General features: G+C 44.8%; 12 protein-coding genes across 22 annotated transcripts; 6 read left to right on the top strand and 6 right to left on the bottom strand.

Annotated features, from left to right (window-relative positions):
• Positions 1–3,072: 3,072 nt before the first annotated feature.
• On the top strand, positions 3,073–16,514 carry LOC119219829 (heparan sulfate glucosamine 3-O-sulfotransferase 6-like). The gene is made up of 2 exons (XM_037475251.2): positions 3,073–3,863; positions 13,108–16,514. Exons 1-2 carry the CDS (start codon positions 3,367–3,369, stop codon positions 13,724–13,726), a joined length of 1,116 nt encoding a protein of 371 aa, XP_037331148.2. The 5' UTR covers positions 3,073–3,366; the 3' UTR covers positions 13,727–16,514.
• A 2,599-nt stretch (positions 16,515–19,113) lies between these two features.
• On the bottom strand, positions 19,114–20,663 carry fahd1 (fumarylacetoacetate hydrolase domain containing 1). The gene has a single exon (XM_037476568.2). The coding sequence runs from the start codon at positions 20,596–20,598 to the stop codon at positions 19,936–19,938; it is 663 nt and encodes a 220-aa protein (XP_037332465.1). The 5' UTR covers positions 20,599–20,663; the 3' UTR covers positions 19,114–19,935.
• Positions 20,661–24,523, top strand: hagh (hydroxyacylglutathione hydrolase). The gene is made up of 9 exons (XM_037476567.2): positions 20,661–21,079; positions 21,591–21,775; positions 22,299–22,363; positions 22,521–22,638; positions 22,719–22,827; positions 22,976–23,079; positions 23,339–23,440; positions 23,551–23,630; positions 23,737–24,523. The coding sequence occupies exons 1-9, from the start codon at positions 21,013–21,015 to the stop codon at positions 23,834–23,836; spliced, it is 930 nt and encodes a 309-aa protein (XP_037332464.2). The 5' UTR covers positions 20,661–21,012; the 3' UTR covers positions 23,837–24,523.
• A 447-nt stretch (positions 24,524–24,970) lies between these two features.
• narfl (nuclear prelamin A recognition factor-like) lies at positions 24,971–30,334 on the bottom strand. The gene is made up of 11 exons (XM_037476566.2): positions 30,098–30,334; positions 29,462–29,557; positions 29,231–29,374; positions 28,986–29,118; positions 28,778–28,912; positions 28,342–28,460; positions 26,899–27,028; positions 26,739–26,811; positions 26,527–26,664; positions 26,152–26,309; positions 24,971–25,724 (listed from the first exon to the last, which is right to left on the bottom strand). Exons 1-11 carry the CDS (start codon positions 30,161–30,163, stop codon positions 25,483–25,485), a joined length of 1,434 nt encoding a protein of 477 aa, XP_037332463.2. The 5' UTR covers positions 30,164–30,334; the 3' UTR covers positions 24,971–25,482.
• e4f1 (E4F transcription factor 1) lies at positions 29,787–37,078 on the top strand. 2 transcript variants are annotated; one of them, XM_037476564.2, is made up of 15 exons: positions 29,787–29,860; positions 30,913–31,043; positions 31,323–31,441; positions 31,532–31,607; positions 31,907–32,079; positions 32,221–32,341; positions 32,442–32,594; positions 32,975–33,162; positions 33,338–33,631; positions 33,926–34,037; positions 34,179–34,396; positions 34,513–34,711; positions 34,811–34,971; positions 35,248–35,310; positions 35,694–37,078. In XM_037476564.2, the coding sequence occupies exons 2-15, from the start codon at positions 30,947–30,949 to the stop codon at positions 36,060–36,062; spliced, it is 2,343 nt and encodes a 780-aa protein (XP_037332461.2). In that variant the 5' UTR covers positions 29,787–29,860; positions 30,913–30,946; the 3' UTR covers positions 36,063–37,078. The 2 variants fall into 2 exon arrangements, with proteins under 2 accessions (XP_037332461.2, XP_037332460.2); XM_037476563.2 differs by having other exon boundaries at positions 29,789–29,860; positions 34,808–34,971.
• A 443-nt stretch (positions 37,079–37,521) lies between these two features.
• Positions 37,522–58,038, top strand: grid2ipa (glutamate receptor, ionotropic, delta 2 (Grid2) interacting protein, a). Of its 6 annotated transcripts, none has more exons than XM_062566064.1 (23): positions 37,522–38,317; positions 39,627–39,880; positions 39,986–40,318; positions 40,410–40,564; positions 46,700–46,975; positions 47,623–47,708; positions 47,840–47,909; positions 48,078–48,374; positions 49,091–49,242; positions 49,386–49,556; positions 49,810–49,916; positions 50,005–50,152; positions 50,973–51,304; positions 51,856–54,270; positions 54,377–54,464; positions 54,852–54,938; positions 55,044–55,240; positions 55,365–55,520; positions 55,650–55,739; positions 55,845–55,974; positions 56,059–56,177; positions 56,287–56,451; positions 56,614–58,038. In XM_062566064.1, the coding sequence occupies exons 1-23, from the start codon at positions 38,236–38,238 to the stop codon at positions 56,692–56,694; spliced, it is 5,991 nt and encodes a 1,996-aa protein (XP_062422048.1). In that variant the 5' UTR covers positions 37,522–38,235; the 3' UTR covers positions 56,695–58,038. The 6 variants fall into 6 exon arrangements, with proteins under 6 accessions (XP_062422048.1, XP_037332452.2, XP_037332450.2 ...); XM_037476553.2 differs by having other exon boundaries at positions 37,524–38,317; positions 51,844–54,270; XM_037476554.2 differs by having other exon boundaries at positions 37,525–38,317; positions 51,126–51,304; positions 51,844–54,270.
• Positions 58,039–58,100: 62 nt separating this feature from the next.
• On the top strand, positions 58,101–64,182 carry slc5a11 (solute carrier family 5 member 11). The gene is made up of 16 exons (XM_037476565.2): positions 58,101–58,491; positions 59,091–59,223; positions 59,412–59,483; positions 59,635–59,739; positions 59,846–59,905; positions 59,996–60,100; positions 60,226–60,331; positions 60,422–60,502; positions 60,612–60,817; positions 61,324–61,459; positions 61,637–61,744; positions 61,827–61,977; positions 62,579–62,747; positions 62,992–63,207; positions 63,703–63,868; positions 63,962–64,182. The coding sequence occupies exons 2-16, from the start codon at positions 59,098–59,100 to the stop codon at positions 64,180–64,182; spliced, it is 2,028 nt and encodes a 675-aa protein (XP_037332462.2). The 5' UTR covers positions 58,101–58,491; positions 59,091–59,097.
• Positions 64,183–64,476: 294 nt separating this feature from the next.
• Positions 64,477–82,636, bottom strand: arhgap17b (Rho GTPase activating protein 17b). 4 transcript variants are annotated; one of them, XM_037476559.2, is made up of 21 exons: positions 82,210–82,636; positions 78,969–79,008; positions 75,178–75,282; positions 74,627–74,703; positions 74,143–74,254; positions 73,792–73,868; positions 73,553–73,655; positions 73,112–73,180; positions 72,863–72,944; positions 72,150–72,277; positions 71,484–71,595; positions 71,320–71,401; positions 71,066–71,146; positions 69,756–69,869; positions 69,564–69,655; positions 68,967–69,090; positions 67,893–68,183; positions 67,274–67,389; positions 66,778–67,185; positions 66,012–66,063; positions 65,420–65,554 (listed from the first exon to the last, which is right to left on the bottom strand). In XM_037476559.2, exons 1-20 carry the CDS (start codon positions 82,260–82,262, stop codon positions 66,056–66,058), a joined length of 2,274 nt encoding a protein of 757 aa, XP_037332456.1. In that variant the 5' UTR covers positions 82,263–82,636; the 3' UTR covers positions 65,420–65,554; positions 66,012–66,055. The 4 variants fall into 4 exon arrangements, with proteins under 4 accessions (XP_037332455.1, XP_037332458.1, XP_037332457.1 ...); XM_037476558.2 differs by lacking the exon at positions 66,012–66,063 and having other exon boundaries at positions 64,477–65,554; XM_037476560.2 differs by having other exon boundaries at positions 65,413–66,063.
• Positions 82,637–84,423: 1,787 nt separating this feature from the next.
• On the top strand, positions 84,424–85,998 carry aqp8b (aquaporin 8b). The gene is made up of 5 exons (XM_037476709.2): positions 84,424–84,677; positions 85,058–85,184; positions 85,280–85,494; positions 85,707–85,841; positions 85,956–85,998. Exons 1-5 carry the CDS (start codon positions 84,433–84,435, stop codon positions 85,996–85,998), a joined length of 765 nt encoding a protein of 254 aa, XP_037332606.2. The 5' UTR covers positions 84,424–84,432.
• Positions 85,999–88,984: 2,986 nt separating this feature from the next.
• Positions 88,985–91,692, bottom strand: LOC119220506 (meteorin-like protein). Of its 2 annotated transcripts, XM_037476601.2 has the most exons (4): positions 91,536–91,692; positions 90,764–91,170; positions 89,721–89,780; positions 88,985–89,358 (listed from the first exon to the last, which is right to left on the bottom strand). In XM_037476601.2, exons 1-4 carry the CDS (start codon positions 91,619–91,621, stop codon positions 89,021–89,023), a joined length of 891 nt encoding a protein of 296 aa, XP_037332498.2. In that variant the 5' UTR covers positions 91,622–91,692; the 3' UTR covers positions 88,985–89,020. The 2 variants fall into 2 exon arrangements, with proteins under 2 accessions (XP_037332498.2, XP_062422051.1); XM_062566067.1 differs by having other exon boundaries at positions 90,764–91,674.
• A 2,192-nt stretch (positions 91,693–93,884) lies between these two features.
• On the bottom strand, positions 93,885–96,550 carry cbx8a (chromobox homolog 8a (Pc class homolog, Drosophila)). Its single transcript, XM_037477414.2, has 5 exons — positions 96,236–96,550; positions 96,074–96,117; positions 95,626–95,691; positions 95,204–95,270; positions 93,885–94,883 (listed from the first exon to the last, which is right to left on the bottom strand). The coding sequence occupies exons 1-5, from the start codon at positions 96,302–96,304 to the stop codon at positions 94,053–94,055; spliced, it is 1,077 nt and encodes a 358-aa protein (XP_037333311.2). The 5' UTR covers positions 96,305–96,550; the 3' UTR covers positions 93,885–94,052.
• A 4,667-nt stretch (positions 96,551–101,217) lies between these two features.
• cbx4 (chromobox homolog 4 (Pc class homolog, Drosophila)) lies at positions 101,218–110,183 on the bottom strand. Its single transcript, XM_037476953.2, has 5 exons — positions 108,363–110,183; positions 108,232–108,275; positions 107,506–107,571; positions 105,452–105,518; positions 101,218–104,171 (listed from the first exon to the last, which is right to left on the bottom strand). Exons 1-5 carry the CDS (start codon positions 108,429–108,431, stop codon positions 102,777–102,779), a joined length of 1,641 nt encoding a protein of 546 aa, XP_037332850.1. The 5' UTR covers positions 108,432–110,183; the 3' UTR covers positions 101,218–102,776.
• Positions 110,184–119,602: the final 9,419 nt, after the last annotated feature.

The following is a 119,602-nucleotide window of genomic DNA, read 5'->3' as shown; positions in this document are numbered from 1 at the left end:
GGCTGCGGACTACAGACGGAGGCATTTTCCCAAACGGTCTGCGGCTTGTGCGATGACATGATTGTTGTTTAGTTGAAATTCTCTCTCTTTAGATCCTCACTCTCCCGGTTCTACTGCTACAATTAAGCAAAGAGAATGTAAATATCAGTTTTAAAAAAACACGAGGCTCCTGCGCAGACCTGCTCTCCGGGAAAGTATTTTAGTTTTTATTGCCAAGATGAAAGACACATTGAAAAGTGTTCAGTGCAGCTGGTGTTTGCCGGTTGAGGAGAGCTCGCGTTCATTTTTGTTTATTTCAAAAGTTTATCTCTATAGGTGTATATCAATTACATGATTGAACCTCCTGGCTTTGGATGCTGTCTAAATCAAACCCTCATGAAGATGGAATGAATCGCAGAAAGCTACAAATGGCTCCCATGTTGATCTGGAACATGGTCCAATGCTTTCAAGTCCGTTGAACGTTGTTGCATAAGATCCAAACATCCCTCCTCGCAGATCTTTGGTATCTTCCTTTCACTGATGTCTCCATGAAGCTGCAGGGCATGGCTGGGAATCTAAAAAGTCCTCCCGGAGGCCAAAAAAAGATCAACGCGGGATTCGAGGGATGAAGGGTGGGAGGAGAAGAGGAAGATGTTGGGGGGAGAACACAGTGGGATCAGAGTGTTGTCGCTTTTTTTTGTTGTCGTTGTCCATTCATCAGTAACTGACTTTGCCCGGCTGTGCAGATGAAAGTTTGGGAAGGCTCCGGGAGAAGGTGTGGCATCACAGACACTTTGTACTTGGCTTTGAATTGAGTGAAGGCTCCCCACCTGAGGGCTCTTTGAGCACATAGAACATTGAGTGAGTGTGGCGTCCTTTACTTCAAAGCTGAACTTCTTACGCCCGATGTGAGCATCGCACCAGATTGTTTTGAGGAAAATAACCACATCCGATCCAACAGTAGGAATGTCCTCTGTCCTCCGAAGTAGCCTACATCAACCCCAATCTGGACTTCATTAAATCTCATTCCAGACAGAATAAAAGGTTCCATTTGTGGGAAACTACAGCCATACCTTCGTACCGCTAAATGAGTATCTCCTGGGCGGGGTTTTCAAAGATCTGTCATGAGGGCTTTAAGGCAATTCTGCCGAGTCGTTTGTGGCTAATAGAAATGGCCGACAGCTTCCTCGTCATACTGGAAATGAGAGTGGAACACTCTGCTGAGGAAGATTTCTAATTTGCTGTAATGGGTGACACATGTACATGTACATCAGGGGGCCTCTGGCTATGGACATCTGTACCAATGGTACACACAGGGATGCAGCAGCACACCACTAAATGCACCACAATTTGAGGTGTAGCCTGGACGGCACGCACACGCACGCGCTTAAACACCCACGCGTGAATGTGAGCGCATATCAAAGATGGAGCGGGACACACACACACACACACAACCACATCAACAGCAAGACTTATTGTACAGCCTCAACTCTATGTGCACACGGGCACAGTCCACAACTTGTGTGTCGTATTTATTTCCCAAGCACTGCTGCCGCCTGTTTGTTTCTTTAATCTCGCTGTTTATATTTCTGGGTCCAAATCTGTCAGTATAACTCCAAAGTGGGAAAAGCAAATAAAATGTCTGATGAAAGCAGTTTGGATCCTGACCCCATTCTGACTGGATCTGCCTTCTCGCCAGCAGGCAGTCACTTCCAGAGCTGTGAATTCCTCAGGGCCACGGCTGGCCTCGCTTCGGATGGATTTACAATGGCTGTTTGCGCTTCAAAACATATCATTATTCTATATATGCCTGCGTGTCAGAGTCCGCAGAGAACCTTTGTTTGAGCACTTTTCTTTTCCAAACTGGTTTTTCAGCTTTGAAGGCCAGCATTTCAATCACCGGCTTTAAAATGCTTAACTTTGAAGAGTTCATTTTCCTAAATGAAACAGTGTGTAGGGTTTAGGGGGACTTATTGGCACAAATTGAAATGATATTGTCATTATGAAGAGAATAAAAAAAAATAAGAATTGTTGTGTTTTCTAGAATGAACCCTTCATATAAAAACATATGGAGCGCGTCCTGTGTTTCATATTTTGGAAAACATACTTCTTGGAATCTTTGCCGTCTTCCAAGTAATTTTACAGCACATGAAATGTCAATCTTTCAAGTTTACACTTGGACAAAAAGTGTTTTAAGTGACGTTTAAAGGAGCTATACGGATGTTTTTGTTGTACCTTTTGACAGAGCCCGGCTAGCTGTTTCTCCATGTCTCTATTCTCTTTGCGGTGTAAGCTTAGTTAGCAGCTTTATCAATTTTCTTCATTTTTTTAAACAAGCTTTTTTAAATCCCCAAGGATATAAATTAAGACACCTAAAATATAATAATAGAGAACTTCAAAATCTTCAATCAGAAAACACTGCACGTTTGCCAAACCGACGTACTCTTGTTTGAAACCTGTGCCCCAGGGCTGAGTGTGTCAGTGTGTGTGTGTGTGCATGCGGCTTTTTCTCAGACAGATTATCCACCTGAGATCGCCTCATCCATTCAAACAGACGCTCGGTGTTGGACAGGTTCAAAGTGTGAACTCCATCTCAGGTTCAGGCTCCATCTGCCTGCCAGAAGAAACCCTATACCTGCTTCACAGGAGTGATCCCGGTGCTGATCTTTCCGGTGAAGCCCCCAAGTTGCCACACTCGGCCTCAGATACCGTATGGGACATCCCTCAGGCTTCTCTTATTCACCATGTATCATAAGGGTTCAAAGGGGCAACGAGGATTTCACTCGGCAGGGTGCAGCTAAAACTCAACCTGTTGCTTATAATAAACTACTCAAGGTATAATTTTCGTCTAAAAAATGTCCCTACGTTTTGGAAATAGTTTTTTATAGTGCAACAAGTTGTTCCTTAGACATGATTTATGTGGACAACGCATGTTAAAAACATTTCAATTTGAATATGTCAGCCATATGAACCTCTATAAGTTTATGCCCCCACGAGGCATGTTTATCTATAGCTGTGGAAGGGAGGGGTGGAGACGTGTAAAAAGGGCGTAGGAAAGGCAGAGCAGAAACCTTGAATGAGAAGTCTGGAGACCTCAGCGCGCACAGACGCAGCAGCCTGGAAGCCTCATCTGGCTGCAAAGGAACGAGTCACGTTGGAACTTGACGTTAGATCCCTTTCTATCTTTTCCCACAAAAGTGACAAAGATTATGAAGACTTTTTTGACACAACCATCATCCCACTGAAGCTCCACAGTCTCCATGTCAAGCCTCACTTTTGCGCAACAGGTCCTGCGAGATCAATGTAACCGTAAACTCCGATCGATGTAGTAGGACGAAGCATGCTGTCCCCGTTTTGTCCCTTTGGCACCGAGCAGGAGATCAACTCATGGGATGTGGCGGATGCAGAGTCAGGTTCAACTTTGGGAAGGTGCTCTCCAAGGTCTCGGTGTTTTTGACCATGGTCTTGATCTTCACCTACTTCTTCTACTGCCTAACCGGATTCTGCGATTCGGCTCCGAGAACCGTGTACAGCCACCAGGCTTCCTACTATGACACCCTGGACGACCCGCGTCCCTCGCCGCGTCTCCTGCCGGACGCGCCGCATCACCGGAACCCCACAGACTCCGTGGACGCAGCGCAGGTGGACACGCCGGCACAGCGGCTTCCCCCGCGCACGCCGGACAGCGCAACGAAGAGCGACGGCATCCCCGTGTCCAACTCTTTCGGGACCAAGAGGTTCCCGCAAGCGCTCATAGTCGGCGTGAAGAAGGGAGGAACCCGCGCCCTGCTGGAGTTTCTCCGCATCCACCCAGACGTGAGGGCGGTCGGTGCCGAGCCTCACTTCTTTGACCGGTTCTACGATAAAGGACTGGAGTGGTACAGGTAGGCGACTCACAAAAACAAACACATGCACGTCCTCCGGCTCAACTTTGGCAGTGAAGTAAAAACTGAAAGTCAGTTGCATTACTTATTTTTTTCTTTTTTTACACTTGATTTTGATATTGTAAATCAAAAGAAAGACACACGCGGTCATTGGCACTAATCCGTTATTGAACATGAACGATTGGCCTTCAAATTGAGGTGCATTGGTTTCACGAAGGTGAACTGAAGGACAGAGATGATGTATGTGTGAGGGGGGAAAGGGTCAGGTGAGCAGGAGTGCTGATGTCTCCTGTCAATAACCTTTGGTAGACTCATGGCCGGCCGATGTGTTCCGATCACCGTGCAAGCCGTGAGGCCAATATTCGTCCCCGCTGGCTGCCTAAATCAAAAGGCTGGTGGCTTCTCTGGGGAACAGTTCATCATCTTGACATTCATCCAAACACCGTTTGTAGCCTTCACAGTGACATCCAGTATTAACACTTCCACCCTGCTGAGTCATGCAAACAGCTCAGTGATTGCTCTAATAAGGTTTCCTCTCATAAAGGATATAGGCCTTGCTTGAGATACTTCACGTGTATATGTCTTGGTTGCATGCCACATGATCTTGTACATGTGATGTTCATTGGCTAATGCCGCAGTTACAGCAGCTGATTTAGGGGAGACCAGAGCGGAATGAAGCTGATTCTGATCATCTCCAGATGTTTTACAAGCTCCCGGAGAACGTCCCATTTTATTTCAAACACAGTGTCTGAATATTGTTATTGACCTGCTCTTTTGGTACTGTATGGCATTAAAGGTGCTACAAGGAGAGTACTCAAGTTTGACAGGATGAAGATGAACAGGCACTTTGACAGCATGATGGTGCATGAAACTCTGTAATTTAATCTTGTCTTGGCCTTTTATCCCCCGTAGCTACGTTTTAAATGAGAACATGAAGACACATGGAAACACTTTAACCACAGATAATTTCAGCATGCTTCTTAGCTTCCTCTCTCTTCTCGGGGCACATAAACACCCACAATCGCATCACACAAGCACGCAGGTTGGCACTTTATTCTATTTATCGCTCTGCTTATACATGTCTCTCCTCTGCTCTAATCCGGCGCTTTCTCTCCACCCTCTACGCGTTTTCTTTGCCTCCATTATGCCCTCTCGCCTATAGCAGCACTCCTCTTAACTCTCCTGTAAGTGGAGAGGATGTCTTTATGTGCAAATACCTGTGGCAGACCTGGTGTTTCCAGAGCAGGTTTTATGTGTGTTTCTGTGTGTTTTAATTAGCTCGACTGGTGCAGTAAAGCTCTTATGCTTTGACACAGCTGTTTGGTTTGGTGCTGCAACGCGGCAGGGTCACCAGCATGGTCCTTGAAATTACAATCAGTCATAATAAAGGCTGTAACTTAAAATGGGTTTTGGAATATCTGGTTTTGTTTAATTGAGACCATAAAACCCAAATATATTCAGTTTACAATCATTTAGGACGAAGCAAAGCAGAAGGTTTTCCATCTTTTCTGGACTAAGCTAATTATTAATCACTAACCGATTCAGTTCAAATGAAATATACATTTCCCATGAGCAAAATAGAAGATGAAATTGCAATATATCAAATTCAGTAGTGATAGCAAATTTACAAATGACAAACAACAATTCAACCTTCTATTTTTCTAGAGCATGTTTTCTCTTTCGGATAGAAGTAAGCTGGAGGGGTTGAAACAACAATGGCGACAGCGACAGCGTGATCCTGAGTCACTGAAAGATGATTCTCTCGTTGTCACAGAATCTCAGGAATCGGGAAGAAACTGTTTTGTTTCTTCGGCAATGATCCACGGTGAAGCCGCTTGAAGTTGTGGAGCTCGGCTCTGTGTGTGTGAGTGTGTGTGTGTGTGTGTGTGTGTGTGTGTGTCAGTGACAGCAAGAGCCCATCCGTGTGGAACAAGTCCTCGTCAACTGACTGTCAGTGAACAGTGGGTCAACTCACTGTCACATCTGGAAAGTAGCACTTTCACACACACACACACACACACACACACACACTTTCTCATCTGAGGCTGCTCTGACAGGTTCGGAAAAGAGGACATTTTATCTTGTCTAAGTTCCCTGCTTCATCTGCGGCCTCAAGCTCTACAGGGTCATAACCAACGATGCCAATGCCCACAAACACACCACTGGATCACTACTTTAATCTAAGCTTAGGACCGATTAACTTACATTTTCCTATTACTTTATCAACAGTCTACTTTGGACTTCTGCGTGTGCTTCAGCCATCAGTTAAAACAACGTGTTCAAATGCATTGCAATCAGAAAACAGTTTAAAATGTTGTTGATGTGTCATAGAAGTATCAAAGAGCCATAACCTTTCGCAAAGACCCATTATTTCACATTACCATGTCTGACAACAACTTGTGCGTTGTGTGGCCTGAGCCTGCATGTCTTGGACCAAGAAATAAGCAGAAAATGTAGACGACTTTAGCAGATGGATGAGAGACGTGCATGGTCATCAGTTGCTGTCAGATATTGGCGATCTCCATGCTGGAGACACTTCAGAGACCAAGCAATGTCCTTTCGTGCATGTTGCTCCAAAATCATTGTCTCCTTTGAGGCCAACTCAGACATCGTTCGAGTGTGTTTTCCATTTCTTCAATTCTTAACTGATCTCTCCGTTGTTCCACCCGGCCCCTCTCTTCATCCTCTCTCCTTTGCATGTGTGCAAATGAGCCCACTGCAGCGATGGAAAAGCCACATTCATAATCAAGCAGGGTTTTGATGAATTTCTGTGTTGTTTTATGGCTTGAAGCAGCATTCATGGAGTGATGGGTTTCATATGGAACTTGAGAGCCACCGCAGAAAAGGGACAAACTCAGCATTTCATGGCCCACTGGTTGTGATTCTCACGGCTTTTGTCCCCATGATGGGAGCTGGAATGAGAAACTCTGTCTTTTCTATTTTTTGGAGCATCTTCAGCTCCTTGATGACATTTTAATGAGAACATTTGTTGTTGTCTTGCAGCCGAACAAGTTGTTATTCAAAAAGAATGTGTGCACTTGGATCGAAATCATCCAAGAACAGAGAAAAACTATTTTCCAGAAATGTAATGATGTATTTATGCATTTCCATTCCAAAAACAGACACCAGCCCAGAAGTCCCATCGATATTTTGAAAGCTTGTCAATTGGCTGACCTACGGTGTTGACACCAAAGGCCATGCACCATCGGATTGCTATTAAAATGTAGTATAAATCCTTCATGCGTAGCACGAGGGAAAAACGAAATGACCTTAAGATACATCGACTTTTGTAAAAAAAAGGATACGGAGAGAGTAGTGAATTATGTTGGTCTTTGGGATAACATATTGGTCATTTATGGCTACTCAATATACATCAAGTTAGTCAACTCAATTCTATCAGATTAGAATTATTCTCCCCCTTTTTACTTTATGGCATTCAAATTAAATTTATTTTCTAAATGGATCGAAAACACAGTATTTTCACATTTTAAAAACATCAGAAGTTGCTTTACTTCAATATTACTTTGTGTAATTAAAGTGACAACGGCATATAATGTATTGTTTTTCCTCACAAGATTACCTTATTATCTTAATTACCTTAAGTCATTTCATGCATTCTTCCGCATTCAGTGATTTCCGATTTTCTAGGAGGTCCGATTCAAACACTGGCCGAGTCCGTCTAGGTACTTGACACTTGAAATGGTAAAAGTGGAATATAATGCGTATGGGACAGCGTTTTCCAGAGCCCGAGTGATTTTCCCGACACCTCATTCTGTGAGCAGGCCCGAGGCTTTGAGTGATGGAAGCCGAACACGACTGATTGGTGTAACAGACCAAGAAGTGGTCTCTGTAGTGTTGAGTTGTATTGTGTTTTAATGGTGCTGCGTTTTGGCTGGAGTCGGGTTTAGATGGCGTTGTACGTTCTGAACGGGCCTACACTCGTACCCCATATGGTGGGAATTATAATAATCTGAGGCGCATTGTGGTGCATTTCGGGCCGCCTCCAAAATCTTTCCGCTGTGCTGTTTTAGCTCCGTACTGCAGTTAGCTGGTGAAGAAAATACTTTGTCAGTTGGCCGAAAGTCAAATGTTTCATATGGCGTGGTGGTGCTGAACAGTTGCAGGGGATTTGCGTAACTAATATGAAATACACTTGTATGGGCATACAATGATAGTACTCCAGGGAAATTAGAACACAATTTATTGTTATGACATATAATTCACAAAAAGGACAATTCAGAGTCTCAGAACTATAATAAATGACAGAGAGAGCTGCAATCCTAATGTGTGGCATTAATTATTTTTAGGCATGAATTATGTCCCTTGCAGGAAAGTCACATATATTGAAAGTTTACAGTCAGATTCAAGACAAGGATCAAACTTTAAGGCGTCAATTGTTACGATTTACTGCATTTCATGGCAATCCAATTTCTTGAGATTTCCAGTTAAGAGGAGGACTCATTGTTTATTACGTCTGAAAAATGCTTTTAATTCCATTTGAAAACAATATAAAAAAGTATTGTTTTCATATTGACACTGAAAATGTCCAAACAAATCTCGTCTCTGATCAGCAGCTCAACCCTTCAAAATGTCTCTGCTATACTTCCATGAGCCAAATGCTGAAACCATTACTGATTTCCCCAGCAAATAATCGCTGACATCCTGCTAAGTCTATTGGAGGCTCGTATGCCACAAAGTCACTAATTAACCATTGACTAACAAAAGGTATTTCATGTCTCTATAGAAAAACCCACACACACATGTGCATGATTTCACCTCCTACTCAACCAACGAACCACCCACACACACCCACACACACACACACACACACACATTCAAACCTACTGCGACGGTATCCTGCAGTAAATCACCAAAGATGAAAAATGTAAAAACACTGTACTCCGTGGGAGATTGGCACTTCAGCTAACCTCCTGCTGAGAAAGCCTCCTCCTCCCTCCATAAAATCCGTCTGATAACGATGTATTTAAAACCTGTGGGTGGCAACAGTCTTTCTGCCAGTCATGTGGTTCCCCAGAGGGACCACTTCCTCCCTCTGCCTGTGGACTGAGCTGATGGATGTCTGCAAAAGTGACGGAATATCACCTCCAGGTTTTTAAGTGTTTATGTTGAGTATTTCTTTAGCTCTTATGCACACTTTGTCACTCGCTGTTGTGAAATATTGTTTATTATGCTGCACAGTGTCAAGACAGTCCTTGGGCTATGTTTGGTTTTTACCAGTGCTGTCAAACAACTCAAATATTTAATCACAATTAATCACATTTATGTCATAGTTAAGTTAAGTAGTTAAGTCATAGTCAAGTCAAAATAATCCCAATTAATCGCACATTAGTATCTATTCTAAATGTCCCTTCATTTGTTTTTTTCCATAATTTTTTCTTCATTTTAATGTTCATTTGATGCAACACGGAAAAGTGGATTGACTTGCTTTATGTAAATGTTTTATTTTACTGAAAAACAACATAGGCCAAACAGGTGCGCTTTATAAATAAAATGATAAAGCGCACATTTCAGGTAAACAAGGACTCAGCCTGTAGTGCAGTTAAACCATTTTCTTCTTTTCAAGTTTGCTGTGAACAGAGCAGCCAGGCCTCTTATTTCAGAAACAATGAACCGTAACAGTTAGGTTACCAATAAAAGTTAAGCCTACTACTTCTTAGCTTTCAGCCATCTACTCAAACAGACAAGCCTTTTGACCTTTTCATCCACCCCCCCCCCCCCCCCCATAGAAAAAACGTTGTTTCTTTCCAACTTTGGCATCCACTATTCAGGCCTTTTGTCTCTTGACCAGGTTCCTGTACAACACCTCGTCTCCTCCTCTCCTCTCTGTGTGCAGGATCTACAGTATCCTATTGACACGGCAGCGCATACAGGTTAAATATTAAAGCACTCGTTTGGCATTTTGGGAAATACAATCAAACGCTTCCTACCGAGGGTTAGTTGAGAGGCTTGATAGTACATTTGAGATTTGCTATCAATCCTCTCATCTAACTTCCAGGAAGAAAACAAATAAGCGTAAACCAAAAATGTCAAACTATTCTTTTAAACTGCTCTGTTTACTCCCTGTCTATCCTTTATTTTTCTGGTTTCCTTCCGGAACGAAGGCGTAGACCAACGTTCCCACACTCATTCCGTCAGCCAGACGGGCGTCCGTGGCCCCGAGGCTTCTTCTGTCACCCTCTGAGCACCACTGCTGGGAAACGTTTTCCTTCAGCCTGTTGTTTGCGCTCCTCGCATTTACTGTCTTTTTCTATTTTCCACAGCCTCGTTAATTTCGTGTTTTTCTGAGAAATTCTGCCAGAGCAGAGGTCTCCTTCAGTGAGACAATGTAGAGCAGAGATGGTACAGTAAACAAAAATAACAACCCATTGTAATTTAGATCAGGTCTTGTTTTTCTCTGACATGATAATTGTAATTTTTTTATTTTTTATGTCTGCAATCAGCTGATTGCAGACATAAAAAATCCTCAAAAAATGACAATTTGTGAAGTATGCCTTTTGTTCGGGCCCTGCAGCAGATAGCTTCGACGGGAGAACCCACAATCTCGGGGGCCAGGAAGTCTCCTGGCCACATCCTTGTTGCCGAGGGTTAGCATTTAATCTTCTGATCCAGACTGCCGAGAACATATCAGTAGTGTAATCAGCGGCGTGGCACTTCAGGGAGGAAAAGTGCTACATCCTTTTAGCAGCAGGGAGTTCCAGTCTAATGTGGGCTAGTCAGCAAGGCTCACCAGCCCTGAGCCAAATAGGAAACATCTCCGCGCTCAAGTCGGCTCTTCTTGCACGTCGGTTACTTTAAAGGCTGAGTTAAAAGAGTGTGTCTTATATGTCAAACGTAAAATAACAAGGGACTAACAGGAGAAAAAATGAATCATCCCTGATCTGTTTAAAGCTTTTCCCTACACCACGCGCAGGAACAGATTGATGAAAAAAGGCCTTTATTGATTCTCTCGATAATGAGACATATTGTGACAAGGGACGTAGGGACCCGAGTACATTCATTCAGTATTCATGAGTGTGGAAAGAGAACTTATGGTCCATTACTGAAGTGACACTTATGAAGGAGTGAAGGACAAATGGAGAGGAGCACGGATGAAAGCCGAGAGGACAGGGAGGGAGACGTGCGTTCAGTTTCTCACCAGGACACGTTGACACCTCCGCACTCACATGAGTATGTCTGCACTAAGATACACACACACACACACACACACACACATCACACATCACAGTGAACTATCTTTCATAGAGACAGACATATTGATCAGACACAGATAAACAGGGGACAGACGGGCAGCAACGGGCCATTTGCAGCTCTTTTGGTTGGATAATAATCAATTAATGGTCTTTTATTAGGGGGGATCATTTAATGGGACGGATTGAAAGGGCTTAGTTTTAAGTAAAGGTGGAAACTCAAAACTTATACACGGAAACAGGAGGTATTTTTCTCCTTCCAACTCATGGTCGTGGGCATTTGACAACCAATGCTTTTTCACAATCAATGAATGACAGACGGTCGCAGCACACTAATGATTAACTATTTAACATCAAGTTTTACCTTTTGTCTCCTCTCGGCTCTTTTATATTCTGCGCTGTTGGACAGTATCACGTCTCTGTTGTGTACGCGGTCTCCTTTGCAGGCTTTAAATGAAAAGCTTGAAATATAGGGAAAGAGGCTCGATGGACAAAAAGTTAGATGAGAAGATGATGTTTGTAGGCTACTCGCAGGTAGCTGCAGCCAGGACTTAGTTAGCCCTGCACACAGACTGGAAACAATGCAGCATTAAAGGTTGGCTCCTACCGGCTCCTCTAAAGCTCGCTATTTTGTTTGGTTAAATCCTTATTAAAACCAAACAGTAAGAACAACATGTGTTTTCCTTTTTTTTTTTATACGGGGCTCAGGAAGTCAAAATACCACAACACGTTGCTTTTATACTTTTGTTTTTGTACAGACTAAACAAGCCAGACACAAGGTCTCAATTAGTCAGCCTCAGAGGTGATGGAGGTGGATGTTGTTACCTTTGGACAGGGCCGGGCATGCTGGAGGTAGCTTCATATTAGCCACAGCTACAGACATGTGAGAATTATCATTCTCTAGCATCAAACTCCCTCGTCCAGTCATTTTGATCAAATTCATCTCAAATGTAAAGAAAATAACATTTATCCAATTAAATTGATTTTTATTCCTCAACTCAATTTACATTTAACAAATCTATGATTACAAATCTGAAACAAATAAAACATAAAGGGTCCATTACTTGTTTATTTCATTGGCTGTTTTATACTCGTCTTTCTTTTGTCATGCAAAAGACTTCTGTCACTTCTGTGATATCCAAAATGTTGCATCACATGTCAGCACATGTCAAGATCTATCAAATACCATTTTACCCACAATGCCTGTTTTCCCGATAGTACTGAAAGTTTATGAGGTAGCAGTTGCATTGAGGGAGGAAAACAAACACGCTAAAACAAGTAGCACTTGATTAATGATTTGGGTGAAATTGATATAAATGGTATGACTATGCAAAATGTATGAATGCAAAATAGTAGGATATCATTCCACCCATACATTTACACTTCTGTGTTATTCACAGCATCTCTCCTCACCTCAGACATGTGTTCAACACACTAGCTGAGCTCAGCAGCACGCCCTCCTGGTTGCACTTCCTGACTTTGGTCTGCTTGGTCTGTTTGGGTCCTTCTAGGAACCCTAAAGGGAGGTGAGGGGAGAGAGGGAGGGAGAGAGGGAGGCACTTTGCTCTTGCAGGAAGAAAGGAGGGGAGGGAGGGGGGTGGAAATCTGTAGGAAATTGCTGTTAAGTGGTTCTTGAGGCTTTGTGGTTTTGTCTCATCGGACCCATAGTGAGTGGATGGTCCTGGTGTGCAGACCTTACAGTGAGGCTCGAATGGGCCGTCTGGGGCCCCGGGACATAAACACAGTGTACGGACCTTTAATCACACAGAGTTTGATGTGCTTCAATGTTTAGCGTATACAATGTGTGCACGTAATCTCTTGATGTTCTTTTCACCAAAGACTCTTTGTAGCCCACATGTTATTACATTGGTTTGTCCTTCTGGTGTAAGTTCACCAACTCTAAACCACTAACCCAATTTTTAAAGCTGGATTATAATATGTTTATGTCAACGCACGGCCAAACGTCTGTATGTGAAACAAGTTTCTCCGTGAGGCGCTGAATCAGATCTTTGAGCATTATCTCTTTTCTGATTTAGGAGCCTGATGCCCCGGACTCTGGACGGCCAGATCACCATGGAGAAAACTCCCAGCTACTTTGTCACAAAGGAGGCCCCGAGCCGTGTCTGCTCTATGAACTGCCGAGCCAAGCTCATTGTGGTGGTCAGGGATCCTGTGACGCGGGCCGTATCTGACTACACCCAGACGCTGTCCAAGAACCCAGGCCTTCCATCCTTCCAGAGCCTAGCTCTGAAAAACACCACCACGGGTCTGATTGACACCACGTGGAGCGCTGTGCGCATCGGCCTCTACGCCAAACATCTGGAGAACTGGCTTCAGCACTTCCCATTGTCCCATTTTCTCTTTGTCAGCGGCGAGCGGCTGGTGTCTGATCCGGCCTGGGAGATGGGCCGAGTTCAGGACTTCCTGGGGCTGAAAAGGGTTGTTTCAGACAAACACTTCTACTTCAACCAGACCAAAGGTTTCCCGTGCTTGAAGAAGCCCGAGGGCAGCAGCAGACCTCGCTGCCTGGGAAAGTCGAAGGGCAGACCTCATCCCGAAATCCCCTCCGAGGTCCTGCAGACGCTCAGAGACTTCTACAGGCCCTTCAACCACCGTTTCTACCAGATGAGTGGACAAGACTTTGGCTGGGACTGATCCCTGTCAATAAAAGCCAGATTGGCTGTTTAATGCTCCACAGGACGGGGGAAGAGAAATAAAAAAAAAGCCCAATGCAAAAATGAACTGGAACATGACATGCAGCAGGTCAACTGTTTGCTGGAGGATTGAAGGTGACGTGCTGCGATATGCAAGACACACACAAGGTTAATGGCTTAGGTATTAAACCGTTTTCTGACTCGTGTGTTAATGTTATGCAGAAGCAAAGAACGTACCAAAGGGAAAGTTACAATCGTTTCTTTTGAATAGCATTTTTTATTTCTGTTTGTGAAATAAGCTGATATTTATAGTTTCTGTTGACTTGAAATGCAACAGTTACAAATTTCTTTTATGATAGAAATGTATTTATTACACGACAAGGCAAGACATGATTCAAGACTGAATATGTTTTAAATGTCACACGTGATAAACCACTATGTCTTAATGATCATACTGCGGCTCCTCCAAGCAGTGGTACTTTAACTGCATTTATATTACGTGCATTACATTTACTGTTTCTAAATGTCATTTAAAATAAACGAGTTAGTTCAATGTTCTCTGCACATGCCAGGTGATGCCAATGATCCCTCATCTATAAATGTTACAATGATCACGCTCACAAATTTCATTTGCACTCATTTGTAGATATTTCTCCCCTCAAAGCAACAAATGCCTGATTGCCTTGGACAGTATCAACTGTATCCGCTGTTACTCAACTTCAAATAAATTACTTTGACCATTAAAACTGCATCTGTAATGTACACAATGCACAGACTGTCTATTCCGATCCCCTGTTTGTTAAATGGATGAGCCACCGATAAACCGTTCCATTAAACATAGCTTAGTAAAGACAAGCTTTGGATTTCTCTACCATTGGCTTTTCTGTAAAGGGATGATTAACTCGGGTTTATCCATTGTCCCTGCAGAGCTCTGGCATTCCGGAAGTGGAAGTTTGACATGCACAGCAACAGTAACCAAGGGGCGTGGCTTGGTGCACGGGCGGTTCTTCCCTGCTTACCCACGCTCCGTCCATCTCGTGCTGTTCTCCACCCTTTCCTTGCACTTTATTTCGGCACTAAACATTTTGCTCCAAGATAGAAATCTCCCTCTCGTCCCTGGGTTCCTCTCGCCCACTCGCCACTTCCACACAGTGAGACCACATGTGTAGGGCCTGCGTGCTGCCGGGGCCTTCAATTATAAAAGATAGCAGCTCAACCAGGAACGGCCTTCCTCTGGGCTCAGAACTAGCAGCAGAGCTTCTCTCTTTCATTGTACACTTTCCTGCACGGAAGGCTAAAAAAAAGGAGGAAAAAAACATCTGCTCTGCTGGAACAAGCAAAAAATGAAACTGACCACTTGACATGATCTGAATAATGCGCTGAGATGTCGATGTTTCTGTTTTTAACAATGCATGGAAATATGCCTGACCAGTGCTGGCGTTCAATGATCAAAGCAAGACTAGTCAATCAGAGCTATTAACATTGAGCTTTGCTGGTGGAAACCTGAGTGGCTGCTTGGGTTAGCACGCTAGTTTGCGTGCACACACCCGTTACTTTGGCTCTTTCCATGCATTTTGCCCCCTCTTATTCCAGTAGGTATTTCTGTCACATCCCCCCTCTGTTTTATATGTCTGGCATTAGTTTTTAGTGGGCCTCGCAAACATTTTGCCTCACTTCATCTGTGCCAACTTTTATTAGCAGTCGTATTGATAGCTGCTTTTTTGGCTGTGCCAGCCCAGCAGCAGGCGTAAAGGTTAACTGGTTTCCCATTCTGCCGTCTGCAAAAGACATTAGCGTGTGTTCGCTGGACTAGCCCAGTCGTTAAGTTCCATTTAACCAGCAGGACGTTCAGCGTAATCTATGGTTGTCACTGCACGCAGGTAATGATGTGAGAAAACCAATTGAGATGAGGAAGGAAAGAGCAAGAAAAGCGGAAGAATGAGTGAGACTGTGTTTCCTGAGACTGAGAGAGAGAGAGATCTGGTCCGTCTTTGTACATATTGCGTATTAAGCACCGTTTAAAGATTCAGCAGTGCAATCGTGGCTGCCAGAAGAATTGCCACAAAACCAACAGCAGATAGTCATGTTTTATGACCAAGTTGTCAGTATTGTAGCGGTACGGCATTTAGCAAAAGTCTTGATTTAAATTTGATTTAATTTAATTTGGTAACGTCGCAGTTTAATGCATTTTAACCAGTTGCCTGAATAACTCCCCACACTGAACCAAAGCCCTAGGAGCACTAGGAGAAATGAAAGAGGATATATTTGTCCCTGCGTTTGTTTGAAACGAAGAATCTTCTGGATTACAATTGCACAAAACAACTTAAGGGCAAATTACAGGTCGGCAAAACCCCAAATATTTCCTTGTCATGGGAACAGTAATTTGTTAAGCTCAGCTGGCATGCAGCTTCCAAGGATTACTGCCCACATTTTAATGCGTGCCATCGATTCCTACCATTTGTGGATTTGTTCGCATGAATGAAAATGGCCCAACGTGGATTGAGTTACTTGCCACCGAACAGTTGAGATTGTGGAGCGGTGCATATTTTGGGTAGTGACTCGTATTTGGGAATAATGGGTAAATAGCACACTAATCAGAAACACCCAAAAGATGAAGCCCCCTGAAGGCTGCGTTGAAGGAACCAGAGACGCCAAATGAGGACGGTACATACTCAGGACTCCACACATTTTTCACCCGCACCGCAGTCTCCTTCAATTCAGGGAAGAAATGCTCAGGGATTTTTCTCTCTTCCCTGTGGTTTAGGCCTCACAGCATCTTGTTAAATGGTGACTCCAGCTTTAATCGACGAGAGAGTAATTTAGGGAAAATGCATTTTTAAATCGCCATGGTAGCTCAACTCAAATTGGGAAACTTTTTAGGGTTATGGAATTATGAGCTTTTACAACAGGGTTTTATAACATTGTTTTTCTGGACATACTTGTGTTGTCATTTCAGGGAGTACAATTCTAGCTTCTTTGGCCTTGATTGGAAATCTTGAACAATCAAAGTTTTTACAGAAGCTTGCGTCCAAATGAGGAAAACCTTTCCCACTAAGAAATTCTGTTTCCTTGCTGTTAAACCCAGAGTATGTTTCATGTTACACTGCCCACTTTGCCTTCCACCTGCACCTTCAAACGAAACGTTAACACTCTATGTGCAGTCAATCACGGACAGGAGGATCGAAAGGGGCTCACACCTGGTCTTCATGCATGATTTCATTTAATTCGCCAAAAACCCCGTTCATTATTAATCAAAACGAATTACAGCCCTTATGTTTGGCTTATAATAAATAGCAAATCGTTACTTGGAGACAAATCAGTCCAAGGCTTTAACCCGCCCCTTTCACTCAGTGATTGACTGCGTTTTGTTTGAAGGTGCAGGTGGAAGTCAAAGGTGGCAGTGTAACCATCCTTGGACTGGCTCGAGGGACAAATTTAAAATATAAAAAGATACACAGTGGCCTTTTTTTCCTCTCCAACAATGAAATGCGATCAATTGCATGGACACGTCACAGTGTGTCTTGGTGATGCGATATGGGCATCTTGTCTGACTCAGCCTTTCTGATCTTTGCACGTGTTGGTGTTCTCTTTTTTTCTAAAAATGGCCTGACCGCAGCTCCGTCTGGTGCGTACGTGCCGCACACAAAGTGCGGCGAGGATGGCCCTTTTCTGAACACACACACACACACACACACACACACACACTGCCAAGTTGTAAATCATTTTCACATGTCGAACCTTCTCTCCATACATTTCACATCAAGAGCTAGTGCTTTAATCTTCAAATGGCTTCCACTTATCCAGGGATGGTATATTGTGGGAGTCCACTGTTGGATGTTTCCACTTCCCTTTTTTTAAAATATAAACACTTCAGGAATTGAAATGAAGCAGGGGTACATGCTCAACTCACAAGCTGTTTTTTAAGGGACTCAACCTGCAGTAAACCTACCGTTGACCTGATGGTCGCTCTAAGATGTTTTTACACTATGTCACATGTGGCGTGTTGCCGTGAAGGTATAAAACTAGTCTCAAATTCAACCGCTCTTGTGTCACATTATCGAAAAGCCATTCGCTTAGCGAGAACTCATAAACCGAGGTACTCAACGACCTTATATATTGACCTGAAGGCCAAATGAAAAGTCAGCAGATGCCCAACGTGATTACAATTCATCCCACGGGTGACGTAAATGTGCTTGGCAGATTGAATTTAAATTCCTCCGATATTGGTTGAGAAATTTCACTTAAAGCGACGCGCCCACCTCATGCGGTCCGCACATAAAGAAAAATGGCTTGATTTCAGGCCACAGGTGACATCGCTTTTGGAATACGTCAGATGGGAAGACTTTGATCTCCACTTTGATCCCCTTCTGCCTCGAAAGCGTCAAATAAACCTCCTCCGACACCCGCTCCATGACAACGTAGCGCTGAATGTGGGAAGCACCAAACCAGAGCCGTGCGCTGGCTTTGAAGCCATTGTTGGGGACCTTTGAGGGAGCGACAGCGTCACTCGGGGACAATGAACAGTACGATTCACCTCTCACGAAAGACAACTGCTCCAGAAACAGGCCACGACTACATTTCCCAGATCCCCGATCTAATTGAATCTGTCATGACTGCTCCGATGATGGACACGTATGACCCCGGGGGGGGCGAGTCCCCCGAGGGCCAGGGCTCGGGTCCTACCAGTCTCAGAGATAACACGGCCTACAGGTGTGCGAAGATGATGTGCGCAGAGTCGGGTTTCGGCAGGCTGGCCCGGGGACAGGTTGATGGGGGCTCTGATTGATCCTGAAAACAGAGAAGCCTGTGGGAGAATTGTAATTGAACCTGGAACAGATGTTAAACGGTCCGGGAAGAATGCGGTTTTGATGAAGGCACTCGGCCCGGACGTCATAATTACGCTGGGTGAACAGAAACACCACACTTGCATTAAACGGTGTTGGCGAGGGGAGTCTTTTCGATGTAGAACGTTTTTTCTTCTGATTCTTAAAGGCAAACCAGACGGCGTTGACAGAAGAGGCAACGGAGTTCAATGTGCCATCACAGAATAATATTAAAACGTGGTCCATGAAACCCTCTGAAGAAAACTCATCTCAGCTAATCCAACAGGCAGCTAAATGTGTTCCAAATTCACCAATGACCACATGAAGCCGGAGCCAAACCCGCAGTCCTTTAAACCCCCTCACAAACAAGACTATTTCCTCAACTGGAAATGGTCCGGGATAAACATTTAAGCTTCTGAAGGAAACCCCTAGCAAAAACACAGTGTAGTATGAAAAGTTCCAAATACTATGAATGTTTGTTGTTTTTACTGTTATTAGACTTCATTCACCATATATGTTTTGACAATACCTCTACATTACTTTTAGAATTACAGTTGGGACATGATTGATGGGTTTTTAACATATACTTTTATTGGTAAATAAAAATTGGTACTTAATGAAAATTGGTAGGTGCTTAGGTTTCCTTGAGTATTTTTTTTATTTTTTTACTCCTTTACCATTTTAATCCACTACATTCTTTGTAGCTGCAGTCACTAACTTTGCAATTTCAGAAACATTGATGATTGATCAATGGAAACTGATGGACTAATATAGACTATGCTACACAACAACTTATCAAATAGTATAAATAAACTCTATATTTACCAGCCGGCAGCTGCAACATTGAGGTGTTGTGCACATTAGGTTTTGCTTTTACCCGCAAGCAAATAACTTGTAAAGGACTATTCCATTATACATTTACTATGTAAAAGATCTGAATATGTCTTCAGCCACTGCATACAGCATACTGTATAAAGCAGCTTCAGTTAGCTCCAGCTTGACCTCCTACAAAATAACAATGCTTTAAAATGATTAATAATGTAATATATCTAATAAAACATTGACAGTTCTTTAACCAATAACTAAAAAAGGAATTTTAATAACACAATTTTACAAGATATTATTGAATCATATAATTTAATAAATTCTGAATACGACTCCCACCCCCGCTGATTGGAAACAATTACTAATTGCGTTTTTTTTTTGTTCATTTTCTCACAAATTGTTCAAGGCAGTGTCAGAAATATGGTTTTGGAGGCCCGCAGCTGCCATCTGCTGGTACACGTTTGTAATTACATTTAGCATAATGTAATGTAGTGAAGACACAAGCGAAGACACAATCTCCTCACGAGTCTTTAGTATTTTCCCCCTCAATGGTGTATTTACACTACTGGTCTTGTCTGTCCACCCTGAAGCTCATGGTGACCACGTCCTCGATCCCAGCCTGCAGCTCATCGTGCTCCTGCACGGCGGAGACTCCTTTAGGGGTCCCGGTTAGGATCAGATCCCCCTCCTCCAGGGTGATGAACTCGCTGATGTAGCTGATGAGATAGGGGATGGAGAAAATCATCTGGGAGGTGCAACCGTTCTGCCGCAGCTGGTCGTTCACCTTCAGCCACAGCTTCACGTTCCCCGGGTCAGGGATGCGCTCTTTGGGGATGAACTCGCTGATGGGACAGGAGGTGTCGAACGCTTTAGCCCTGGTCCAGGGAAGACCCTTGGACTTGCAAACGTCCTGGACGTCCCGGGCTGTCATGTCCAAGCACAGAGCGTAGCCTGCAACGTGCTCCATAGCGGCGGACTGTGGGATGGCCGTGCCCCCTTTCCCGATGACCACTCCTAACTCCACTTCGTGGTGCAGGTTGCTGGAGTACAGCGGCACCAGGATGGAGGAGCCCTCCCTCACGTATGCAGAAGGCGGCTTCAGGAACAGGATCGGCTCTGTGGGAATCGCATTTTTCAGTTCTTTGGCGTGGTCCGCGTAGTTTCTCCCGACGCAGATTATCTTCCTCCCCCATTCCCAGAATCGAGTTATGTTTCGCGCTGTCATTGCGGAAAACGTGAAGGTTGTCGGCCGCTCGGACGCTGTCGGCACCAGTTCAACTAAACTTTGACCGATCCCACAAACCGAGAGATCGTTGACCTACGGCAAGCCCGTAAGGACAAACCGCGAAATAAAAACTCAAATCCTATGGATTGCTGCTGTTATATTTAACATTTTAATATTTTGAAATAATGGATAAAGTAACTTCCCCTTACGCGTAGCTCATTTTATTCTTATGGATTCTTCGATGTAAAAAAAAAGAAATACTCGATTTATCAAACCATTATAAGCGATCTACTCCGCCAGACTCGATTGGTGAAGTCTGCAAGGTCCCAGGTGAAGAAGGGACGGATGCGGAACTAAACAACCAAACTTTTTGGTGTTTACGCGAATGTGATAAGGATTGTACGAGCTGTTGTTATGTTATTCAGGTCACTAGTAGGGAGTGCCTGCACTCTGCTCGGAGCTGCGACAGCCTTCAAATTTGGTACGTCACCACTGTCCTTGTCCACATGTGACGTTAGCTTAGCACGGTAGCTTGTGTAGTTACATTTGACGTTATGTTCACTAATTACGGGTTGCTGTCATGTTTTTAATTTGGTTGTGTCTTGAGAGGACGGTCGCCCACAGGAACCCAGCTGGCCTGTCTGAGCATACACATATATGTATATATATATGCACGATTAAGTTACACAATCCACTTTGCAGAGCAGTTAGGGTTAGATCGACGAGTCAGTTAAATTAGCTAACGCTAAGTGGACTAAATACAACTTTAACTTAGCATTAGAGCTAACGTTGTTTACTTTAGGTTCTTGACATGTTCGCTAACGTTAACTTGATAAATACGTGTCCTGCAGATGGCTAATCCACCTACTGCATAATGCCTTGCGTTTACCGATTCACAGGTCTATTTCGTAGGAATAAAATGAATGATGTCATACTAACAGAGGGCCCGTCATATCGGTCGGTCAAACATTGACTTGTTTCTTCTCATGTAGCACCTGTCGAAATCCAGGCCCAAGCAGCTGTCCTCCTTCACAGCGCAGTGAGGAAATCTTCTCTGGTGGAACAATCAAACATGAGGGTTGAACTCCTGCCTGCACTCACTGACAACTACATGTACCTGCTGATCGATGTGGACACCAGGGAAGCAGCTATCGTTGACCCCGTGGAGCCAATAAAGGTCTGTGGGTCGTAGTATATCACAATCTGAAAGTAAATGCATGTAACACTGTTCTAAAACGATCTGCTCTTGTTCTCGGACATTTCCATTTTATGTAACGTTAATGTCTCTAACAGAACCAGTTACTGCACAGGTTCTTATTCACAAAATCTGTGATCAATTAATAAGATATTATGTACTAGTTAAGGGCACTACTACGGATAGAACCTGTTAAAATGCTTTTATGTGTTTTTCTTTCACCATAAAGATGAATACAATTTCTTCCAACTATTGAGACTGTTGAACAATTAATGAAAATGACTGGAATGCATGTAATAGGATAGCTTCATTTGTATTGTCTTACAGTGTGTATTGTCACATCCCCCCCCCCCCCCCCCCCCCATAAGTTCCCAGAGTCACTGCTTTACTCCAAAGCTTACTGATTTTTTATGGCCTAAAATGGAATAAAATACAAAAAAATCAGTGCAGTTTTTCTGGATAAATTGCATCGGTCTTCCATTCAAGCTTTTTGTGCTTTCTGCAGGTTGTGGAAGCTGTGAGGAAGCATGGCGTAAAACTCACCACAGTTTTGACCACTCACCACCACTGGTAAGCTTAAAGTTGAAGTTTCCTTTTTAACATAGTGGTTTGGCATTTGTTTATTTTAAGAGCTAAAAATGCCAGTATGCTAAGAAACCATTACATCGGCACAAATCTACCCATCTGCTAAGTATATTACAGCATACTGACCTTTTTCTCTCCTCAGGGATCATGCAGGTGGAAATGAGAAGATGTTAAAGCTAATGCCCGGACTGAGGGTCTACGGAGGAGATGACAGAGTTGATGCCATTACAAAAAAAGTCTCCCACTCCAACAATTTGAAAGTAGGACCATCAAGCTGTCAACAACCAAGATGTACGAATCAAATGATGATGTTCGCTCACTGGTTGTTGTTCTTTTTCAGGTTGGATCACTCAATATCAAATGCCTGTTTACACCATGTCACACAACTGGTCACATCTGTTACTACGTGACAAAGGATAAAAGCACTGAGCCGCCAGCTGTTTTCACAGGTTTGTCTGATGACATCAAATCAAAAACCAGAGACAATTGATTCTCACCCGAATCGGTCAAGCTTGACCAATAAGTGTCGCTGCAACTAGTCTGTGAAGTGTGACACTCTAAATGTCTTTTATGCCACTCGTTTTTATTCCAATGCAGGGGACACACTGTTTGTGGCTGGTTGTGGTAAATTCTTTGAGGGTACAGCAGAGCAGATGCACAAAGCCTTGATAGACATTCTGGGAGGCCTGCCCCCTGAAACGGTAAATACATGAACTCCTCTATGATGTCAGCATAATCCGGTTATTAATGAAAGTCGAGACGTGGCTATGAAGCATTCAAGTAATTTACAGAAGATTTGAGAGTCAAATCGAGATGAGACAAAAAATCGATTCCAACAGTTTTATAATGGAGTTGTCTGATACATTTTCCAGTTGCAGTATTGAAAATGCCCTGTTCTGATGAAGGTATACTAACATTGTGGGTCAGACGGACTCACCACAGTGCGTTTGTGTTTTTAAGCGTGTTTACTGCGGGCACGAGTACACTGTCAGCAACCTGAAGTTTGCACGTCACGTGGAACCAGACAACGAAGACATTCAGAATAAGCTGGCATGTGCAAAGGTATTCAATGGCTGTATTCAATGGCTGTGTCCTACCCAATCAATCACTTCCTCAACCACTTGATCAGCCTCGTGAACCGAAAGCTCTGCATCTGTTTTTCTTCTCCGTAGGAGAAATGCAGCAATGGAGAACCGACCATTCCATCGACTTTGGCAGAGGAATTCACATTTAACCCCTTTATGAGAGTCAAGTATGTGGAGCATGATTTAATACTAATTTCACTATATTTGGGTAGATGTGTGGTTTGTTTAGAGGTAATCACAGCTCCACTAATATTTCCTTGATGTGTAATTCAGAGAGAAATCCGTGCAAGACCACGTGAAGCAGACGTCCTCCATTGAAACCATGAGAAGTCTCCGGAAAGAAAAAGATGGCTTCCGGGTGCCCAAGGAGTGATTTCCAGTGCATTCTTCCCTTTTTAACTGCTTACAACTCTCACAATGGTGTAATACAAAATATATCTGGATTGCATCTTCAAAGCCGCTTTAGATACATCTTCTATGTTCACTTTAAGTCGTGGCATAATTCTTTTTCCCAGTATGATCAGATTTAAACTCGTTTTAATGTTTGATCTTGGTGGCGATAGTTTCTGGGAATGTAACTAAATGCTTTAAATGAGAAATAAATCTGTTAATCTGAGTTTTAGAGTTTGAGAATTAGTTTGTAATATACAATGAAAAAATTTCACAATTCCAATACGTTATCATGAAAGGAAATGGCTTGATTAACAAATGTAATTATATGTAAAGAAATCTGTAAATTGATAAATTATTTGAAAAACCTCGTTGATGATTGTTCCGGCTTGATTAAAATGTCTTGACACGTTGGTGTGGTGATCTCGCTGGACATGGACAAAACAATCCTATCCTTGAAATCTTGATGACGTAATCATCTCTTTTCATTTTAAAGTTTTTAATTAGCTTTAAATGTTGTAATTTGAATACAATAATTCATTAATATAATTTTGATTTGGTGCTTTAAGTACTCCATGTGTAATCTGTCAGTTTAAATGAATGGCTCATTGATGTAATAGTGCTTTAGAAATACTTCTAATACGTCTAAATATATATAATATATATAGTTTTTGTGGCTTCTGTATTTTTCCTGTTTTCCCAGCTGGATACTTCATTCCAAAAAGAAAACTAAAGATTCTAGTCTAAGGTACAAACTTAGTGTGTGTCATGCTTTAAATAACTGGTTTCCAGAAAAAAATAAAGCAACTTCCTTCATAACTTGTGTATTGGAGGGTGTAATTAAACTTTTTCTGTCTGGTGACTGCCAGTACATTTTAATTTACTTTCTAATCATTTCAGTTCAGATAAAACGTAGTTTTAGTCACTATTTTGGAATAGGAGTTGGTCATGGTTTGTGTAATGGCAATCCTTGCTTTTCTGTACCTTTAGCCTTCTTTCCAACATTTGTATATTTGCCATCATGCACAGGTAGGAGTGAAGGGACACTCCAGCGATTATTGCTGTTGAGGTGCCCCCCTCTACCTGTCACCTATGCCCCTTATATACAACCATGTGCATCTAATCACTGCCACCTAGTGTCCAAAATACTAATGAATCCAAACAAAATAAAATATCATGCCAACAATAAACATAAATGGCACAGTTTGCATTATCATGAATGTAAATAGTTTATTATAGAACATCAAAGTAAAAAGTGATTGAATAAAAGATTTGTCTGATCAATATTCTGTTGGACATGTTTTTTTTACATCTTTTAGAAAGAAGATCCTAACGAGTGGCTACAATTAAATATAGTCTTTATTTTTTAATATACATAAGGTTAGATAAACAAGTAATGATTCTTTTTTGTGTGTTATTTCAGCTAACGTTTTCAGTGTAACGAATGCCATAAAACTGCTGAACTCTTTGAAAAAAAGTCATAAAAAGTTATTGCCTTCATCAAACCAGCTTGTTTAGTGTGAAGACACACGTAACATTTGACAAGAAACACATCACACATTTGGACGGTTCCGTAATCCGTGTTTGTGGATATTCTCTCCGATTGATGGTTTGCAGCCAAATCTTTCTTCACCACTTCATAGTGAGTCCGTTTGTCATCTTCTCCACGGTGTGGTAGCGAGTGTGCAGCAGCCCTTTGGCTCTCTCCTCCCCAACCGTGTGGAGCCACGACTGATACAGCTCGGCCACGCGGGTGTCATCTTCTGGCGACAGGGGGCGCTCTGCCATGTAGAGCTCCTCAACCTTCTGGAGAAGCTCCTTTGGGTTCTGACCAGGTAGCGGCTTCACCTGTCCACCACCATTTAAACAGCCTGAATATGAACAAGAGGCATGGAGAAGCATTCTTGATATATATATATATATATATATATACATATATATATATATATATATATATGTTGTGCTAGTTAGTTGTTAGTTTTTTTTTTTTTGGTGAATGAATCACGCAAACCCCCCCGCATCACCCAACGGCTTTGCAGTTTGGAGTAGGGGCTCACGGCAAGGCACGGGCCGGCGCATGCCACTCCCGACTCCCCAGCCCTGTGGGCCTCCGACCCCTAAGTGCGCAGCTAGCTAGCGCTCCAGCCTAAGGCCGCGCGGACCCGAGGCCCGTTGTGCTTCAAGTAATAAAAATATATAAAATGTAATGTAAACAACTCAAAATATGATCTTAAGCAATAAAACAGCGTAACAGCACCATTACAGGGAAGGTTTGCCCCTTTGCATATTTCCATTTACCTGCTGGACAGGCCATAACTTCCACAAAGTGGTATGGAGACTTCCCCCTCTTGAGTTTCTGCACCAGGTTCTGGATGTTGCGGAAGCCGTATGTGGAAGCAAAAGACAACAGGACAACTCCATCTTTCTCTAGAGTCACTTCCTGGAAGTCTTTATTGCTGTGACAAAGGGGTTAAGGTTGGACAACGGTGTACGTTAGACTACATTCTTTTTTTTTCTTCACACGTGTGCTTCAAAACAAGTAAACAGATCCTTGGCCCTTCCTCTTAGCCTACGTAAAGCTTTCGAAAAAATAATTTGTTCCCAAGTGAAGCTTGACTGCTCCCCTAAGTTACGACAAAGCAGTCAAGCTTCGTATAGCAGAGGTAGACTCACCGGAGGGTCTTGTAGGTGAGCTCCTTCACTTCCTCTCCAAACAACTGCTTGGCTGCATGAGTGAAGACATGATGGAGGTAACCCCCTGACCCGCTCCCAGAATGTTTCAGGAACTTCTCTTCACTTACGCTGCTGAACCTGGGAGAAGAAAAACATTTAGCGTGGGAGTTCTTCTATTCCTCTGGCAATTCTGCAGACAAAAACAAACTTACAGTGTGTCTAAGGGTGCAGGTTCCACATCATTGAGGGACACATTCTTTTCCTCCAGCATTTTCTGAACCTCTCCTATGCAAGACGTAAGGAAAAACATGAGAAAAGTACAAGATAAATAGCACACCAGGTTTATTTAGACAAGCGCAGTTGTTACTGTACCAGATGTGATAACACAGTCCACTTCTCGAGTCTCAGCTTCGCCAAGGTAGAAGTCTGACCTCGAGGCCTCAAGTTTCTTGTCAAAGCAGGGCATTACTGCTACATGGTAGATCTGCTGTGGACTCAGCCCCTAACAACAAGGACAATGAACCACTCTTTGTTATGATTATTTATGGGTGTATATATACACTCACCGGCCACTTTATTAGGTACACCTGTCCAACTGCTCGTTAACACTTAATTTCTAAGCAGCCAATCACATGGCGGCAACTCAGTGCATTTAGGCATGTAGACATTGTCAAGACAATCTCCTGCAGTTCAAACCGAGCATCAGTATGGGGAAGAAAGGTGATTTGAGTGACTTTGAACGTGGCATGATTGTTGGTGCCAGAAGGGCTGGTCTGAGTATTTCAGAAACTGCTAATCTACTGGGATTTTCACGCACAACCATCTCTAGGGTTTACAGAGAATGGTCCGAAAAAGAAAAAACATCCAGTGAGCGGCAGTTCTGTGGGCGGAAATGCCTTGTTGATGCCAGAGGTCAGAGGAGAATGGCCAGACTGGTTCGAGCTGATAGAAGGGCAACAGTGACTCAAATAACCACCCGTTACAACCAAGGTGGGCATAAGAGCATCTCTGAACGCACAGTACGTCGAACTTTGAGGCAGATGGGCTACAGCAGCAGAAGACCACACCGGGTGCCACTCCTTTCAGCTAAGAACAGAAAACTGAGGCTACAATTTGCACAAGCTCATCGAAATTGGACAATAGAAGATTGGAAAAACGTTGCCTGGTCTGATGAGTCTCGATTTCTGCTGCGACATTCGGATGGTAGGGTCAGAATTTGGCGTCTACAACATGAAAGCATGGATCCATCCTGCCTTGTATCAACGGTTCAGGCTGGTGGTGGTGGTGTCATGGTGTGGGGAATATTTTCTTGGCACTCTTTGGGCCCCTTGGTACCAATTGAGCATCGTTGCAACGCCACAGCCTACCTGAGTATTGTTGCTGACCATGTCCATCCCTTTATGACCACAATGTACCCAACTTCTGATGGCTACTTTCAGCAGGATAATGCGCCATGTCATAAAGCTGGAATCATCTCAGACTGGTTTCTTGAACATGACAATGAGTTCGCTGTACTCAAATGGCCTCCACAATCACCAGATCTCAATCCAATAGAGCATCTTTGGGATGTGGTGGAACGGGAGATTCGCATCATGGATGTGCAGCCGACAAATCTGCGGCAACTGTGTGATGCCATCATGTCAATATGGACCAAACTCCCTGAGGAATGCTTCCAGCACCTTGTTGAATCTATGCCACGAAGAATTGAGGCAGTTCTGAAGGCAAAAGGGGGTCCAACCCGTTACTAGCATGGGGTACCTAATAAAGTGGCCGGTGAGTGTACATGCCATATCTAATGTACAGCTGTCCCAGTACCTGCTGTTCAGCAAAATAGCCTTTAACAAGGGAACCCATCATCTGCTGTGGGGAGCGAGTGGTACTAATGTAAGGAAGAACAAACTCCCCGTGGGTCTTCTCTGCATAGCAAATCCAACCTGAGCAAATCACACACACACACACACACACACACACACACGCACGCACGCACACGCAGTGAGAGAGGTGTTTGAGCTTACACTGAAATTATAATAAATATAATTATTATATCGCTGAAGTTGCTGACACTTTGCCTTTTATAAAGCATGTCAGGCCAGCGACACAGTAATGAATAAACCTTTATATTCTACCTGTTGATTATATGAATCCATGAAACTTCACAGTGGAAGATTTAAAATACGTCTGCAGTTTAAAAAAAAGGCACTGAAAGCTCATTCGGTAGAGATAAGCTAAAAAAAGAAAACATGGGCGATACCTGGACAGGCTGATGTCAGCATGGGCAGACTCTTGCTGTCCTGCTCCTTCCTCTGGAAACGCTCCACAAACTCCCTCTGGCTCTCTAGCAGGCTGAAGGTACGACTGAAGCTCGTCTCAAACACATGGTGAACCCCTGCAACAAGGACGGTAATCTTCACAGGTGACCGTGTCGGTCTCAATCAAGTAAAAGGAACACTTGCACTCACCGAGGCCTTTGAAGAAAGAAGTAAGCCTCCTGCCTGCCTCGCCACTGCTGAGGTCGAAGCGGGCCGCGAGAGAGGCCCTCGACTGCGGCGACACCGACACCACCACCACCTTCTGCTCCGTCGGTGCGCTGGACTGCACGCGGGGTCAATCAAATGGCCAATGCAGTGATACCCCCCCCCACCACCACCACCTGTACAAGTGATCATGGTGATCATAACCATGTGTTCAGACACATGAAACCTACCTTGTTGTTGAGCAGCACTTTGAGGAGCTCTTCGTGACTCTGCTGAGTGATGAGGACGCTTTCGGCTGAGGTGATACAGCCACTGCAGGCCAAACAGTCGTTCAGTGTGATCTTTGCCTTCTCCAGTTTCTGCTTCCCACCATCCTGCAGACAGAAGGCGGGTTAACGGGAGGTAAAACACTGGTGCATTTTTACTTCACACACAGGTTTAGGTTAAGTTGTGACATCCACCTGATTGACTTGGACGTAACTGCCATCATCTTCTATTTGGATTTTGGCCACAGATTTGCCTTGTTTCTTCTCTACTTTAACAGGCTTGACGCATTCCTGCAAAAAAAGACACACCGAATGCTAATTGTCTTTAATCAACTTTATGAACAAGAAAAACACTGCAGGTTATAACGAACAACAACGGAAGGTGAGTAAAAAAGAAATAACATAGAAGACAAAAAAACAGAAATAGAAAGGGAACACAAGTCAACATTTCTAGACATTAATTTAAGTAATTTTCTCCCCTAACGTTAGTTATTACGCAACATTACTCCTTCCTCGAGGTTACGTGAGTGCTAACACTAGCAGCAAGCTAACAGTGTCGCACACCTTTGACGTTTCAAACGTCTGTCTGATCAGGTAACGTTACGCGATTTAAGGTCAAACGAAACTCTGAACCAGTTCTGCGATGTTTAGTATTTGTTAGTTCAAATAGCAGAACTGACTGGGACAGCTAACGTTAGCAGTGAGGCTAGTGACATTAGCCTAAGCCTGCACGCTATTTCAGTAACGGTAATCAGTTAAATCAACCATTATCTTTAATTTGCTTTTTTTTAATGGAAGCGATGTTATAACACGTTAAAACAGTTCAACTACCTGCGAGGGAGTAATAAAATCGTCGAGATCTGTCAACTGCAGCACACCGCTGAAAACAGAAGCCATATTCACAGCCGTAAGGTGTTCGTTGTTTACTATTGTGTCGTAAAAGCTATCCTTGACTTAACGTTAACTCCTGCAAAGAGGGAGTGACAAACATCACTATCTATGACTACATTCACTCACACAACAATTGCACTTAGCCTGCAGGACGAGTGATAAAAACCTCTAAACTATGCGATAAAAACCTCTAAATTTACAAATGTTTTATTTGTTTAAATGAATATCTATTTAAAATAGCATTTTAAAAAACCTCACACAATGTTGAACTGAAGGCTGTTGACTCACGTGAATTCATCATTATCATGGGTTGCTTTGAGAAAGGAGAGACCGTACCTACAATAAAAATGTGGTCAATCCAGATGAAGCTGGAATAATTGTATGGATCTCTGCGTCAACAACGAAGGCGTTTAAAGTGTTGATGTTTCCAATGCTTAATGGTTTTTACATATTTCACAACTGCTGTATACAGATGTGCATTAAATCATTGTATAAAGAATATTTTAACAGTAAGGATATATATCTGCATTATCACTATCAAAACAGTCAATTATACGAATCGACAAATGTGACAAAATACTTAAGACAATATTTTCAACATGACGATTTTTTTGTGTGTTATTGTTAAAAGGACATTTTTTTCAACTAATGTTTTTCTGTTGAGTCCTCTGTGTCGACGGGAGACACACGCGCACGCGCCCTTTTGTTGTTATGGCTACGAGGTCGTAAATCCGCCATGTTTTCGCTCCTCGCAGCGGCGTTGCGACAGAGACGGAGAATTCGAACGACATGAATGTAGAAAATAATCATACGGCAGAAACTAAGAGGGAGCAAACGACGAACGGCAACGAGACGATCACCATTCAGACAACCCTGGGAGATGAAGGTAACTCTCTGACTAGCTGAAGCAAGACTGAAGTATGTATAATATATTGTGTTTGGGCCTAGCTAACTTCCTCCAGCATGAAATGTTGCTAGCAGCTAGCCGCTACAAGCAACAACATTAGCACCGTCGCCACAGGCTTTTCCCAGATCAGAAAACCAGCCAGTCAGCAGAATTCAGATAAATTACACATTTCTCCGGCTAGGTCCTAGCTGGCAGCACGAATACTTAACGGAGTGGCCCCGGTGTGTGATGTTCACCCGTGTGCCCCTGTGCTTTTAGATGAAGATGTGCACAAGTGCGGACGCTGTCAGTCCGAGTTTTCGACGCTGGAGGCGTTCATCCAGCACAAGCTGCAACACATCTGCAAACGTGTGGAGGAACAGGAGGCCAGTCAAGAGGTGTGGACTGGGATGTTTGGGACTGTATTCACTAAACATCATCATCATCGTCGGAATAGGGAGAACAAATGCTTATTTATACGTTGGCAGGTTACCAATGGAAGTTCTTCTGAGATGAAAACAGCTGAAGTTGCATCTTCGGATGATCCCTTGAAGACTAATCCTGGTGGGTCAACATTGAGACTGCACATCATTTGCCAGATATTTGTTTTCAAAGTCGTGATTTTGTTAGTTGACAAATGCCTTTTATGATTTCCCACATGCAAGTTATTTCAATTGTTTGTTTTAACCCAATCTTGGCCCAAACCATTTATGACACTTAAAACACTAAATTCACACATTTGAGAAGCTGAGTTTAGTAGATGGCATTTTCAGCATTTTATGTCTTGTGTCGTTCCAACATGTGAATTTGTTTTTAGATCTGCAGGTGGATTGAATAGTTCCTTTATTTTTTTCTTCACACAGACACATTGGGTCGAGGTCGCAGGAACAAAACTGTTTCCCTCAAAGTCACCGACCACTCGGATGGGACGGAAGGATCCTTATCTGACAATGCTGACAGTGAAAACAAGGCTGTTTACAAAGTCTCCGAAGAAGGACGCTATATTTGCCAACTTTGTGACAAGACATTTAAAACCGTGAGTCATCAAATTCTGAATCTTTTGTTATGGGATGTTTTTGTATTGTACATTTATTACATGATACAACAAGGCAGGGTTTCTATTACAATCTATGTTGCCAGTGTTGTCTTTGTAAGATGCTCTATTTTCACCAAACAGACCAACATCTTGAGGACTCACATGAAAACTCACAGTGACCAGAAGAACTTTTCATGTGACCTATGTGGGACCTCCTTTCGCACAAAAGGCTCCTTGATTCGTCACAACCGCCGTCACACTGGTACAGACCGTCATCAGGGACTTTTTTTTGTCTTGAATTGATGTTGTCTTGGTCACATTTAGACTGAATATAACACAAGTCTCTTCCTGTTTTCTTGCAGATGAGCGGCCTTATCGTTGTACCCTATGCGGTCAGTCGTTCAGAGAGTCCGGTGCCCTTACCAGACACCTTAAGGCCCTCACACCATGCACGGAAAAGATCCGCTTTGTTCAGTACAAGGAGATCTTGGTCAGCAAAGATGGAGTACAGAAAGGTTAGTTTCATACTGCAGGGGCTGTTTCATTGTGCGGAGTCTTTACTGAATGGGGTAGCTTGTTGGTGTTGCACATTGAATTTTATCAATATTTAAATTACATTTGGCTATTGACAAAAAACGTGATGATTTTAATAGTTGATAATGTAGTAGTTTTAAAGATGCTACAACTAACTTCCACTCTTTATAATACTTAATTTTGAAAGTCTTTCCGAGTCCCTCTCATTCTACTGTACCATGTCGTGAATCTGGTTCCCTTGTGTGGGCCCGAGCAACACGTCCTGGAGCTCCAACAGCGTGGTGTGTGTTTAGTGGGGTGGGGGGGGGGGTTTCAGCGGGAAATGAATTGAGTCTCTGACAGGTCTGTGTGAATTGTGCAGGGGTCGTAGATGATCTCGTTGCAACGGCAGCTCAGCAGCATCAGGTAGTGGTTGTGAAAGAGTCGGAGGAGCGGGAGATGGTTGAAGCTCAGACTGCTGTCGTCAGTGTGGTGGAGGCTGGTTCCCAAGAGGTTCTCCATCAGGTTCACTTCACAATGGAGGTGAATGGAACCACACAGGAGCAACAGGTGAGTACAAAGAGAATGAACATTAGCCCAGAATAAGCTTACCAATTCCGACATACAAAAACACTTTTTTTGTTGGTCCATCTGCAAAGTTAATGTTTTCAGTGTGAGACAATTGTGCCTGCAACTCTAACACAGCCTCTTGTGTTTTCCCTGCTCTTGCTCTGAATCTGAGCAGGTAGTAGTAGAGCAGTCTCAGGCTGAAGCTCTGGCTGCTGCTGCTGCAGCAGGCGACAACCTCATCTGCCAGGCAATTATCAATTCTGGCATCGCACTAGCGCCAGGAGAAGCCGTAGTTGAGGAGACCTCACAGCCACCCGAGGAAATAGATAAAGTGGTTTCTGACTGTCCTGATGCTGAGGAGGAGGAGGAGGAGGAAAACGAAGAAGAAGAAGAAGAGGATGATGATGACGGCGGCGGAGGTATCACTGAGATCCAGGTGAAAGAAGAGTTTGTGGAGATGGAGACAGAGGTAAGTACGTCTGCACTAGTACGTTTACTGCATTGCTCTGTATTGAATCCAGTTCTTTGCAGTTTTTGAAAACAGGGTCCACAGTGACATTTTTTTGACGTTAATTCACACACAAAAATGACACACATTTTTATTTAGCAGGATCTCTCCCCAGGGTTTATGGTATGTGAAGGATTGCAGTGCTAGAAACGGTTGACCTGGTCGTTAGCAGAGCTTGCTCCAATGTTGCAATTATTTGCACACATTTTTAATTTTTTTTTTATGCCTGATTGTCCGCATGTGTTTCTATTGCAGGACGCAGGTGATAGAGTCAGTCAAACATCCTTTAAATTATACACATGTCCACACTGTAATCGCTCCTTCAAGGGACTGAATTACTTCCGCTTTCATGTCAAGGGCCACTCGGGTAAGTCCATAACTATTAATGAAGACTTTCAGCCTTACTCAATGCTCCTCTTTTATAATCTTTTGTATTGGCTTGCATCAAAAGAATACATAAATGGATACATACTTTATTCTTCTCTGTGTATGCGTTCCCTTTATGCAGGTTACAAGCCCTTCAGGTGCACACTATGTCATAAGGAATTCCTGACTGGTTACCTGCTGAAGAAACACATGGAAGTCCACCTCAGTGAGAGGAGGTACAAGTGCGGGGAGTGTGGCAAGCTGTACAAAACCATCGGGCACGTACGAGAGCACATGAGGGCGCACTCGGATGAGAGACCCTACCGCTGTGCCAGATGCAACAAGGGATATAAGACCAAAGTGAGTTTACACATATCCCTGCACCCTTTGATTTCATTGTTTAGTTCGTCCCCACCAAGTTCTCTTGAGACGTGAAATGCAGTGCTGTTGCTAACGCGTCACTCTGTCTTGCTTAGAACGCCTTGCAGGTGCATCAGCGGACCCACGGCGATGATAAACCTTATGTGTGTCAGTTCTGCTTGAGAGGCTTCAGGGAGAAAGGTTCTCTGGTGCGACACATCCGCCACCACACGGGAGAGAAGCCTTTCAAATGCCCAAAGTGTGCCCGAGGCTTTGCTGAGCACGGGACACTCAATCGGCACATGCGCGCGAAAGGTCTGCGCGTTTGACAGACACCACACATGGAAGAAAAGTAATGTTCGCAGCACGGATAAAGATACATATAATGACACAACCTGTGATTTGTACCAGGAGGTTGCCAGAAGGACGACCTCTGTGATCAGCTGGACGTGGAAACGGAGGAGAAAGAGTCTGCAGACAGCCTCGCTACTGCCGCCATCATGTCGGAGGACCCTCACGCTGTCCTGGTGGAGTTCTCCTCAGTGGTGGCAGACACACAGGAATACATCATCAAGGTGAGCCGCTGGAAAGCTAGTTTTAGAGATTTTGTGTTTCTTTTCCCAGCACTACAGCTTTAAGGTGCATTTGAATCATGAGTAGAAGGGTACTGGGATCTTGTTCCAATCAATAATGTCAAAGTGATACATCAACGTGACTAAAAGTTAAACTTTTATTCAATCAGTTTTATTTCACCAATAATTTAATTATTTGTTTCAAGGCTCTTATGGCTAATTCCAGCTATTGTATGTCATTCATTTTACTTTCTCTGCTTTACTCGTACCAACATTTAGACTCAAACTGAGGGGGAGATGAAGGAAGAAGAGGTTACATTCATTCAAGACAGCCAAAATGAGGTCGGTACACACAAATACACACTTGAAAATAAGATCATCAGTGTAGCGTGTGACAAAAGTAATGTGCAGCGAGCCAATCGTGATTGAGAAATGAACCCTGTTTATTACACAGATACTTACTACATAAATCAAACCTTTTACCCAAATTGATTATGTTTTGTTTTGTTAACAATAAATGTATTGCTTCTGCTAAAGACAGTTGTCAATAGGACTGCGTACATAGCACTGCATCCATAGCAACGGTCCATAATTCACAGCAGAGGCTTTAAAGTAATGTACAGACCGCACAATGCTGTAGTCGACCAATCAGAATTAGTTAAATCGTATATTCGTTAATTTATAACTCTTCCACCTCCCCCTTTTTTTATATGAAACCCTGCCAGATGGGAAACCATATCATGAAAGTGGTGCAGCAAATTGTCAGCCAGTCACACGGTGCCGGCGGCACAGGCAGCCACCAGATCATCGTGCGCAATATGGCGATGAACGAGCAGAGCGCATCCATCTCTGACTGTGGTGACACAATCACCATCGCCACACCCGAGAGCCTTACGGAGCAGGTGGCCATGACGCTGGCCTCCGCCATCAGTGACGGCACGCTACTGGCCACAGCGGGCACCGTGGAGACGGCGGACGGGACAGTTGCTATGGTTACCACGGAGGAAGCAGGGGAGGAGGCGATGCAGATGGTGCAAGAGGAATACGTCATTACGTCCCCAGAGGAGGTGGAGATTCAGACTGTTATTTTATGATTCATGAGGATGCTAACTATGAACTGATGAATTTTTGCTGGACGGAACTTGTGTAGCTGATTACTGTAGAGTTTATATGAGCCTCGTCTGCGATTGGATTATGAAACAAAGGTTTATAGTTCCAGAAATAGACATGCATTTCTGTGTGGAACACAAGACTGCATGAGGACTAGTTCTATCAGTAATCTCATTTTGATTGACTTACTAAAATGAAGCACTGCATTATTCACAGTATTCTTGCTAATCTCAGAATGTTTAGGCATGTACAGTTAAAAGATAGGGTTGGTAATCCTGAACTATCAAGAGCATGTTTTTCAAAGCTGAAACCGTATTACCAGCCCAGTATTTCTAACTTGGTTCTGATGTAGCTCCAAAAGTCCCTGAATGGAGAGAGTGATCGTTTCTTTAGGCCTCCTTCCAAAGCCACACTCCCAAAATGATCACATAAACAACAAACAATTGGTATCCATAGCTCTAAAGCTAGCAGTTTGAGGAAGGCCAAATGAATGAATGAATGATTGGATTGGAGGATTAATCATGCAAAAGACACCAGAGCATTTGATTTGAAGAATTTGTAGAAATTATTTCCACATATATAACAAAAAGATTACCATGCTAACTTTAAACTGACCTAACAATGACGTACATCTCCATAAGCTGGTACAAACTCAACATAATCGATCATGGTAGTCGGGTCTCTGTTCTCTTTTGCGGTCAAAAGCTAAGCCCCATCTTACGGCATCATTCCCTTGTGCTTTCCCCTCTCTGCTGCTCTACGGTAACGTTTTGGAAGTCATTGTCAAATTGAAATGAGACACCCTTTAAAGACCGACTAATCCAAAGCTGCGCGCTCGTGCCTGCCTGTGTGAGGCCCTCCAAGGAGACTATGAACCGTCGTACAGGGCTTGGTCATAATGCATAATGCAATGCATAACGCGTGAAGGACACACCAGACGTTAAGATGTGGTCAGTTTACTTAAGCAGAGTTTACACCAAATAAATGCTATTTTGTTATACAGTTTGCTTATATATCTTTATTGCTATCCTGATTTTCCTCATTGATTTAAAACTTTGCCTGCCCACAAGTGACTTATTTTCTGTTTTTTTGAAAAGTCATGTTTGACAATAAATGGGGAAAAAAAACACACGCGGAGCTTAACATTTATCTGGGTGAACCCAAAATGTCTATAGTCTAGTGTGTTGTTTCACATAATTTTTTTTATATTATATTCCCCAAATGGAAAACTCCTCAACATCAGCCAATCCTTGTTTGTGTTGATTACTATTATGGACTAAAATCCTACAGTATCATTGTGTTCTCATCATGTGTAGCAGGTTTGCTCTTTTTGACACGTGTGTGGCTGTAGTGAATGTCATATACTGTCCCACCGTGGGAAAACCACCTCCTTTGAAAACCACACACACACACCTGTGAAACGCAGCATCCTCTGGGTCACGCGTGCCCAACGGTGGGCTTGTCATCGCTGATGTCATGCTGTCCACCTTGGATACTTCTTTGCGATCCTGCACTAAACTCACCGCAGCTGAAATATCGCAGGTAACCTTGAGTGTATCTGCAGGCTTCATCTCCTTTAACTGGTGCTCCAGTACAGCCGCTATAATCAGAGAAGTGTCCCTGGCTGGTGCGACACACACTGGTTTCTGGGTCACTCCTCAGCCCTCTGAGAGGCCCCTATCTACATGAGCAAGAGAGGAAGGCAGAGCGAGAGAGGGAAAGGTATTTATAGAAAAATGGGGCTTCGCAGCACCTTTTCCTGCAAAGAACCCATTCGCAACCAAGTGACGCGTCCCAGTTCTGTGATCATCGCGCCGCTATAGGGTTTGAGGCTGAGGCTGGACCGCCTCCCCCCGCGATGGAGAGCCTGACTCTGAGACCCTCTCCTCCGGCCTCCCGTCTCCTCAGCTGCAGAGCGCTGGTTCTCTGATTGAGAACAGAAAGGAGGCTTGGCCCAGATCGCCTGCAGATGTGACCTTTTTAGGTGCACTTGACTTCGAGAGGGCTTAACGGAAGGCAGTGAGCTCAGCGGAGCAGCAGCAGCAGCAGCAGCAGCAGCACCGAGGTATCAGCGGGCCGTCTCTTGGCCGCATCGACCTCCAGGCCGGGGGTGAAGGGAGGCTGGCTGGAACGTGCCCTGCCGCAAGCCGGGCGAGGATGAGGCGTTTCCTGAGCAGAAAGGGCCGCTTCTCCCTGCGCCAGAGCAAGTCTGGGACCCGGAGTGCCTCCAAAGATTTCTGTAAGTCTCTTTCTGTGATTAGGAGTTTTTTGTTGTTGTTGTATAGGAGTGATGTTCCTCACATTTTTTATCTGCTGGAGGTGAGACAAAGAGAAGAGCCAAAGCTGACATTGTGTAAGTGGGTTAAGTTAATGATGAAATCTTAATAATCCTCTTGAGTGAGAAAAGCTTATGACCCACTGCTCCATGTCAGTCATTTCCCAATCTATTTTGGATCAATTATTAGCTGCACTGGTGCAGTTGGATGTTTCCTCTCAGCGAGCCGACACCACATTCTGTGGCTCTCTGTGAGTCTTTAGATGTTTGTTTTATTCCCTCAGCCACAGCTCATCACAAACATTGAGCCCTGGGCTCCAGTGAGACCTCATTTGCAGAGTCTTCTACTCTACAGACTTGTTTTTGCACTTTGTTACTTTTCTTACTTCCTGTATCTTATTTAATCTTCCTCCAGCCGTATCACTTTTCCTCTGTTTTCCTTTTTCTAATGATCATAGGCGTAGGAACATGCGTATGATGTCGATCAAACAGTCAGCGCGGTTTGATGGAGGAATCCATGCAATTATTCCTCTGCAGTTCTACAATAGGTCTTACATAATTGCCCAATGTCAAATTTGCAACTTGGAGACAATTTGTCATACGCGGATATTTAAAATACTTCTCCACTGTAAGCAAACATGTTACATAAAATCAGAAATATTCTGGTGTTTCCTGTTTTTTCTCAGAAATTGTGTATGCGGAAGATTTGTCCTTTTTCCTGTGTGAAAAAAACACAGGGAAAAGGGGTCCGGCGATAAAATTGGAAAATAAAAACTAAATAAAATTCAAAAAACAAATGTGTGGATTTTAATTTTGCGACCATCAATATCAAGTAAAGTGGCCGACGAGTCCCCATAATGTCATGTGTCTATGACGTATGTAGCCCTGGATGAGAGGAGGCAAAGTACAGTGAGCCTGTTGGGACATTTTCTGCTGCAGTAGAATGGGGCCAGTGACCAGGGGAAGGCCAGCAGTTTGATGTGGACTAGATACCAACAGTCAGAAATAACTCTCCTTCACGCTATTTTCAACCAACCGTATACAGATTTTTTTGTGTTTTTTATTTTATTTTACTTGTGTCTTCATTTGTGTGCTTCATTAAATGGACTCCTGTCCCTCCAGCTGCAGAGATCAGGTGTAATGACGTTCCAATACAACGTACGTGTCCTACAAGCAGCAAAGCACATCCCCTCCCAATTAAAAAAAACCCTATTAAAGTCTAGGTCGATGTACTTGGGCCTTTTCCAAGAATCCTCTCCTGTCCTTCCTTCAGACCTCGGCCTCCCGGCCACCAACCAGAACTGGCCCGAGGCGTTCGGCTTCCGCCTGGGTGGCGCCGGGCCCAGCTACATCCTGTCAGTGGTGGAGGGCAGCAGTGCGTACCTGGCCGGCCTGCAGCCGGGGGATCAGGTGGTGGACATCGAGGGCCAGGACGTGACCAACCTCAGCACGCCGGCGCTGGTCGCTCTGGCTCAGACCCTCAAGACGGTGCCCCCCAGCATCGGAGTGGTGTCGCGCATCGAGCAGGTGAGCCGACACCCGCCGCTCCGTATTTAACAAAACACACATAATATTCAGAATTTGTTTTTTGTCCGTGCTCTTCCCCCCCCCCCCCCCCCCCCCCCTCTTCAGATTGACGTCACTCCCGGGCCGGACGGCCGGTTCGGCTTCATCATCGTTGGGGACAGCCCCCTGATCGTGGAGGACTGCATGCCCAACGGGCCGGCCGGCCGCAGCGGCCTTAAGGCCGGGGACTACGTCATGGAGGTCAACGGCATCCCGGTGAAGCATCACGAAACGGCAGCGGCCATGATCAAGGCGGCTCAGGGGCGGCCTCTCCACCTGGGCGTGCTCAGCATGGCCCGGCGGCCCAAGCGGCTGAGCAGCAGCATGAGGGTGCTGTCGCAGAGCGGCGACAGCATCCGGGAGAGCCGCGCCCACAAGGCCATGGAGTTCAACAAGAGAGTGGGTCCGGGCCATTTCGTGTCCAATGTGCGTTCCGTGGGGTTTTTTTCCGCCTGCCGATTAACGGCCCATGCGTTTCTTTACCCACCAGGTGGAAGAAGTGCTGGGGGAGGAGCCAGATGTCAAGGAACAGCTGTTTGAGGTGCTCAAACAGTACGCCACTGAGAGGGATGTGGACAGTCTGGCGGAGGCCCTGCCCGACATCTTGATCACAGAGGAGCACCAGCAGCTGATTGACAGCGTCAGGTATCTGTGTGTGTGTGTGTGTGTGTGTGTGTGTGTGCGTGTGTGTGTGTGTGTAGCGTCAGCATTAACAGCCAGCCTTTTGAGTCTTTCTCATGCAGTGATGAAAGGAGCCTTGTCACAAGATCCTTAATTCTTAAAACTGCTTCGACCTTCTAACCCACAACCCCGAACATCACAATCAGACTCGCTGCAACAAAGTACTGATACATGGGAGACTTTACATCTTTTCTTAGAATCTGTCACTGCCAGGGAGACAACCAGGAGCGTGCATTTTATATTTGAGCAGTCTCCAGTCTAAACTCTCAAAGGGTACGCTGCACATAATGCGCTTGTGAATTTTACAGTTGCATTTTAGTTGAGCCTGTGGGGAGGTAACTGAGGTGTTGGTAATAACTCTGCACATTCTTGGATTTTTAGCATCCAGCAACTTTGGGACAAAACGTCACAGCAGTTTATTAGCAGCCATACAAGGATTCCAGCTAATCGGAGCTGTGCATCTCAGTAATGGGTCAAAACGTAAAACTCAATCTAGTGGCTATGTGTACATGTAGTGGCTTGTGGAAATGAATATTCAATTAATATTGAACAGGACTAACTGACTAATTGACTTTCCTATTATGTGTGTATATCAAGAGTATGGTTAAAAATTCACTTTGGATTATTGCAATTTTCCTCATGTGAAAATCAAAGCCCAAAACACAATACTTTTTTTTTTTTGAGTCCACAATTATCTTTCACCTTGACTTTCTTCCTGTTGGTCTCTTTCTTTCCCATTTCTCCCCGTCAGTTGTGATACACTCTTTGATACACACACACACACACACTTTTTTGTAGATCACATAACTGGATGCTCTTTATTCCCCTTCCTCTGCACACAGCTCTTTGCTGCAACAGCCAGTTTGCTGCTGCCGGTTGAGGTATGCACATGTGGCAAAACGGAAAAACATGCTGATGCTTATACTGAGTGCCCACAGCACTGTTTCTCACACACACATGCATGTAGTCCTTTCTCTGAAGGTCTATGTGGGAAGCCATTATGAATTGCTGCCTCAGGTGAGTATTTAGAAATACTTTGGCATTGTATATTTTTGATTTTGTAGCATGCAACGGATCATCCGGTTCACATACGATGTATGATTGATTGTAAAGTTAGCACCAGTGCCTTTTGAAGCGTTTTATGGTATCAATCTCTCAATGATTCATTTTTGGGGAGGAATTTGTTCTCATCGAAGATAAACAACAAAGCTCAGCATCTCAGTTTCCTCCGACACAGCTGTCTCCACCAGAGCTTTCATAGGACATTTCCTTCCTTTGAAAATGCTTTGTAACGTTTGTTTTGCACCGGAGTCACATTAATTATGCATTAGCTTTATCCATGGACTGTTTTTGCTGTTTCCCTCACCTCCAGTCAGTGAGAAATGTACAGTTAATCTACCAGTAGGAACCGGCTTCTCTCTTCACATTAGATATAATTAGTTTGTGTTGCTGTAGTAACGCATCATTTAATTTCTATTCATCAAGATCAGGTGAAATTGAATCCTGATGTGCTTTGAAAGGCAAAGTTTTTCACCGTCGCTTCCTCTGCGTGCTGTGTCGATGTGCTGTCATCATCAGTGCGGTTTTGTCCGCCATTTTTGTGCCATTTGTGCCAATTAAGAAAGAAAAACGATCCTTCCTTGGAAATGGGACACAATTTATTTCTTTACATTCCCGGTTGTGAACAGCACATGTTTCTGTGGAATGAGCCGGAGGGAGTTCTGCTTCCAGGTTGTCTATGAGCCAGGCATCAGGGTGCTGTTGGTGTTAATGGCTGCTGCTGACAATGAAATGTCCTCAGACATCCGGGGGAAGGAACGTAATGCTGGAGCTCCCTGTCCCTCGGGATATGTTTGGTGATTATGTTTTTGATAACGCAGCTGTCTCCCCCACCTCTCAATCCCCTCCACCCTCCTCTACCTCAAGCCCCGTCACTTCCTGTGAAAGTCACGCTCCTCGCCCATCTCACATTGTTCCGATAACAACAGGTCAAAAGATGTGAGGTGTGCTTACCGGCGTACTGACTTGTTCCTTCTGCATCGTCTTGCAGCACTTGACCATCAGAGTCGGGCTCTGCTTAGTCTGTCTCTGCCCCCCCCCCCCCTCCCCCCCGCTGATTTGCCTCGCCGTCCCACAGGATGTGTGCTATTTTTATGCAGCCTATTTCTTTTAATAAATTCTGTCTTAGCTTTTTGACACATTTGCAGGTGTTTATTTAAACAGCTGTGAAACCCGTCGATCTTTATCTGCGGCGTCATTAGGGTAAATACTAAATACCCGGACCTGTAGTCGGCCCTTTTGCCCGCGCGGTCCGGTTGTGTTGCGGTAGATTATGGTGAACTGAACGCCTTTCTGAATGTCTCATACTCGGTCTTTACGGAGACTCCAAAGATGTTGCCTTTTTAAAGTAATGCATTCTCATCCCAGGATGCACTGCAGTGTTTTCTTTGTGTGTTAATATTGGAGTACAAGAGCAAACAAAGGTTTCAAGAATCACTTAAGTGGTTTTGGGTGATAGATGTTGTCACAGATGTCGCACAGACTTGACAACGTTTCCTTACGTAGACGCACACGCTCCCGCACACACACACACACACACATCTATTATTCTGACCTGCCTATGAAATTCCGCGGGGATTTCTCCTCTCTCCTCTCCCTCCTCACTTACTTCTTTGTTCATCTCATTATGTCCTTCCTCCTGCACTGAGGGAAGAGAAGACTTGTCACTCACCACCTCTTACTGCAAAATGATGCTCGACTCGTTGACGAGGATTACCCCAAAACTGTGATCCAGGACACTACTCTGCAGTGGCCTGACGTGACCCTGGCATCTTCGGGGGGGGGGGTATAGGGGAACAACGGATGGGAACAAAGAGAGCGTGCATCCCCACACAACAGCCGATGATGCTACCTGAGGATGCTTCGGAGGTGAGGAGGGATGTGAACCACTCCCTCTCTCTCGTTCTTGCTCTCTCTTCCTCCAGCTGCTTTTCAAGCCGGGCAGCCGACGCTTTTCAGACTCAGGACGCCTTCCTTTTCTCATCTTTCTCTTCTTTCCCCTTTGGTCCGGGAGAGTTTGCTTGCTCTGACTAGATGGGGGACTCGGGCGAAAAAAAAAGGAGAAGCATTTGCATTGCTTAACTGAGCACAGGCCCCGCTTCCTTCAGACCCCTGAGGAGCCATGGGAAGGGATAGGAGCCTTTCCAGACACTTTCGGTATGGCACTTCTACTTTAACCTCTGCAGCGCTCTCTGGGCTTCGTGTTGGTTGTTCTGACTTGCATCGGAAGTCGCTGACGTATTGTTGTGCAACGATTTGTGTTCGTGTCAGTGATTATTTTACACTTAATTGTTGGCATGTAAAAATGTGAAGCTGTGAGAAATGCCAAGATTCTTTCAAAACTCAAGAGTTTTTCATATTGAAATAATTATTTCTTTCTTGATTCCGTGGCTTTTTAAGGGAACTATGTGTCTACAACTTTGTTTTGTGTTTTTGAGTGATGGTGCTGTGACCGTCTTCGACGGTCTGATGACGATGAATCTTGCAATGAGTTGTCCAGCTGACTGCAATTGTCATGCATCCCTCTGTGTACTGTGCCCTTGATCCTCCTCTCCATCGTTCCTAATTATACTCTTGCCCTCCTTATAATTTAGGGCACCCCAAGGCCTACATCCAACTTCATCAGAGCGAAGCTTCAAGTTTCCAAATGTTTGGGCTGATTTAGGCAAAATGAAATCTTCTTTAACTGAGATGTTAACAAATAGTGTTGACAAAGAGTTGTTTGAGGTAATAAAGTTTGTTGGAGGTCATTCAAGCCAGAACCTGACTGACCCCATTCGGTTTAGTTTTCTCTATCCACCGTTTTTGGGTGTAGTTTTGGAAAGTTCTGTGCCCTACATTGCCTGTAAGTACATCGTTGCTTTAGTTACATGACCCTGGCCTAGAAAGATCTCTAGTTCTCCACTTTCTCTCTGTCCTTGTCTCCAACTTCATCATATTTTACTCTTCGTGTCCTGCAGTTCTGTTTTTTCTAATGTTCATGAGTCTTCACTTTAAATTCTTTCCCAACTTCTGTCTCTTTCTTTCTTTGTCATTTCCTCTAACTTTTTATGGGCTCATTTCTCGGGTGCAGTACTAATTTATGTTGTTGCAGTATATCTCTACCTCAGTTGTTGTATTTTACTCTTGACCCTTGCGACATCCTGGCTCAGTTTCAGCCCTCAGGGTGAAGTTTTGACATTTTTCTGCAAGAGCATATGCAACACTTTATACCCCTGCCACCCATCTAGAAGCCATGGCTTTTATTTATGTGAATGTTAAAGTTGTATAGAGGTAAAATGAAGGGGGACCTACCATTGGAAGTCCACGTTACTTTTGAAATGTTTTTAATGGAATGGTTTGATATTTCTGAATGTGTTGGTGCCCCGGACACATAAGGACACACAGATATTTTAGGTTGGTTCTTTCTGTGTTCAGATATTACAAAAATGTGTTGAGTTAAGGCTACAGATTAGAAGCTTCTGCTGATTGTAAACAGCTTAATATTTAGTTTGCATTACTAGAAATGTCTTCTGTGATGTAGCCTGCTGTCATTGTTGATTTAAAGCTGAAGTTGTTATGACCCAAGCCCTGTTTCCACGGGTGGGTCAACTCACAAGCAACTGTCTGCGTTTATCAGATGGCACGCACAACCTCAAACTCCGTTATCAGCCATCCACTTTGGATTCCCATTATGTGACAGTATGTGTGTGTATGAATCCACAAAGTATGTTGTCTGGAAGTAGAAGGAGCACGGGCTGTTAGTCAAGAGGAGTTTGATTCGGATTTACAGCTTTAGAGTTTATGACGTGGTTTATGAAACTTACAAAGTTAATGTCCCATGTTTTATTGGATAATGGACAGGCAAGAGCTCCCACACATTAAAAGTCTTCAGTGAATCGAATTGTTGTCTAGGTAAAAAGTCTCCAGTATGTTTTTATGAAACTATCAAATCTCGTCCTCGTCTGCTAACAATGCTTCCCAAATATGGTGTTGGAGCAAAGTGTATCGCTGTGTGTCTGCATGAACATCGGAACATTGAAGAAACAAAAGCACTTGTTTCTACTCAGCACAGTGGAAGCGCCCTGGAGCTTCATTATGAAGCGAGAATCTTGTGTTGAGGATGGAGGCTGCATCATATTGTAGACTGGAAGTTTATGCAAAATAGAAAGGGTACAAATGAGCTGCGCGTGCAAGGTTTTACGGTGGAGTTTTTTTTTTATATGTGTATTCAGAGCCATCAGATTGAAGAGAAAGAAAATTAGTGCCCTAGATTTAAAGAAAGATCATAGCCGTAATCATATTTCAAAGAGTTGTTGGCAATGGTTCTTCTATATGTGGGTCATTTTTGTTGTTATGTATCTTTTCCGTTCTTGCCGATAATTGGCCTTAATATGAACATGGATTTAATTGAAGTATACATTCAAAGCAGAACAAAACATCTGTTTGTTGACTTTCTTTGTTTATAGAAGATGCAGCAACATCCTTTTAAGACCAAGTCTCAGACAGAAGTGGATGCATTATGCTTAAATGATATCTCTGCGTATCCAGGGGCGGGTTGTTCCTTAAGAGGATGACTGCATTACGAGTCCACCATGGGAGGGGGTTTACAACAGTGATAGGGAGAGAGGAGCACTTTCTTGCAGAGGTGGCTCTGGCTTTGAGCCTCCTCCTTCTCTCATATTACCAGAGAGCTGTCACTGATACTCGTGCCTGCAGCTGCTGATGTGACAGGACCACACGGACACGGCTCATCTCTATCATTCTCTCTCACACACGTACACCCGCATGAACACACAAAAACCAAAAACGTTGGACCAACCCCTTCTACCTACCTCGGCCCTCCCGTGAGACGATGTGCACTGGATTATTTTTGAACCAATTGAGTGGATCCTGCAGCAGGAGCAATGGAGTCAGAACAAAAATCCCTGACAATGGATGCTTTGAGAGATCAGGATGAATCATTTGAGTTTTTGTGGTTTCTTTTGGCTGCAATGCTTCTTTAATCAGATTTTGTAGGATGTGAAGATTGTTAATAAAGCCCCCCCAATGTTTTGCCAGGATCTTCATTCCCAAGAAGCACCGGGAGCGATTTGACGAGGTGGTTTCCCAGAGTCTGATGAGTCGGATCAAAGGGCGGAGCTTCAGTGACCCGAGCCGCAGCCACCTTCGACGCAGCCGGAGCGAGGATCACCCCGAACGCCTTCTGGTTTCCACCCGCGCCAGTTCGGTGCCACGTACCCAAGCAGAGGAGGGCGTGGTCCCCCCCGCCCGCGGCATGCGCAAGACCACCTCCCTCATAGCTGGTCACTCCGGTGGCAACACCACCAACTGCAGGTGTGTGTTCAGTGCCCTATTGCTTTCTTATCTTTCTTATTTAAGTATTTTCTTTGCTCATCTTGTCATTTTTTTAGTCCCTGTGTGTGTTGACCTTTTTCATCAGCATGATTACCATCATCATCATCAACACAGCGCCATGTCATTTTTTAGCTTTCAAAGAAATCCTAATGTTCTTAAAATAGCATTTCCCTCTCTCCTTATGTCTGATCACATTTATAGACTCTGTGTGAGAACTGCTGTGACAAGTCTTTCTCTGCAGCATGGAATTCATGGGAATTAAGACGAGTGGGAGTAGAATGAAAAATAGACCCTTCAGAGATTAAGCCAATGGGTGAATAATCTCATTTAAGCAGTCACGCCTGTCCTCTTGCTCTCTTCATCTGCCATGACATTGTATCTTGTTGTGTCTTTATGAATTGATGAGTTTGTTCACAAAGCAACATATTCCTCATCACGCCGGGATGAAAACATGGTGTAAAACATATATGCACAGTTTGTTTTCTGTGTCATATTTATTTGGTATAGCAGGGTTTTCTACTATATGGTTGTCCATGTATTATTCAATTGTAGTTAAATATAAGATGTTGCCTCTGTTTATTCCACAGTCCTGTCATTAATCAAAAAGCTCAAATGTCTCTCTATAGGACAGTGAGAGTGTGCAAGGGTAACAACAGTTTTGGCTTCACTCTAAGAGGCCATGCTCCAGTGTGGATTGACTCTGTCATCCCTGGTAAGTAAATACACGTTACACTCTAATAGCATATCAGATGACATTTGTCTTTACTGTATGAAGCTTCTAAGCATCTGTATAATGGCAAAATGATCAAATCAGACATCTCTTTGTCATTTTCTGCTGTGCAGAAAGCCCAGCTGACAAGGCAGGTCTAAAACCAGGAGACCGCATCCTGTTTCTCAATGGACTGGACATGAGGTTTAGCTCTCACACATTTTATAAATTCTTCGCAAATCTGTCCAGTGGAAATCCAATTTTGAAAATATTTTGTCGACCAGATTTCTTTTTTAAAACAAACAAGTTTACAATCAAAAGGTCATCGTAGTGTCCGTGTGTTTCCATGCATTACCGCGCGTCTGCCCGTAGAACGTCCTCCCACGAGAAGGTGGTGTCCATGCTCCAGGGCAGCGGCGCCATGCCCACCCTGGTGGTGGAGGATGGTCCGCCTTCCTTCACGCTGGCAGAGCAGGACCTGGCGGGCGGCGGTCTCCCCGCAGAGTGCGCCCGCTCCCCTGTGCTCAGCTCCCTGCAGTGGGTGGCAGAAATTCTACCGCCCAGCATCCGGGTCCAAGGCCGCACCTTCGGACAGCAGCTGGAACACCTGCTGACCATCCAGGAGAAGTACACCATCTGCAAGGCTCTGGAGAACTTCTTCCAGCACAGGTGAGCACAGGCTGAAGAAGGTGAGCGGGATGATATGGAGGCGGTCTGAGGATGGACGTGAAGTGTGTGCAAAAGGAAAGGAAGATAGAAGGGGGAATAAGGGGAATAACTGTACTTGTTTTTGCACTGTTGGGTCTGGTACGCTTTTAACATTTTAACATACTTTGCATGTAAGTGACAATGACAAGTGCATTCTCATGGTCAAATTGGGAAACAAAATGGACTCCTATTGGAATAAAAATAAGGAATTCACAAATGAATTATGTTCATCAATGTGTGATGGTAATAAAAGAGGTACTCGAGCGATTTAGTGTTTGAGTTTGGTAAACGATACGGTTTAAAGACAGGTTTTTTAGACAAAGTGTTTTTGGGGGCCTTGGTTTATTACTAGCTCTGCATTTTGCAATTTCCCATAAAGTCACCATTAGCATCACATCAGTACATCCTCCCTGTCTGGTTTGCCTTTTTTGTAACAAAGGATTTCTGTTAAAATGTTGAGTCCCTGAGCCTCAACAAAGATGACCTTGAGTCACAGACCACATGATACGGACTCGGTAATGCTCCTTGTGACGAGTAAAATCAGTGGAGTACCTCTTTAACCATACGTCTAGTTTTCCACACATCCGTGGGTGACCATTTAAATGAGCTCAACTTCTGACCTCTGATTGGAAAGCCGGGCGATCTTTGTCACCTTGCCTGTGTTTCCACGGCAACAGGAATGTTGACACTCTGATCGTGGATGTGTTCCCGGTGCTGGATACTCCAGCCAAACAGGTGATCTGGCAGTTTGTCTACCAGCTGCTGACATATGAGGAGCAGGAGCATTGCCAAAGCAAGATCTCACGCTTTCTTGGATACAAAGCACCAGGTGTGTGCGGGCCTTTTTACAATTATTTTTGCGTGTGGCTCAGTAAAGTTCAATCCACTCGGGCTGCTGCAGCCCTTCATACGCCTTTTGCCTCTTCCTCTGCATTGCCAATATGTGTGTGTGTGTGTGTGTGTGTGTTCCAGTTCCACCACCACCACCACCACCTCCTCCTCCTCCGCCTCCTCCGGAGGCCGATGTTGCCCCCGAGCCCCATCGACGTAGCAGCTCCATGAGGGTGACAGGGACCACGTACAGGAGCAGTGTGAGGGGACGTAGCTCTGATGACCTGGTCATTGGCACACACATGGGCATGGGTACAGAACTTCATTATCTTCATTATCATCCACAGCAACCGCAACGCCATGCAGGTCGATTCTGCGCCACCACGACTCGTTTGATTCTTATTCCGCTTTATTTTCCATACAGTTTCGAGATTTCTTATCCTGAATGATATGTTTGAATATTCCCATGTTGTCAAAATTGCTTGGTTGGGTTACATTGTAAAACTTGGCCAAACTCAGCCGCCATGTATGGGCCAGAGCTAACTTGGTTACCTGGTTGTCATAGGCCTCCGTGTAGAGACATTGATGGAGACGGGTATGCGTTTGGCTCCAGGGGAGAGACAGTCAGGAGACGGTACCTCCCTTCCTGAGACTCCTAATAACCTCACCAATGTACGTACCAAAGTCCCCGATTCAGCATTCACTTCATCACTAGGCCATCTCATTACTGTGGTTTCTCTGTACATTTCCACCATAAAAGCTGTCGGCAGTGTACGCTGAACTGGAGAACATGTATTCAAGCAAGAGGTCCAAGTCTCTGAAGAGTCGTCCTCCTCCCACCCCTGAGAGTTTGCTGGATCTGGAGCGTCTGTCGCGCACAGCCTCCCCGACAATACATGCTAACACAGGTAGCTAAAAGCATACAGTGAACTCAGCTGGAATCATATTTCACTGGAAAAAAAGGAATATAGCTTTGCGGATGTGTTGTGTGCTTTGTGTGTCCTGTGCACTTTGTTTTGGATTTAAGAGACGGATATTATACCCAAAGCCAGCAAACCCATTTCAAACTCAACTGAATGTGCTTGAATTTTGCATTTTAAAGAATATGTCTGAATTTGGGTACATAAATACACAGAATAGTGGAATCCTGAAACAAGCCATTGCTTTTAATATTTTCCTATAGCCTGGGTGTTGCAATTAGCTTGTATTTAGTTCATTCGATTAGGACATGTCATTATTTTGAATTTGTTAACAAGTTGCCACCTTTGACTTGATTTGGTCATCTAAGGATGCAGTGCCAACGTATGAGGGAGAGAAAAGAGTTCCCTCATATTCAGTCTACTCAGGTTGCAGGCATGTTGGATGGAAGCATGGATCGACTTTTGGGTTGCGTCTAATATAGTCTTTAAAAACTGAACCGCTTACATTAAGGAGAATATGGTGATGGTGGAAGTGCAACCAGAAAACACACATTTAAAAACCCCTTGGAATCAAAAATGTGTTTCTCAAGTATCAAGTATCTCAAACACATTTTCTGTGGAAAATCTGTACCCAATGATAATTTGTTATTGTGCGTTTTAATATCTAATTAATTATTTACGCTTTTTAAAAATGAACAGGGTGATGGGGGATAAGGACATGTTCCTGTGGATTGCATGGGGGGGAACGTGTAACATGATGCTTCAAAGATTCATTGTATAACACTGAATGTCTCTTCCTCAATCTCAGGTGGTCGAAAAGGCCCCCCACTCCCTACATCCTGGCCAGAGCCCCTCCCCAGCCCCCCCCAGTCCCATTTCTATTCATCGGGGTTAACGAGCCAGACCAGTGGGGAGTCCAACCCCTACATCAGCCTTGACAGTCCCCCTCTATCACCCCCAGAGCTCCCTGACTACCCTTCCACTCCCCCCGGGGTCCGCAGCAACAAGCGGCGTTACACCTTCTCCAAGCCGCCTCGCTCCGAAGACACCGACCGCTTTCTAGATGCTTTGAGCGAGCAGCTGGGACAGAGGGTGGCCATCATTGATGACTTTCTGACACCGGAAAACGACTACGAGGAGGTAAAGTAAAGAGTTAGGAATGAATATGAAGTCTGTGGCCTCATTGGGGAGATAAATATTTATTTACACTATTACGTTGTGTTACAGATGATGTAATACAAACAGGTACAGGACAGACTCACCTGTAAAATACGGCACAGTAAATTGTTGCAGATTGATTGATAGTCCAACAATTTAACCTCAAAGAATTTCAATAAAAATGTGGCTCCCAAATTTATACAAAAGCGCAGCTTCACGTATACAATTTTAAACACACACAAACATTAAAAAAAAATGATGACGGTCAAAAATGAACCTGCAGGTCAAACGCACCAACCGAATGATTACTCTTGATTTTTTTAAAGTGAGAAGCCTTTCTAGAGAGAACTTACCCGACGACAGAAGCTGGTCAAGCTGTCATCAAGCTCTAAAGAAATACGAACAAGAGATTGTGAACAACCCGCCCCCTGTCTCTAGATGATCCTATATGCGTGCCGTTCTAATGTTACAACTCCCACTTTGACCTGAGGCTAATGAAGTTTAATTGCTGTTAACGCCAGGATGTTGTACAGATGGGCTTCCCAGATGAAGAGGATGAGGATATTGAAGAGGATTTGGGGCTGGACGAAGATGAAAATGGAGGATTCATTGCCCCAGAGCTCAGCAGTCCAAGTGACGCTCACAGCAGCAGTGGAGAAGAGAATGCCTCCTCCCTAACCTACTCGTCCTCCTCCGACCACATCCCTCCACCCCCGATGACCCCTCCGCCGCCCCCACCTGTTCAGTTCAATGAACCGCCTCCTCCACCTCCGCCACCCGCACAGACCCAGTCTCAGCAGCAGCAGCTTAGCTACACCCCCGAACACTCCCCGAGGGCATACGTGCCCGTCCGCCGCAAATCTGGCCCACCTCCTCCACCTCCGCCCCGCAATCACCCACCTCCTAAACGGCACTCCTTACATAAAGTGCTGCCCAAAAGAGACGACCTTCAGGTCCACGCTACCATACAAGAGCTGAAAGCTTTTCAAGAGAAACAAGTGTACCCGGAAAGACAATCGTATGCAGAACAAGCATTTAAGGAGAGGCAGGCGTATGAGGAGCAGAAAGCCTACGAGGAGCAACAGCTGTTCCAAGAGCAGCAGGATTTCCAGGAACAGCAGGCCTTTCAGGAGAAACTTTTCAAGGAGAGACAGGCTTACGAAGAGCAGAAGGCGTATGAGGAGCAAAAAGCTTTTGAAGAGCAACAGATGTTCCAGGAGCAGCAAGCCTACCAAGAAAGGCAAGCGTATGAGCAGCGGCAAGCTTACCAAGAACAAAAGGCATTCGAACAGCGCCAAGCCTACAAGGAGCAAAAAGCACTCGAGGAGTTGGAGGCCTACCAGGAGCAAAAAGCTTACGAGGAGCTCAAAGCGTACGAGGAGCGTCAGGCATACGAGGAGGAACAAGCATTTCAAGAGCAACAGATTTACCAGAGCCACCACTCCATGCCCAGTCAGCCAACACAGCAGAAAGCCCACTCACCGCTGCCTCCCCAACAGCTCCACCAGTCTTTACCCCCGCTCCCCTCTCCGGACTCCTCCCACAAGCACCCTAACCATCCGCTGTATATGATGCGTCAAGCACAGGCCCACCAGAGTCAGCACCGCCGGCGTCTGTCCCGGTCAGCCCCATCTCCACACCAGGCGTCGCCCCAGCCGTCGGCCCACCCGAGCCAACACGGCCAATATGCCGAGGGCATCTACCAAAGCCACCAGGGCGTGAGACCCCAGGCCCACCATTCGTCTTCGGAGATGCTTAACGAGAGGCCCCAAGCACCGGCCCATCACGCTTCTATTGAGATGCTGCATCAGTTGCAGCAGTCCCAGAGCCAGCATTCTTCTACCGAGATGCTGCAGCAGATGCAGCAGTCCAAGGCCCACCATTCTTCTACAGAGATGCTCCAGCAGATGCAGCATGTCCATGCTCACTTTTCGTCATCAGAAATGCTCCCCCAAATGCACAAAACCAAAGCCCATCATTCCTCAACAGAGATTCTGCACCAAGGTCACCAGATGCTGCAGATGCAGCCCCACCACTCCTCAGCCGAAGTTCTCCACCAGGATCATCAGATGCATCGTGGACAACCTCACCACTCATCCACTGAGCTCCTCCATCAGGTGCACAAGCCCCAAGCCCACCACTCTTCCACAGAGCTGCTCCATCAAGCCCAGCAGATGCACCAAGCCAAGAACCACCATTCCTCCACAGAGCTTTTGCATGAAGCCCAGCAGGAGCCCGCCTCCCTCCCTTTTCAGCTAAACCGGGACAGCCACTCCCATCAAAGTCGGAAAAGTGTTAAAGGTCCTCATCAGACCCAAGTGTCCCCGCAAGGGAGACACCAAGAACAGCAGATGCACCAAACCCATCACCCCCAGCCCACCAAACCCTCTCCCCAAAGACCCCACTCTACCCAGCAGACTCACCACCACTCCAGCACACCTCAGATCCACCACATCCACCACATGACCCCACAGCCGCTTCCCCAGGATTACCAACCCCAGATCCACGTAATCCACCCCCCCCAGCAGCCCCACAGGCCTCAGCCTCTTCTGTCCACCTTTCAGCCGCTCCAGCCGCACCCGCTCACCCTCTCCTCCTTCCAGCCGCTGCCCCCACACCACCAATCCCAGCACCAGATCCATCCCTCCACCCAAGCTGCTCGCTCGCAGTCCCAGCCCTCACATCACCTGCTGCAGCAGCAACACCAGCCCCTAACCCAGGCCCACCATCAGCCATCCCACGGCCAGGGCCAGCCCCAGTCGCTCCCGCACTCGCTGTCTGACCCTTCGGAGCATCTGGAGCCCCCTCCGCCTCCACCCTTGCCCCCACCCTGCACCCCACCGCCCTTGCCCAGGCCTTCGCTCTCCAGGATGGACTCCAACCACATGAGTGTGAAGAGGCTACGCTGGGAGCAGGTGGAGAATTCAGAGGGCACTATCTGGGGACAGGTGAGCTTTGTGGTGTTTGGACTCAGGGGATCCTCATTCATTCCAAATTTATAAATATCTAAAATTCTCAAAATTGTAATTCACCATTTTTGCTTGTCTTTGTTAGTTGGGGGCAAATTCCGACTATGAAAAACTGCACGACATGGTGAAGTATCTGGATCTGGAGCTGCACTTTGGGACACAGAAGAGCTCCTGTGAGTACAAGTGGCTGTGTGCATGTCTGCAGGGCTTTAAATGGAGCCACTGCAGAAGATCATGAGATGATATAAGATTACCGAGGATTGATCAGTAAGCCGAATTTATTACTAAGTTGTACAAACTATTTTAATCAAAAGGACAACATGCATCATTATTTCTTGGCAGCACGTTGTTATCAAGTTCTTGGATCTCTGCTTACTTTGAGTGTGATTATTTAGTCATTAAATCTACAGTATTTCACTGTAGAAATTTGTCCAAAAAAAAGCACACCACATGAATCCCCAATTGTAAAATCACTTTTCCTCTCATTGAAAACGGTGCAAGATCCTAACATTCATCTCTCGCCTACTGTCTGCTCATACCTCCATAAACTCCCATTCTAGTGACCGCTCCGGAGCCATCTCTGACAGAGACCTTCAGAAAGAAAGACGTGATTGAAATCCTGTCTCACAAGAAAGCCTATAACGCCTGTAAGTACAACATGGTATATAATCACGTACTGCCATTAACCACCATCTCACATGGTTCAGAATTAGGAGATCACCATCTCCGTTGGTCTTCCTTTTGACACAAAGCCATCCTGATCGCACACCTGAAGCTGTCCCCCGGGGAGCTGCGCCAGGTGCTGATGAACATGGTCACTGACAGGCTGGAGCCGGCCCACCTCAAACAGCTGCTGCTCTACGCCCCCGACGCAGAAGAGGTCAAAAAGTACGAAAGTTACAGGCAGGACCCCAGCAAGCTCAGTGAGCCCGACCAGTTTGTGTTGCAGGTGAGGTGCTCGCAGGGTTCGATCGGGCAGGTTTCACTGTGTCCGATGTTGTGTTATTGGCGTTGTTTTGTCCATCGCTCACTCACTTCTGAGGTGTGTGTGTGTGTGTGTGTTGTCCGTCCAGTTGTTGTCAGTGCCAGAGTACAAGACCCGCCTGCAGTGCCTCCTCTTCAAGTGCTCCCTGCAGGAGAAGACGGAGGAGTTGAGGGGAGCGCTCGACTGTCTCTACAAGGCTTCGATGGAACTCAAGACGAGCAAGAAGCTCGCTAAGATACTAGAGGTAACCTTCTGTTGGTCCCACCGCACAACCTGCCTAACAACTTTTCAAACAAAAATATATGTTATGAACCTTTGTATATCAGGCGCTTGACCGCTCCATTTGTGCTTTCTCCATTGTGTCTCTGGTCAGTTTGTGCTGGCGATGGGGAACTACTTGAATAACAGCCAGCCTAAAACCAACAAGACCACTACAGGCTTTAAGATCAACTTCCTCACAGAGGTACAACACACGCTAAAACAAATGACAACCGTGTTTTCCAGTGAGTGCTTTTGTTCTCGTGGTATCCGGTGTAGACGCTCGATGGCTTCTTTGTGTCCTCTGCAGTTGAGCACAACGAAAACGGTCGACGGGAAGTCAACGTTTCTGCACATCCTGGTCAAGTCGTTATGTCATCACTTCCCCGATGTCTTAGATTTTTCCAAAGATTTAACTATGGTTCCTCTTGCAGTTAAAGGTGGGTAAAAGCTTTCTGAGCACTTGATCAAGATGGGTTGTTGTGTTTTTTCCATTTGATTCTCCTCTTATTTTCTGTGTACAGTAAACCTGAGGGTCATCGCGTCTGACCTGAATGACCTCGACACAACCATCCAGGAGATCCGCTCGGCTTGTCAGAAGATGCCCGCGAGCGCTGAGGACCGCTTTGCTGTCGTCATGAGTGTATCCTCGAGTTTACGATATTCGGAGCCCCGATGAAATCGGAATGAAATATAGATGTAGTAGCGGAGACGATGAAACTCTTGTGACCCTTTAACTCGAGCGTGTGCAGAACTTTCTGGAAAACAGCCATCCAGCTGTCCAGTCCCTTGAGTCCCTGCAACAGAGAGCCATGGAGGAATTCAACAAAACGGCCTCCTACTTTGGAGAAGACGGCAACAGCACAAACACCGAGGCTTTCTTTGGTATCTTTGCCCAATTCATCGACAAGTTTGAGGTGAGCGCGAAGGATTCAGGTATTCATTTATTAGAATACTTTCTGCATGGATGTTACACTCGGTAGTTTCATCTCAAGCCTCACAACTGAGAATAAATTAAAAAATATATTGAGTTAATAATGTTTATTTGAGCTAAGCCTGTTTTTTTTATTTTAACATAGAGAGCTCTTCATGATCAGCAAGCTGCAGAAAATCAGAAGAGCCCCAGAAGTCCACGATTGGCCTCCCCACTCGCCTGGTAACACACACACACACACACACACACACACACACACACACACACACACACACACACACACACACACACACAGATGGAGATAGTTAATACACACACGATTTAGTTCCATCCATATATTCTGTATTTACATTCACAAAGACATAAAGTACAAATTTTGGGCAAAAAAATAAAACATTTTATATATTCATTTATTTTGGGTGGTAATGTCATGAGGCACAAATATATTAACTTTGCAAGAGGGACAATAGAGGTTAAAGCAAGTTTTATTGTAAATCACGTATATCCTTCCCAACTGAAAGTTGTTGTTGGTCTAAATCTTAATGATTGATGCTGTGTAGAAAACGACCTTGTCTGACCGTCAGCATTTCTCTAACGTTTGAAAGTCGCTCATTAACATCCTGTAGTTGAAGAATTCTTTTTCTAAGCCTGTGTGTTTGTGTGCTTTATGATTCTACAGTGATGCCTTTGTTGAATAAACACTATTAAGACATTTAGACAAATCTGTTTGATCCTGAAGTAGACATTAAATTAAAATACATTCACATTCTCTTGGTAGTTTAAAAAAAAAAATCACGTTTGTGTATTTTTGTAAGCCGCCCGGCAACACTGAATGTAGCTTAACGTCTTTTTAGCGTCGAGTAAATACTCATTGAGATCTTGTGTCCTGATGATTTAATTAACTTGCATCAGATTTTCCATTAAATTTCTTCTTAATTTTATTATATTAATATTCCATCTAACTTCATGTATATATGAAACAAAATTATTGTTTTTATACATCCGAACTGTTCCAAGGATCAACCTTGGTTTAACACACTGGGTGTAGGTAGGAGAAGTGGGATTATATGACAGCGGGCAGTGTGCAATATGTGAATGTATAACTGTGTTGGATATTATACTACGTATTAGTATACTATATGAAACTTTAATATAAATATATTGTGTTGTACAGAGTGGATTTAAAGGAAACTGATGGAGATGCGACTGTAAATAAAGCACTTTGTTACTTTCATGTTTTACCTAAATATTTATTTTATTGATTGTGTCATATGGAGCAACGATAAAGTAATCAAGTATCTTGTAGCAGAGGCAGCATGTTACATACGGTGAATAATACGCCTTTTAGGATATGCTATTCATCTGCAATACATGCATTAAGTCTCCCAGTGATATTTTTTAATTGTAAGGTATATGAATATGATACAATATGAACCAATTGTTTTCTGCTTAAATTGTAAAATGTATAACTCTAAAGCATTAACGTCCATTTAAGGCCTGTTAAGTGTTCCGTCTGTATTTTGTATTGTATCCTAAGAATGCTACAAAAAATTAAATAAAATCTACTTTTGCCCTGGATGTTTTTTTAAGTGTTATGTCGACCGGACAATAAATAAGATTAAGCATGTGATCACAACACCTAAACTGACTAAATCTTCAACAACCCGTCATGTCTTCACTGTTGCTGACACACCTGCCGGTGAAACATCTCCAATTAGCACAAACACGCACAATCATAACAGCCCTCGCCTGGATATCACTGCCCACATCTAATGACTCTACTAAAAATGTTCAGCAATCATTTTGATCTTATATTAGCATCCGCTACAGCCTTTTATTGCTCTGTTTGGTAATCAATCATTTACATTTAAACAACACCTTGCCACACACAAGGTGCAAGTGGAGTTTGATCTTTTGCCGTGTGAAGGATTCTTTCTGGAACAGACACAAGATTCCTGGGCTCATCGTCACGTCGGTTGTGACGACTTCACTCAAAGGAAAACCGCGTGAAAACCTGCTGAAAGTGAGTTTTTTAACCGGATAAAACTATCCAAAGCACAGACTTTTTTTCTTATTTATCTGAATTGCTGGAAATTCCAAAATGTATATATGTTCTTGTGATGTGCAACAAAGTGCGTCATTGATGTCTTAAAGGGCAACATCTGTATGTTCAAATCGTGATGGAAGTGCAGTTAATAAGTGTATAACTAAACACAAAGTTACACACATTCCACACACAACAGTTAGTGGCCTTTTAAGACGGTTTATTAAACATTTCTACAGTAAAAGAGAAATTTGAATAATCCAATAATAATTTTAATAATGTATGATTGTATACAAATGTGGGCTTTGAGGTTAGTGTACAATGGTGATGGGGTCTATTTTAAAGCATTGGTTCCCAGCAAGTGTCTTCATACCCCAGTGGTCAAGTGGTCAAGTGGACATACGCAGTTACAAAGTGTTCAACTGTGACCGTTCCTACTGTTTTTCACACAAGTGCATTTTGTTTAGTTACAACACTGTTTGACTAACGAGTCTCCACTTATGATGACTCTACTTACAGGGGAAACAATTATCCAATTTTAATTGATGCCACAAATTGGCAAACTTTTGACATTACAGGATCAACATGGACCCTTCACCGTCTCCTTCAGTGTCTCCTTCGCCGTCTCCGAGCAGCACGAATCCCCTGGGCACCGTGGATGTGGTGGTGCTGGTAGTCTACTTCCTGCTCATTCTGGCTGTTGGCTTGTGGGTAAGCGCGAGATAAAAACACGTCTAATACATTACGTTACATTAGCAAGCGTTGAGACAGCCGTAGGTGGAGCATTCCATTCTCTCTCAGGTGGGGGTGGGGGTGGGGGGCGAACCCTGTTGTGTTTCTGGAATTTCTTCTTGGAAATTCATCTTCACCATATTTCCCTTTTTTTATTCCCTTTGCAGTCAATGTGGAAGACAAAGCGCAGCACGGTGGATGGATACTTCCTGGCTGGGAAGAACATGACCTGGTGGCCAGTGAGTTTGTAGTTATTTATTTATTTTACAAACTGTCAGACAAGTTAAACTCTCTCAAGAAACTATATTAAACAGAACAAGTTTAAATGTTCTGCAGTTCAGGATGAAATCCTGAGGCGATCCTAATTCTCTGGTCTTTTTTTTTTTTTAGGTTGGTGCCTCGCTGTTTGCCAGCAACATCGGCAGTGGTCATTTCATCGGCCTGGCGGGGTCAGGAGCCGCTGCAGGAATCGGGGCCATTGCATATGAGTGGAATGTAAGAGATTTCATATCTGCTGTGAAGATGTGTTAGCATGAAGAAAAAAAAAACCAGTTTGCCAGGAGATGGTGAGCTGTTTTTAAACTGTGTGAGGTTCATACAGGGCATAGTGATGGTGCTGCTGCTGGGGTGGCTCTTCCTGCCCATTTATATCGCCTCTGGGGTGAGCCGTCACTAACACAAACATGCTTACGGACTTTCTTGCTCATGCCTTCCTTGATGTATGATCATCTTTGAACTACTCGATCTCCAGGTGATGACGATGCCAGAATATTTGCAGAGGCGATTTGGTGGAAGAAGAACGCAGATATTTATTGCTGTCCTCTCCTTATTTATTTACGTCTTCACAAAAATATCGGTATGAAACAAATCCACAACTGTCCAGTGTTTTCCACTCTGTAACGAATAGATACATTCGTATTTGGGGATGTATTTTCTTTGTGTTTGTCCCATCTTGTGACCACGTGTGTGTCCCTCTGCCAGGTGGACATGTACGCTGGTGCATTGTTCATTCAGCTCGCACTACAATGGAACATCTACTTGGCTGTGTTGATGCTGCTGTCAATCACTGCTTTCTACACCGTAGCAGGTGACTTCTGTTCTTTAACAAAAAAAAAGAAAGAAAAGCTGCTGCTGCTGCTTCTTACTGCTGGATCTGTGTGTCCCTGTTGTCCCCCAGGCGGTCTGGCTGCAGTTATCTACACGGATGCTGTTCAAACTGCCATCATGCTGGCCGGAGCTCTCACCCTCATGGGCTTCAGTGAGTCGGATTTGTCAACACGTGACATCATTCCGTCCCCAGCGCGCTTATGTTTCAGTTGATCTGACCCTGCTGTGACCCCCCCCACCCCCCCCTCTCCCCTGTTGAGGTTTCGCGGAGGTCGGAGGCTGGGATGCTCTGATGGACAGATACCCCAAAGCCATCCCTTCCATCCGTGTGCCAAACTCAACCTGTGGCATCCCTCGAGATGACTCCTTCCACATATTCAGAGACCCGGTGACCTCTGACCTGCCTTGGCCCGGAGTGATCATCGGCATGTCCATCCCTTCCATGTGGTACTGGTGTTCTGACCAGGTAAGTAATCAAAAATGACCAAATGGTATTTAAAAAAAGAGTGTAAACAGAATATCTAAAAGCATTCCTTATTCTGATTTTATTTCAATATAATGCTGCCACAATCTCAGCAGGGGGTGCTGTTTAGAGAAAATAGGAGGCTATGTTTTAGAAAATTTACTTTAGTTAAAATGCTTTTTGAATGAAATATGAAGCTGTAGTTTCATACTTTTTACTCCATACTAGAATCTGTCACGTTTTGCTCCTGAGAGAATTTAATTTAAACATTCCCAAGTATAAGAGGGATAGATTTCTCTACAAAAGACAGGAGTCATTTAATGTGCATGTCTTTTCTACTTAGTTCTCCCCTTCTAATCTAATCTCATCCTGCACATACAACCCTTACCCTTAATGCATGCCAGATTGAGTACTCGCCGTCATCTAGGTGACTCTTATCCACTCGGACTGGAAAGGGTCCTGTTTAAAATGTACTTGAAACTGCTGTGTAACTGAGGTCTTTTCTGCAGGTCATTGTGCAGCGCTCCTTGTCTGCTAAAACCCTGACCCACGCCAAGGGGGGCTCCCTCCTGGCTGCTTATCTAAAGATATTACCTTTCTTTATTATCATGCTGCCCGGCATGATCAGCAGGATACTTTTCACGGGTACAGTGTGAAATCTTTTAATTAATTAAAACAGCAGCTCTGAAAATGTGCTTGATACACCCAGAACTATGCATGACTTCTATTGATTATAAATGTACTGAAGGCTTATTCTGGTTGTGATGATGTGTTGAATGTTTTCATCTTGGGAGCCTTGTCTCTTTTCATGATACTGTGCAGATGATGTGGCGTGTGCAGACCCTGACCAGTGCAATCAGATTTGTGGCAACCCAGTGGGTTGTTCAGACACAGCTTACGCCAGACTGGTCATGGAGCTGCTGCCTGCAGGTCACATCCTCTTTTTTTCCCTTTTAACACCTCCTGGGCAAAATTATTTTATGCCAATCTCTCCATGTGTTTTCCCTCCCAGGGCTTCGAGGTTTGATGATGGCAGTGATGATTGCTGCCCTAATGTCCTCCCTGACCTCCATCTTCAACAGTGCCAGCACCATTTTCACCATGGATCTATGGAAGACTTTCCGATCCCGACCATCCGAGTGGGAACTTATGATTGTGGGCAGGTAAGTGATCACCTGCGGGGGACAGGGAGGGGGGGGGGGGGGGGGGGCGGCATAATCCGGCAACCCAAAATATGGACCTGTTGCTGCATGTAAAGTGCGCCGTGCAACAATATTCAAACACTACATGTGTTTCATAATCTTATCTTAATGTCTATATATGTCATATTACATACGCTTTAAGCTTTATAAAATGGTTTTAACAATTTCTTCAAAATGTTCAAACAGAGGGCCACCGTGCTCTCTGCATTGTCCACTGGGGTTTTAAGTTTAATACATCTTGAAAAATATTTAATTCCTACTCGAGGAACCTCAAAGTTAAAGTTTACACCACACATGGCATTATAATGAACTAGATAAAATCACCCACAAAACTACGTATTACATCAGGACAGTTTTCTCTCTTGCGCAACCAAACCACAAACCCTGTTTCCACATGTTCTAAAGTAATGACTACCAGATTTACATTTCAAGCCAACAACCCCCCCCCCCCCCCCCACACACACACACACACACACTGGTCACTGAACATACTTTGGGTTTTTATTCCTTCGAATTCGTCCTGGCTGAACTGAACTGTTCTCTTCTTGTGTTTGTGTGGCAGGCTGTTTGTGCTGGTGCTCGTGGTCGTGTCTGTGCTGTGGATTCCTATCGTGCAGGCCAGTCAGGGGGGGCAGCTGTTCATCTACATCCAGTCTATCAGCACTTACCTGCAGCCCCCTGTCTCCATCATCTTCCTCGCAGGCTGTTTCTGGAAGAGGGCTAATGAGAAGGTACGGTAGTGTCTATGGTCAATGCTGAGATTGGCCCAATCATTTATTCATCAAGAACATTATTAGTACAAAAGTATCAATGCTCCGTCATTTTCTACACAGCGACGGATGTTTAATGCATTTACTATTAGATCCCAGGCTGTAAACAATGTTAGTTACCGTACTTAATAAAATGATAACTTCCTGTTCATGAGGGAAAATGTGAAGGATTTCTAATGCATCTTCGAACCTGTCACATGGTCAGGGTGCATTCTGGGGCCTGGTGGTCGGCCTGGTGGTGGGCTGCATTCGCATGTTGCTGGACTTCATTTATCCTGCGCCCCTGTGCTACGAGGAGGACGACAGGCCGGCGGTGCTGAAATACGTCCATTACCTGTACTTCTCCACGCTGCTGTCCTTCATCACACTGGTGGTGGTGGTTGTAGTCAGCCTGGCCACAGAGGAGCCCAAACCAGAGCAGGTGACGTCCCTTATTCAACTTCATTTATTATTCTATAATACATGGCACTCACTTTGATGGGAGAGAAGAACAATTTTGTCTTAGACCATTTACTCTGACGTAGAAATCACCTTGTTTTCATTACAAGCTGAGAAAACTATTTAGACTCTAGTGCTTATCATCCAAAACATTGTATGCAGAACTAAAAACCTGAAATACATTTTGATAGTGTCTTAAAAATAGAAATATATATATGGAAAAAACACATCACTCTAGAGCACCACAGGGGGGGCAATAACACAGCGGGATTCTTTTTTAGGAAAACAGAAAGATGTTTACAGTACACTGAATAAACTTAACTTACCCATGAGAATAAGAGCAGAATTATTTCTGCTTTAAATCACACCTGTATTCAAATAAACAGTTGTAGGTGGCAGACAGATATTAAACCCTGTCTGCACGAAGACATATCTTTAGATCTTTGTAAATTCACTTGTTGCATTTTACTTTGAACAGATTAGCCGCCTCACATGGTTCACTCGGTTTGACCCGGTGGAGCCCAAGGAGCAGGTGGAGCAGAGCAATAACAGCCCAGAGGTGACCCCTAGTCCGTTGCCCGAGATGCAAGTCACAGGAGGAGAGCATGAGAGCAGCAACGGAGCAGCATGTCAGCAAAGGAGAGGTGAGGTCTCAGTCCTGCATCCCCATTACACTTCTCCATTTGTCGGTGAACACGCCATGTGCTCAGTTCACCGTTTCCTCCCTGCGTCGCCAGACTCATCCGTGTCCGCCGTCCAGAGCCAATCCAGGCTGACGTCTGCCCTCTACTGGTTGTGTGGGATGGAGAGAAGGAAGAAGGGAGCCGATGACCCCGTGCCTGCGCCTGTAGAGGCGATCTCCTCTCTGGAGGAAAAGCCACGACTGAGGCTCGTCGTTAATGTCAACCTCCTCATTTGCCTCTCTGTAACTGCCTTTATCGTCGGCTATTGGGTTTGAGAAGCCGCTCGTGAACCAATTCAATGGACACTTGGTGTGTGGAACAGTGTAGAGTCACGTAAATATCTCTTACCGAGTGGTCCTAAAACAGACATTAAAATTAGACAGGATCATGAGGAAATTATCATTTCTCCTGCAAATGCATCAGTGCATAAAAAAATCTTTATTTTTCATAAAGTAGAACAGCTGAAGATACTACTTAACTACAATGACAGATGAATTCAAGCTTTGCATCTACTTTTGATTGGTGGTTCAATCACATTTTGATAAATAACTGATGACCTGACAACACTGTAAAATGGTGAACAACCTTTAATTTTCAAGAGTAATCATGCATTGTATGATGCATTATGTGCAGAAAAGACACCATAAAAATGCAGAGGAGAAATACAAAAATAAAACAAATGGAAAAGCCAAAAACACCCCAATATGAAAAAAAGCTGCTCAGCCATGGTAAATATACACAAAATAGAATTTGGCTGTATTTGGTCATAGCTTCAAGCTTGGGTGGGAGAGATCGATTACAAGCTACGCATTTAAAATAATTAGCACAAAATATGTATTGAAAAAAAAAATCCCTTTTAATGAGGACAGGTGATTTAAAAATGTGTTAAATCTATCCATTTGGAATCAAATATTCTCCACTGGATAAAAAAAAAAAAAACTGAAATTGCACAGCATATGCACTGTGGAGAGAACACTGGAAGACAATTGCACTTTTTATTGCACAAAAGCTATAAACTTATATTCAATTTCCTTTGGCCTATATCCATTTATTTTGTGTTTAGAGTGAAGTGGGTCAATTATTGCAAAGCCGTGTAAACTGAACAACATTGAATCAGTGGCTGGCTCTAAAACATCCGCAAAAACGCTGCTGAATGTTGAACAAGATTCAACATCATCAATAGCTAGATTAAAAGTACAAATAGATAAGTGAAAGCTTTGAAAGCTCAGCACCCTTTGAGTTCAGCGTGTTTAGGTTACATACACAATATATTTAAGTCTCACTTGCCTCCCGGCCAGCAAGGCTCTGCAGTCCAATCTTAAAATACCCAGCAAACTAGAACAGAGGCCGTTTGATATGAAATCCAGTAGCTAACAGGAACTTTGAGGGTTTTTTTCTGAGATACGGCAGACGGAGAGCAGTTGTTTCCTTGTTATCAGTCACATATTTGATTCTAAACGTCACAAGAGGAATGCAGCGACCCCTCCATTCTTCACAGAGAGGTGGACTCTGTCTGAGGGTCTAAATGGGGGGCTGGAGGGGAGGTGGTGGTGGCAGGCTCCTGACCAGCAGAGCTCTCCCGGTGTTGGTCCGCGTTCACCTCAGGAATGAAGGCTCGTCCAATCCCCTTTAGGGACACGCCTCCTTCTGTGCATGACAGTTAGGGGAACATATCAGTAAAAACTCTGTTTAGGCACAACTTGAGTTCAAGCTGTGAAACAAATAGCAACACACACACCACTTTTGTAAGACACCAAAGATTGATTCTTCCATTCAGTTTTGTCAATATTGCAATTTTAGTACCAGCTAAGTGACATATTTTAGAAGGGAAGAGTATCTTTGGTGTGTTAATCGTTCAATGACATGTTTTCTACACCCGATCGGCTCAACAAAATGTGCACGTTGAATAACAGCCCCCCTGAAAACAGGTAACAGACAAAATTCCCCAGCACCGGGAAAGGTGCATGTTAGTTTCACTGGACAGCGGGGTTAAAAAGGAAGCCCAAATGCATACTAACAAACATGTGTACAGTGTGTGCAGAGTGACGCTAACATGCAGCACACACAGCAGCGAGGCCAACACAGCAGCCATTTAGATCCTTACCATCACCTGCCTTGCAAAGCTCATCTTACAGGCAGACCAGCAGCTCAGACATCTGTAATATTTATACATTTCCTGTCATGCGTCAGATCACCACATTTACATTTAGTATTTGAAGCAGTACGACGTGTTGAGACCAACAGCCAGGAAGCTAAATACAGAAATCACTCGATGCGGAGAACTGATTGATTGAAAGGTCTACACAAACATTTACTAGAGACGTGTCCCTGCTTATGTTTAATGCCCATTTCATGAAACACTGCAGTGAATCATTATCTCAATTGATAAGTATAATATGTCATAAAAATACTTTTTATTCTTTTGAGTGTAATCGACTTAAACACAGAGCTTATGTATCATTTTACTCTTCTGTTACTTTGTACTTCAACTGAAATGCAATTCAGACACAAATGTTGTACTTTTTATTCTACATATTTTGTCAATATGTGAGTAGTTACTTTGAGCATATATTGTACTATTAATCTGAATACAAATGTCTTTTTTTAAAGTAATAAAATTATCTCCACATTAAGTGTTAATGCATCCAGTTTTATAATCTGTTTATATTAAGAAGTATTTCCGTAATACATGTTTTTACTTATTGAAACAAAAACTTCTACTTAAATACAATTTTTACTTAAAGTAAACCTTCCTGCCTGTAATGATATTATCGTATTGGTAACAATTGCTGGTGCACATGGTTTCTTATACACAATACAATAAATTAGAATAAAACATATTGAAAAGTCGTCTTCGGGAGGCTGTCTACCTGTTATGATCTTGGAGGAGGAGCCGCAGACGCCGTTACCGGTGTCACTTCCTGCTGGCTGGGGGGGCGGCGGCATGCTGGGGCGGGGCCGTGGTTTGGGGGCCGGCCTGGCGGGGCGAGGGAGAGATCCAGACTGGTAGCAGGACAGCGGGCTGGACCGCGGCCCATCGCTAGGCGGAGTACCGGGAGGAGTGGGGCTGCTGGGGGGAGAGGACTCGGACTCCCCCTGCGCCTGGGGGGCTAGAGGAGGCTGTGGGGGCGGGTGGCTCGGCGCATGGATCAGGCTGTCTTTGCTGGGGTGGCGTCGGGGCGTGATGGGTGGGTAATGAGGGGAGCTGGGGGCGTTATTTGCTTGAGAGGAAAAGGGGCTGAACTGCTTGGGAGGGGGCGGAGCCTGTTTCTTGGTGCCTTCAGAGTGAAACAGTCATTTTTACACGTTACAACATTGACTTGTTAGTTTTACCCAATCAGAATTATAACCAGTACATTCTCTCACCTCTGCGAACCATGTGTGGACTTGGCCCCCTAGAACCACCCTGAGAGTGGGGGGTTCCTACTGTAAGATGGGCTGAACCATTCCTCTGGGGTGGGGGGGTGTGTTCACGGGCAGGGCTGTGGGAATACAATGAATCCAAATGTTAATCCATCAATGTCAACTCTACACGTACCACACACTCACAAGGTGAAGGTTTTAACAAAAGTAACTCAAACAACTCCATAAAGGAAAGTGTAGTGAATAAGAAGCAAAATCAGTCAAGCCGAGTATGAGCTATGTGCAAAATCAGATGGCAGGCAGGCGATAAGAAAGGGAAATATACATTTAAAAATAGGGGCAGGATGGAGAATCAAGAGGCCTGTAATCAAAGCGTCCAATGTTTTTGTTGAATGACATTCTTAATTTGTTTAAAATGCATGAGATTAAGAGCTGAAGAGGTGACAGACATTGTTATTCTCATGATTTCATATTTTAGGACATCCAACATGGGTCCTGAAAACCAAAAAGACCAACTGAACATGGGACACACAAAATAGAGGGCGGATGAGCGCCGGATTTGGCTGATTGGCTGCGAGCAGGCGGTGGAGTATTGTTGCTACCTCAGCTCGCTCCTCCTTACCTGCTCTCCTCTGCGCTGAGCTGGGCTACAACCTGAGGTTGCCTTGTCGCTACCTGGACCCCACCACCCAGACCACCACCACCACCAGCACCAGCACCAGCACTAGCACCACTCAGGCCGGGCTGCTCAGCCTCTGTAGCCGGGGAAAGAAGCTGGGGCTCAGACTGGGCAGGAACCCAGGCCTCCACAGGGGGCATTGGGGGTTGGAAGGTGGGTGAGGTTAGCTGCGGTTGCTTTCTATTTACAGCGCTGGCTCTACGTGGGGCGGGCTCCGGCTGTTTGTTAACAGGGCTAGGGAGGGGAAGAGGGGAGAGAGTTCAGGAGGACGAACCACACGCCATCAGACAAGAGACAGAGGGAGACAGAGAGAGAGAAGGATTGTGCAGGAGACGGAAAGAGACGCCGCTTCCGGAGTTCAATGAAACCAGTTCAGTTCAGTTTTAAGAACCCCAAACAGAGCGTGAAACCACATAAGTGTTTTTTTTTTTTAAATAGAACTGCGACATCTCTGCAGAGGCAGAGAAAAAAAAAAAAAAACATATGCCACACCATACAAACAGAATGCAACAAAGGAAGCCCACACAAAACATAAAACCAGCATCCTACTGAGGGACCTAGGCTTTAATTAGGAAACAGAAGATAACAAGAGTACACAAGAGTGACACACCAAAATTATAGCTCTAGACAAAATGTTATGCCAACGGTGCTGAAAACTGTTTTGAACTCACGTTCATTATCAATCATGGGGAAAACATAACTCATTATCTTATGTGGAAATCACCTAAAAGAAAAAAATAAAATAAACTAGTGCAAAAAAAAAAAAAAAAAACACAAAGCATCATTCCCTTAATTTACTTGTGGGTAATTGGATTCAGGGGAGCTACATTGGGGCGCGGCACAGCTTTGAAGTCTGGACAGGGCAGATCTTCAGTGGGGGTTTCTGTGACCGTGATGGACTCGTTGGCCACTACATAGAGGGCCGACACCGCCGGGCCCCGCGACTCCTGCCTGCTCGGCGTCTTGGGGCGAGACGGGAGGGTCAGGGTCAGGCCGAGGTTGGGGCGAGGCAGGTACCTGTCTTTACGGGGGGTGTGACCGTCCCCGTCCTGCCCCACCAGGCTGCCGGGGCGCTTCCTGTCCAGGCTGGGGTCCAGGTCTGGGGTTGCTGCGAACATGCCCGACACGTTGAAGTCCACCTCTGGTGAGGGAACAAATAGAGGAGAGGTGAAAAGAACAAATAGAGGAGAGGTGAAAACAACAAAGAGGACAAGGATGATCTAATGCTTTTAATGATTGACAGCAGTAGTCTTATAATCAGTAATGAAAATGTTTACTAAACTACTTACTATTTACTTACTTATTTTCCAAAATGTCACCAAACCAAGACTAAGAGGGTTTTGTTTTTTTAACTCAAGACAACACATTTTAACTTAAAGCTAGTGCCTCACAAACAAAACAAAGACAGCAGTTGAAACATGTCCTACAAATAGACTTTCAGTATATTTGGTCTAAATAAATTAAACCACAATGAAGACTGAGAACAATTGGTTTGCATATTTTCCCACTACATCTTTCTGGTTATTTAGTTGTCTGCTGTTCTTCTCTGCTGAACCTCCGTTAGGCAAGACGAAGAGAAGTACCGGCTCAAACACAGCAACACAGATGCTTTACCTTCAGGGAAGAACCAATCGGCGTGCTGGATAATGGGCTCAATGATGGCGACCACATGGACGGATGTGGCTGCCGCCATCTCCGCCAGCGTCCTGAACGCAGCCACCAACAGACGGGAACATTAGGAAGCATCATCAGCCTCAGCTTCACTTTGTATCAAAGGTGGAGGAGGCAACAGTGCAAACTTCTTACCCCTCAGTCTTTGCCCAGAGCAGGTTGGGCCCGAGGACTATGGAGATGTTGCTTGGAGTCATTTTATTAACCTCACTGTCCTGAGCCAGTTTAGCAAGAAATTTCACCAGATACCTGAAGCAGACACTCAAATTGCTGTAAAAGCGTCCAAGCTACTGCAATCTTCAATATTGTGGTGCAGGAATGCATTGTCTCTTTTCATTCCTTTTATTGTGCAAAGAGTGTGTTTTATGCTTTTTTTGGCACCAATCCGAACGATGGGATAATTGTTTAAAGCAGAAGTGTGTGGTTTGTTGATACCCCTGATAAAACCACAATGTTGGGGGAAAACAATTGATTGAGCCTGTGCACTCTGAGTTTTCCCTATGACCTCTCTTGTGAACGTAGTGACCTCTTTTCTGGATTGAAACGGATCGATCCTTTAGTCTATCTTCTGGCTGTCAGAGGGGGGTGTCAAACGGTACATTCCTTCAACATCTGGTTACTGTTCCTGTCCCTTGTGCAGGTGTGTCTTCCCAAGTCATTTAACGTCTGTCTGCACTTACAGCTTGTGTTGACTTCTGTGTTCTTAATGATTCTTCTATGTTCTAGTTCACATGTGTCAAACTCATGGCCCGAGGGCCATATCCGGCCCGTGAATGAATTCTCTTTGGCTAGCATGATCAAATCTATTCACTATTAGAGCTGGCCCGGCGGTATATCGCACGCATCACCATAATACTACAAATCCCACAATGCACTCTCCGTGTGTCTTCACGCATTCGCGGGCCGCGAAAGCGCGCCTCACAGTCTGTATTACATACCGCTTGTGTCAAGTTTCGTTGTGTACCTTATCATCGACCCTTTTACCGTAAAAAAAAAAACATACCAACAATCCTTTAATTTTTTCGTGGTTTTTCCCATAAAATGAAAATACGAAGCGTAGCCGCTAAACCGGAAGTACGTCGATTTTCACAGTAAGAATCGACGCAACCGTCTGTAATGACAGCGGTTACCAGGGTAACGAACCGCCAGCGCCACCCCCTTCAGCGCCACCCCCCGTCAGCCGATCGTCAGTGGCCCTGACCTGACCTGACCTGAACCTGAAATGAGTTTGACACCCCTGTTCTAGTTAGAACAGTTATACTTTCTCACAAGGGCTTGATCCACTAATTTCCACCACAGAAAACAGAGGAGAAATTCACTTAATACGTTCAGTTCTGTTGATATCAACTACTTTGGGAAAAAAAAAAAGCATACTTCTACGCTAAATAAGAAAATATTATTGCACTGGCTCAATGGGATTACAGAGTTGCTGAAGATGCTCTTACCTGAGATTTGCCTTGTGAGTTTTTGGCAAACGGTCACACGTCACCCACAAAGCCTGAAGCCTCTTGTCAGGGTCAGACACACTGAAACCACACACACACACACACACACACACACACGTGGAATGGTTACACAAGTCTCTTATCTAGATCAACATGCGAGCACACAGTGCTTCGGGTGTGGTTTTCATGTTATTTAAAAAACAGAGATAGTTTTCCAGAATATTTTAAAGAGCCATATCCGTGTGTGTTCTTACTTTGAGGCCTGAGTCCATTCGTCGTACAAGCCAAAAGTCATTAGAGGTTCAGGAAGTTCCCTGAGGTAGGACTTCAGGGCTCCTGTGTGCGAGGAGAAAGGCTATAAGAAAAGGATCTGGACCAGATGGACTCACTTTGTGTGGATCAGTTTAAGAGGGTGTACCGGCGACGGCGTGGGGATCAGAGTAGAACTCCTCGAGCTGCGAGGTGGAGCAATCCAGCGCTGCTTTTAGCTTTTTCAGCTTTGAGGCTCCGGCAGCGATTCTGAAGAGACCCTGCAGGTAAAACTGCTGATTAGGGCTTTTTGTTCAGGTGCACATGCCCGGTTTGAGTGCAGAAATTGAAGAAGTGATTCTGGGCATCAGGAAAGCAGAAGTAAAGCAAATAAAGGCCGCTGTCAGTAAATGCCCAAGAAAGTCGGGTTTGCCAATAGTGAAGTTTCTCTTTCTGTATGAAAGAGAAACTTCTCTAGAAGTGCAGCATGACTTTTGTTTCCTTAAATAAAACTCTGCTCCTTGGGGAGTCTAGAGATATGGTTACAATTGAATAGTGAAATGCTTAACAGATGCCTGCCTGCGCGCATGTACAGACAGACACACACACACACACACACACACACACATTTCCCCAAATTCAAAGCTATCTGACCACAAGTTGGCCACAGATGTTTCCAGACTGTACGTGCCATCATTTGTAGTGCGTACGCATTATGATCCATAGAGTGAAGTTTTTATTGGTACAAATGCATGTCCAAATCCTGGTTATTTAACCCTCATTGCATCTACTCAAATTTCCCCTGCCTGCCATCCATCCATCCATCCATCCATACCTCCTCCTTCATGCCGGTCTCGAGCAGCATCATGACGCAGGCTTCCATTGGCAGAGCGATCTCGCGGTTGCTCCTCTTCAGGTGCTCGTCCAGAGACGTGCCGAACGCTGGCTTCTCCATCCAGGAGTCTAGCAGAAACAGTGCAGTTCTTTATAGGGTTATTACACAGTCGGTGGTGAATATGTTACAATGCGGGGTCTCGCGTGGTGCCTCCTTTCATGCAACTACATTGATATCCCAGTGATACTTTTACTGTGTGAAGTCTTTATCATGCACATGGATACATTTCATTGAGCCAAGTCAAGTCTTTTATCCCCAACACCATTTACAGAATTTCTCATTGTCAAACTGCAAGAGGCTGGTTACTTTAGGACATCTAAACACTCTACAGAAACACAATGTGAGACAAACCGATGCAAACATATTTCACGTATTGTTGCTTTCTGAAGTATGAATTGACTTAGAGTCTGTTGAGCTGCCTTGTTTATGATTTTCTTTATTTGCACTGTTGAGCTGCCTTGTTTATGATTTTCTTTATTTGCACTGTCAAACCTGGACAAGTGCAGCCGGTCTACATTTCTCAGAGCAGCTCGTCTGTTGTAAACTTCAACAACAACAACAACATTACTACTATGTCTGCTAGGACTATGTTAGGGTTCAGAGACAAATCCATGTAAATGTTACGTTTTAATGCTTTAAATTGAGCTGTGCACCTTGCTGCAATTTGATTGTTGGTATAGCAGCCTCCATAGCTGCCAGCGACCTCCTGTGGTAGTCCGCCTGGGCCTCTAACAACTGGTGCAAATACACAAACAAAATCACAGGTCATAGATACAAATGTTGGCATAGAGCAAAGAGGTAGAGCGTTCTATCTACATCACCATACAGTTATCGTGGTACAGATCACATTTGCATCACATTTCCATTTCAGTTTAAGGTCATTCAAATAGAAGTGCACCCACCAAGACAAAGTAGCGTGCATAGTCTCCCTCTTTGGATGCAAAGTTGTACAAGTCTGCAGAGAGCTGGTCCTGTAGGATGGAAAATACATATATACATATTTTCATGCATCGCAATTATTATGGCAACCTTAAACATTCTGCTCTACTCATCACTCAAACTTCTCATTAAGAGCAGATGAACTCCAGATGACAAAGCAGCGACCTTCACATCTGTGGCCCTAATAATGTGCACAGTCTGTTGGGTCCTGTTACAAGGCTTCTTTTGTTCAGTCAGTTCATAAGACATGAGCCTCACTTGATGAAGAGGCCCTAACTGCAATGTAGAGCCATCAGATCAAATATGCTATGTACAGTGCAGCATGTATGAACCACAGGCGAAGAAGCCTTGGGCTGCTGTGTGACGACATGAATCCTTTCCCAGAGTAACAAAGCAAGATCTACCTTGCATATTTCCACTTTGTTGAGAGCCTCGTCCATCTCGTCTTTGAGGGAATCGGCCTTTGCTGCCATAGCGTGGTTGTTGGACTTTGCTGCCTGGTAGTACCTGTAGGGCAAGACATTATTTAGACAGATGTTATACAGCAAGCGTCGGATTTGAATATTTCCATTATTCTACGATTAGACATCAAGGTTAACATTCAGAAATAGTGGGACTAAATAAAGATTAGAAACCACAGCACCTCGTCTTGGCCGAGTCATAGTCCAGAACCAGCTTGGCGAGTTGTTTTCTCTGTTTTTGAATATTGGGAATCTCAATCTGTGAGAGAAACGGGGAGGTCAGCATGCCGTCTGCACACGCACTTCACAGTCAACACTGGAGCAAACATTTTCCCATGAGAACATTTAGTCAATATCGCTCATGCAGTAGTTCTAGTAGTAGTTTAACACACAAAAAAATGCCATGTTGAATTTGGCACATTGAATGAGTTTAAAACACACACACTGTTTACCGATACGCTGTACGGAGTGTTTTAGTCAATAGTAAGTCCCATGTGATGCCTGGAGCCTGAAGAGAGCTGCAGGGTTTTTACCTCAGCCAGCTGGTTGAGGGGCTCCAGGACGTCTCGCTCAATCTGGACTTCATGCTGCATCAGTTCAGCCGCTAACCTGCTCTCAGCCTCCCCACACACGTCCATCATCTTGCTGTTCTCACACACACACACACACAAACACAGACACAAACACACGTAAGGGCTGTCATCACTTCTTTTCTCACAGGGAGAAAATCACACTGCTTGTTGGACCCTTAACGGTTCTTCCCTTCAAATAATCACTTTTAATGTTTTTTTAGTTTTTTTGGATCGATGGAATTCATTTTTCCATTGTGTGCCAGCAGGAAGGCTGTACCAAGGCGATCTCATCTCCAGGTTTCATTAATACCCAAAAAGAAAACACATTCAGTTAGCTACAATCTCACTCTGTCTCTTTACGCCTCCTTACCAAAAAAGCCCAACCTGCTGCGATTGGTTGGCGAGACCTGAAACTGGTTTCAGCAGATGTGTTTTTTTATCTCACCCGATCAGACTTTCGTCTCCCAGCTGACTGCCTCCCTCCTGCATGGTCTGGGACAGCGTCGTCAGCGGCAACTTTTTCTGCAAGCAGACGGGCGGACAGAGTTTAGCCAACAGCCAAATTCCCCCGAAATAAGTTTAGGTATCAGGCATTTGCAATAGAGCTAAAAGCAAAAGAAGGGAGATAAAAAAAATGAGACCAAGTAACATGACCACTGACCGGATTTTTTTTTGTGTTGACTTGTGATATCCGTGACAGCGACGCGGGCTGGAGGCCAGCACTGAATATTTCTCTCATGAGTGTCTCTCATGTCAATGTGTTACATAAGACGGGAAACTATGTTTCCATAGCACAGGACAGCAGAGCCTTGCTAATACTGACAATATCGTCAAAGGGATTCAACTGTTGCTAATACAGAGATGCATTAGCAACAGTTGTGTAGCGCGTTGCCAAAGCGCTGAGATGAAAGGGAGGAGGTGATGCCCAAAAGTCTATAAAGTCTACAAAGCGCAGCTGTGTGATGAAGAACAGTCCGGAGACAGAGTGCTTCTTACATGTCTCTTCTCTGTGTCCGTGCCCAGCTGACCCTGCAGGCAGGACACCAGCTTCTTGTGAGTGTTGTGCGACATCAAACGCACCAACTCCAGTCGCCTCTCGATCTGCACAAGACATAAAGGGTTAAATAAAAATAAAAAAATGTTAAAAACTAAACAGGTACACGTCCATCTTCACACTTTCTGTCCTGCTGTTGTTTTTGAAAGACGACGGGGGACGCCGATGCCGTTTGTTACAAGAGGTTGCACCGCCTTCCAGACGGAGGCAAACTGGGCAGATAAGTGATGGGTTGATGGATTGTGATCTTCACTACAAATAACATTTGAGTCCACGCAGAGATATTATCAGGGATAACATTATCGGCCTCATCTACTGGCTTCGCTTCAGGGAAGTACGTTATGTGCTTGCTTTAACCCTTTATCGTGCTTCACAGCAGAACACGACTAATGTTTTTAAACCATTTGCCGGAGTTAGTTTCACATAATTGTCCACATTGAACACCCATCAAATAACACGAGTGGCCTAAATGTATGAAGTACATTCTGGAAAAACCATTGAGAATAAGATCCAATCCAGATATATAAGAATACAAATTAAGTTCCTTCATCACCATCCTGTTAATTGATTTGCAACATTGCGTAGAGGGGCAAATTATAAAATGAGATATTACTGCTCCAAATTAACCCCAAATACAAAAAGAAAATTATGTTTTCAGGTTTTGGGGCATACAACTCTAATTAGAGTGTCCCTGGATGTACCACATGTGAGAGTTTTCAGTTCCTGCCTGCAGCTTAAATACCATTGTGATAATCACTCAACTGCTATCTTAGTCCCAGTTTCAAGCAACTGCTGGTTGAATTCCATTCGTTGCTGAAATGAACTGAAGCCAGTGGCCGAATGGAAGTGTATAAAAAGGTAGTGTACCAAAGCATGCGAGACGCTTGTGTCTCCAAGTATCCACTTCCTGTTTCAACATCCAGCTGCGTCGCTACATCTGAGGCCCTCATTTGCTGTCTGAACCCCATCTAGCTCCCCCTCTTTTTCCTTTATCCTCGTTAACTTGCTGTTCTTCACGGCATACAGGTCTTTTCCTCTCACACCCAAAACTTTTCCTTCGACTTCCCTCTTTTTACTCTCTCCTCCCTCTTTCCTGCAGCTGGACTTGGCTTCCTTGGCCTGATCCTATTGATTCGCTCATCGTTCAGCTGATCCCTGGCTCTGATTAATCGATGGATGTCTAACTCTAATCTGGATCCAGACGTCTCGAAGCAAAGAGGGGAAGAAAGAGGCCAGACTGGATACGATCGCGTCGGCTCTGCCCAGTTTTCCACAAATGCACCCGGAGACCCTCGGGAGAAACGCCCTTAACGAACAGACGTCAAAAGTTGGACAGACTATACTAATAAAATCAGGAAAGTCCCTGATCATATTCACAGACAAGCGCACACACACACACACTCGTCTTCAATCATACTACGTCATCTGCTCTGTCCCATTTCTGTAGAACTGCCAGATCGTGTTGCTTGCACACACACACACACACACACACACACACACACACACACACACACACACACACACACACACACACACACACACACACACACACACACACACACACACACACACACACACACACACACACACACACACACACACACACACACACACACACACACACACACACACACACACACACACACCTCCAGTCATGCAGCGTGCCAAAGGTTTACAAGACTGTTAATATCCTCTCTTTTTTTTCCCATACAGCAATGACAACAGCGGACAGAGTGAGCATGCGACCTCTGACCTACAAGAGCATAAAAATGTGTAATGTTTAGTGAGTCACAGAGGAACCGGGGGGGGTTACGGTTTCGTTTCGTGGTTTGGAGCTGCTTTCGGGGGTGTGGGTAGCTGCGGAGCCGGTGGGCTGGCTGACCTCGTTGGCAGCGTGGCTAACGGCAGAAACAGGATCTCGGAATAGTCGTGCTGGCCTTCAGGGAGGGGTTCGACTTTTTGGGAAACACGCTCATTTTCTTCGGAGTGTAGTTGGAAGAGAAGGTCAATACAACGGCCGTGCGTGTCCGTCGGATGGGAGGCTACTGCTTCACGTCGGCTTATCTCAGCTTTAAAAGATGATCGACATGCTCATTATATCTCATTTGTGTTTTTAAACAGAAAATGTAAAAAACACTATTTGCCATGAATAAATAGTGCAGAACATTAACACTGTAAAACCTTTCAAAGTTACTCTCCTTTTTTTGTGCTGATCCGATGGTCATTTGGGTTTATGCAGAGTCTGCCTTGGAGTCGTTACGGCTGAAGACATCCAAGCTACTTCCACAGTGGCGACTGCTCGGCGGTCACATTCCTCGCAGAGAGCTGCAGCTACAGGAATGTCCAACGCAGCACAAAGCTCCTGTCGTTCACAACGAGGGCCGGAGAGGAGGCATTCTCTGGAGGGGTTGGGTCACTTTGTTCTTCACGCTTTTGGGACAATGGTGCAACATAGAGTCGTCTCTATAAAGCCGCCTTGATTGCAGCAAAACGACATGTGCATATGTGGTTTTGGATAAAGTATTAATTCCCTTTTCTCGCTACCAAGCTTTTGCATCGTTTGTTGCTGCGCATGCAAAACCACACAAGGTGCATAGTTCACTGCTGCGTGTAGTAACACTTTGACTTTGATGACCGAATGAAACACTTGAGACTCAACATTCACTTTTCATTGCAGAAAAGCTCCTTACTAGCAAACTGCTGCTTCTTCTTCAGCCACTCCCATTTCTTCAAAACTATTTTCCTCGCCGTGATCTCACATGCCAGAGCACTCCCATCCCCCAACACACACACACACACACACACACACACACACACACACACACGCACGCACACCAGGATTTCCAGAACCTAGCCAGGGTTTGCCCTGAGTGGAAAACCATGAGGCACTTTTCCTACGTAGCAAAACCCCTGAGCCAACGCGGTGGAAGTGAATCAAAGTCTCCCCAGTAGGATTTTAATACTGCTACGAGATTTGGCACCAGCAGGCAGGCTCAGGCATGATGGCTTTAGCATGTGAGGAGAACTTCGTCCAAGTCTTACTCCTGCATCTCGTCCTTCCAGAAAACAACTGTAGTTACGCGGGTTTGGGGGTGAACAGCACATGACAGGCTTCTCGGGTGTCAATGGCTCAATGACACTCCCATTCACGTGAAAGCAGGAGACGCAGAGTGTGCAACAACACAAAGTTTCCCTTTCAGGAATTTCAATGATGACGTATTTTTACACGCACGTCCTTATTGGTTGAAAAGTTAAGTAAAGATTGCGAAACTTAGGTTCGTGGGAGATTATTTTCATTATCCCTTAATCTGCTTCTTCATCAATAATTTTTTCCCACTTAAAATATGTCAGGAAAGGGCTAAACATTACATGTTGGTCAATTCAATTGTCTTGCAAAATGACAAACTATTAAATTACCGTTTAACTATTAAATTAAGTTAGTTGCTAACTTAATATTCTCTAGGTTAATCAATCAAAGAATCCATATGAGAAAGTCTTCAGGCTTCTTTTTGAGATAAATATGCTGAATATTGCTGTTCTATTGACCGTAAAACGGACTTATGTGAAACATATGAACGCAAAGACATGCGTCTCCACAGCAACCCGCTAACGAGAATTACTAAGGTCCATCCATCCACCACAGCAGCAACGCTGTGCTTGTAACCCTTTTAAATACCAGATGTAGTAAGTTCAATATATAGATTCATCTCATAGAGGAAAATGTCATATTCACCTGAAGGAGGTCATCACTCAGCACCTCAGTTTTCTCAGCCCTGTTGAGGGAAACACACAATTTGAAGCAAAGGTCAAACACAGCAAATACAGAATATACAGAGACATACAGAGATAAGAGTAATCAATACTAAACAATATAATGCAATGTTGAGGATTTTAGTCAAGGGCCACACACAACGACTTCGAATTAAATTCATTTTATTTTGTATAGCCCAAAATTACAAGTTTGCCTCAGAGGGCTTTACAGTCTGTACACATGCAACATCCTCTGTCCCGAAATCCTCACATTGGCACAGGAATGAAATGCGGCAAGTATGTATGCAGAGTTTGGACATGTCGCTTTGTGCTTTTCAACTAAAACATTTGTCACTTGTCGCAGTTTGAACAGCGAGGAAGTGACAGGACCATCAATTTAAAGAAAAACTGTTTTTCCAGACCAACCTGTCTGCGCCTGGAGCAGTTAAAGCGCACTAAAATGTCACGTGATTGTGAAGCATGTGGGAGCACACACACACACACACACACACGCACACACGCGCCTGAGGCAAGTTTCCACGACAGACTTGGTGAATTCCTGCAAACAAACACTTCCTCTTGTGTCATCTTCACCTTGCTTGTTATGGCAACAGGGGAAGGCGGAGGGGTGGGGGGGGGGGGGTTGCCAAGTGGCTTGTTGATGTCTGAGACACACTGAACATTGTAGCGGAAAGCAGGACGGCGACACCACTCCATTAAAAAGCGTCTGGGAAAATGTGGAAATGGACGAATCAACCACGAAATAAGAAGCACAGCGACCGCTCCCACACACACACAACACCCCCCCCCCCCCCCCGAGGACCATTCCCGGCCCACACTATTGATTCAAATCTCACAGGAGTCAATTAACTCGCTGCCGCACTATTACCCAACACTGTCACAAGTCACGCCCTAAAGATAAAACCTGCTTCACTCAGCTGTGTCCAGCTTGTGCCAGGAGCAGAAATTCTGGTTCCTCATGAATCTACAGACGGTTGTTAAATGCATGTGGTCAAAGGTTGGATTTTCAGTACGCAGCATAAGTACTGGCAAGCCGAATGGAACGCAGATACTGTGTTGAGGCAAAAAGTATTTCACTCCGTCCATTTGGCTCATCTCTTATGGGGGGGGTTTTAAGAAAAAAAATGTTTCTCGCTGGTTAGGGGAATATCTTTGGTTTTGGATTGTCGGTGGAACTAAACAAGACTTTACCGTTGTCACAGCCCTTGGATCTTTTCATTCTTAGCGTCATCAAATAATCAATAAAGAAATCCAACCAGAACAGTAGGTTGCACACATTTATTTTTAGTCAATTTTAGACCATTTAAAAAAAAAAAAAAACATTTTTCATTGTTTTCCTTAGGCTTCTCGTTCAACTATGTGCCGCTTTAGATCGCTTTCAACATTGAATCAGCATTGATTTAAGGAGTTCAGCTCGACTGTCCGCCAGCTATTGTTCTAACAAAAGACTCCCTCGATGCTGCAGCCCAGAGCCTCAAAGAGAACCACACAGAAAGAGAAAAAGCAATTGTGTTACTTGTTCATCACGTGTCATCTGATTTCTATTAAGTGCCACAGAGGTACGCAAGGATCCCTCAACGTTGCATTGCTCTTTGAACTTAAAACCACTAACCCATTAAACAACTACATGTGAATCAAACCGCTTCCTCTTTTATGAATAAAAGGCCCCTGCGGCTGTGCGAAGTCCCCGGTCCGATGGAAACGCTTACTCCACAGAAACCCGTCCGTCCCCGGCCCTTCCTGTGCCGAGCAGAGAGCCACAGCGGCACAGCAAAACAAACTCACCGCTTTGTGGTTTGATACCACACAAAAAAAGAAGAAAATAATCTGTTTCATTCCTATCTTCATAAACGCTTGTGTGTGTGTGTGTGTGTGTGTGTGTGTGTGTGTGTGTGTGTGTGTGTGTGTGTGTGTGGAAGGATGGTTCATGATGACGGACATAGGAGCGCTGGTCGTCATGGAGATGGGATCTTTATACTTTTTCTTTGAGAATGTGAACTCATCGCTTTGGTGAGCGATTGGGCCTTTTTCCTCAGCCTGAAGGTGTGTAACGTCCAATAGTACGCTTTTGTTTACTTCTGCTTTTTGGGACTTTATATAGAATGTAGTAGGGTGCTAGAAGACATCACTCAGGGTGCCGGAAGTTGTGAATTTCTATTTTTCTATTTGAAGAAAACATGTCGACATTCGACACCCTAATTTGACCTGAAACTATCCAGTCTAATTCACTGCATACTTTCTAATCTCAACCATTTTTTGATACGAGGCCACGACTTCCCCTCTGCTTTCATGCGGCATCAATGGCCTTCCTGGCATTCAGCAGTAATCCACAGTGGGAAAGTGTGTGTGTGTGTGTGTGTGTGTGCATGTGTAAGCCTGCAAGGGTTTCTGCTTCTCCGTCAAAGCTGTCACTCGGATCAGTTGAGTTCGACTACTTCTCCGACATAAGGGGGGGAGTGCAATCGGAAGACAGAGACGGGCCGGCGCTCATTGGAAAAGAGACGTTACGGGGTCATCGTCTCCGCGGCAGCAACTGATGGAGAGCGGGGCTGGAAACCCCCAGTGGGGCGGAGATGAAGTGGGAGGAGGGGATGGTAGAGATAGTGGGAGTGTATACACTAACTTCCAGTATCTTCACACATCAGGAAACATGTGTTTGTGTGCACACCCTAGCTTTTAAAAGCAAAACATCAGCCCCAAAAGAAGCTCTTTTATAATGTGTCAGCTTCTACTGAAGGGGGGGGGGGGGGGGGCAAAGTGGAGGCGCTGAGCTGTTCTAGTTCTCTCTATAAGTATGAAGAGATATGAAGAGGGACATGGAGTCCATTAAAACAAACGTCAAATAATGGCAATGATTCAACTTTTAAATGGATACATTTGTGTTTTAAAGACAAAAAAACTTTTATTTTTTATTTAATGGACCATCAACTAAAATAACGATAATGACGAGTTTTGTCAGCTGCTCGCATTGTTCTCACTATCAAAGTCCGATGTGGACACGTTTTGGTGAGTTTCCGGCAGGCACAGCTGTAAACTATCCAGGTACTCATCAGCCCAGCCCTTCCGACCATGACACGTGACCATAGAACGCAAACACCTGGGAATATTTACCCAAAATCACGAGAAATGTCCACAGCCTGGAGCCTGCCAGAACCCAAGTGTAGTTGCAACAATGTCCATCGTCGGAGGCGAACCGCACTCACCTTCCGACCGTCTGGTTGGCGAGCTGCCGCATCCGATTGAACTGTTTCTTCATGGCGTGTCCTTGCCGCGCGGCGCCTTGGGAAGTTTGGTAAAAGTTTGTCGTTCCTCCGCCGCTGATTCCAAATAAAAAAAAAAAAAAGAGTTGCGCTACGTCGCAGCCATGGGGGCGAAAAAGGCTGACCTCCCCCCAACCCCCTTCTTCTTCTTCTTCCTCCTCCTGCTCCTCCTCACTTTTAACGCACTAACAACCGGACGGGTCGAGCACCTAAACGCGGTGACATCGGTTGAAATAGCCGCATACGAGCTGCTGGATCCCCATCGCCCACGACCCGTGGACTTCCTATTCAGCCGACTGGTTTGCGTGCAACTAGCGCGTTGAAGGAGGAAGTGTCTTCTACTTCCCTACTGTACGCCGCGCGGCCCATGTGACATGTGATACCTTTGCAAAGGGGGGTTAAGTATACATGACTGGCAAAGTCACTGTCATTGAATTGGTTGACATTAAAATGTAGCTTTTAACCCGGTAGATTATAGAAAATAGTGTTTCAAATAAATAAAATCAAATAAATCCCTCAACTAAATGGGAGAAAACTGGTGACACGCGGCGCCCGGAAATGTCGCAACACCACACGTGCAAAAAGCTGTCAACGGTTGCAAAAATATATAAAATAAACAGCCGTGCGTGTGATTGCATTAATTCCACTGACCCGGGGTCAGCCCGTGTCACGTCTGGGGGGGGGGGCAGCGTGTTTCTCCGCATTGATTTGGGGTGATCGGTCCTGCCATTAAACGCTGGAACGGCGCTCTGCTGCCACCGTCTGGATCCTGTGAAAGAGTTAAAGATATTTCGGCTCCTTATTGGCTTTTTCACACAAAGGGCACACCTCTGCCTTATCTGCCCTATATAGCCTGTATTATGAGGGTCAATGTTGTATACATGGTAAAGTCCTTCCTATTCGAGAAGCAGCAATGCAATGTGACCAATGAACTGTTTGCCATCGGGCCAATAATGACTATATGATCCCAATAAATGGAATGAAATATGTGGGATCTGTTCATTCCTCTGTGCAAGTCTTTACTTTACTGAGGGTACTTTAACCCAGGGTTGTCTTAGTTAAAGAACAACTAAGGGTGAGGTTTAAAAAGCTCATAATAATGTACTAACGACAGCTGGGTCCCTGTTTTCCTCAATAACTATTCCTTATTTTGACTATTAAACTATTTTGTCTTGAGTCTTGTCGCTGAAACCAGATTTTATTTATTTAGAATACAGGTCTTTTTTTCAATAGTATGAGTTTATTCAACATTTCACACTATATTCAAACTTAAATGAATCAATTCTTTCCCACTAAACCTGCTGACAAATGTTCACACAAAAGGTATCAAACATGCATTATTTCATTTGCAGTTAAATATTTAAAATTTATTCCAACAGTTTAACATAATAAGGAAATTTTGTTCAAAAAATGTAGTATATCAATGAATATATAATCATATGTACATATATAACAATATTCAGAATATGAATAACTATTACCATATCCTAACTATTATAAATATCCAATATACATTTCATAATATAAATATTATTTTAAAGGATGAATACATTACAATATTTATATTCAATTCAATTCATTTTATTTTGTATAGCCCAAAATCGCAAATTACAAATTTGCCTCAGAGGGCTTATATATTATATATTTATATAAAATCTATTAGAACAAACACATATTGACTATTTTTAATATAAATTAATTTGATTAAATGCTTACACAATGCTAAGAAAGCATCAAATTACAGTTTATTTTTGTGTTTTACAAGATGACTGTGTACTTGCAGAGTCTGTTTGAAGCCTCTCTACAGTCACTTCCCCCGACCCTCTTTTGGAAAAGATTAATTGGCAAGTGGAATTTCCTGTATCATCAAATTATACTAACTTCATTTAACTTTCATTGTCGCTAAATGCATCAAATATCTTTTGCAAGTGCACTTTTAACAAAAGGGCATGTGATGAACACGCCATGCTGGATTAATAAGAAAACGAGTCAGTGAGTACATAACAAGTCGGCGAAGCACCTCCGCCAACACTAACCTTAGGCACCAAGGTCTGTGTGATTAGCCGAGTAGATATCTCTGTGTGCACACCTCGGGTCAGCACACTCAGTGCTACATCCTCAGCTCTCACACCCGGACCTCACCGAGGACTCGTGGCTGACGAGAAGATGGAGACAGGAGAAGTCGGAGCGTCTCTCGTGATTTCAGAGCCCAAGCCGTCTCCACTGAGGCCTCCAAACATGTTTGAGAGGCTGTTTCAGCCCTGTCTGGGCGAGCTGGTGGGAACTACTTTCTTCGTGTTTGTCGGGTGTGTGTCGGTCATAGAGAATGTGGAGTCCGCAGGGAGGCTTCAGCCGGCCCTGGTGCACGGTCTGGCCGTCGCCGTTATGGTGGCCTGCATGGCCGAGATCAGGTGAGAAGCATTGAGTTTGCCGTGCACCCTGGACAAGTATTGTTTTATTTTAGTGATGATATAATTCCTTCCTGTGTGTTGAATGGAAAACTAATCCCATTTTGATCAGAAACAGGATTTCCAAACAATCCATATATGATCACTCTGAGTCCAAATATCCTTATCTGACAACAACAAAAAGCTTTTTTTCTTCCAAAGAATTTTTGCCATTATTATAGGAAATATTCAGTGAATGAATGAATCAGACTTGTATATCCATGCATTTAATAATTCCATCTGTGTTAAACTATTCCATCCTCTGTAAACTGCCCAAAATTAATCTGTAACAGTAACAAAGCTGCTAAAAACTCATTCTTTTTTGGGGTCCTTTGTGTCTGCAGTGGTTCCCATTTCAACCCCCCGTTCACCATAGGCATCTATCTATGTGGGGGCATGGAGATGCACATGGTGGCCCCGTACATTGTGAGTCAGCTGGTCGGAGGGGTGCTCGGAGCTGCCATGGCGAAGGTGAACCCGTCTCATTTCTGTGTCTCCATGACGTCCACCTCAGACTCTCTTCCACGCGCACGAACTAGACTCGAGTCACCGCCTCTGCCCCGCAGGCGATGACCTCGAGTGAGAACTTCGCCAAAGCCCACGGGGCCGCGTTTGCTCTGCTGCAGCCCGACGGCAAGATAGGGCGAGCCGTGTTTGGAGAGGTCGCCATGACCTGCCTGGTCACCATGGTGGTGCTGCTGGGGGCCGTCAACGCCAAGACCAGGAGTCCCCTGGTGCCGTTTATGGTGGGGTGCACTGTGGTTATCAACGTCCTGGCAGGGTGAGTAGAGAATAGTGAGGAAAAGGACTTGTAGCTAACGATTAAGTGAAATTGGTGGGTGAAAGTGGAAGAGTTTGAGGGACGTCTTGCAGTAGAATTCGTAATGACTTAACCTCTTGTTGGGACGCATCCATGGTATTTTATTTTTTATTTTATATTGACACTAGCATTGTTTACTCATCTGAATATCTCATATCTGTTTGTTTTGTCAGCGGAGATGTATCTGGCACCTGCCTGAACCCAGCCAGAGCCTTCGGTCCGGCCATAGTGAGCAACTACTGGGTTTATCACTGGGTCTACTGGGTGGGACCCATCACTGGAGGGCTAATAGCTGCTGCACTGGTTCGGTAGGTGCAACCCGACATTTACACATTATACCCCTGAAAAGATGCCGATGTTACTGTATTTGGTTTAAGGTGTCATTTCTGAACGCTCAACAAAACCTTTGTTTTATTTTGCAGACTCCTCCTTGGGGACAGGAAGATGCGACTCATTCTGAAATAACATCTTGTGCCTGAACTTACAGTACAAATCCTTCTGGACTCAGATCTCTGTGCATGATTACGTCTTCTTTGAAGTTAGGTATCAATACATGAATATCAAATTCATTGCCAAAACATATATGAGTCATGTGGTCAGCTAGTAAAGGAAAAACATTTCACGATTTTAAAGAAATACTCGATAACGAGCCTCCTAAACACTTACAAGGATGCTTTTCATGGCATGATATGCCTTTGGTTCCATCCCGGTGTGTCCTGGGGACTTTTGTGTGTTCTCCCAGTGTAAGTGCGAGTTTTCTACAGCATCTTTAGGCTTCCTCCCATCGTCCAAAGACATGCAGCTTCATTTATTCTATAAACTGTATTCCTACATACAATATTATGACTTCTTTTTGTTTGATTTTTGTTTGAATTTCTATAAGAATTCTATACAATCCCTTTTTTGGGGGTCTACCATACCAAAAACAATACTTTTTAGTTACTTTTTTCAACATGCTTAATTAACAGGAACAATAAGTCACTTTCTTCACCAGGTGCCCGAGTGAAGACTTTTCTATGTGGAGATGTATAGAAACCCTCCAACAGAACTAAAAAGAAAATACACAAAAAAAAAGCTTGAGCTGAAATTCAATCACTTCAAACTTTCAACCAATAATGCTCATCCACGTTGAAAGGAGACCAAATGGTAACCCCTTTGAGCCAAACGACAACTCTGCTCCAGCTTTGTTTGCCGGCCACTCGGCCCCTGCTCTCTATAGCCAGGGCAGTGAATGCCTCTTCGGCACTTGAGAGTATCATGCTGTTCCCATATTATGCCCCTGGGCCTCCCCGCAGCAGTGGCCCACATGGGAAAGCGGGCCAGGCGGTGGGATAAACCAATTACGCCCCCCCCCCACCCCCCAAGTCTGGGTGGACTCCTGCCGCTGCAGTGCGCGGCAGCTCCGGGCCCCGGGCCCTCCTGGGCTGGGTCCCCATGAGAGCCGGATGGAATTCCCAGCTATATTTTACTTGGAAATTTGACATGGTGGCCCCCTGGGACAATAATGAAGGAGGAGCTCTCAAACTGGGCAGGATGGAAAAAAAGTTTGGGCGACATTTATCAAACAAACCAATCTTTAACGCTGTCTTTTATATGTACGGTGGATACTTCTGTGTAAACAGCAGAAACGTTTCTCATATTATGTTTCATTCTCGTTCTGAATATTTGCGACTACCAAAGATCTGCTTAATACAGCCATGAAATGCCTCGTGAGATGTCTATATACATGGAGAGACGATAGACGCATCGAAAGAGGAGTATAAAAAAGAAAAACAAGAATTGGAGCAGAAAAAGACAAACTTAGACGTATCCCTGGTCCTCTTGCTTCTTGGATTCACGATCCCTGATGGTTTCTTGATGACAGCAGCTGTGACAATGGTCATTATGTCTGCCGGGGGCCTTGTCACTGCAGGGCCATTGTGTGGTCCCCATTCACCACACAGTCATTTACACTTTCATTGGCAGCTATTTAGTCCTCATAAAAAGTTCAACACACCAATTTGTGAGCCCTGCTCAGCCAAGGAGAAGTGTGGAATAGGCAAAGAAAGCAGTTTCTTTTAAAGTCAATTAATTGTTCTCTTGCACTGGGAGGGGCCGAGGGGGAGGATCCCCGGGCTTTGGGGCCTCACATCTGTCCATTGGTCTTCCCCGCCGTGGAGGGGCCAAACAACTCAAAAGAAGAGAAAACTCCAATTCAGTCTGCTCTGGGCTTTTTTTGGATTCGATTTTATGCCAGTTTTATCCTATTATCATAAGTATCTGATTACAGGGGAAAAGATGGGACACAGAAGGAAAAAGGGGCCAAATTAAGCTCATTTGACCCCCTTTTTCTTAGGGATCCTTAAATCACATTCTCTTAAAAAAGGGGGGGGGGGGGAAATGATGCATCCTACGATGGGAAAAGAGGGACTTAGTAATTTAAGCCTTTACTCGTTCCCTTAAGGGGCCTGAGCATTCTTGTGAACCGGAGGGCCTCATGAAATTTAGATTTTTATGCACTGTTCATGAGCTCTGTTCAACTCCAACACAATCAGGAAGAAAATGTATCAGGTTATCTGTGAAAAATATATTGATTAGATATTATCCACAGGAGATGTATATATGGTTTACGCTTAAGATGAGTATAGGTTGATAAAAATGGGAAGATCTCTTTTTTGATGATCACTAATTCTTGCATAACTAAAATATGTTTTTGATATATTGTCTTACTGACAAAAACTTGCAAAACTATTTCATTATTAGGTCAGGTCAATGATAAGCCAGGATAAACCTTTACAAAAATCCTGAATTAATAAAAGATTGCATAGTCTAAAGTGTTTGTACTGTAAAGTCAACATGGAAACTGAGCAGATGTAAGAAGTATTCGTTTCCTACCTGGATGTTGCAAACCCTCCTTTCAATAAATAAAAAACAAATGTCTATCAATAATATAGTTCCAACTTTATTTTAAATTAACAACACAATATTTCTGAATTAGATGCAAAAAATAAAAACATTTGCCCGGTACGAATAAATAGACAAAACAAAGAGCATTTGAAACTTAAGTACAGATGAATCAGACTAAAAATAACTTCACAATCACATACAAGCACAAGATATATTCCCTCTTTCTTCCCATCTCGGTTCAGGGGGCAAATTGTCACACAGAGCCAGCAAAGTGAACAACGGTTGATGTGGGGAGCAGCACAAAGAGAGAGAGCAGCAAGCCAACCCCTTCTCCCCCTGCCAGGAATAAGGGCAATGTTGGGGGGAGAAGGGGGGGGGGGGGGGGGACAAAGGCCTGCCCTCCCAGGGCCTCAGTGCATGAGGCCCTGCTGTTTGCACTTGCTCTGCTCCTCTAAATGGGTATTTTACTTTTACCAGCGAATCAAATGAATCCGTCCACGCTGGAGATTCCCACATGCCACCTTTCCGGGGATATGACAATATTTCACGGGTCCCCCCCCCCCCCCCCCCCCCCGTTAGAGCTTGAACTAACCACACTTCCTCAGTCCAAAGGGAAGTCACAGGAATTCTGACGCGCTGCCCAGGCAGTCTGGTAGACGGACAGGAAGTCTTTGTACCGCGGGGCACACCCTAACCAAGCTTCCCCGAAGTGTTCTGACCCCGTGAAGAGAAACTCTCCGTCGCCGGGCCTCACGTGGCACCGCATGAGTGTGTGGATGTGTCCACGCCAAGACACGGGGGAAGGAGGAGAGCCGGAGGCGGAGGCTCGCTGCTCGAACACTCCGCTGCGCTGCCAGTAGACCCTCTCGGCCGACACCTCCACCAGCGACGTGCCACGTTGGGAGCTGTGGGAAACATTGTGGATGAAACCTCGGACCACTGAAACCAAAAAGGGAAGGAACGTGTCAGGGCGTGTTTTAAAAAGAAATGAAATGGAGAAATCAGAGAAACGAGTGGGATTTCAATGTAGAGGGTTGAGAGGCTGCGAGTTGGGCCTTTGTCTTATAAAGTCATATTAAAACAACATAGTAAAAATGGTCATGGTAAAGAAAGTACTGCATTGACCAATTGGGAGTATTTTCTTTGACCAAATCTCATTCATATTCAGAACTTTTAGCATTTTATTTTACTCTGGCTAATCAACCTAAACCATTACATTTTGTTATAGCTCCCGTATATCTCAGTAGGTGGAACGATGTTATATCATTGTGTTCAAGTAACAGATTATTATATGTACCCACCAAAGTCACTGTTGCAGATGGCCATGAGGAGCTGTGTGTTATTGCAAGGTTGGCATGAAGCTGTGAATAAAGAAAACCAGCAAAGAAATTGTCATTTAAAGAGGAAACTTTCAATCGCCCTCTCCACCACTTTGCATGACCCAACGCTCTAGGGCCTCCATCGACTGATGCGTCCTCCCTTGCACTCCACTGACTTCAAAAGGTCCAATGGAGGAATGTGGCTCATACAGTATGTATAAACGTTAAAGTGCTCTCTGCCCGATGCGCCGCCTCCACAAACCCTCACTAGTCTTGACCCCTCATGGAATGACTCTTTGCCAATGCAGGAGACAAACACCTCTGGCAGGCCTGCGTTCCAGAGAAGATGAACCAGCTGCATGAATGACATCACGCAGCGGGGACATGGGCCTCCCACATGGATAAATGCTAATAAACAGAACGGAACACAATGAAAAGGCATTTGTGGAATCTGCAAAGTATTTGCGGTCTGAATTCAGTCCACCGGCCCGGTGCCCCTCGGCACTGCTCTGTCCCCCCCCCATGGAAACCAGACAGCCAGACAAAACACACAACTGACCAGCAGCTGCGTGACCCGGTCGGCATGATTGGGACCATAATCAAATAACAACAATTTCTCATTGGGATTTGTACTGGTCGGTTCCAGATGTGTCACGACAGTTGACAATTGTGTTCACATATTTGTTATAATAATTAAAGAATTACACAATTAAGGCAATACTATTTTTGGCAAGGTTGTAAAAATGTTTTTTTAAACATTTTTTAAATGCTTAGTAGATTTGATTGAAATCGATTTTGGTCATGATCTTCATCGGCCCTTCTCCAAAAGGGGTTGTGCAGTGTCATCAGAGACAACCAACCTAAAGTGTCCCTGATCAATGACTTGTAACTCATATATTAAGGATATATTCTGTTTTAATAATGCCATTTATGAACTTTTGTTAACTAATGTACTAATATGAATTAATATTTCTTTAGAACATCTTTAGTTCTTCGGGCAGCAAAATGAAAGAGGGTCCACTAACCCTGAAGCCAGGTGTGGCCGTGGTTGGCCGCTGCGCTCCTGTTGCTCAACAGCTCATATCTGAAGCCCATCGTACGTCTGCTCCACGATCCATCGCTCTGCGGGCTGGACTGGAGGTAGATGGCGGGCCTCTGCGCGCCATCCGCCCGGAAACACAAGACCTGCTGCTCGGGCAACCCTCGCTCCGTCACCAGCGGCTCGAGCTGCCCGGCGCGTTCCACGAACACGCTGGCCCCACGGAGAGAGGGAGACGGCTTGATGCAGACGGTGGTGCGTCCGGCGGTGGAGAGGTTGGGCTCCAGGACCACTCTGAGAGCCTGGCCCGGGTATATCCAGCGCACCGAGCCCTCTGTGCAGCGCAGCTGCACCTGGAGGACAATCCTGGAGTCCACCCCAGCTGCAAAACCGCTGGATTGGCGGGAAGATAAAAAACGGGGGTTTAATGATTCAACGAAGCGAAATGAAAATGACTGCCATGTATTGGATGCATTGCAACTAATGGCCTTATCCATTCATAATAAATATTATCATGATATCTAGATTATAAGCCACTTTTGAGAACATACGGCAGACTATCCCTCTATTTGAGTGTAATTCAATAAAACATTATCATTTGTCTCGTACTATTTAATCAGCATCATGCAGTTGTATCATTTAAATTAAATCCAATTGTTTTGAATCATCATATGCAACGGTAAAAGGTTGACCCGATTGCTTTCAGCTATCAGAATGCAACAAAACCTTAGTTGCAGTAAAAAACAGAGCGTCCCTACCTTCCAGTCCAGTTGCACAGATCAGCAGCACAGCTCCGTAACTGAAGACCCGCGAAGCACATCAAAAGGATCCCACTAGGCAACATCTCACCCACGCAGATGTAGATGCAGACAGAAGTGGACGGTATAGAGCACGGCCGGAGAGTTTGTCCGTGAGTCATCGAGAGTGCACGCGGTCTGGTGCTACGCCCCCTCCCCCCCCCCCCCCCCCCCCCCGCCCCCGCCTCCGCTCTGTCCTCACTGAGAACTCCTCAGTGTGAGAGAGAATCAATTTGAAGGCCTTTAGATCTGTTGACACCAGTGTTCACAATAGTTGCTCTACTTCTGAGAGCCGGTCGGTGCTTTATTAGTTTTAATGTATAAACAAGTTAAAGGCTGCTCTATCATTTTAGACATTTATTTGCCGAAGTGGCAAAACTGTAGTAGTTGAAATATATATCACACTGAGGTTAATTTCACCAACTTTCATCCCAAACCACGAGTCACACTTCACGCGAAAGACCGTATAGTTCATTGGTTCATCTCATTTCTATGACTACTGTCATAGGCCACAAAGACTAAATGAGTCCGTGGACCTGTGCTGGAGCTTCATCTAGTGGCGGGATAGTGCAGCGCCACAGAGCCCCCGCGCATCTGGAGGACAAAGATCTCCACCGTCTGTAACTCAACAACCACCGTAGATGAGTACAAGTTTCGGCAATGATTGACCCACCACGGATGAGTACTTCGTTTTGACTTGCAGGGCCTTTTGTGCGGACAAATAGGCACCGTTTCAAGGTCGCGCTGGTGGCGACATCTTGTGGAGGTAGAGCCCGTGGCGCGTGACCACGCGGGCCGGCTCGCAGCTCGGAGGGCCACAGGCTCTCTCGAGGTTTGCTTCATGCATGTACAGGTCCCCGGGCGGATCTGCATCAGATCATGGGGTCCGATGTACTGCGTTACACTCACGTGGAGAATGTGACCAGATGTTGTCGCCGCTGTAGGAAAAAAAAGTGACATCTTGAAGCGTTTGGAATCACGACGCGTTTTGACAAAACATTTGAGATGAATGCAGAATTTGTGTAATAGTGTGTAGATACATTTCATGTCGGTAACGTTGTAGAATGTTTTCATTTTTAATTTGGCTTCTTAATAGATTTCGGAAAACTGCGCTTCAGAGCCATTTTCCATTAAACTTCAAAACCAAATTCATATTCTGGAATAAAGTTCAAATTTTAGATGACGATCGATAGGACAGAAACCAGGCGGACAGTTCTCACAGAAGAACCGGATGGTCCGATCGGGTCATGTGTCTCAGAGAGACAAAGCAACGTCAAATGAATGGGGGCTTTGTGCCCTGAGTACTGAATCCTGGAGCATTCACATTAGTGCAAAGGCCTGAAGGATCAAGGTGATGCGTTTTGCGTGCTGTCGGAAACCATCGTTATTGATTGATAACATCACGGTCTTAAACCTACACAGAAAACACATGGCAAAAAAAGTCACGTCACTCAAGGAGAGACGACGTCCCAATGAATGAAAACACTTCTAGTGATTCAGTCAATCAAATGGCGCCACAATGCCAATGAGTAATTCGATTCGAGTCCTCATCGAGCTGTCGAAACGAACTCCCTCACAGACTCGCCCCGCGGAGTCTTACTGTCTTCGACCGTACCGCACGACAGTGGTGATGATGAACATTATGGTGCTGATTGTGAATTATGTCTTTGTACATTTTAACTTGGTATCAAGCCGTGAGATCAGGCCCTCGTGATTTGAATGGAACTAGCGGGATCTGGGAGACAGTCACGTATGACAGAAAGGATTATTTAAAATTACTATTATTCAAAATTACAATAGAAATATTAATTAGGACATTGTAGTGTTTGTATGTGTTCGAATATGTTTGCCAAGTCGTTGTATATAGTATTTTGAACAAGCATAATCTTGCACGGCACGAATTATAAACAAACAAAATGTTCTCAAAAGAAATGTCATCACGCGTTTTAGATCAGGGGTTATGGGTCACTTTTTTCACAATTTAAACATTCCCAATATTTGAAAGTTAGAGATATATTTTTTACAGTGAGATGATTATTTAAAATATTAGATAAAATCAAGCTGCCTACAAATTTTAATCCCACGTCTGAGAACTCAGAACCTTGTTGGCCTTTTAGTTAAAAATCCAGACTAAAATGCGGCGAAACCCAAGCCGCGTCCCTTTTAAATCGCTTTTCATTAGTTAGATGCATTTTGGTGAAGTTCAAGAGTGGGATTATTCCACAAATTAAATGACAGAGTAAAACTGTATTTTTACAGACAGAGAAAAAGAGGATAGTCTTAACGAAATGAAGAAAAAAAACTAGACAGTGACTTTCATTTTTTATTTTCCCAGCGGCGTGTTAAATACTTTGTATTTGACAGTTACATAGGACCAAATATAGCAATACAGTAGGCGTTTTAGTTAGTAGCTTGTTAAACAAATATTTACGCATATATTATCTTCCTCCGACCTACATCCAAAGCACAGGGGTCTACTCATCTCTTCTCTCGGAAAAAGCCTTTCTCGGTGCTGCTCTCTCTGACGGTGACTGTCAAGAAGTTCATGGTGACATCTGTCACGGTCACTGTGTCCAGACTGGTGAAACCGGGGGTCCAGGTCGAGGCCGGGCCCGTGGACTCCTGCGTGGAGATGACAGCGGGTTGCTCCCGGGGAAGACAGAGATCCTTCAGCTGGTGTCTCTGGTGGTGTTCTGCGGAGCTGCCGGACCGAGGGACAGACCACCCGGACAAACAATTAGTCCTGTGCGCCGCCTCGTGATCCCTTTCTCGCACGTCTGGACCGAACGCGCAGCCGTAAAACGGACCCGCGTGGCTCCGCGCGCTGCTGTGTTTGGGCGTTATCGTGGTCTTCTCCTGAAACCTCCTGGTCAGCTGGACGAGGCTGTGATCCGACGTCTCTCCGTGATGGAGCAAGCGTCGGGACATGCTCGACCCACCCATGCGTGACCCCTGCTCCTCCGAAGGCCGCTCACGTTTCGTTTCCGGCTCTGCGGGGCCGCCCATGTCGTCTTCGTCGTAATGCAAATGCAGCTTCGGTTTGCGCCCTCTCTTTTTGGGGAACCGCGCGTCTCCTTGGAGCGTCAGAGGCGCTGGAGGAGTAGACCTGGGCCTTCTCTCTAGCTGCGGTGGATGGACGAGGACACTTTCCCCTCTGTTGACCGAGCTCGGTGGGAAGATTGTAGGGACTACCGCGCGTAAACCCTCCCGGGCCCTCGGTGTTATGACCGGCTCCGGGATGGGATAGGAAACCTGGATCCTTCTCGGAGCCTCTCGTCTGGAATCATACGCTTTTTCTTTGGCCCTGGCCTGAGGACAGAGGAAATACCGGAGAGGAAAACTCCTGAGTCTGGGGAAATTTAAAGTTTTAAGAGAAGCAGTTGCAGATCCGACTGGTTGCATTGAACGTCCCGACGGCCTCGTCCTCGTTCTGCTTTGCATTTTTTAAAGGAATTCCGGTCCGATACATTAAACGTTAAATAATACGTTGAGTGTTTAAAATTGCAAAAGCACCGTGCTCAAATGTAGCCACAGCAGTTTCAAAAAGAATAATTAAGATAGCTGTCCTATCTTAGAATTTACTCAATAATGATACCCCGAGGTATATGCGCATCAAAAGATTCACTCACCTTCAAGAGAAATGTCTCAGGCTTGGGACCCCTCTTCTTTGGCCCGAAAAGCTCCCTTTCTCGCTCCCTGGTGAATGCAAAGCATTTAACTGAAGCATTAAACATCAGGCATTTACACACTATAAATATATATTACAATTAAGTCTAGGTCATGTAAATTGCCAAGTAGGGCTTACGCCGATATGGCACAGGGGTTTCATTAGAATTTGTATTTGAATAAGTGAAGTCATTTTAAAACAATGTACTTGTTTGTTATATGGAAACAGACCCAACTCGCACCACTGACACATTCCACTTCCTTTATAAAAAGAAGACTTGAACGATTCAAATGCGCAGACCGAACGTGTGATTCAAACGGACATTATTGGGGGAGAGGCCTACTGCTGCTGCGCTGTCAACCCCCCCCCCCCACCCACCCTCACCTCTCCTCGAAGGCAGCGAAGAGTCGTGCATCCAGAATGTTTTCCTCCGGCTCCCACGTGCTGTACCTGTGTGTCCCAACGACAAGGAAGGACAGGTGTTTGTTACCGTTGCGCACACGCGGCGGAACGCTGCGCACTGAACTGCACGTATAGCGGACGGTGACACATGGTGAACCCAGCCATTGCTGAAGCCAGCGAAGGCAGAAAACAAACGCCCCCGGCGGCCCGACGCGCAGACACTGCGCCACCCGTCAACTGGGGCGCGCGGGGCCGCCGGGAAGAGGCTAGATCGCGCTGCAATAAATGCTACGATTCAAAAGGAAAGAAAAACATCCGCGAGCGGAGCAAACGGCGGTCTGAGAGGGTGCAGTTGTTCGAGCGGCCGGGATGGAGCGCTGTCCTTCACAGCTCTTCTCCCCCCCCCTCCTACCCGAGCTTCGATACTCACTTCTGAGACCAGCCCTTCCATTTCACGAGATATTCCCAGCGCCCCTGCAAAAAAAAAACAGATCCGTGTTAGATTCAGGTCAGGCTTTGCCTACCAGCGCCGTGCAAATAAACGGTTGCGTAATACGCGCGCGCAGCCTGTGGGTGAAAGAGAAGCAAATACCCGTCGGATTCTCCGTTTAATGATGGACTCGGCCGCGAAGACGCTCTCACCGACAGCCGACAGCTCCATGGTTCACCACGCACCTCGTTTATTTCCGTCTCTTTTATTATTTGAGCCGTCCCCGCGTCCTTCTTCTTCGAGGTTGTTTTAATTCCTCACATCCCATAATACGCAATCTGGAGAGGACGTCATCACGTCTTTTTTTTTTTCCTTTTTTTTCTTTCTGTTGCCAGGCACCGCAGTCGGAAGGACGGATCGCAGTGGAAGCACGTTGGCTCGGTTGTTGCTACGTGCTCCGGGTTCCTGAGTGAAGGGGGAGGAGCCCCGCTGCTCCGGCTGCTGTACTGGAATGTCTGGCACAGCGTAGAGAAAGCCAAATGCCAGGCTCCCGCAGCCAATCCACGGACCTTCTGCACCGGGGGGGGGGGGGTCCCAAACCAAAGGAACAAAAATGTGTTTATTTCAGAAAAAAAAAACTAGAGTTCATATAAGAGGGAGCGCAGAGGGACTGCGATGGTTCATCGACACATCTAAACCCGACGACATGAACACTGTATTTATTAGTCAATGTATGATAAAGCAGGATTAATCTAACAGTACGATTTAAATCCATTTTTTTATTTACAATAGAAAGTCCAGCATTAAAATGGGCTAGCCAGGAGCACATGTTATGATATCAGTTCCACTTAAGCTAAAACCTTCAGAGAAGCTTTGCATTTTGATCGAGATGATTGTTAAATTTAATTCGTTAACACAATCTGCTGAAAAACAGTTTTATTTAAGTCCAGATTTTCAGGGGCTGAATATTAATAAAATATTCCACATGCCACAATGGTATGTCATAATGTTTAATTGGACTAAGAGCGTTACGAATTTACGCATGATTTAGGGGGAGGAACCCCCTTAAAACAAAAGACAATCGGTTTCTAATTATCGTCCCAGGATATACATATATGTGTATACAGATATAATATAATGTAATATCACAAAGCACATCAGTATTTCTCACCATCATTATATGACTTTAAAAGACGAGCCAAATTACAGCAAATCAGCATCCAGGCAAAGTGTAACTTTCTGAACTAGACTCCGTCCAAAGGAGTTTGGGGGATTTACCTAAATATGAATTATGTCAGTAAATCAGATGAGAAAAAAACAAATCTTCAAAACATTGAGAGCCAAATCAATGGAACAATACTTTATACATTTACAGGTAGTAAACATATCTTAGAAAATATTTAATTCAACCTTGTTTGATAAGCTAAATTTCTTCGTGGGAGCCCGTTTTACTAAGATTGGATATTAATATTATTGGTAGTATTAATATAATTATTTTTGTATTATTTTGTTATTATTAATGGCATTGTTGCTGTAGTGTTTTCCTCTATTATGTTTGTGGTTACCTCCCAAATAAAACTCAACATTTTAATTTGATTAATAAACAAACTAGTTTTTTTTGTATAATTATTAGCAATAGTCGGGATTAATTTCCTCAAACACCAGCTTTCCAGCAATGTATTGACACACTAATACCGCCGTGATCGCAACATTTACTTATTAATCATCCTCATACATGGAAAGGGTAAGGGCATTTTTATTTAAATTTATTTAGGCCTAATGTGTATTTTCTACACTCATCAGCTATTGATTTTAGAGGAAAATAGTTAGTTAAAATTATAATTACTGAATTAATTGAATTTGGCCTGAATCTTACATTTTGCAAAAACCTTCAGCATGTCTTCATCTTCTAGTATTTCTACTTGCTAAAGCCTCCAGGTCATCCAAATTATCCGCGAACTCAACGGAAGGTCAAATTGCACGTTGCAAAATATTATAATTAATAAAGAAAATCCTCTACACACGGACACAATACTGCGCGGTTTTGATGGTCAGATTTTTACTTTGATTTTTTCCTCTTTGCCAGTTTTCCAATACAAACAACATTCCACCCGAGCAGAATAATGTATTCATTACACAAATAAAACAATTGGAAAAGTACCCGCATCCACTATCAGAGCCTTTTCGTTGAAAATAATATTAATTATTTGGTCATTTTGTATAAGACGTTGCCGCTTTCAACGTTGGATTCTTTTAAAAGAGGACATTTGAAAAGAAATATCCAGTTTTTTTGTATTATTTAGAAATGTTGCCCACAAAATGCATTGCTCGCTATATCCCGTCTTCACCTGCGCTCTTCATTAGCTATATGTATTAATCATGAAATACCCACTTTATATTTTCCTAAAATTGCGCACAATTGAGTCAACAGTCAGGCTTTTAAAAAATTGCAATTATTTGTGAGGTTAATTAGATGTGAGCTCTTTTACAGCAGGTGTGAGAAATGAATTCGCCACATAAAGCAGGCGGGTTTTGTCCGTCTTCATTGCAGGTTCCGTTTAACACGCATCATCTCCAGGCTTATGCATAGTTATACTTTAATATCTGTACACTTGTCCTGCTATCTGCTTAAATTCAGCCCCGCTGCGCAGCAGACAAAGGCGGGCGCGCCGCGGACAAAAGATGCGTTGTGGCTGCCGTAGAAATATGAACCACCATTTTGATAGTCACAGCCTGTGTAGACCGACATTTCCTGTCGGTACTCTTAATGGCTAGAGAGCCTCCACGGTTAGTGTTCGGAGAACAAGACGAGTGGCTGCGTTCAGAGAAACGGCCGCTGCTGCGGGTTCTCCATATTTGGCAGTGAGTCGAGGACGAGAGAGTCCGCGTGAGCCGCAATGGCGACGGAGCCGAACGCGAACAGACCGTGGCGGCGGCTCTGTGAGGACATTGAGGGGGGGGAACTGAGGCTTCGCTGTTCACTGTCAGACATTTGCAAGCCGAAGGTGGCTCACACGTTTAAAAAAAAAAAAGAAACTGCGAAGCCATATTGCAGCGCATACTTTGAATTAGGAAGTGCCAGTGCTGCCTGATCGACCCCGCCACACCAGCTCTCGCTTCCTGCACTGTGACCATTTGAGGTTACGTCTATTTGTTGGTGCGTTTCTGGATAACAAAAAATGATGGAAATTAAAGATCCTGGGCCTTTTCTTCTGTATTGTTTAATGCATCTGGACAAGAAAATACAGGAAGTCGACAGCGATTGCACAGTAGATAAAATATGTATATATTGTTTTAACATCTTTTTTAAAATTTAGATCTATTACATTTAGCGAGGAACAGGCCTTCTCCGGGTCACACAACGGGATTTAAATTATCCAAACGATCCCGCTGCTGATATGATCCAGTACTGTGCGGGGGATGAAACCGACACTATGAGCTACTGTTGGGTCCGATGATAAAGGGGGAATGTGAAACATCACACCTGGTCTATAAATATTACCCGTGCTCAACGATGTTTCAGTTCCCTGCAGACTGCATGGTTCAAATCCATGATAGAGAGAGAGAGAGAGAGATAGAAGGGACTGTTGTGTGTTCATGGGTTTGGAAATTCCGCTAAAATCAACTGATATGAGTTTCGAAACTGAGAAATGCGTCATGCGTGTCTTTGGTTGCCATGGTCCCCAATGGGCCTGCCTGTAACTGATTGTCCGTCACATTTTTGCTTTTTTTAGACCTCAGTAGGCCCCTCCGCCCAAATAACAACAGCCACGCGTTATTTATTAGTCAATAGACCTTTTTATTGTGATTTAAATGTGAACCAGAGACGGCAACGTTCAAACTTCAAGTAAAAGAACTAATGTCCCGATGGTGATTGTAATCTCGTTGACAATTAGCTTTTAGGTCAGAACTCGATTCAAATTGACAAGTTGAGTTCATTCTTGGGAACTGTAGCCGAGATAGAGATATGAATAAAAATAACACATCTGTTCGAGTTACGTGGTGTTTTGGACGCAATTGTAAGCCAGAAAACCAACTATAAACTTACAACAAAATAGGACCTGGAAAGTGCAGAGAGAATGAGTCATGGTGGAAATAACAGCTAAGCCTTTTGATTAGTGTGGAGTGGACATGTGTCACGTTTCTCCTCTTGTTCATGGAATTTTGTCACATTCTTAAAAAGGCAACTCCCATGACTTAACTAAAGAAGACAGGAAAAACACACACACACACATCCACACACACACAGGCCTTTTATCACCTAAAAACTCTTGACAGGCTTCAGATTCCAGTATAACGACAAACATTTCTCAGATCAGAGTCCTTTTTAGAGGGCCGTTATTGATCCTTTTTAAGTCAAGTCAGTTTTAATTTTAAATTATTCTCTTTTTTTCACTGCCTTGATTCGGACATTCATGGGCATATATGACAAAATGACCTCACAGGGGCCTACAATCTGCACAGCACCATCTGTTCTTTGACCCCTGCTTCGAAAAAAACAAAGCTAACGGGGACACAAAGGCAATGTGTGAAGAGAATTCACAACATAATACAGTTATAGTAACATGTGGACCATACTGACAAGACAAGACAGACAGAGAGGCCCACAGAAATGTCGTGCAAGGTCAGCCGAGATATGCAGCAAGTATCTTAAGCTTGTCTTTTGAGGGCTGATCTTACCCTTTGACAACAATGATCCGGAAATGCCAGCACCATCTTATTTTAATTTCATATAACTGATACTCCTAACACACACACACACATTCTCGTGGACGACCCATGCACTTATCAGCCGCACGACGGACAAATACAGTCCGCCGTGCCTCTTCTCGAAAGAATCTGGGAGTTACATAACATGTTGTTTACATTCCTGCTCGAGGCCACAGTAGGAAAATAATGCTTGGCTAAGGTTTTAATAAGACAAGTAGCCGGTGCAGTTATACAGAGGGCCCTTTGTGCAGGATCGTTTGTGATTATGCAACATGATCTGTTTTGCGATTCACGGTTCACAACCAAGTTAGTGTTTCTTGTTCCATTCCTTCGCTGCATCAGCAAAAATGGTTTGGAATAACTGCAGGGCAGGAACAGCGATTCATAAATCTTTCACTGAACACTAAAAAAAGGATAGACAAGCCCATAAAATAGGAACGCATAAACACATGTGGTTATTTCTCTCTCTTTATTGTGAAACATACCATCTAATAAGATGTGCCAACAGCAGTAAGTCCACCAACCCCCGGTAGAACATACTCTATCAATCATTTTGATTTCGAACCAAGTGCGAGAATGATCAGGAAGCGGAAAAGAAGCAAACAAAAAGGAGCTAACGGACTCAAAATCTCTTTTCAACTGTTCAATGGAAACAATTGATGCGGAGAGCATCTTTATTACATAACAATTAAACGTCATGATGCTATATTTTTTATTATTATTATTATAGCATTTCAGCATTCATACTGGTTTGCATCAAACATGCGTGGAAGGCAATTTAGACTCAAATGTAGGTTACATCCAACAGCTTCGACATTTGAATTTTCAGCAGCATAATCAAAACAGCTTGCACTCATTGGCTCGTTTGTAACAGTACACAAAGGCAGCCTCACAACTCACATTTAATCTGTGTAACGTATTTGTTACTCTCACAGGTAGTAATGCAAATAGCAATAACGTGTTTTTTTCTTTTTTCAGATAGCACAATGAGCTCCAAAAGCAAAATGAGATGAATATCGCTACTCTCTGTGACATTAGGAGAGTCCTAATGCGACTAGCTAATGTGTTTTAAAGAAACTCCAGCAATATGTGAGTTCAACAATAAGTTAATAAATCATGATCTAATTATGGTGTGAATCAATACATTTTCTTAACGGGAAGTCACACGTTTGATAAATGACAGCTTTATGGCAACAGGTCTTTGAGATGACAAATAGATGATTGTGTGTCATAGCAATGGGTCGGGTTGCAACGGCAGAGTCAACGACAGCCTTGTTGCATGTCAAAGGCAAGATCAAAACCTGACAAAAGAAGAAAGGACCGGGACACTTTTTTTCAGGTTGTTGACACATACCGTGGGTGCGTGTTTCCACTGTAACCAGACACACCTGCTTTGTAGATTTGCATGTTATAGCTTATCCTGTTTTCTCAAACAAGCCACAAACAAAACATTAAACAACATATGCCAATTCCTTCAAAGGAAACCTGTAGTAAAAAGTGTAATAAGACTTCAATAGAACAGCTGTTTCTTTCCTCGTAATGAAACAAACCACCATATGAATATGTAATTAAGTGCTTTTAAATTGATCTTTGATCACCATATACTCAAAAACATCCTCTCCACCTTCTATCAGGACCAAAATATGTGATATTATTCATAAGAAATGTGTATACGCCTTCATACATCTCAGGTTATAAGTTCGGTGCAGATAGGAAAACAACAGCAAAAGTATCCCATTAGGCTCCATACGACAAATAAACAGTATTTTTAAAGTGGAACACATCCACCTGAATGCATTCGCTCAAATCCTCGAGGGCACTTTCTTGGCTACGACGTCACAGAGGAGTTACAGTATAAAACATTCTAAGAAACATATTAAATTTGAATGATAAATTATAAATTTCAACATTTACAAAATTCTGAGCTTTTTACATATATACATATGTAACAGGATGTATCAGTCACTGGTAGTCCTATTTCACGAATGGCTTCTCAGAAAGAAACAAATTCCTTGAACGTGACCGTGAGACTGTTTGTTGTGATGTCAGTGATTATTATATTTCCCATGAAAGGGGAGATGTTTGCTTCTTTAGATTCCTCTGTGGATTTGGATTGCGTGTCTCCTATCACACGGTCCGGGTCGGTGACGGCGGGCTCGGGCTCCGCCGGTATTTCCATGTCCCCCTGATTCTTATTCTTTGGGCAGCTGAGATCCATCGGCTCCTCTTGGCTGCCAGGGTCCCCAGCCGCGTATGCAAATGTGCTGCTGTGGCGCGTGCCACTGCAATGGAGGTCCATGGGCTTGTCCTGCGGTGGCGTGACCACAGTGCTGGGGACGCTGAAGCTTCTGGAAGCCAGGTAGGTTTTGGAGACGCTCCTGTCCTCAGCGGGATCTGATAGCTTTCGCTTGCGGTCGTTGGGAAAAGAAGGGATCCTTATCTCCACTAATGTTGGGGCCGGGATGCTGGTGTCGACAGACCAGGGCGTCAGCGGAGAGCCGGCGGTCAGCTGGAGGGGCAGGTCATCCGGTAAATCGGCCTGACCACGAGCCACCTCGGTGTTGTATTCCTCTGCTGTGCTTGGTGACGGTTTGGAGAAATGCCTGTCCTTTGGGGAACACTTTATTGGGTGCTCTGCGGCGGGCAGGGAGCTGCCACTGCAGAGCTCTTTTGGGATACCGTTCTCCGGGTGCTCCGCGGATTTGGTTGCGTGTGCTGGATTGTTCTCCGACGGTTTGGTGTTCTGCGGTTTCACGTCGCTCGGCGATTCGCTGTGTTTACCCTTGGCTCCGTGAGCCTTGTTGCCGTCCATATATTTGCTCATGACAATAACAATACGTCCGTTCTTGTTTTTGTTCTTGATTATCTTCATTTTGCCGCTGACGGAGCTCGGCAGGGTCGCGTCTTTAGGATTGGCTTTGAGCGCATGTTCGCTCTCAGCGTCTTTTACAGCTGGTTTTCTGACCTCCACGGCCAACTCTTTGACTTTGCTCAAGCAGCCTGTGTCTTTGTCTCGAACCCACTTCTGCTGCAGGGCCAGCGGGAGGTTCCAGCCAGGATTTGCCGGTTTACTGGCCGGTTCCTGGACTTTGACCACCTCTTTGAGCCTGGAAGCCTGTGCGTCGTACATGCTCGGGTCAGGCTCGTAGTGGTGGTGCTTTTTGCTGTTGAGCTGGTAGATGAACTTCTTCTTGCCGTTGATCGGCTGGTCAGCGAGGACCTCGTGGCAGCTGGGCTGGTACTGATGGTGCTTTTTGCTGTTAAGCTGGTACTGCTGAGCTTGGGGGCGCTGGGCCGAGGCGGGATCGGACACGAGGACAGCCTCCGCATCCTGAGATGAGTCTTCAAACCCTGCAGGGATACAGGATCGTCTGGCAAATGAGGGTACCTTGAAGAGAGAGACAAGACACCAAGTTTAACATCTCCTCTGTTTACATCAAACTAATAAATATAGTGAGCCAAAAAAATAATAAAGAGGGTTGTATTATTGGGATCTTTGAGTAATAACTAAAGGAAAATAGGCCTTCTAAGTATTACCCTTGGTGGTGGGATCTGCCAAGATACAGTTTAACAAAAGAATGATGAAAAACTCTATGAAGACCAGATCTCACATTTTCCACAATGCAGCACTTTCCAATTTGTGTATTATCTTTCCTGGCACGGGTGGATATCTTTCAAGCACTATTTTTAAAATACACAGTTTTAGGTGATACACTTGTGGTCTTCAAGTCAAAGCTTGAATAATACCCTTGACACAATAAGGGTTATTTGTCCCTCGTGAGCCTGTTTTTCCAAAATGCACCTTTTTAAGATCAGAGTTCAAACAGCAGTAAAAAATAAGCAAACCTACAGGCTGAAAACAAGAAAGTTTACAAGATGCGGAAGCCTTTCGGAAATGGAAAAAAAACAAGCCAATCAGTGCTCAGCTTGCAACCTCCCTCCCACCATCTTGTACCCTCCCCCTCCTCCTGCACAGACTGACCCTCCGGGCTGTCAAAGGGGAACTGCAGCGGAACGCACAAGACGCTCTGGCTTTGACTTCGGGTCAGAGTGCCACCAACCATGTCACGCTTTCTCCCCTGATTGCTGACCACGTGTGACTCTGGCAAAGAGGTATCTCTCTGAAAAGAGAGATGCTGCGTAGCAATCGGCTACAAGTCTCTCAAAACATATAATCACATTGCAAAGGACAGAGGTAAAATAGTCAAAGCACGAGGCAAGTGCTACTTTCAGCCCCCTATTTTTAGCTTTAGTAAACAGGGAAATGAAAGTAAGCATTCTCCAGATACAGATTTACGTGGTCCAACGAAGGTGCTGTAAAGCTAGTTTCCTTTTTCTGCATTTGAAGCTGTTTAGCATAAAAAAATAATGAACATGCAGATAAAATGAATGCACTCATGCGCTGCTTGCGTAACCTCAGGCAAAAAAACCCTGTTTCACGATGAGTGAGCAGACAAATCCAGCTGTGGGAACCCACCCGTTCTTTGCCCTTTATTCCATCACTCTCAAAGAGATCCATTATTAACCGTGACCACGCTGTCTGCAGCTCTTAAACACCTGACAAAAAAACCTTGTTGGCCCTCTACAGAACATTTTTTAATAAGAAGGTTTAGAAAAGCAGGACATTTTCATATCGTTTCCCAGCTCATGAATGATGAAGATGATTACCTGGAGTAAAAGATGTTTTGGTTTTGGCCCCCGTTTGCGATATCCCAACATCTGTTCCTGCCTCTCTCTGCAAAAACAAAACGGTAATTACATTTTATTGTCTTCTATATGCAACATTTCATTAAAACTGACAGTGTTTACCTTTCTGGATTAAAAAAATGAATTATATGACAAAGAAAATGACAGGGTGGACATTTTGAGTATTTGTTAATCTTCTTCTACCTATTCAAGGTCAAAAATGGAATTTAGATTTGGAAGACTAATGAATGCCCACGTGTGACCTGCTGCAAAGCATTATGGTCCTTATTTGCATAGCTCTCCATGGTAATAGGCCCATTCCACATTCTCATTATCCAGGAGAGATTCAATTAAGGCTGCAGCAGGAAAAATCTCTCCTTGTCTTTTCAAAAATCCTCCCTCCCGCAGCACACCCTTCCTTCTACATTCAAGCTCTAATTAGAGTTATGAGGGAGGAAATAGGATAAATACAACGCAACTTCTGGGGTACGTGCTTCTGTTGAAAACATGCAAACCACCACCCTTGAGCAACACTACGCCTATACACTCACACGCGCTCAAGATGTAGAGGGAATGGATATCGGACAAATAACAAACAATTCTTGGAACTGTTTTTGTAGAGGAAGGGGGGATCATGTTATTGTTGTACTGACTAGACAGCGCATTCGGCTTTATCTGTGAAATATCACTCCCCATATAAACCTTGACTCATCATTGGCTCATAAATAACCAGCGGCGGGCGGGTGAAGGCCGGCTGCTCACAGGCTTCACCAGGCATCAGCCCATTGTAGGCCTCTCGCTGCAGATGTTCAAACTATCAGAGCTGCCAGAAAATTGCCACAATAAACAGTCTACATTTTAATGCTTTAATGTGTGCGATTTCAAAAAGCGTCCAACGGGGTGACCCCTATTCACAGAAGATTTGGCAATTACAGCCTCCCTTGTCGGATCCCCTCCCCCATCCTCTGGGAGCAGAGAGGAATCCACACACACGGCGCAGAGGCAGCACTCCATGACCATCAGCGAAGAGCCAGACACACACACACACACACACACACAGCCAGCCGGGCAGGCTGCGGGGGAATAGGAGAGCCGCACACTGGAAACGCCGGAGAGCACTGCGTGTCAATTAGCCTCTTCAGAAATGCGAATTCCTTTCACGAGTCATCGTGTCTATACCCGGTCCCACGAGCAGCCCGGTGGCCTCATGAGTCCAGCAACCTAGACCAAGATGTTGTGCACGTGCCACAGGGCTACAATGACAGCAGGATTTGTATTCATTAACATCTCAACCTCTGGCGTTGACGTGTTTCCGATTACCTGTGGGCCCCCATTAAGCCTGCTCTTGACCCACCATTGGAAGCGTTTGCATGCGATGCCTCAATGCTAGCAGACTGTTTTGATTTGGATGGAAAGCGTCACGAAGTCCGCCAGAAGCAGAAGCTCGTGGCTCCAAGATCGTTACAGTGATGAGAATCCCACCGGGCAGCAGCTTGGCCCCCTCACATGAAACCACAACAAACTGCTGCACTTGTGTCCTGCGCCCTGAATGAAAACAGTGGGGCTCTGTGGTGCAGCTGCTGATTCAGCACCTGCCCTGCTTAAACCCTACACTTGCAAACGAGTACAAATACAATTATTATGCCAAATATTTGTAGCGTAATCCACATGCGGAGCATTGCTTTTCCATTGGTCCATTGTGCACCTACTAGCAAAAACAAAAGAGCTACTTCAGTTTGCTCTCATGGCATGCTGTTGAGTCCTCCGCTTCCTGATGCAAAATCACGTCACGAATTGATAATTTGTAACAATTTACCTCTACATCCATATCCCATTTTCCTATCAGTATGATTTAGGATCTTTTATTTTTTACTCCCACATCCCCAACCTTTCCCCCTGGGAGACAGTCCCGTGGGGAGGGGGGGGAGGAGGGGGGGTCAGTACTAGAGTTACTGAAGCGCCCCTCCTCCCATGCCCATATATGGCCATGACTGAAGTGGCCCCTGCGCGGCCTGTCCTAAGTCCACATCTCTCACCTGTGTTGAAAGGCGACGAGGAGGCGCGGGTCGAGGATGTTTTCCTCTGGTTCCCATGTGTTGTATCTGTCGAGAGGAGAGAGCAACTGTCAGCGAGCTGTCACAGTAGAAACTTCCCCTTTTTTTTCCCTCCTCGAGCTGACACGCGGGGCACCACGGTCTGTCCGTCACGAGCACACACTCTTCCCACGTCTCCGCAAGTGTCGGGTGCGCAGGTAAGACGTCAAAAAGGAAGAGGTGCGTGTTTGCATTTCAAGACCGCCAAACAGCCATTAGTCACATTCCTGCAACAGCGGAACGACCATGAGGACATGCGACCGCAGAGCAAAACATGTCAAAGACGAGTTGTATGTGGCTGTATGTGCTCTCCAAACGGTCCTCCCGCATCAACGTACAGTCGGCCATTTTAGCGCCACTGTCTCGTAAATTCGCTGGCAGAGCAGAAATAATTAAAACGGGATTACATGGCTGTGCCTACCCCCCCATCCCTCGCATAAATTAGTGAAGGCATCCGTGGATACACATACCGACCGCGCTGCACTTACGCGCGCGCACGCACACACACACACACACACTCGCCCACGAACCACCACACACTCTGTGCGCGCACGCCCCTGGTGGAATGGCATTTTAAAGCAAAAACACTTGAATTTGGATGCAAAATGACCAGTTTGTCTTTATTAGGGCGGAGACATTTAATACAACGGTGCTTGCAAAAAGACTTACTTGGGAGACCAGCCTCGCCACTTGACCAGGTACTCGATCTTTCCCTGTGATGGTGGAGAAGGAAAAATCTGGTGAGGCGCGAGGCATTTCACGCAACATTTCAACGTTTGCAAACGCGCTCCCTCTCTTACCTTGCGGATGCGCTTCTTTTCGATGCCCTCCACCGCAAAGACGTGCTCTCCGGCGGCGGGGAGCTCCATTCTCGCCTGAATCCGATCACGGGGGACGGGGGGAGTCGGTGAAATGTTGGCCGGGCACCGTCGATGTGCCTTCCGATTGGTGCGTGCTATGCGCGCTTGGTAGTTTTCCAGTTGTTTCCAAATCCAACTGTATTCCCCCCACCTCTCCTTCTCTCTCTCTCTCTCGCTCTCGCTCTCTCTCGTTCTCTCTCTCTCTCTCTCTCTCGCTCGCTCGCTCCCTCTCTCTCCTTTGGACACTCCACAGTCCTGGCTATGAGCGTACAAAATATTCACAGTGCGGCTGCAAGCAGCTCTTTTCGTGCAATAGCTTGAGCTGGATGCATGACGTCAGGAGGGGAGGGGGAGGAAGAGACCTTGCTCAGAGGCTGGGGTTTTATCCCGTGCGTGCTGGACTGCGGGAGGGCTATCTGGAAATTCAAATCAATCCCCACCTCTCCGTTACAGCACCATTGCATACAATCTATTCGTGCAGTGTATAGATTGTTTCGATAGTAAGGCATGCTCCAACAGCGGATACACTATTCACGATTGAGAAAAGTATTTTGGGTGGTTGAGGTTTATTCCAGTCCATTAGATGTGTAGATGTTAATCAACAGCACGACTTTAGAATAGAAGCGGGACATTTAAAAAAAATCCACATCAAGGCATTGCAATACAGCAAAGCTGCGACCTGGGCGAGATTTAACAACCAGTTATGTCTCCAATCATCTTTCAGTCAACGCTGTTTTAGCAGGAGGCACACAGAGCCTTGAAGGTGACAGCAGTGAGTTATCGCAGCTTGTTTTTCTCTCAAAACCGAGGCACTGATGAAAGACAAGTTCCCCTTTTTACTCTCAATCCCCTTAAAGCAGCACCGTTGTGCAGACGGCGGCGTGCACTTCGATTTGCTGACAGCGCCCTGCGAATATAGGTCACACAAACTCCTCGTCAAACCAGTGCCATGTCCCCTGGGCTCAACTGACATCAATTTGACGTTCAGAGTAGAGAGTTGCTGTGCAGCCATCCGCCTACCTGTGGCAACTTTCTAATGGTGGCAGAACGCTCAGCGTGTTTCTATCCAAACATCTGCCTTATACTGCCGATCATCGGCTGCACGGTTGGTTGCCCATTTGCATCTGGACAATGTAAATCCACAAGCATAAACCACATCACCGGTGAGTATGTACCGGGTGTTGTAAATGTCAGCAACGTCAAGTCATCGGATTTATGGGGGGCTTAATTGGAAACACGAGAGAAACCGCGCGTTCGTGCACCAAACGCGTGTTCTTATGTGTAGTCTGTGATACGCCGTCCTCAAAAAGGCGTCATTCATTTGAATGTGTTGCATGGATGGCGTCCAAAGAGATTCGAACAAGCTAAAAAAAAAAAAAAAACGATGCTTCGCGTGCTCCAAAAATAATTCAGCAGCACAAGGGTTAAACTGAAGCCTCTAAGCAGAGCGGCAGCGGCCAGCCTATTAAATACAGGCACGATATATCTCTGCCCTGCCATATAAGGCAATAGAGAAAAAGCGCCAATATATGGCATTTTACACTCATTAATTCCCACGTTTCTGTCTCGGAGTTGGTGCAGGAGGGGGTAAAGACTCAAACATAGAAAAGTGGCTCGATTAAAACTGCGTATTTTCGCCTAATTCCTGCGTTTTTCCTTTGCCCTTCAGCCGCGGCCAGGGAGCGCATACGCCCTGCTTCCCTAGCAACAGCATGAAAGGGGAGAGGGAGACGCGCAAAGAGAGACACAGAGAGAGAGAGAGACAGAGACAGAGAGAGAGAGAGAATTTAAGTTTGTGACAAACAAACGAGATCTTAATGAGATGGCTCGGAGGAGCCGAGGTTTCCTCAAACATTCTTTCTGTCGGTCTTTGTGCAGATGCAGCAACGAATTGAAATTCAAACCCCAAATGATCCGGGTTCGTTATAGAGGAGATTTTGGAGATGTGAGGTATTCTTTGTCAGCTCTGTTTGTTCACCAGGTACCCAAAATACAAATTATGTTTCATTTGGTGCTTGCGCTGAAGGGAATGACGCACATGCGAGTCTACGTCAAGAACGAGATAATCATTTATAAAACCCCACGGCTGAGCCGGTCGGAGTTTCTGATCCGATCACAGCTCGATGTGATATAAAATGTATTTGGTTAATCTTACAACGACAAAATAAATCAAAGGACTTTAGAAGAATGCGCTTAGATCACCTGGCAGGACCAAAGTGGAACCGCGTCGGCAACACCAACGATTACTCGTTATTTCACAGAGATAATGCATGAAGGTTGGAGGAATTGTAAACCTTTCGTTCTTTAAACGGCTTTTATTTCTTCTATCTCATATTGGTTCGCTGACGAGTTGTGAGTCTTCTCAGAGATCCATTCTCACTGAAGCTTTAATGACGGATCATCTTAAAAAGTGAAGATCAAATCCCCTCCGAGCACCATGAGACGTCTTTAATATAATCGCATTTTCCTCTTTATAAATAGGAATATTAACAGTGTTGGTAATCCCCGGTCGGGACGCACAATGCGCTCAGGTAACCACGTGTCCCTTTTGGCACTTGTCACATGTGACTTTGACATTCAAGGTGTTGAAAACAGCTTCGGACTTAGATTGCCTGAAACTAAATACACACCCAAATAAATAGTCACAGAAATAAACGACCAGGGTGCTGATCATAGTCGATCCGTGTCGATCAGGAGATTTGATCGATAAATAGTTGTGAAAAAGGCTCATTCGCACAAATGCTCTGGATGTGCGTCTCCCCTTTTTGTACTCAGTTATCAGCGGTGTGAGAATGGCAATAAATGAGTAACACATACTCGCTCCACTTAGTGACTGTCCTTGCTTTAAACCTTTTGGTATTTCTTTTTTTTTTTTCTTCAAAAGGCTGCGGGAGTGCTTTTGGAAAAAAGCAGAATAACTTTCGTTTTTTATTGTGTCCTTCCTACACCCTCAAGGTCAAACGAGCTGTTATCGAAAACATGAGGATGACTCAGGGTCAGCCGGTCTGTTTCTCATCCCCTGACTCTTCAAACAAATGGCTTCGCTTTATGTCGGTTTGTTTCCATCAAAGACAGAGTTTCTAGTTGGACGCAGAAGGAAAGGCGTGTCTAATAAAGTCAGAAACCTTAAGGGTGTCTTTCTAACACTCTTCTAGTTCTACATAGAAAACGAGAGGAAACAGTGGGCTTGTCACAATGTTTGAGGAGTGGTTTTATGGGGGGTGTAATTGTGCCCGTAAGAGGCCCGGGGTCAGGTTGAGTCCTGATCTCTGAACCGGTCTAACGCAGAAACCACATGCACCTCAGCCTTTTTCAGACCCTTTTTTTTCCTTTTCTTTTTTTTTACGATCGCAAAAAAAACATTTATTTTGCCATTCTCCTCGTCGCTCCCTTCCACAAACGCTGTGCATGCCCACAGCTGGCTCGCTGGAGAAGAAAATCCACAAAATGGTGGCTCAAGGGGAAGCCAGGGGGGGCTCCCCTCCTTGGCACCCAATCACCCAACGGTGCCAAGAGTGCCAACTGAGGGAACGGGAAAGGAGAGGGGGGTGGGGGGGGGAGGGGGGGGGAGGGGGAAAGGTGTGGTGGGAAGACGAAAAAGAGGGACAAAAAAAAGGAGACGGAAGGCGAGAAAAGTCCTGTTCATTCCTCCACGGCGACCATGGGAAGAAAAGACTTTGGGGGGACAGCATACAAGAACAGGGGGTTTAGAGGAGGTGAAGGAAGGGGGTGTTGCAAAAATGTTGAGAGGGCCCTACAGTCCATTCTGGCGGCGCTCAGCAGGCGGTCATTAAGCCCCACTGTCCAACAGCCTGAAGTAGCATGGGACACACAGAGGAAACACGCTCACAAATGGCAAGAAGACACAAGAAATGAAGGTTCACACTGTTGCTGATAAACAAGATGGAAAGTGAATGAGCGCAGCAGCAGAAGCTCAATGATGTAAATGTGCTGTATGATGTCCAAGCTAATTACGCTGTAACAATTGCTGTCCCTTTCTGCTTTAGGGGCTGAAACAGAAATGTCCCACTCCCCTTGTCCGCCCCTGACATCATGTGTTTAATTATGATAATTGTAACAAATGAAAGCTATTAGGAAGCCATTCATCTTCCTGCTGCAGATTTTAATGCACTTGGAAGATGGGGTGGTGGGTGTGGGGGGGGGGGGGGGGGCGCAGCGGAAATTCCTCCTTCAGTGTCATTGTCACGGCCATTGTTGTACAGAGGCGACAGGTCTACAGAGAGGGGTGCTCCTCTGCCAGGGTGGGCTCCCCCTCCTTTTCCCCCCCACCGCCTGCTTGCCTGCAAGGCTGCCGTCGTGTGGGGTTCACCCCCCCCCCCCACCCTCTCTCGCCCCTCCTCGCACCCCTACCCGCTACCACCACCAACATAAGCTTCCCCCATTGATCCCCCCTCTACCCGGGAGCCTATGCAGGAGGTTGGAGAGAGGGGGGGGGGGCGAGGAGAGGAAGGGGGTGGGGGCCTACACGGAACACCAGGCTTCAAGGGTGGTGTTCGGGGTGAGGGCCGAGATCAGGGGCGGAGGAAGGAAGGAGGTGCAGTGGAATTCTGTCAGAATGCGGCTGAATGCACGACTTGTGGATACGGCGTTGAGCTGCAGTGAGGGGCGGCGGGGGGAGGGGGGGGGGGTGCCACTGTACGGGGAAATTATTTATTCACTGCCATCCAGGGTGGATTGTCCGGGGTTTTGTGCATGAAAAAAACACACACACACACACACACACACAATAGTAAGCACACAATGGTACGCCTCGGAGGACAAAAGCTGAATAACCCACTGAATAATTGTTTGGATTTCTGCCTGTTCGAGGCAGAAACAATTCCCTCTGCACCGGATGGGGCGGCTATTTTCACCAACATGGAGACCTTGCAGTAGCAGCCGCAGCTCCTCCTAAATGTGCTTGTGACCCAGTGCTCAGATTTAGCTCCCTTCAGTCTAATGCCATGCTAATGATGAGTGACGCAGGCCCTTATCCTGAGAGCCCTTTCCTCGCTTTCCTCCCCTCCCTCCGCCCCTCCCCACCTCCAGGGAACAGCTTATTTGCCTGTTTTAATTGCATTTTAATTTACACGTAAGCCTGGGAGCACCATGATGAGGAGCTGGCTTTCTGGTTTTCACTCTTCTTCTTCTTCTTCCTCCCCTTTGTTTTCCTCACCACAGAGTATTGGTGAACGGCAGCTTCGACAGGAAGAAGAAGGGGCCCGATTGAGCAATAAGAACCAGGAACGACCAAACTGCGGAAAGGAAAACCAGGCGCAGGTTCCTCTTTGTGAGGTCAACACGGGTTCAGAAACAATCAAGTGTCCGGGGCAGATAGGAACATGACAGGGAGGGAAACAGTTGGAAGTGGGGAGGGAGGGAGGGGGGGGCGGGATCCAAGATGATGATGTAGATGAAGCGGCCATCTCTCCATCAAAATGTAATAAGAGCCTGGCTGGACAGTGAGTTCGCAGATAGACAACTTTAATGTGCCCGTCTATCTATATGGAAATTTGGACGACGCTGCTTCTCCTTCTTCCTTTTTATCGTAATTCTCCTTCTCTTGATTGGCTCCGTGTAGAGCAAAGAGAAGGAGCTTCGGAGGAGGAGCTGAGAGATAAAGCAGACTTTCTTTACTGGCGCGAAGAGCACAACAGGGATTTAAAATTTACATTCGCGCTGGGGCAAAGCGACGTTGCCATTTTCTGCAAAAAGGTGACAATAACTAAGAAACCGCCATCCACAGCAGTTTCAAAATCACATTATAAGCGAAAAAACATTGCAGCTCAATATTATCTATTGTTTTCTAGCTCGTATCCTTATTCCCTCGACTTTCTTTCCCTCTCCCAGCATATGTATTCAAATATTTTTGAATATTTACCCATCTTCTATATCTTCCCAATCACAATATGGAAAATGTTCCAGTCATAACACTCGCATGGCTTTATATTCACCTCTCTCTCTCCACACTGATGGCGGCCTGTCGGGACCCATGGAGGCAGAGCTGGCCGTGCGCATGTGTGTGTGTGTGTGTGTGTGTCTCACTCATTGCCTTGTCACCAGCGCGCATACACTCAACACAGGAACTGTGTCGCAGGTACTGCAGCTCGCCACATCAGAGCGAGACAGACCTCTTCCTGAACACAACGGCACAGGCAGCCCTTTTGTCTGGTGCATGTGCTGAATTGTTGCTGAGGTCGAAATACAGTCTTCACTAACACATATGAGTATTGATTGGGTATTGGGTGAAAAACACATCTATGCAAACTGTAACAGCACTCAATTCAAGTGTAGGTTCCCATTTAAACATCTAAAACCAAATCTCTTCTTTAAACAAATCTCACATGTCTTTTGGAAAGAGAAGTTGTTTGCTGTAATTGTCCTGCTCTCTCTTCACGCTGACTCCAATGAGATGTTTCCTCACAAATATCACAGTCCCCATTGTGTTCAAAAGAGGAGTTCTGAAGTTTAGCCAAAGCAAACAAATGGAAAGGGTATCTTCCAAAGGTCAAAGTCTCAAGCTTCAGTGGAAGGCAAGAAAGAAACACAAAGAAAACAGTCATTTTAAAAGCAACCGCTTGAATTAACTATCAGATTGTTTCTAGATTTGAAACAACTTCTTAATGTAGATTTTATGCTCCATCTGACATTAAACTTCAATTACAACCAGATCTCTTCACACAACACTCTTAATGCACGTCAGTATTGTATAGTATAAGTATGTAACCTTTTCAATCAAATTTTAAATGTAATAAGAGCCTGGCTGGACAGTGAGTTCGCAGATAGACAACTTTAAAATGATTAAAAATTCCACCTGAAAAAAGGCAGCCAAGGGCACTGTGTTGAGAATATCTTTTGTCAAATCACAATTTCCAAGGTCAAGAAGAAACTTTAAATCATAAACCATACGTCTCCTCACTGGGTGATATGAGTAGATGCAGATTTATTGGTGGAGGAATCCCTTCCAACAACAACACCCAAGATCAGGTTTTCTAGAAAAGCCTGAATCAGCAAAGCTTAACATAATTCCCCAGCTCGGTCTTTGTCAGACATAAGACGCAGAGACGATTGCCTCGCTTACATGGGGCGTCCCATGTGTTCAAATTCGATATGGTTTCTCCATGATATATCTCTGTCGTCTTCATGTGATGGTTATTTAAAGGGAGAGCCATGGATTTTCTTCCACATGCAACATAATGGCAAATCAATAGCACAGGCCATACGGGCAGAGTGGGCATTTCATATAGCAGCCTGAACGATGGGGGAGCAAATTATAGTGTGTATAGTACAGAGTTCTGGCAAAAAGGAATAGATGGATACTAAAGATGCATTACATACTGTAGATAAATGTTGCATCATCCTGCTAATTTAACCCGACATTAAAGAATAAATCCATTTTAAACTAAGGCGTTCTTTCTTTTTTGTACGTGCTGCTCAACTACAGCTGTGTTTGTGTGTTTAGCGTGTGCTGACACACTCGCGGAACACGGTGACGGGTATGCTGATTTGCCTGCGAGGTCCCTGCGGTGGGTGTGAGCTCACACACTTAAACACACTTATGCATGTTTTTCCCATGGCAAGACCTGTCAGTAAGCAGACGTCTAACATCACGCTCTGAGCGAGGAGGAGGTTTCCACTGGCCGTGTCACAGTGTGTGTGTGTGTGTGTGTGTGTGTGTGTGTGTGTGTTTGTTTGTAGGAGGAAAGGAGGAAGACGGTTGTTATCATGACTTATAGATTGGACAGCAGTTTCCTACTGGGCAGAGGAGACAGGAATGGTTACACAGAAGAATGCTGGGGGGTGGGGGTGGGTTCACAGGATGAGAGGGGTAAAAAAACCTCCACCAGCAAGGACAGGGAGAGAAAAAGACAGATGTCAAAAGGCAAGACGCCCGGAGGTCCTCTGTGTTTACACTTTCCATTCCGTCAGTCAGTGGCTCGTCTCTCGTCTTTATCTGTCACACGGCTGGCAATCCCTCAATGACTCACCCCTCTCTGAAGTGCTGCGAACCTGGCTTCGCTGGGGGGGGGGTGTGAGGATTGACAGCTAATCCTGCTTAATCATTGCCGCCACCACTAGCCTTGGGGCATGCGCGGACGTGGACGCTCCTAGTGGGGAATAAGGGGTGGTAAAACTGCACATCCAGATATGGCAACAGCTAAAGTAACAGTTAGTGGCTGTTCAGCTTTACCCCACGACCCCACACTGACAAAGAGAAGGTTGTCTCCCCCCCCCCCGCCCCCCCCCCCCCCACCCCCGTGTCCGGAGCTTCAGAGCCGTCGTCAATGTGAAGCTCTCGCCAACTCCTTGGGTCGAGGCTTGCTTTCAAAGAGCCCCTTTTGTGTTTGTGCAGCCCGAGAAGAGCAGATCATTAACAAGCTGTCAGTGGGATCCAGTTTTCTCAGTGTGAACACGCTCCAATCCGACCGGATGAGCCTCGTCTTTTCATTGATCCGTGTGGCTGGAAATGGCTGAAAACAAAAGACATTTCTGCACACGGACGACGCGCTGGCAACAAAACTTTAGCTTCCTTCAGGGCAGGAAAAAAAAAAGTGTTATTTTACACCGTGGCACTTTTCACACCTTTGCAGAAACTGCACACACATGCACCGTGTGTCTATAATGATGCAGCCAAAGCCACACACACACTCTCTCAGTGGGGCTGTGGCTGAAAGTGAATAATGTAGGTGATCACAGTTCCATAGGCTTGTCCCGGCAACATCTTTCTGCAAATGCTCGATTGCCTGGTTGAGCAGTGCGGTGGATAACAGAGGGCCTGGAGGAAGGGCAGGGATGTGTGATGCCAATCTAACACTTTTGAGCTTGTGAGCGCAGAAGCTGCGCTCACACCTTTTAATCTTCTTCGCAAGGTCATGCGGATAGAAGGCCGTTTGTAGCGTTTTTGTAGCTCTGGGTGTCATTAATCACAAAGAATTGACGCTGGGTTTCAATAATATCAGTGAGGCAAAAACATGCAATCGCTCGTGGAGAAAAAAACACACAGAGTCAAATTGATGCAAATCGTGAGACAAGCTCCTGGTTGTATCGGGATGCTGCCTACTGATTGGATGGAGAGGAGTCTCGTGGGGAATGAGGACGAGAACAACGTCCAAAATGCCTCTGATGCTCTAACACGTCCTGGAACATGGGAGCAGCTAGAGGGACACAAACAAGGCACCAACAAGGCATGCTGGGAAGGAAAAGGCTTCAGCATCGGGGCCCCCAAGTATTGGCTGGACCGTAGATTAGATCACTTGTTCCTCTGCAAACACACCACAGACACTAAGGACAACCTTTTTTTGGTTATCATACAAGTGCAAACACGGACACTTGCTCTCAACACACACACACACACACACACACACACACACACACACCAGGAGTTGTGAACACATGTTTGAAGCTGAAGAGAGGGACAAGACCGTTTAGCACCACATACACCAGTCCTCTCTGAAAAGTCCGATAATCGAACCAATGGATGCTTCACATTGATAGAGCGCTCATTTCATTTTTTACGAATCTGTAGCTCTTTATGGGGATATTTCAGAATAATGACACTGTTAATAAGCGTAAAACGGAAGATAATTCTCTGGGAAGGAGATTTAAAAAAAACAACAACTGCAAGATAAAATTAGGCATTGGGCCAGAGGTCTAAAACTACACACTGGGGTACTTTGAAACACATTGAAATTAAACATTTTCAGGCAGAAATAGTCTGAGAATTACTACCATTAGAGTAAATGAACCGAGTGAATCAGCCCTTAGAAAGCTACAGATTCTCATCTGGCTCTTTATTCAATTTTTCCGACCAACTTAGAAATATGATTTCCACCCTGTTCCGTGTTTCCAAAGCTGCCAAAGTTTGTAAAATCCCTCTCCAACAGGACGTGGTCGCTACCCACAAACTAATGCATGGCCCCTTTATCCAACAAATTGAATTTGAATGTCCGGTTAACTCCACATAGTAAAATGATCTGCGTAACGATGCCATAAAACTAATGTGATGCCTCAGTCATGTGACCCCACAGTTTGACTGCCGTTCCCTCAAAGGTATTGATTGAAATGGCCACATGAATGATAGCATCAGTTGGATTATTGATGGGCACGTGGAGAAAGTGTGTGTAATTAAACAGTCCCTGGTGTGTGCTCAGGTCACCCTGATGCCTATCAGCAATAAACACAAGGCAGACGGAGAGGAGAGGGCACTGAGATCAATGGCCGAGTCTCCGATTCCAAAACAGGAATTCATAACATGCGATACAGAAAACACGGAAAGTTGCTTTAGGTATATTAGCTAACCTTAAAATCCTGCAAAGTACTGAATGAATTCATCAAACAGGGCCAATCCTTCTTCATATGAAGTAATTCTCTTTCGTGTTGTCACGTCACACGTGTCCAAATCTTTTCCCCCCCGCGGGCCTGCAGCGTTGACCTCTTCCATCATCCGCGGCAGAAAATGACTTTGATTCCTATTTCGGCGCCTGGTCTCATCCATCTCACGCAGCTCTCCATTGTCTGAGCCTGCATTTAAATGACAGTGATCCATACGGCGCATCACAAAGACAAAAAAGGTCGACACGGCCCGGGTCGTGCGCGCATTAGGACCGTGAAAGTGAAGACAACGCGCCACGGCCGCGCGTGGAAGTAACAAAAATCAGGGGGGAGCTGTGAATTCATCGGCCCCCGCTCTAACTGCGGCATCCGGAGACTTAACGGGGCCGAGGTGTGTGTGAGATCCCATTAAAATGCACTACAGAAAATGAGATTTGGGGGCAGGGGGGGGGGGCTGTGAAAAAACCATGCATGTAATCATCTCTCTTCCCCTCTCAGTTTATCTGCGAAGGATTTGGAGGAGGCTTTGGTTCCCCCTCAGCCCCTCACCACCCCCCCCCGTACCACACATTAATATTCATAGAGAAGATTCTCTCCTCGCTGTCTGTTGCCGCCTGTAGCCCTCCGACTCGGCTTATTAAAAATGTCAAAATGTGGCTAGCAGACTTTTCATTTGCTTTGAGTTTTCCTGTGTGGACGGACGCTGTGAAAGCTGCACATGGAGCGGATCAAGTCACGGAGTCCACCCATCTGTTTGTGCATCTTTGCCTCCAGTGAAATACTTTATTTGGATATTCGGTCCGTTGTGAATCCGTCGCCCCGCGCAGATAGCACATTCACACTTGCAG

The sequence above is a fragment of the Pungitius pungitius genome, chromosome 12 (assembly GCF_949316345.1).
Source record: "Pungitius pungitius chromosome 12, fPunPun2.1, whole genome shotgun sequence".
Classification (NCBI taxonomy): Eukaryota; Metazoa; Chordata; class Actinopteri; order Perciformes; family Gasterosteidae; genus Pungitius; species Pungitius pungitius.
Note: the sequence above shows the minus strand (reverse complement) of the source record. Positions and strands in the feature narration are given on the sequence as shown.

Coding starts and splice junctions, on each gene's coding strand:
- LOC119219829 (XM_037475251.2), top strand. CDS start 3,367: ATGGGATGTGGCGGATGCAGAGTCAGGTTCAACTTTGGGAAGGTGCTC. Junction 3,864..13,107: donor AAAGGACTGGAGTGGTACAG/GTAGGCGACTCA, acceptor TTTCTGATTTAG/GAGCCTGATGCCCCGGACTC.
- fahd1 (XM_037476568.2), bottom strand. CDS start 20,598: ATGACAGCGCGAAACATAACTCGATTCTGGGAATGGGGGAGGAAGATA.
- hagh (XM_037476567.2), top strand. CDS start 21,013: ATGTTATTCAGGTCACTAGTAGGGAGTGCCTGCACTCTGCTCGGAGCT. Junction 21,080..21,590: donor TGCGACAGCCTTCAAATTTG/GTACGTCACCAC, acceptor CTTCTCATGTAG/CACCTGTCGAAATCCAGGCC. Junction 23,631..23,736: donor AACCCCTTTATGAGAGTCAA/GTATGTGGAGCA, acceptor TGTGTAATTCAG/AGAGAAATCCGTGCAAGACC.
- narfl (XM_037476566.2), bottom strand. CDS start 30,163: ATGGCTTCTGTTTTCAGCGGTGTGCTGCAGTTGACAGATCTCGACGAT. Junction 29,558..30,097: donor ATTTTATTACTCCCTCGCAG/GTAGTTGAACTG, acceptor CTTTTTTTGCAG/GAATGCGTCAAGCCTGTTAA. Junction 26,812..26,898: donor GGACTGTGTTATCACATCTG/GTACAGTAACAA, acceptor CGTCTTGCATAG/GAGAGGTTCAGAAAATGCTG.
- e4f1 (XM_037476563.2), top strand. CDS start 30,947: ATGAATGTAGAAAATAATCATACGGCAGAAACTAAGAGGGAGCAAACG. Junction 33,632..33,925: donor TTGTGGAGATGGAGACAGAG/GTAAGTACGTCT, acceptor TTTCTATTGCAG/GACGCAGGTGATAGAGTCAG. Junction 34,712..34,807: donor TCGGCACATGCGCGCGAAAG/GTCTGCGCGTTT, acceptor GATTTGTACCAG/GAGGTTGCCAGAAGGACGAC.
- grid2ipa (XM_037476553.2), top strand. CDS start 38,236: ATGAGGCGTTTCCTGAGCAGAAAGGGCCGCTTCTCCCTGCGCCAGAGC. Junction 51,305..51,843: donor CGGAAAACGACTACGAGGAG/GTAAAGTAAAGA, acceptor TGTTAACGCCAG/GATGTTGTACAGATGGGCTT. Junction 55,241..55,364: donor CCGACCAGTTTGTGTTGCAG/GTGAGGTGCTCG, acceptor TTGTCCGTCCAG/TTGTTGTCAGTGCCAGAGTA.
- slc5a11 (XM_037476565.2), top strand. CDS start 59,098: ATGGACCCTTCACCGTCTCCTTCAGTGTCTCCTTCGCCGTCTCCGAGC. Junction 59,224..59,411: donor TTCTGGCTGTTGGCTTGTGG/GTAAGCGCGAGA, acceptor TTCCCTTTGCAG/TCAATGTGGAAGACAAAGCG. Junction 59,906..59,995: donor CCATTTATATCGCCTCTGGG/GTGAGCCGTCAC, acceptor CTCGATCTCCAG/GTGATGACGATGCCAGAATA.
- arhgap17b (XM_037476558.2), bottom strand. CDS start 82,262: ATGAAGAAACAGTTCAATCGGATGCGGCAGCTCGCCAACCAGACGGTC. Junction 72,945..73,111: donor ATGCACGCTACTTTGTCTTG/GTGGGTGCACTT, acceptor TATTTGCACCAG/TTGTTAGAGGCCCAGGCGGA. Junction 69,091..69,563: donor CGATTGGTTCTTCCCTGAAG/GTAAAGCATCTG, acceptor TTCCCTCACCAG/AGGTGGACTTCAACGTGTCG.
- aqp8b (XM_037476709.2), top strand. CDS start 84,433: ATGGAGACAGGAGAAGTCGGAGCGTCTCTCGTGATTTCAGAGCCCAAG. Junction 84,678..85,057: donor GCCTGCATGGCCGAGATCAG/GTGAGAAGCATT, acceptor TTGTGTCTGCAG/TGGTTCCCATTTCAACCCCC. Junction 85,185..85,279: donor TCGGAGCTGCCATGGCGAAG/GTGAACCCGTCT, acceptor TCTGCCCCGCAG/GCGATGACCTCGAGTGAGAA.
- LOC119220506 (XM_062566067.1), bottom strand. CDS start 91,274: ATGGATAAGGCCATTAGTTGCAATGCATCCAATACATGGCAGTCATTT. Junction 89,781..90,763: donor CGGCCACACCTGGCTTCAGG/GTTAGTGGACCC, acceptor CTTTATTCACAG/CTTCATGCCAACCTTGCAAT. Junction 89,359..89,720: donor CATCTGCAACAGTGACTTTG/GTGGGTACATAT, acceptor TTTTGGTTTCAG/TGGTCCGAGGTTTCATCCAC.
- cbx8a (XM_037477414.2), bottom strand. CDS start 96,304: ATGGAGCTGTCGGCTGTCGGTGAGAGCGTCTTCGCGGCCGAGTCCATC. Junction 96,118..96,235: donor TTAAACGGAGAATCCGACGG/GTATTTGCTTCT, acceptor TTTTTTTTGCAG/GGGCGCTGGGAATATCTCGT. Junction 94,884..95,203: donor CTGAGACATTTCTCTTGAAG/GTGAGTGAATCT, acceptor CTCTGTCCTCAG/GCCAGGGCCAAAGAAAAAGC.
- cbx4 (XM_037476953.2), bottom strand. CDS start 108,431: ATGGAGCTCCCCGCCGCCGGAGAGCACGTCTTTGCGGTGGAGGGCATC. Junction 107,572..108,231: donor TGGCGAGGCTGGTCTCCCAA/GTAAGTCTTTTT, acceptor TCCTCTCGACAG/ATACAACACATGGGAACCAG. Junction 105,519..107,505: donor CTCGTCGCCTTTCAACACAG/GTGAGAGATGTG, acceptor TTGTTTTTGCAG/AGAGAGGCAGGAACAGATGT.